This window comes from Hyaena hyaena, unplaced genomic scaffold, assembly GCF_003009895.1.
Source record: "Hyaena hyaena isolate Hyena2069 unplaced genomic scaffold, ASM300989v1 scaffold_953, whole genome shotgun sequence".
NCBI classification, from domain to species: domain Eukaryota; kingdom Metazoa; phylum Chordata; class Mammalia; order Carnivora; family Hyaenidae; genus Hyaena; species Hyaena hyaena.
Genome location: NW_024081585.1, coordinates 561,392 through 705,570, shown reverse-complemented (window position 1 = coordinate 705,570; position 144,179 = coordinate 561,392). Strand labels below are relative to the sequence as shown.

Genomic DNA, 144,179 nt, shown 5'->3' with positions numbered 1-144,179 from the left:
CACTGCACTTGTGTGATTAGCGTTAGTGAAACTGTCTATTTGTGGCATGTCTTCACTAAATAACTCTTTAAATATAATTTCACTGTGTAAATAGCTTAATACAGTTAATAAGACAAAAATAAACATAGAATTGTATTATAAAAGCATATGTGCTTTATTATCAGCAGAACCCAAATGTTCTCAGACCTCAGCCTCAGGTACAAATAAGGTCATACCACAAATGGCCATGTTTTCTGGATAATAGCCCTACTCCTCTAACTAGAGCACTTTAGCCCTTCTAGATCTTTTACCCTATATCTCCCTGGTTATTCCTGAGCATCTCTCCAGTGTTTCATATATATACGTATATATCATATAGATTGATAGGTAGTCCTCTTGTCTCTCATATTCTTTGACTATATACCTTCCTTTTTGAGGTCATACACCCCACAAAGACAAATTTTACCTGTACTACAGGTTCTTCCATGACAACATGGCTTCCCTGTTCCTGGGAACATTTTCCAGTGCATCTCAACACTACAAACACCCCCAAGATATCAAAAAGTACTGTGCCCCTGTGTAGTCTGCACAGTGATGACGTTAGGTTATGCTCTTGGGGGAACATATATTCAAATGAGATTTTACAGATATAAATAATTCCACTTGTGTCTCTCTTAAGGCATCTAAGGCATTTTACATTTTGTACACATATTCAACTGCATTCATAGATTCTGCTGTAGTTGACACCCCTGCTCTGGGCTGCCCTTTTTCTCTTAGGTTCTAAAGCAACACGAACGGTGCCTGATGTTTTTACATCTCTCGATAAAACATCTCCTTCAAGTGGACAGTTTCTTTCTTGGCAAATTTTGGGGCTGGCTTAACTAGAGATACATTGTCTTTCAACATTGCACTTCAAGTGTCTTGGGCTCAGGCATGCACACGCACATGTACACACACACAACTGATCACTCCAAACAAAGACAGAAGTCTTCCTTTGACCTCCACTTCTCCCATCTTACATTAACTTTTGGTAGCCTGAAAAGTTTCTTGGTCATCATTTTATATATGTAATTACAAATTGGTTTTGTTTTTGCCATCTCACCACACTTGTTTTAAAAAATGACTTCTAGATAGGGGCGTGGAAAATATCCTACATATGTAATATTATATATTACTTAAAGAGGATATTATCTAAGATTTTCTGAATACATTTGTGGATTGATTTGAGCAAAAATAACTTATTAAGCCTGATAATGTTTTCTTGGACCTACAAAGCACAAGCATGTTTGTTTCTGATGTGTAGAAGACAGAACAACCCCACTTAAATGAACTTTAAATGTTCTTATTTTGATAATTTCGATGTGATGTTGGTGCATTTCTGTGGATTGAAGAGCGAAGGTAAAGAAGACATCAAATTCTTAGGTATGTTTTCACTTTTCAAAATTCCCAAGGATAGTGATAGAACTATCAGAATGAACATGGGGATAGAGAGAGTAGTTTGTGTTAGTTTGGACCGTCTTGGTTCAAGAATATGAACGATATTGATTATGGAGGAATGCTTCACTCACATTAAACTAAATATTGAAAAATAACTGGTTTTTTTTTTTGTTTTTTTTTTTTTGCATTTTGTAACATTGGTTTTCCAATGGTCCTTTCTTTGTTCTTATATTATTTGGTCTTTCAAAGTGTTTGACACATTTAACTAGTGCCTACTGGTGAAATACTTCCTTCTCATGGTATCTATCCTACTTCACGGGACCCTCCTACCTGCTCTTTTGTTGTTGTTGTTATTGTTGTTGTTGCTGCTGCTGCTGCTGTTGTTGTTAACTCAACATCAAGTACCCCAGGGTTCTGTCCCCTGAACTTTTCTCTTCTTCCTCTGTACTCTGTGGATGATCTCATCTGCTCCCATGGCTTGAAATGCCATCATATTTCCAGTGATTCCCAAATCCAAAGCTCCAGTTCTAACATCTACAGACTTGTAGGTACAATTTCACTCCAGACCTTTCTATCTGGAGGTGTAACTGAAATCTAAGCCTGAACACACCCCAAACAGGATGCTGATTTTCCTTTCCCAGACTTGCTGTATTCCAGTCATCTCCATCTTTTCATGTTCTCACACAGAATACCTGATAATTTCTTCACTTTTCTTTTTCTTTCACCAGCCCCATCCCAATCCATCCTCAAGTTCAGCTGATGAATCTATTAATTTATTTCCATGCCCTGATCTGGATGTGTCATTATTTTAATTTCCACTGAACTCTATCTAGTCCCAGCTGCTATCATCTGTTCTACAGCAGATGATTCCTCACTGTCTTTCTGCTTCCATTCTTGCTTCCCTACCATCTCTATTCTTCATAAGTAGCCAGGGTCATTATTTTAAAATTCAAATCAGCTAATATCTCTCTAATACTTAAGAATCTTCATCATAAATCTGGCCATTTTTAGCAATGTGGATGGAACTTGAGGGTGTTATGCTAAATGAAATAAGTCAGGCAGAGAAGGACAGATACCATATGTTTTCACTCATATGTGGAACAGGAGAAACTTAACAGAGGACCATAGGGGAGGGGAAGGGGAAAAATAGTTAAGGAGAGGGAAGGAGGCAAACCATAAGAGACTCTTAAATACTGAGAACAAACTGAAGGTTGATGGGGAGGGGGAGAGGGGAAAAAGGGTGATGCACATGAAGGAGTGCACTTGTTGGGATGAGCACTGGGTATTATATGGAAACCAACTTGAATATAAACTATAGAAGAAATAAAATAAAATAAAAAGGATCTTCATCATATTTGGAATAAAATCTCAAGTTTTTTTAATTTTAATTTTTATTATTGTTAATTTTAAGTAAATTCTATGCCCAATGTGGGCTTGAACTTACAACCCTGAAATCAAGAGTTGCATGCTCTACTGACTGAGCCAGCCAGGCATCCCCAAATCTCAACTTATCTTGGCTTGCCAAACCCAACACAGTATGGCTCCTGCCCACCTCTATGACCTCTTCTACAACTGACCACTGTACCCACCCTACTCTGCTTCAGCTTCTTAGCTCTCTTTCTGTTCCTAGAACATATTAAGCATTTTTCCAACTAGAGCCTTTGCACCAGCTATTACTCTGGTCCCAAGTGTTCTTTCCATGAGCTTCACATTGTACTCTCTTTCTTGTCATTAAAATCTTAGCCTAAATGTAGACTTCTAAGAAAAGCATTCCCTGATGACCCCACATAAATTAGTTACACAATCACTCTCTCTCATATTAATGTATTTTAGTTCTCTAAAACTAAAACTAGCACCATTTTCAGACTTTCTTCCTTTCTTTGTTTATTATAAGCTCCATAATACCAATAAACTTGTTTGTCTTCTTCATGGCTATATCCCAAGTGTCCAGGAGAGTTTCTGGCATTGTAGAAATATTTTCTTGAATAACCGTATATATCATTTATAATTTTCTCTAAATTATGTATCTATAATTTATATATCTCTATAAGTATATCTGTATATCTATGTATCCATTTTTAAAAGTAGTAAGTTATTTTCCTAGTAAATTTAGAAAATATCATTCCTTCTGATGGTGTTTTTCAGTGTAATGAATTCCAGTTATGAGTTGAGCAGTTTATCTTCTCATATATGTATTTGGAGTTTCATAGATTTGTGTTACCCTAGATACTTAAATGGATTAAATTTTTTCTGTCTTCTTGGAAAAGAAACTACTAATTGTTTACCAAACTTCCATTCTTCCTTCTTTTTTAATTATCTGGGGTGGAAATGGGTCTAACCAAAATACTAAATACCTCAGTCTTCATTGCAGATATAGGTGGCTTCTTACATAAAAAATCTAATTCATTATGTGAAATCCTTGGGAAAGCTATGTAAAAGGTACTAAATAAGGTATTAGGCAGGTGCCCTTTCACCATTACCTTTTTTCCTTCCTTTTGCTTGGAAAATGGACATGATGGTTGAAGCTGCAGCAACCATTTTGTGACTGTGAGAAAACCACAAGCAAGGCAAAGATGTAAGAATAGTGGGGGAAAAAAAGATAAACCCTAGGTTTTTAATGATTGAATAACTGTCATACCAGCTTTGGACTGCCAACCTCTAGATTTATGCATTACAGAAAAACTAACTTCTGTTGTGTTTATTAATTCACTATTTGAATTTTTTTATAATATTCAGCTAAACTTAATAACTAATTTCCCTCCTTCCCTAAATTATCGCATCCCTTTGAATGTTTAGTATATCAGAATGCCAATTTTAGTAAATTATTTTAAAATGTTCTTTCTATTAACTTTTAATAAACAATTTCGTAAAAGTTAATTTTGGAATTTGTGTCCATATTCTCCATATTGTCATCCTTTCTTTTGACAGAAGCACTTCGGCTTAAAGAAAGAATATGGACTTGTGAGTCAAATGATTACGAATTTAAAACTTCATCTTGTTACCTCTCTGACTTCTGGTAAATTTCTCAATTTATCTGAGCCTCGCCTTTTTCATGTCACCTTACTAATACCTCATCTAATTTTATTGAGAATAAGTGAGGTAATGGAGATCTTCCATCTCTTACTTGAGGTCGGACTTCTACATAGATGCCTTATGTGTAAAAAGTCATTGGACCATACATATAAGATTTGCACAGTACTCTACATAAGTTATATTTTAATTTTAAAAAAACTCAGCATAAATAAGCACCCCATAAATGGGAAAAAAGAAACACATACTTTTAATGTTTTACTGTGATTATCTTATCATTTCCATAATAAAAAGGTGATAATCACTCTGAGGGGAATTTAATTTTCAGATCCAGAATGCATTCTACTGGAAGTGTTCACATGTAATGAAGTTTTCTATTGTAATTTCTGACTCTCCTTCCAGAGTCTCTTACCCTAAGACCTATAAGTATCACAATTATTGTCAAAATGTGATGGGGGGGGGGCGCCTGGGTGGCTTAGTCGGTTAAGCGTCCGACTTTCGCTTAGGTCATGATCTCGCGGTTCGTGGGTTTGAGCCCCGCGTCGGGCTCTGTGCTGACTGCCAGCTCAGAGCCTGGAGCCTGTTTCAGAGTCTGTGTCTCCCTCTCTCTCTAACCCTCCCCTGTTCACGCTGTCTCTCTCTCTCCCTCCTAGAAATAAATTTTAAAAAAATCTAATTAAAAAAAAATGTGATGTGATTTTTTCATCCTGTGCTAAAGTTTTGAGGTTTGGGAAGCAGAATCCAGAAGTGGCACTTTTCATTTAAATTAGGAAGTCAGTGTCTTTTTTGAGTCGATTATCATTCCTTAGAATGATTGTTCAGATGGAAGGAGGGGTCATCCGATTTCTATGAAAAGGATTATGGCCAAGGTTAAATGTATGGCTGTGAGGCCCCTATGATACTCCCCAGGAGCCCTGAGCTTCCTGCTCCCTTTAGAACCAACTTTATTTCTTAACTAAATTTGTGAGTTGTCATCCCTAAAGGTTTTCTCCTTATCCAGTCCCATGTCCCATTGTCCCCAAATGTACCCAGTTGACACATGTGGAAGCAGTCCCCCCTGTCATTTGGGAGGCGCCAATTTACTTCTGTGAGAGACAGGCTGGTTTTCCCATTACACTGGCAACTATCCTGGACTTAAAAAAAAAAAAAAAAAACAGCTGTGTGGTTGCCAGCTGACCTGCTTTCAACCAAACAGCTGCTGCTCAAAGTCGGGGTAGATTTTAAATCCTTGGGGAGTGAGAGTTGCTTTATGCCCACTTTTGTTTGAGAATATGAAATGTCCAGGTTATGAACTATATGATTTGCTTCCACTTCTGACTAAATCACAGCAGATGATGTTCTTCCGGCTGGCTGGTGAAAACCAACTCACCTGGAGAACAGCCTAGAAGGATGTGTGTGTGCACCAAGAGTTGTATGAATCCAGTTATTCTCCTACTTCTCAACTATTGCTCACCAGGCCGACATTAGTAAATTTTTGTGAGAGAAACACCTGTCTCTTCCCGGTTATTTTTGAAGGAAGACAGTGGGAATATGAACAGGAGTCTTTTTTGTGTGGAAAATGGTCTTGAATGGTATGTTTTTGTTGATGAGAAAGAGAGGAGGCCAAGTCACATGGTTCCATACAAACACAAGCTCAAACACACACTCACTCACTCACACACACACACACACACACACGGAGCTGTTTCACATGGAGTGACTGTAACTATGGATTTAGATATCTTTATTTCTGTCTTCATGAAATAAACTCTAAAAACCATGGAATAAACTCCATTTATTTTTGCTCTTTTTACCTCCTCACCTGTATACTCCACAGTAATTTCGCTCCCCAGGACAGCTTTTAAGATTCTAATCTTGTTCCTGTCCGGCACTTTCCTCACAGCAGTAAGGAAAGGATTGGCATTCCTCCACTATTGTATATAAAGGAGAATCCATTCTTGGAAATAAGAGCATTGTTTATGTTGAAATTCCCCTAGCTTAGCTGAACCTTCGATTATATCCCTCATTCAGATAACCAGATTTTTACCCCCTGTGGTCTGTTTCCATTCTCAGAGAATTGTCAACAATTTATTTCTGCTCTGGCGATTATTTTCATGAGTGAGAGAAAAAGAGACATCTGGGAAGATTTTGATAACTGAGTCATGTGTATAAAACTCTAAGCACACTTTTAAAAGACACCATGTGAGAAAATATAGCTTTTCCTAAAACATAACAAATTGAACTTAGTTACTGCTGAGGTGGCATTTGTAAGCTGTGACGATTTCTTTATATGAATTGCACTGTTAACTTGATTCCAGATATCATGGAAAACATTTATTTGTAGCTCATAAATCTGAGGAATATTCTTATTTAAAAAAATCCAAGGTGATTTTTATAATTTCTCATGGATCCCAAATGCAAACTAAATAATTCTATTATTTTAGTGGAAGTTTGGTGAATTTAGAAATAAGATTGTATACATTTGATCTAAAGATGGTATGTCAGTTTTATGCAATATAATACTGACAGTGTAAATCTCCAGCCACCAATTAAGATATGTCATTTAATTCTGCAACATTTTGTTTCTCCTATATATTAACTCTATTTATTAGACACTTTCATCCAGAAGCAGTAGAACATTGTGAAAGATATGTAACGGTCAGTATGTTTTACTTAATAGGAAACACTTCTGATTATGCATCCAGAAATTGGGGAAATGTTGGTTCATATACTGTCAACCCCATTGCTGAATGTTTACAAAGGCCAGAGAATATTCAAAGCAAAGGCAATTGTTTTTTTTTTCAGCGGGGGGGAGGGTTTTGTTAAGTTCCATGTTTATGGCATTGTGTACAAAATGCACATAAAAGGCATTTTCTTATCTATTCCTGTTATATTAGAGAAGTTCATGCCCCGCTCTTAGCATTTTCCAACACAGCTGTAGAGTAGTTTAAAGCCTATTTTTTAAATAAGTGATGCTCAATTTGTCTTTGATGATCCGGATGATTCAGGTGAGATGGGAGCACGGTCGGGCCCTTATTTGCATAAAAATTAATCACAGAAAAATGTAAATTGATAAAATTTTGCCTGGCTTTTTCCCCCTATTTGAGAACCCGTGGATGGCTCCCAGAAGCAATCATCTCAGTATGGGGCCGCATTGGATGCTGTACAAATGATCACATTTGTGTTGAATACTCACTCATTTAAATGTCAGCACTGATGGGGCGGTACATCAGTAGAAAAAATGAAAAATAAATACACAGCAGCTGAAGACTATCAAATCCGTGGGCACCCTTTAGGGATATATGATCTAATGTGAAAAAATTGTAGATTAATTATCCTTTTTGCAAAATGGTAATTGTTTTAGTATCACACCAGAAAAAATCTACAATTTATTTGGAATCAAACAAAAAAACAGTAATGTTAAATACGTCATTACATCATTGCGTTTACTAGAAGCCTGCAATTAATTCCTAAGTCTCCTTTGGTCTTTAAAGCTGCATAAAATGAAACAAAAGAATGTTGCTATTAATTTTCAAACAACTGCTTATCTTTCAAATCAGTCTGATCTGTGTGAAAAGGAGGCAATGTTATTAAGTTTAGTGGATATTGTATATTAATTTAATTTCATTGTGCTGCTGACACTTCTGATAATATATTCACACATCCCGTTAAAATTGTAATGTTAAAATTTGAAGGTGTTTTTTCACTGGCATGTAACTTTAACTCACTGTTGAAGAGGTTGCAAACTCTTCTCAACAAAAGATGCTTTAAGAGAAACAACAGCGAAACTGGGGAAAATAGTCAGAAACTACTGGAGAGACCCCCAAAATAGAAATCCTTTGGATGGCCCTTAGTGCGTTATTAACGTGCATGTGTTTTCACACATGGAATTTGTGTGAATATTCAAAGTTTAGGATTCATCTTTAGCTATTTTAAGGAAAATAGTAAAATCCTAAAATGTTCTTAAATAAAAACAGTTATGAGTCATGTCATTTTTCACTCCAAAAGGTGGGTAAAAGGCATGACTATTATTATCTTTACAGTTTCTATGATCCCTTTATCTTTGTTCCTGTGTAGCTCTCCTTGGCTTCTGTGTTCCAGCTGCTTTGGTATTCTCAGTGTGTGGTTTCCATGCGGCATTCTAGTACAGATGGAGATTAGGTTCCTTCTTTTTATTCTATAACTTTAGCATAGCTTTTAAATGATTGAAACGTTGAACACAGCTTCATTAGCCAGGAAAAGCAAAGTTAAAACACAGCCTTTCCACCTGCTGACTTACAAAGCTCCCATTGAATTAATGTTACTTTAACCAAAGTCGATTGTGGCAACACGCTAAAAATATTTTGTGATGGTTGAAATCTACTGTTATTACCAGAGTGCTTCCTAGATAGCTTAGAGAACAGGAAATTGAAATTGACCAACACTTCGAGACCATGCCTTTTTTTTTTTAAGATTAAGTATAATTTGATATACAGATAGAATAGGTAACACTGTGGGCCACACATCATTTAATGTCATTTAACAATAATTTGACATTTAGCCCTGGAAGTCAGCCCTTCCAGAATGCTAACAGCCGGATACCTTTCTATTCTTTTACAAATAACGATGTGTTGAATCTTTGTAACAACTCCCCGAAATAGGTCTCTTGTTATCCCAAGAGTGACATGCCCAAGGTCACCCAGCTAGTCAGAGGTGAAGCCAAGTTTTAACCCCGGGGGTCTGGCACCAAAATGCTTATTCTCCTCTGCTCAGCTCTGCTGACAAATGCCTGGTGGGCACCTCTAGGTGCCAGGTCTGGTGCCAGGTAGAGCCCTGATGAAAATGCTCCATTTTTGTGAAGTTAGAATTTTCTTCTTATAACTGAAGCTTGAATCTATTTTGATTTTAAGTGACACATCTTAAAATTTCATTTCATTTCATTAAGGACTTCATTTTTAAAGTCCACATTTTATGTCCTTTGCAGGCTAAAAAGGAACGGCTTTCTTTGGCAACTTCAAAATATCTCATGAATGTTCACCATTTTTCTGTACAATGTTGTTGTTGTTGATATGGATCATTAAAAGCAATAAAAGCAGTCCTTGTCCAACTTGACAGAATTGGTCATTATTAGAATATTTGGGAAAGTGCAGTGCCCCATTCTTTTCTCTTTCCCTGGTATATTTTATTTCATTAAATGTTTATTTTTGAGAGAAAGAGAGCACGAGCAAGGGAGGTACAGAAAGTGAAGGGGACAGAGGATTGAAAGCAGGCTTCACATGGACTGTGGAGAGCCTGATGTGGGCCTCCAACTCATGAACCATGAGATCATGACCTGAGCTGAAGTTGGACACTCAACCGACTGAGCCACCCAGGTGCCCCTCCCTGGTACATAGTGGTTCATGTAAGGGCATTACTTTCATTCGTTTATCCATCCATACATCCATTCACTTCCTCAATCAAGCCTCTTAAAATGTGCGGGATTAGGATGCAAGCACGTGTCCATTCTTTGTCCAACGCTGACAGAACTATCCTGTGGACACTTTCAGTACTAGTCACTGCACACCAGAAACATGATCTGCTCTTAGGAGAGAATGAAGGAGGAAGTTGTTCCTATCTCTGAAAGCAGGTTTGAGGCTATTTGGCCAGGGAACCCTGAGGTCTCAAAGAACGGGCTAGAAGTGGGGAGGAGACACAGAGGCTCCAGGTGGGACCTCTTCTTGGCTCCACGGACTCTTCATCCATTGACTGAAGTGGGAAAAGGGAAAAAGTGAGGCCCAGGGAAGAGGCCCTTGGTTGCCCAAGACTGCAGTTAGAACTGCATTCTACAAATGTTTATTCAGTGCAGACTCTATACTAGCTTCTGTTCTAGGCACTGGGTTGCACTGAAACAAAACAGGCATAAATCCTAATGTCTAGTAGAAATAGACACCACTTCTTATACACTAAATGTTATGCTTCCCATAGCAGCATGCTGTGGCCAATGTAAGATTGTTCACATGGGTAATTGTCCAGAGTTTCCTTTGTATAAAAGCACTGCATTAGAAGAAAAATACCAAGGTCCCTTTAGAGAGGCTTAGAGACAATGGGAAGTTCCTATTGCTTCCTGTCTCTCAGAATGAAATTCTCAATTTTGCTGTGATAGAACAAAGGTACATCCATCTTACATCCTGATTTTAACAGTTTACTCAACAAACTTACTTGGTGCCTTCTTAATTACAGTCACACTTGAAATGAATTGTTAAAACTATAGCACAAACCAGGTCATTTCCTTGGCATTCAAGGCTCAGTATATCTAAAGGGTATTTTCCCATGTTGATCATGTGATTCACTGAGCTGTAGGAATCTGAGTTTTTCTATGAGCTCTTCTGAAGACTTATGACTTTTTTGAGCTGAATAAGTCTTACTGGACCTCCTTCCCCTCACTGAGAAATGATAAGCCTGATGAAGTAGCCTATATGTTCCTCTCAGATCCAAGAGAAGAATCAGCAGGACCTAAAGCATGAAAAGGGAACATGTTCCCCATCTGCCCTTGGTCACAGTAATGAGAAAGACAACATTAAGAAGTAGTTGATGAATCATAAAGGTCATATAAAAAAGACCCAAAGCTAATATCATCATCAATGGAGAAAAACTGAGAGCTTTTCCCCCAAGGTCAGGAACACAACAGAGATGTCCACTGTACCACTGTTGTTCAATATAGTATTAAAGGCCATAGCCTCAGCATTCTGACAGCAAAAAGAAATAAAAGGCATCCAAATCAGCACAGAAGAGGTCAAACTTTCACTCTTTGCAAATGACATGGTACTCTACATAGAAAAATGGAAAGATTCCACCAAAAAATCACTAGAACTGATATGTGAATTCAACAAAGTCACAGGATATAAAATCAATGTACAGATATCTATTGCATTTCTATATACCAATAATGAAGCAGCAGAAAATGAAATCAAGAAATCTATCCCATTTACAATTGCACCAAAAACCATAAGATACTTAGGAATAAACCTAATCAAAGAGGTAAAAGATCTGTACATTGAAAACTGTAGAACACTTATGAAAGAAATTGAAGAAGACACTAAGAAGTGTAAAAATATTCCATGTCATATCAGATAAAGGGTTAATACCCAAAATCAATAAGGAACTCACCAAACTCCACACCCAAAAAACAAACAACCCAGTGAAGAAATGGGCAGAAGATATGAACAGACACTTCTCCAAAAAGGACATCCAGATGGCCAACAGACACATGAAACGATGCTCAGCATCCCTCCTCATCAGGGAAATACAAATCAAAACCACACTTAGATACCACCTCACACCAGCCAGAGTGGCTAAAATGAGCAAATCAGAGGACTCTAAATGCTGGCGAGGATGTGGAGAAACGGGCACCCTCCTACACTGTTGGTGGGAATGTAAACTGGTGCAGCCCCTCTGGAAAACAGTGTGGAGGTTCCTCAAAAAGTTAACAATAGAACTCCCCTATGACCCAGCAATGGCACTGCTAGGAATTTACCCAAGGGATATAGGAGTTCTGATGCATAGGAGCACATGTACCCCAATGTTCATAGTAGCATTCTCAACAATAGTCAAAACATGGAAAGAGCCTAAGTGTCCATCAACGGATGAATGGATCAAGAAGATGTGGTTTATCTATACGATGGAATACTACATGGCAATGAGAAAGATTGAAATCTGGCCATGTGTAGCAACATGGATGGACCTTGAGGGTGTTATGCTGAGTGAAATAAGTCAGGCAGAGAAGGACAAATATCATATGTTTGCACGTATAAGAGGATTAGGAGGAACTTAATGGAGGACCGTGGGGGAGAAGAAGGAGGGAAAAACAGTGGGGGAGAGGGAGGGAGGCAAACCATGAGAGACTCTTGAATGCTGAGAACAAACTGAGGACTGATGGGTGTGGGGGGGAGAGGGGAGATGGGCATGGAAGAGGGCACTTGTGGGGATGAGCACTGGGTGTTCTATGGAAACCAACTTGACAATAAACTATTTGTAAAAAAATATTCCATGTCAATGGATTGGAAGAAAAAATATTATTAAAATATTGATACTACCCAAAGCAATCTACACATTCAATGCAATCCCTATCAAAATAACATCAGCATTTTTCACAGAGCTAGAACAAACAATTCCAAAATTTGTATGGAACCAGTAAAGACCCTGACTAGACAAAGTAATGTTGAAAAGAAAAAGCAAAAGAGGAGGCATAACAATTCCAGACTTCAAGCTGCATTACAAAGTTGTAATCATCAAGACAGTATGGTACTCACACAAAAACAGATACATAGATCAATGAAACAGAAGAGAAAGCCCAGAAATGGATCTACAACTATACAGTCAACTAATTTTCAACAAAGCAGGACAGAGTATCCAATGGAAAACAGTCTCTGCAACAAATGGTGTTGTGAAAACTGGACAGCAACACACACATGAATGAAACTGGACCACTTTCTTACACCATACACAAAAGTAAATTCAAAATAGATGAAAGACCTAAATATGAGACAGGAAACCATCAAAATCCTAGAGGAGAACACAAAGCAGCAACCTCTTTGACCTTGATGGTAGCAACTTCTTACTAGATACATCTCCCAGGGAAACAAAAGTAAAAATGAACTATTGAGACTTCTTCAAGATGAAAAGCTCCTGCAGAGCAAAGGAAACAATCAACAAAACTAAAAGTCAACCAACAGAAAGACAGAAGACATTTGCAAATGACATACAGATAAAAGGCTACTATCCACAATCTATAAAGAATTTTTCAAACCCAACACCCCAAAAAATAAATAGTCCACTTAAGAAGTTGGCAGAAGACATGAACAGATGCTTCTCCAAAGAAGACATACAAATGGCTAGCAGACACATGAAAATACGCTCAACATCTTTCAGCATCAGGGAAACACAAATCAAAACAACAATGAGACACCACCTCACACCTGTCAGATCAGTTAAAACTAACAACGCAGGAAACAATAGATGTTGGTAAGGATGTGGTGAAAGGGGAACCCTCTTGTCCTGTTTGTGGGAATGCAAACTGGTGCAGCCACTCTGAAAAACAGTGTAAAGTTCCTCAGAAAGTTAAAGATAGAACTCCCCTACAACCCAACAATTGCACTACTAGGTATTTATCCAAAGGATGCCAAAATGCTGATTCAAAGGGGCACACACACTTCAATGTTTATGGCAGTAATATCAACAATAGCCAAATTATAGAAAGAGCCCAATGTCCACTGACTGATGAATGGATAAAGATGTAGTATAATATATATAATGGAATGTTACTGGGCCATCAAAAAGAATGAAAAGTTACCATCTGCAATGATGTGAATGGAACTGGAGTGTATTATGCTAAGTGAAATAAGTCAGTCAGAGGAAGACAAATACCATATGATTTCACTCACACATGTGGAATTTAAACAAAACAGATGAACGCAGGGGAAGGGAAGAAAGAATTAAATGAGATACAAACAGAAAGGGAGGCAAACCATAAGAGATTCTTAACTATAGAGAACAAATTGAGGGTTGCTGGAGGGGAGGTGGGTGGGAGGATGGGCTAAATGGGTGATGGGCATTAAGGAGGGCACTTGTTGTGATGAGCACTGGGTGTTATATGTAAGTGATTAATCACTAAATTGTACTCTTAAAACCAATACTACACTGTATGTTAACTAACTTGAATTTAAATAAAATCTTGGAATGGCACCTGGGTGGCTCAGTTGGTTAAGTAATTGATTCTTGATTTCAGTTCACATCATAATCTCACAGTTCCAGAGATGGAGCTCCACAATGGATGTGGAGCCTGCTTAAGATTCTCTGTCTTCTTCTTCCTCTGCCCTTCCCCCATGCACTTTAAATAAATAAATACATAATAAATAAATAAATAAATAAATGAATAAATAAAAATAAATCTTGGAAAGGAAAAAAATAGCAGTTGGTGAGATGCACTGAAGCTTCCTTCATCACGAACTCAGTTTTTCACCATACCTTTAGGTAGTGTAGAAATGCAGGATTTATGCAACTTCCCATCAGTTATTTGAATATATCTGGATGGATCAGCTAATCCTACTGATAAATGTCTACCTGATTTTAATACTTTCTTTATGGCCTAATTTGGAGGGTAACATGACATTAAAGTAACTGAGAGCTGGGGCGCCTGGGTGGCTCAGTCATTTAAGCATCTGACTTCAGCTCAGGTCATGATCCCACTGTGAGTTCAAGCCTCGTGTTGGGCTCTGCACCTGACAGCTCAGAGCTTGGATCCTGTTTTGGATTCTGTGTCCCACCAAACCCCTGCCCTACTTGTGCTTTGTCTCTCTGTCTCTCTGTCTCTTTGTCTATCTCTCTGTCTCTCTCAAAAATAAACATTAAAAAAAAAAATAAAGGGCTTGAAGGTCAAGTGCTTCTCCACAGTGACTTGTGGGGTGCCCATAAGCCTGATCTCAGAACATAGAGGCCATGCCATGGTCTTACTGAAATCACAATAATGGAGTTGAAAGAAAAAGGAAAAGAATCAGAGAAGGAGAGGGGGCATCAGTTGAGTTTATATCTAGCATTGGCCACAGGGATTCTTTGCACAATTTTATTTGAGGATTTAGCATTTAAACACTTGCCACTTAGGAAACATAATAAGTTGTGAAAATAGGAATCTTGAGTGAAGATATACCATGGGTGGTTAACTTTTTAGACATACAGTGGTCAGTACAGCCCCATTTAGGCAATTGAGACCATTTTTATGGGTGGAGAGGTTCCTGACCTGATTGTTTCTTAAATCATTCTTTAACCTATAAACAAATGCTTTTACTTTTCTTCTTTAACTCATGGACTGTTCTATCCCATGGGAATCAATTAAAACTAGTTGTCCCCCCATTGCTGTCCCTCTACTCTCAACTTCTGACAAACTATCTGCCTCTCACACCTTAGTGCTTTCTCTTATGCTGTATTGTAGTGTTGTGCTGTTGAGAAGTTCAGATGCGGCTGGTATGCCTGATGAATACATTTTTTAATTTTACTTAACTTTAGTTCATTCAAATTATGTTTAAAGAGCCACATGTGGTTAGTGGCTGCTATATTGGACAGTACAGCAGTATTGAATCACATGTCACCATGTATATCCTGTTCATCCAAATAGAAATTTCAAGGATTACATTTTTATATTTCTCTTTAAATCCCCACAAAATTTAGCATAGGATTATGTAGATGTAGTATATGTAGACACTTGATGGATTATCCTTGTATTTTAAAAGATAAGGAATTAATTACCTTCAAATACAGTGGTGGGAACTCTAAATTTAGAGCCTTTGAATTCTGAACTAGGTAACTGTCTCCTCTAACCTTTAGTCTTCTGTTGAAGAAGAAAATATTATTTGGTGTCTCCCATTTTGAGATACTGTGTCAGATTCTGAAAGCCATGCATATAATGGTCAGAATCCTAGTCCTCACAAAATGTGTAGCTTAGTAAGTGAATAGAAAATTAAACAATTGTTGTTGGTTATGTCTTAGGTGAATTTTGTTAAAGGTTCCAATGTACTGAGAAGGTCACACTAAGTCTATAGATCTATTCTGGGATAGGTAAACCACCTATGATTGATGTGGATGCCTATATAATGGAGAACTACTTTTTATTTGGTCACTTCCTGAACCAGAGTTAGGTTATTTTATTTTATAAAGTTTATTTATTTATGTGAATAATCTCTACACCCAACATAGGGCTCAAACTCACGGAAACCCCAAGATCAAGGGTCACATGCTCTTCCGACTGAGCAAGCCTCGTGTCCCAGAGTTAAGTAATTTTAAATACTATGGCCCAAACCATATGTATTGAATAAATGACTTATTTTACAAAAAAGTAATTCCAATTTTCTCTACTCCTTTAGAAAACAATATGGGAATATGGATCACAAATTTTAAATGTTGATGTTCTTTGACTTAGAAGTCATATTTCTATTCGAACCCTATTTTATTTACATTAGTTGTAACTTGCAATTTCTATTGAGAGTGCCATTTTTATCACATATTGTCTTGTATTGTTTTCAAAAACTTCAAAAATATATAATTTTTGCTTCCTAAAGTGCAGCACCTTTCTTGAAGGCAGAAGCCCTCTCTAACTTCTTTTGGATTCCCTATAATGCCTGGCATAGAACTGAGGAGAAAGAGCAGGCACTCAATAGACAATTATTCATTTGTCTTATTTGCACAAAAATCAATACAAGAACTTCAGAAAGCTTATCCTCCAAAGAGCTGAGATACCAAAGCTAACCTATCAAGGCCCAGATGGGTGACAAATGAAAGATTCAGGAATGCAGAGATCACATGCGGTTCCACTATAAGCAAGTATTGTTGAAGGCAGAATGGATTTTTTTTATTTGTTTACAAATCTTGTACTTGATAGAGATTTTACTGTAGTGCTAAGAGAGCTTTGCTTTTACACAAGTATGAAACTCTCTGAGTATGGGAGATAATGATAGGTTTTTAGTGCTGAATATAGATTACTTCTATGTATCCAGAATCTAAATAACCAGGAAGCTCAACCAACTAGAAAAACAAAACAAAATAGAGCAGGTCAAAGACTTATTTTAAAAAAGCAAAGTTACAAGAGATGTCAGATTTGGGTTTATATCCATTTGTATATCCATTTATTTTTCTACACTAAATACATACATATTGCTGGCAATTACCATTAATGTACTATCGGTTTCCACCATATTTCATAATTGGTCTTAAAAATGTTGGATTGTGTTAAAGGGCTTAATTAATTAATGGTCTTCAACTGAGAAGAATGTAATAAAAATTTTGGAAATTTTTATGAAATTAGTATTACTTTCAATGTAATTTCTATACTAATTTCTCATTCTTAGACATTCCTAGTTATGCAAGATAGAGACATGATCATAAAGTTCTGCTTCTTAGCCCCTAGTTGCCATTAAATCCCAATGTCTGTCTTAAGTAATTTGCTAGTTATCAAAATAATGTAAAAAGATGGGGCAAATGAGAATATATAAGACAGATGAACAAATTCAACTGTATTTATCAGTTTATAAAAATATTCCAGGAATAAAGTAGCATAATGTTTAATACGTAAAATTTACTTAATTTTTATACATTTTGGCTTGTAAATTAATGATGCTCCAATCTTCAGTGCCCTGTTCCGTTCAGGTAAAGTTATTTAAAATTTAAATCTCAAAAATAATTATGTACATAGAGTACTAAATTTACCTTTAATATTCATTGCAAATTGCAAAATAGATGTAGCTTAAAATATTTTATGCAGTGGTACTAGTATTAGACTTGAGTGTGATATATGATGGCTAGAAGTTTCTAGGTGTGTATCTGCTTTTTTAACCCTTATACAGTGTTTAAAATAATTAGCTTCTGTGTATCATTATGATTTTAAATGATTTCTTCCCTGTCTAGAGGACTAGCATAACACAACGCTTCAAAACAGTTCAAAATCATGGGAATTTATTGGGCTATTATTAAATCCCATCAAAGTAGGTAGTAGTAGTTGTTGTTATTATTATTATTATTTACAATCTACCCATTTCTTTCTCCTATCCTTTTTTTTTTCTTCAGACATGAGGTGCTTATAGTCATGGGGTAAAATCAGGCCTACAAATTGATTTCTATCAAAATCAATGTATGAAATATATGAGTATTCTGTATGAATACCATGCCATTTGTTGTTTCTAAGCAACCATGCAATTTTAAATTAATTACGGATGCATTAGCCTAAGTGGTCTAATCAGTGGCTTAGATGACCTTAAAAGCTGAAAAGTGACCAGTTAAAGAAATAAATAGGTCCTCATTCAAAGCAAAGAGTTAGAGTTTCTCTGATGGTTGCAGGATGTGAATCTGATAGTTTTCACATGTATGTTACTTAGACACTGCTTATTTGAGTTGGAATTTGCCAGAGTATTTACAATTTACTCTATCAGATCCAAATTATGTACTGTATTATGTTTTTTATTATGTTTATTACATTGTTGGAAACAATATAAGTGTGTCCCAATAGAATATTAAAAAGACAATTTGCTCTTCAACTGCAACACATTTTAGGTTTGTTTTTATTTTACTATTGATTTCTATGAGTATAAAATAATACCTTTCTGTCCCGGGGCATACAGTCTTGCACAATTTCACATAGCCTGCCACAACAGTGAAGTTCCATCAAAAGTGCTGGACTCCAAAAATATTATCTAAAGTGTTTTTGTTTCCCATTTCTTCATAAGACTAATTGACTAGAGCATTCTCCTGGAGCTGTGAGTCCATTAATCAGACTGAAAATGATATAATCAATCCTGAACCTAGTTTTTGAAGGAAGAGGTATGGGTCAACTGAAATGTTGAATGATCCTGATTGTTTATTTTTTAGGCTCAGTTAAATCCAGGAGGATATTTTAACTTTGGTTATACTCCTATCCATGGGGGTAGATGCTCATGAGGTATCATGAATCTACTTTTACCTTTAATGGAAAGGCAGGGTTAATACAGACACTATTTGAATTAAATAAATCTGCTTTTGAACCTTATTTGGCTGCTTTGTGGGGTGTGTATATATGTGTGTGTTTTCAAGTAGGCTTTCCAAAGCCTGAAATGTTTTGTTTATATAATGTTTCTATTAAAAACACCTAATTGTTCAAGAACACCCCTTTTCACACTAAAGAGAAGGGAAAATGTTAAATAGAGATAAATTCTTCAGGGGCCAGAAAAAGGCTGCCTGCAAGCATTGCATGAATCGCTGTCTCCACCTAGCGTAGGCTTTCAGGAATTAAGACTCTCGGTCCATAACAATGCTGTAAAGTCCTACTTTATGTTATGCACTTGTACAGTCATTACAGCAAGGCCTGCTGGTGCCATTACAGTTAAGGGTCTGTCAGCTCTTCATTTATAAAACAATATTAAGATGTCTATTGCTTTTTACATAAAAACTCATACTGTGCTGGACTCTGAAATCTAATGGCCTTTGCTCTATGTGAATGTTTATTAGTAGTGTAAGTTGAACTTGGTCAGCTCCTTTTAAAGCCCACTTTGTTGGGCTAAAGTTATGTAGGAACTGCAACCAGAAGACTGAATGTTTTTCCTTTCTTGAAAAAAACCTTAGAATTAAACTCAAAATGAGGTTTCTACCCATACATTCATACAAGTATGCTTTGGTAAATTATTGTATATTATAGTTGAAGTTTTATTTTTGAATCCTTACACTTGATGATTATATCCTGTCCCAACCCCTTTGCCAAGATACTTTTTTAAATTCAGTTTAGACTCTTTTATGAAAAGATACCCTACCCAAGAGTATGGCTGGCTAGAGATTTAAATTGCCTCTCCCTACCCCTTACTTTGGTGTTTTCACTCTAGTCTCCTCAAAAACAATGCTGTCTGAGGCAGCATTTTTATATGCTAAGGTTTTATTAGGAAGTGCAATTCTAGGTCAGCAAAGCGGAAGAAAAATTAGAGTGTGTCAGAAACAGAGGGAAATAAGGTACTAGGTGGAGTATTAGGGAGGTGGCTGTAGTTTCCTAAGTAATCTTACTTAGGATGCCTTCCATCCAGGCTTGTATAAACACCGTTATCTTTTTGAGAAAGGGAATGGGATTCATTTATTGACTTCTTGTCTCTGGGTACTCAATAATCAAAGTTCACCCCAGGAGACACCGACTCCTTCCTCACCTCTGGGTGATGTTACTGACCCTTCCAGGACCTCTTCAGGTAGTCACTTGGGAAGCCAGAGCCCATTCTCCATAGTACAATGTTTTATCTGCAACCTGAAATATTTCCAGCATTTCCAGCCTGTTAGATCTGTGAAACGGAGCCACTCTAGCTCCTGATTCAATGGATAGGAAGGAGGCTATGCCAAAAATGAGAGTTGGAGTTGGTAGAAGATGAAGCGACAACACTGCTGGATGAGGATCTCCACTGCACATGTGAACAAGGGAAGCTGATTGGGCTGAGTGAACTTGAAGAGGCACATGAACTGGGCCCAGTTCTATATACTTCTTGCTCCAGCTCCACTCCAATCCACTTGCACCTCTAACGATATCCAGATCTCATAAGAGAACAAGACCCCCTCATGTCTGTCTCAAGAGGGGAATCACAGTCCAGTACTTTAATGTGGTCATCCCTTACACTCGTCTAAAATGACTTAAAAAGAGTTAACAAATTAAGCCTCAATCCCCCATGCTGACCTTAAGACTAATTGATATGTATTAATTCCCTCCTCCTCCACCCATTCTCGATTTCTGTTATTCTTTTTTAAAGTTTATTTATTTATTTTGAGAGACTGACGGGGGGGGGGGTGGAGAATGCAAGAGCATGGGGGAGGAATAGAGAGAGAGGGAGAGAGAAAACACCATCTGCAATGTCAGTGTGGAGTCTAGAGTGGGGATCAAACTCACAAACTGTGAGATCATGACCTGAGCCTAAGTCAGGAGTTGAAAGCTTAACCAATTGAGCCATCCAGGTGCCCCTAGATTTCTCTAATTCTTGTCAAATGCTATGTGTAGTATGGGTTACTTTATCCAGGACTTTATCCTGAAGGGTCTCAGCCTTTAATTTCCCTGCCATTATCAGACTGTGACTGTTGCAGTTGACTATTTGCACTTTTCACTGTGCATAGGAGCGCTAAGTGAGGCCCACAAGGTCCCTGGGTTTCAGACTTTCCCCTCTTTGCCTCCACTGTGTAGGAGAAAACTTCACTCACAGTGGTAATCAAGATCAAGATCAGTTCTCCAATCAATAGAGTAACTTCTTTATTGACCTTCTAACCTACTGGCATGAGGAGCCCAAAGTAGCCAGGTAATGTTAGTTTCTGTGGGTCAGTGGAAGGCTTACTGTATCCCCTGGAAGAAGTGTTCCCAGAGTGAACTCTAGTCTAGAAAAGCTTGTTTTTGGAAACAGGAGCACACATTTTGTTTGTCAGTCATCTGGCCATAAGGTCAGATGGTCACATGGGTCAATCCTCCCTCTGTGGGTTTCTGAGCCCACACATTCTAGCTATTGAGGATAAAACACATCTATATTGCTGGATCACTGAATATTCTGATCCTTTAGGATAACATCCCAACCCTGCAAGATGTTTCCCCAAGCTAGAACCTTAGTTGAGACTTTAAGACTATTTCTCCATTCTTTTTTTTTTAATGTTTTTTCTTTATTTTTGAGAGAGAGAGATAGCATGAGCAGGGGAGGGTCAGAGTGAGAGGGAGATACAGAATCTGAAGCAGGCTCCAGGCTCTGAGCTAGCTGTCAGCTCAGAACCCGATGTGGGGCTCGAACCCACGAACCGTGGGATCATGACCTGAGCTGAAGTCGGACACTTAACCTACTGAGCCACCCAGGCGCCCCACCATTTCTCCATTTTATTAGGCTAACTGCTTTTGAGTGATCAAGTACAATGTAAGACAAGTGAACCCTGTGGCTCACTGTTAAAACTCTTTTGCTATAAAACGGATCCCTTGTGTGTAAACATTTTCATGGGCACTATGGTCAACCTGTCTACTTGGTTGCTGAGAACTTCTTCTGTGATAAATGCTCTCTAGTGGGCATTAACGTGAGAAATAAAATCCACATACTTTGTATCCTCCCCATAGGTTCACCTTCATACTTATTTTAAAAATCAGAATTCCATATTTTTGTTCTTCCAGTTTTGCTTTATTGAAGCTTCTGAACAACAGAGTAAGCCATTAATCGCTGCCATGAATCAGTGTATATCCATGCTCTGATTACCTATTCTTTTCTACAAAATAGACGATAAAATATGCTACTCATAACTCTACCTAATAGTACAATTTTTTTCAACACTCTTCTTCAGAGCCACACCCAAGTGGAATATAACATAGAAGTAATTCACTTCCGACTAGCACAGACATATCATACTGAATGCTTTGCAAACCAGGCTTGAATCCTGCAGTTTGTCAAATGATTGTAGAGAAATTCCCTTGAGGACATAGGGATATTAAGGGAGAGGAATCATTGCAGTAGATTAATACCTTCTGGACTTGGCTTGAGCCTGAGCCTGAATGCACCACTTTCATTGTACAATAGAATGTAATTGTATCTGTCTTACACAATGAAGACTATAACACAAAGGATATGACTACATCCAGTTCATTATGGGTGGTTCAGATTTCATAGTCACTTGATGATTACATGCTCCTGTTCTCAGTCTCAAATAAAGCTTTCCAATACACCAGGGATTGCTTATCAAAAGCAGGGTTGGTTCCTATTGCAGAGTGTGATCTTACTCCAGAAAGCCAGAGTCTACACTGCAATAAGAGTATTGGGTTTACCAGAGACTTAATACAGCATCCTTGCTACTTCAGATTCCTCCAGAGCCATTGGACCTACCAGGTTGTACCATCCAGGTGAAAGGGAGGCTTGTACTATCACTTAGACCTGCTGCAGACTCCTGTCATGTTCTGGACGCCTGATGAAATTGACAGCCTTCTGGATTATCTGGTAAAAGGATCAGAGCAGTAATTTTGAAGCATGGCACCTGCTGTTTCTAAAACCCACAAGACCGATCAGTGCTGTGTCTTTTGTTGCTGTTGATGCAGTAAGAGTCCAAAATACAACAAATTGACCTTTATCTTAGAGGAATATCCCTACATGTTCATTAGACTAATGAACACCTAAAAACTCCATTGATGTAGCAAACCCTAAATTTTTATGGGATTTATTGCCCACCCTCTGACAAGCAAGAGGAGACTAACAATTTTGGCTACTTATATGGGAGAAAACCAAGAGAATGTGATTTCATGGAACTGAAGGGAAATCAAGTCAAGTAAAAAAAGTGTTTTAAGCGAAAAATGACCATTTGTTAGATGTTGCTGTTTAGGTGTATCTTAAGAAATGACTTTTGCATTTTGTAATGTGAGAGTCCTAATGGGGCAGTTTTGTTGGAGTTTCAGAGATGAAAATCTAATTGGAATTGGTCTAAGAGAAAAGAAGAGGAAATGAGTCGTTTAAGGAATTTTCTATACAGGAACACAAAGAAATAAGGCAATAATTGGAGGTGAATGTGGGGTGTAGGGAAGGTTCGTTCTTTTCTTTCTTTCTTTCTTTCTTTCTTTCTTTCTTTCTCTCTTTCTCTCTTTCTCTCTTTCTCTCTTTCTCTCTTTCTCTCTTTCTCTCTTTCTCTCTTTCTCTCTTTCTCTCTTTCTCTCTTTCTCTCTTTCTCTCTTTCTCTCTTTCTCTCTTTCTCTCTTTCTCTCTTTCTTTCTTTTCTTTCTTTCTTTGTTCCTTTCTTTCTTTGTTCCTTTCTTTCTTTTTCTTCCTTTCTTCCTTCCTTCCTTCCTTTCTTCATTTCTTTCTTTCTTTTTTTCTATGTCAGACTGTCAGATATTATCCAGTGGAATGACCCAGAGGGCAGAAACAAAGTCCTAGATGAGAGAGGATAAGGAACTAGGCCACAGGCAGAAGTTTTGGTCTTAGACTGGAGCATAATACAGCTCCACTGTAGCTAGTCTAGAGGGAGGGAGTCTGGAAGATTTGCTGATAGGAAAATGAAGGTCTCTTTTGAACACTGGTGTTTTCTCAGTGAAATAAGATCTTCAGCAGCACTGAGATATGGATGACAGGGTGTGGGAGGTTTAATGAGAAGGAAATGGGGGTACTTCTCAGAGGCCTGGAGTCATTGGGCTGGAGGAAGGCAGTGAGATGCTCCAGAAGTCTTAAGGGCCCACTTGAAGTTTGTGGTTCTGCATTTAAAAACAGTGTTTATCAACACTATTGGATCTGATGCTCCCTTTGCATAACAAATATTTTGTAATCCTAAAATATTATTTTACTATCCTAAAATACAATATGTACTTAAGATAACCTAAACACCAATGTAATTTCTAAAGAAATACTTACCTAGTAACAATAATGATAGTAAAAGAAAAATAATTTAAAAATAAAAGTAAAATATATTTCAATATAAATTCTCAGTACAGTGATATCAGATAACATGATTAAGTTTGCAGATTCTTCTTCCCATGCAAATATCAGCTAAATATATGAACTACAAATGTCAAATGATACAGTTGTGTTATACTGGTGACTCAAAAACCAGGAATGGTAGTGTCACTAGTGATAGGATTTATCCAAATGAGTAAATAACACATGAAGCATTAAACAAAGTTTCCTTCTTTGAGATATATTTTTTAAAGTTTTATTTATTTATTTTGAGAGAGATAGAGACAGCACGAGTGGGGGAGGGGCCGAGAAAGAGAGGGAGACGGAGAATCCCCAGCAGGCTCCACACTGTCAGCGTGGAGGCCCTCGAGAGGCTCGAATTCATGAAACCCTGAGATCATGACCTGAACTGAAACAGAGTTGGATGCTCAACTAAGCCATTCAGATACCCCTCCTTCTTTGAGATATTAGAGGGAGTTGCATTTCTAGAAAATTTGATGTGTATTATAATCGTGCAAAAATACGTTGGTTATTATAAAATGTAGTTTGGTTTTAGGCACTGATAAATATATATTCATCTAACATGAACATTTCAAGGGAAATTTGCAAGTGTATAATACAGGACAAACTTTGTATTTCTTTGGTATTCTTGGTCCCCTGCCATTTGAAATGAGAGCAATGTCCTGCAATCACTGTGAGAACCAAAAAGTCCTCAAATTCTCAAGATTCTCTGTACTATATCCATACCGCCTCCCATTTTCATTGTTCTCTATTGATCTATTGTGACTCCATGAGTGGAATCTTTAATGTGTTTTCTCTATCTACTGTTCAAGTAAGGTGTAGGCTTTCAGAGCCACCTGGGTGGCTCAATCGGTTAAGCGTCCGACTTCGGCTCAGTCATGATCTCACAGTTTGTGGGTTCGAGCCCCGTGTCAGGCTCAGGACTGACAGCCAGCTCAAAGCCTGGAGCCTGTTTCAGATTCTGTGTCTCCCTCTTTCTCTGACCCTCCCCTGCTCATGCTGTCTCTCTCTCTCTCAGAAATAAATAAAAAACATTAATTTTTTTAAAAAAAAGTATAGGCTTTCAGTAGGTAGAGAATTGGACCAGGGTTGGTTTCTATTTTTTAAAACTCGAGTATGAAAAAAGGAAGAGTAGGGCAATGAGTCAGGACAAGAGCATGGCTGTAAGCTGGACCACGAATCCTAGCTAAGTATAAAGGGGAGAATAGACCTGGTAGGGAAGTATGGAATGTGATACGGTGATAGAAGCAATGGTTTGGAACATTTGGTAGAGTGAATAATTGTTAGAGTGGGCTACTTAAATTTGTGAACTAGAGAAAATGGAGATGGTGGTGAGAAGGTGGGCTTCTTGCAATTAAAATTTTAGAGGTGGTACCGTTATTTGTAATGAGCAGTTTGAAGCTGTGTCCATAGGAAGAGTAGCTGATGTGAGATGGAGTTAAGATTATTGGAGGCACTGAGAGGCCAGGGGGATTGTCTACTTAGATATTTAAAAGACATTGAATGATTACAGGAACAGAGGGGGGGGAAACAAAAGCAAGCCAGGATGGTAAAATCTTCAATAAATGAGAGGGAGGAGAATGACAGAGAAACTGATATGAGTGCAACAAGGAAGGATAATAGGTGCTCTGGTCTATTACTATGTGCTTCAAAGCAAAGACCTTTGGAGGATTATGTAGGAACAATAGTCTGCAAGTGGTGATGAGGAGCAAGAAAGAGAGCTTCCATACGCACCTCCAGATAGTTTAGTTTTCCTCTAGCATAATAATCAAAATTTGTTTTTTTTAAAGTTTATTTATTTATTTTGAAAAAAAGAGAGAGAGAGCACAAGCAGGGAAGAAGCAGAGCGGGGGGGGGGGCGGGGGAGAGGGAGAATCCCTATGCAGGGTTCGATCTCAGGAACATGAGATCATGATCTGGGTGAAAACCAAAAGTCAGGTGCTTACCTGACTAAGCCACCCTGGTGCCCACAGAGAGATTTTCAATAAAAGCAGATCTTTAGGAGATTGTTGGGTTTTCAGAAAAATAAAAATTTATGTGAAATTATGTGTGTTCCTATCATTTTCATCAGTAACAGCAGGAGCTTACCACCTTCTGATGTTATTCGTTTTCCCATAGTTCAAACATGTTGTCTAAAAGAATGAGCTTTCCATTTCTCCTTAGATTTTTTTTCAAGGGGTTGGACATTTATTGTATGTAGGTGACATTCTGGGAGACATCAAACTAAAACATATGATTTTACTGAGAAATATAACACAGGGGCTATATGCCCTGGCTTCTAAGAGCCTTCATCTTGGTTCTACCTGGTTCTATGTTGGTAAGGAACATGTCTTTCCTGCCACCCCACCCCTAAGGGTCAGGCCCCAAGAATTTCCATCAATCTTGTGGGAAATCTGGGCCATTGAACATAAGATTGAGTACTGCAGTTGTTTCTGATGGGCCCGGGCTATTTCAGAAATCTTTTAAGCTCAGATGACCATCACATGTGCTCGAAAAGTATACATGATGGGCTGCTTTTTATATTCTCATTCATTAATCAGTGATTTGTTATCTTAATATATGTCCATCATTTCATTTCTAGGTTCAGTATGACTTAGCAATAGTGATTAACTCTTGCCATAATGTTAAATTTTATTGGCTAATATTGATTTAGTAATTTTACATCTTTAAGTAAAATTGCTGTATTACTTCTTAAATTACCAGTAATTGACTTTATTATGAAGCTCATCTCTCCTTCATGGAATAAATTAACTAGTTTTCTCTTTCTTTATGATTTAAAATATTTTATATAGCATGAAAATGATCTGTTCCATGACCTGTGAAGTTATGCTAGCAAGAGCATGCTGTCTATTTTGTTTCAAATCTTTGAGTTTTTTTAATATAATTTATTTCATCAGAATTTTTGAATTTCTTAAACTACACATGCATGATATACTCTTTCAGCCCTTTCTATGCTAACTATTTAGCTTAGTTTTCCTGTTTGGCTTGTATTATATTCATCTAGATTTATTTGCAAGAGACTTGCTATTTTATTTCAAAAATATTTCTTTGAATCATCTACTGATGTTGTTTATTAATTGATTTATATTTGAATATTATTTCCTTTCATATGTATTCCATGGGACAAGTTTATATATATTTTAAAATTATTGAATTGAATGTTTATTAGTTCTCAATTTGGCTTTTAATAAAAACAGCACTTAACATTATAAATTTACCTTTTAATGTGATTCCAGGTTATATATTTTCCTGATTTTTATTTTCACTTCTACTTAAACAGCTATTGATCTATTTTTCCTTTATATGATATAAAAGCATTTGGGGAGAGAGAATATGTTTTTTAAATTATTTAATTGGGGTTATAAAACTTAAGTTATAAAACTTAAGCAGACTCTATGCTTAACACAGAACCCGACTTGGGGTTTGATCTCATGACCCACCATGAGATCACGACCAGAGTGGAAATCTAAAGTTGGACACTTAACCAAGTCACCCAGGTGCCTCTGAAGTTTTTTACATTGTTAGTATGTGGCAGATATTACAAATGTTCCAAGAATTGTTGAGAAAGAGGTATTTTCTGTTAGTAGGCTACAATGTATATAAATAAATGGTCATACATTTATAAGTTATATCAGTCAGATATTTCATGTCCTTATGTGTTACTCTAGCAAAATTTACCTGGTGGTTTATAATCTGTTGGTCTTGTAATGATGTCTTTCACAATAACTGTGTCAGTTTTTTTTTATGTCAGTTTCTCTTTGAATGTCTAAAAAGTTTTGCTTAATTTTTTCTATGTCAGTATTATTTTGTTATTTATGTCACTGTTATTATAAAATGGTTATTTACTTTGACTTTTCTTCAAATTCCACTGTCAGTTATAACATTGCCAGTGTTTCCTGATTTTAAAAAATGTATTCTTCCATTTTAAAATGACTTTTTTGGTGTGTCTCTTGTACACAGCCAATTATCAGATTTGGGTTTTTAATTTAAACTTTGCCTAGTACATAGTAAGAAGTACTCAATAAATATTTTGAAACAATATTTAATCTTACTAAGTGGCTTTTTGTCTCTTATTTTGTCTTAGGTGGGCCATAAAACATGAAGGGACCAATAAACCGGACCAGTGGAAACGTTCCAGAGTTGAAAATCCTCTCTGGAACAAACTTACCTACATGTGGCCAGTTCTTCCCAGTGGTCAACTTAATAAGGTTGTATTTTGTATAAGAGGTGGTTGTTGAGATTTACTTTTAATCCCAATTTAAAAGTAAATAAAAAATGTGGTCAATTTTTCTGAAAATTTCCATGAAATTTTTGAATTACAGTTGTTAGGTGCAAGAGATCAATTAACTTTGTTGTTCTACCAATTCATTAGAAAGATGTGTCTAAGTCTTTCCTTACAGAAATGAATTTAGCTCATTTTATAGTCTGTCAAGTTTTTCTTTAAGTATTTTGAAATTTAGTTCTTAGAAACACATATATTTAGAAATATTATTTCTCCCTCATGAGTTGAAACTTTTATCATTATGTAAAGATTCTTCCTAACTCTAGTAAAAATCTCAATTTTGCAATATTAATAGAAATTTCCCAGCTAATTATTATTATTATTTTTTATTTATTTGCCTCATATATCTTTCTTCCTTTCTTTTACTTTCTATATTTGTATATTCTGTTTTAGGAGGACCTTTGGTATACAGTTAATATTAAAAAATAATTATTTGACAATCTTTATCTCTGAACTAAAGGATTTGGACTTTTCTATTTATTGTCATAACAGATATGTTTGGATTATTATTTGCTGTCTATATGTCCTGCTTTTCCTATGTTTCATTTTTTCTCTGCTCTTACGTTCTTCTAGATTGACTTTTTTTTTTTTCTCATTACATTTCCGCCTAGTAGAGTTTGGAAATTATACACTCCATTTCCATTCTGTTTTGTTATTACTCTGAATGTTTCAGTTTGCGTATGTAAATCATCAAAATCTAAAGTAAACAAATATATTTACTCTTCTTACAAATAATCAAGAACATTAGAATACCTTAACTTCAATCATACAATTTTTATCATATGCTATTATTGCCATGAAATTATCTTAAAATTTTTTTAACATTTATTTATTTTTGAGAGACAGAGCATGAGTGAGGGAGGAGCAGAGAGAGAGGGAAACACAGAATCTGAAGCAGGCTCCAGGGTCTGAGCTAGCTGTCAGCACAGAGCCTGATGGGAGTCTTGGACCCATGAGCCCTGAGATCATGACCTGAGCTGGTCAGACGCTTAACTGACTGACCACCTAGGCTCCCTTGAAATTTATCTTTTAAAATTTTTACACAAAATGTTAAATTCTTATATGTAGCAAATATTTATTTAGATTTAGCCCCACCCCCCCTTTCTTGTTATAATTCCTTCTTACATCTCAGTCCTTCCATCTGTGATAACTTTCCTTCTACCTAGCATACCCTTCTTTAAGTTATTGGTAACAAACTCTTTTGTTTTTTACTTATTCTGAAAATGTCTTTATTTTGCCCTCCTTTATATAAGGCATTTTCACATAGTGAATGGAGGATGTCATCACTGACTTCTATCTTCCATTGTTGTTATTGAGAAGCCATCTATCATTCTAAACATTATTCCTTTGAAGGTAATCTTTTCTCTGACCACTTTTAGTATCTTTCCTTTTCTTTGGTATTTTTCAGTTTCACCACAAAATGCTTGAGGGAGGATTGGTTTTTATTTTTCCTATTTGGGATTCTTGAATCTGTGGATTGGTATTGTGCATCATTTCTGGAAATTTATCACCTATCGTCAAATATTCTCTCTCCTACACCTCTTCATTCCATTCTTTACAGAAAACCCTGATTACGTGTAAGCTAGAGCTTCTGATTTTGACCTCCATGTCTCTTCTCTTAACCTCTCTTTTGTATTTTTCATGTCTTTGTATCTTTATGGTACATTTTTGCATCATGTTTTCAGGAATTTTTCTTTCAGATAATTAATTTTCTCTTCATCTTTATCTCATTTGTTTTAAACTACAAGTGAGGGTCAACCTGTGTGGTATGAATTCTCAGTGAAGATTATTTTCTCTTCTACACAGAGAAATGTTTGAAAAAAATCTATTTTACTTGCAGCCACCTGGAGACTATTATTTCTGGTTTGCCTTTTCAATGACATTTAGCCTATTGTGACTCTTGTTTTATGAGGGGAGAGTTTTCTATCAGACTTCCCACCTTGGGTAGCCCTTGAAATTTGTCTCCTGTGCTCTTCCCCTGCAAGACCATGGAAGGAGAAACTCAAATTAATTGAGGTTTGTCAAATTTCCTAAAAATAAAATCCAGTTTTAGCACTATGTTTACCTCTCTGGGTCTGTAGTATATTTTGCTTTATTGTTATGTCATTGATACACTCTAAAGATTTTTTAAAACTATTTTCTTCTGATTTTTTTAGTTGTTTTGTCATACTTTCTTGTTGCAATCAAGTTTTCTCTTTCCCTTTAAGTCACAGTTTCCTATGCCTCTTCACTGATTAAATGAGTCTCAGTGCTTTAGGAAAAAGACAGATGGAGTCTGAAACCAAGAAGTAATTACTTAGGCCCCAAAGATATTCTTATATTTAGACGTTCTTATATTTAGTAGTGAAGCAGCAGTCTAGATATGAGTTTCACTGAGTGGAAAAGAAGTTCTTCCAGATACCAGAGGCTGTGGGTTGGGCAGCCCTGGCAGTGGCTAGGTAAACTATATGTCTAGGACTCAGGTTTGCAACACTAGGGAGAGCCAACATGGAGCCAAGCTTGGTGGCACAGAGAGACCAACAGGCCCAGAATAAGCCAAGAAAAAAAAAAAAAACCTATGAATTGCGCCAATTCTAGATTTTCTAACAGAGATTCAGGAAACACAGAGGTTAAAACCCAGAGAGGAGGCAGAATAACTTACCCCTCAACTGGTAGTATTCAAATGCCAGCAGGTTGTCCAGTGGTCAAAGAGCACAAGAGGCCCTTACGCAGAGGCCTCTGAGAATCAAGGCCACATCCTCATCTATAGTGCATGGACTCCTATCCCAATGGTATACAGTTTATAGAATTTTCATCTATCAGAAACCATGCTGAGGAAGGGGAAGGGAGAGGTACACCCCTGAAAGGAAACAGCAGTTCTGGTAAGAATTCCAAACTTCAGTTTAGTTGAATATGTATACAAAAGGACACAGCTAAAAACAAAAAACAAAACAACAACAACAACAAACAAAACAAAACAAAACAAAACAAAAAAAGCTGTTTTAAATTGGCAGAAACTGGACCACCTCTAACTGGAATATCAAGTGTCCTATCACCCAGTGGGTGGGAGGTGAACAGAGATGCCTCACAAGGAAGTGTTCTTTTGTAGGAAAAGAGACAATTATTTCAAATTTCACAAGTTATTGTGCTTCCATCTTTAAACTTCAGTATATAAGTAAAATAATTCAGTAAATTAATTAAATTAAATGATGCACGGTAATTATATTAGGAAACCTAAGTTAACCCCGTTCCTTCAAAAATTTATCATAAAAAATACATTTTTGCGAATGGTCTGAGATTTGACAACTACATAGTCTTGGGAACAAAAATGGAGTACTCCAAGGTTCTCTAGCCATTCAAATAGAATAATAGCATTTGGGTGGAGAGATAAAACTGTACCCCAACAAAACTCTGGTCCTCACTGATAAACCAAAAGGAAAGGACTAAGGTACTAAATTAGCTAAAATAAGACAAAGTGACTGTGTATTTCAAAATGACTCAGCCTAAGAGTACTCTTAGTTCTTGCAATGTTTGAGAAAAAGAAGAAAACACTTACCAGGCAGGAAATTTAAATACTTCTTAATCAAATTAAATATAATCTATTTCACTTAAAGTCTGGATCCTTTTTATCTGAAGGGACCATATTTTCTTCCAGTATCGTTTCTACTTTACTGATTTTTTAAGCAAAAAGATGATACTATCAGTGTACAATGAAATGCTGTTAGGGCACCTGGGTGGCTCAGTCAGTTAAGCATCCAACTTCAGCTCAGGTCACGATCTCACAGTTGGGGAGTTTCAGTCTGGCATGAGGCTCTGTGCTGACAGCTCTGAGCCTGGAGCCTGCTTCGGATTCTGTCTCCCTCTCTCTCTGCCCTTCCGCTGCTCACACTCTGTCTCTCTCTCTCTCAACAATAAGTAAACATTAAAAAAATTTTTAATGTTACTAGTATTTTTCTTGAAAAGACTTTCCATATAAATGACCTGCAGTTAAGAAATGTGGCCTTCATGTTGTAGGGGTTCAGAATACTTTGATAACTGTAAGTGTATGTTTATTTATTTATTCCACATTTACTTCCAACCTTACTACCTATCTAACCATTACTTATTGTATATTTAGACATTGCAAACGGAGCAAAAAAAAGGAGATAATGGTTGCTACCCTCGGAGCTTACAGTTTAAGAAGTATAGGCTGTGTGTCAAAAAGGAAGGAACCAGAAAAGGAAGAAGGCAGGCTTGATGAATAAAAGACAAAGAAGGGCAGGGAAAAAAAAAAAAGCTCACAGAAAAGGTTTGGTGCCTCAAAAAGCAAGGCTGTTTTTTTGAACCAGTTCATTCAGTCATAAGGTCAGTATGAGGAAAGTTAGCCAGTCTGGTTATCTTAATGAGCCTGAATACGGAGTCAAATATTGAATATAAGAAATCCATCTAAGAACCACTATCCTGAGTGAGACTTAAGTTCTTCTGTTCTTCTGTTTATTCTTTGACAAGAAACTTCCAGAAGAATGATGGCCAAGGGTAGACTTAAAGAAATATGTACAACAGGCGTTATTTGTGTGGTAACTCAGACTGCATTAATACAAACTCTGCCTCTCAGTGGTAGTAGCTGCTCTGAGAACAGGCCATTCTCACTGTTAGATATTAGTTATCCTAAAAGGCAGTTGATAATATTTTTATGAGAAAATAGCATTTCATTTATCTTAGGATATAAGTAATCTTAAAATCTTCAAACATATAAAATTAATGGATCCTTTTTATTTATTCTGTGACTAAGTTCACTGGAATAATTTATGGGAACTCAAGCTATTTTCTTATCCCTTAGGAAAAAGTTATAAATTGAGAAGTTGTATTTTTAAACACTTAAAGGTAAGGAGCAATGGGTTTTTGTATTTAAGGATGAAATTGTTGGAAAAGTTAGTTTAAAGAGACTTAAGATTTTGAAATGGGCCATTGGATAGTGGTTTTTAAATTTCCAAATTATTAATTTAAAATGTAACTATTAGGAGTCCCAGGTTAAACAAAATAGTTAAAAGTACACATTTTATTAATTTCTTAAGAGATTAAAAAGGGAAGTGTAAGAAGGCCCAAGACAGGGAATTGAAGAATCGATTAGTTTAATACCAGTTTGATCAAGAAATTTAGATCACTAGTTAAGAATTAGACCTTCCAAAGAAGAATAGGCTCCCTCTTGTCATGAGAGAGAGAGATGAAAAAGAAAAAGCACCAAGTTTAAGTGAGCACAAGACCTATCTCCTGACAATGTAGCCACAGCATGGAATATTGTGAACATAGAGAAGACCAATAACTAAATGAATGGGAACATACGAATTCCATTGGAGAAAATCTTGGGGAGGAAATAGCTCTCCATGCTTATTAGTTAATTATATATGTTTTATTGTAGTTCAAGATAATATTACATTTGTTTGGGTTGTGTTCCATGGTGTCCCATATTATAGAGAAGACTCTTGGGCTTCCTTCATTCACTTGGAGAGCAAAGGAAGCTGAAGTCAGCAATTGGTACCGTGTTGCTACAGTTTCTGTCTGTGGTGATCACCACTTCCATGAGGATTTAGGAAGTTTTTTAAAATTTTAGTTTAAATCCAGTTAGTTAAAATATGGTGCAATATTAGTTTCAGGTGTACACATAGTGATTCAGCAATTTCATGTATCACCCCGTGTTCATCACGACAAGTGATTCCTTAATCCCCATCACCTATTACCACCACCACCACCCCTCTACTGACCATCAGTGTGTTTTCTATCATTAAGAGTCTGTCTTTTGGTTTCTCTCTCTCTCTCTCTCTCTCTCATTTGTTTTGCTTCTTAAATTTCACATATGAATGAAATCATATGGTATTTCTCTTTCTCTGACTGACATATTTAGCTTAGCATTATACTCTCTACCTCCACCCATGTGGTTGCAAATGGAAAAATTTCATTATTTTTTATAGCTGAATAATATCCCATTATATATCTATATCTAGATAGATGATAGATAGATAGATATGGATATAGACCACATCTTTTTTTCCCCACATCTTTTTTATCCACTCATCAATTGATGGATCCTTGGGCTGCTTCCATATCTTGGCTATTGTAAATAATGCTGCTATAAACATAGGGGTGCATGTATCCCTTGGAACTAGTGGGGTTTTTTGGGTTTTTTTTTTTTTTTTGTATTCTTTAGGTAAGTACCCAGTACTGTGATTGCTGGATTGTAGGGTAGTTCTATTTTCAACTTTTCGAGGAATTTCCATACTGTTTTCCAGAGTGACTGCACCAGTTTGCATTCCTACCAACAGTGTAAGAGAATTCTTTTTTCTCCACATCCTTGCCAATACCTGTTGTTTCTTGTGTTGTTGACTTTAGCCATTTTGACAGGTGTAAGGTGATATCTCATTGTGGATTTGATTTGCATTTCCCTAATGATAAGTTATGATGATCATCTTTTCATGTGTCTGTTGGCCATCTATATGTCTTCTTTGGAGAAATGTCTGTTTATGTCTTCTGCCCACTTTTGAATTGAGTTATTTGGTTTTGGGATTGTTAAGTTTTATAAGTTCTTTATATATTTTGGATACTAACCCTTTATTGGATATGTCATTTGCAAATATCTTTTTCCATTCCACAGGTTACCTTTCAGTTTTGTTGATTGTTTTTTTTTTTTTTTCACTGTGCAAAAGCTTTTTATTTGATGTAGTCCCAATAATTTATTCTTGCTTTTGTTTCTCTTGCCTTAGGAGGCATATTGAGAAAAAAGTTGCTATAGCCAATGTCAGAGAAGTTACTGCCTGTGTTCTCTTCTAAGGTTTCTATGGTTTTAAGCCTCACATTTAGATCTTTAACCCATTTTGACTTTATTTTTATGTATGATATAATAAAGTGGTCCAGTTTCATTCCTTTGCATGTTGCTGTCCAGTTTTTTCAACACCATTTGTCGAAGAAACAATAGTTGTCCCTTTGGGTATTTTTTCCTGCTTTGTTGAGGATTAATTGACCATATAAATGAGGGTTTATTTCCGGGTTTTTCATTCTATTCCACTGATCTATGTGTCTATTTTTGTGCCAGCAGCATACTGTTTTGATCACTACAGCTTTGTAATATAACTTGAAGTTCAGAATTGTGATACCTCCAGCTTTAGTTTTTTTTTTTTTTTTTTTTTTTTAATGATTGCTTTGGCTATTTGGGATATTTTGTGGTTCCATACAAATTTTAGGAATTTTTTTCTAGTTCTGTGAAAAATACTATTGGTATTTTGATAGGGATTGCATTAAATGTGCAGATTGCTTTAGGTAGTATACACATTTTAGCAATATTTTTTCTTTCATTCTATGAGCATGGACTGTCTTTCCATTTATTTGTGTCATTTTCAATTTCTTTCATCAGTTTTATAGCTGTCAGAGTACAGGTCTTATACTTCTTTGGTTAGGTTTATTCCTAGGTATCTTATTATTTTGGTGTAATTATAAATAGGATTGTTTTTTTAATTTCTCTCTCTGTTGCTTCATTATTGGTGTATAGAAATACAACAGATTTCTGTACATTGATTTTGTATCCTGTGACTTTACTGAATTATCAGTTCTAGCAGTTTTTTTGGTGGAGTCTTTTAGGTTTTCTATATGTAGTATCATGTCATCTGCAAATAGTGGAAGTTTTACTTCTTCCTTACTGATTTGAATGACTTTTATTTCTTTTTGTTGTCTGGTTGCTTGGGCTAGGACTTCCAGCCAATGGGATGGTAGTTTTTAAATGAGAAGATACTTCTCACTAACGTCTCCCATTTCATGATCATTTATGTCTAAAACTCGTGTAAATGTTGTTTTGCTCTGAATTGCTTAATATCTTTGTTGTAAAAGAATTACAGGTAAGTTCTGAATTTTTTTTTCCACTCTTAGAGAGAGAGTGAGAGAGCATTCACATGCCTGCCTGAGCACACAAGTAAGGGAAAGGCAGAGGGAGGGAGAAAGAAATTTAAGCAGCCTCCCCACCCAAAAGGAAGCCCAGTGAGGAAGACAATCTCATGACCAGCCCTGAGATCATGACCTGAGCCGAAATCAAGAGTTGGACACTCAACTGACTGAGCCACCCAGGTGCCCCAGTCCTGAACTTACTTCTTAAAGAAGTTATGCAACTTCACTCTCACAATCCCTCACATCAAATGAAATCTGTATATAGTAGGAATGCCTCAAATGAAACTACACAATGAGTTTGTCATAACCTATTTTTTTTCAGTAACTGTAGCGAGGGACAGTAGCCCCATGTTCTCCATTAATAATAGAGACATATGTATATAAACACTTTATATAGTCTGTCCTTCCCAGTTTAAATTCCATAGAGATAAAATGTTCTCAGTAAAGGTCAGGAATACAGAAAAAGTTTATTAACTCAAATTTTGATTATTTAGAAGTATGATGAGTTAACTTCATTGTATGCCATTATTATCAACATGTTTACTAAACAAAATATTTATATTAAAATATAAATGAAAAAAACTAAACTGAAAAGCAGTCTACTCATGAGAATTTTTAAACATTTATTTACACTGTTTTTCTCCTAGTTAAATGCAATTCATTTTATTTGCTCATTCAATTCACAAATTAGAGCATTATAATAAGGTACTGTTTCAGAATGTTTAATTTTTACAACCTTCAGATTTTGTTTATAACTTATTTGAAACACATTTTTTTGAACTATGTGATTGTTCAATATATTTGCAAGATTCTAAAATTTTTTCAAGAGAATATAAATTAGTAAATCTTCCTTATTATATTAGCTTTTAAGAAGTGGTGTCCTTTTCCATAAACTAAAGGCCATGCATTTTGGTCTTTATTAGTCTAACGTGCTGACACATCTGGATCTTAGACACTGCGAGGACTCTAAGACCACCTCTGTAGTGAGTGTTTGAGCTTTCTGCCTGCCTATTGTGACTTCTCCATCCTTTGGGTATTGGTACCCATATCCCCTTTAGGAAACTTCTTCCATTTATAGTTCATGTGGATTATAGTATTATTGCTTGGGTTCCTCAGAAAGCAGAATCTGAGGCAAATGGCATATATTTTACTACCTTGTTAAGACATGCAATCCCAGAGACAAGCAGGGAAGGAAGGAGAGCCAATAAGAAAACAAGCTTTCAAGCTGTCCTTCAATAAGCCATTTAAACAGTGATCTTAGGAGAGTCTCTCCTGGAGGAGAAAAAGGAAAGAATTGATCCAATAACTTCCATCTCTTTGTGGTCAAAAGTTTGCTCCAAGTTCACACACTAAGAATGATAGGTCAAAAATTCAAATTCAGGAAGTCTGACTCCAGAGCCCAAGCTCTTTGCCACTTCACGAGATGCTCTTCTGAATGTTAGTGTTAAGAACTAAGAAGAAAATGGAAGTAAGGATAGGGAATGGTTGGGGGGGGGGTGGCGGTGGTGAGGCAGGACAGGGTTTGGACGTTTCTGATTGCCTTGAGAAGCCTTCACTGAGGTGATACTTGAGAAAGACCTGAAGAACAAGCAGCTCCCTAGGGCAAGAACATGGCAAGAAATGCAAAGAACCTGAAATGGTGTCTTTCAGGAAAAATGAGGTACATATGGCAGCAGTATGAGTGAGGCAGAGAGCAGAGGGAGATAAGGTCAGATGGGGGAGAGATCATGTAGAGCCTTGTAGGCCATTTGAAAGTCTTTTATTCTTTCTGAGATGGGAATCCACTGGAGGGTGTGGAACAGAGGAGTCAGAGGAGTGATGTGCTCTGACTTAAGTATTAATAGGATCCTTATAATGGAGTAAAAGGGGGCCAAGATGGAAGCAAGAATAATCAGAAGATTTTTGCAATTTGTAGGTAAGAGAAACTAGTGGAGCAGCACTGTGGGAGTGGAGGTGTTTAAGCGTAGACCAGTCCTAGATATATTTTGAAAGTAGAAGCAGGTTTTGCTGATGGATTAAGTTAAAAATAAATAAATAATTAGAAAAGGCTCAATATTGGAAATTTAGATAGACATTTTAACTAACTCATTGAATAAAGAAGTTATGATGAAAAATTAAAAAGGAAAACTGTATTTAAGAACCAAAGCAAAATGTATGAGATATAGCTGAAGTGTACTTGAAGGAAATGTATAACCTTAAATACTTAAATTGAAAAAGAATAGGGGCTAAATGAGATAAGCTTCCAATTTGAAAAGTCAGGAAAATAATAGCAAAATGAACTCAAAGAATTAGAAGGAAAGACATAGAAAGTTAAAAGGGCAGAAATAGATACAATATGTGATACATACAAAAGAAATCAACAAAGTCAAAAATTGGTTGCTTTGAAAATATTAATAAAATGGATATACCTGGCCGAATTGATTAAGAAGAAATAGTAAAGGTACATAATATTAGGAATAAAGAGAAGCTATAAATACAGATATTGAGAGATTAGTAAGAGGATAGTATAAGTAAGTTTATACTAATAAATATTATAGCTTAGATAAACAGAATGGTCAGCTTCCTGCCTAGAAGTAACTTAGAATGGAGAAGAAACAGAAATCCTGAGTAATCCAATAATTGTAGAAGAAATAGAATCAATAGTTAAAATCTTCCTGCCAAGAGAACACAAATACTGAATAGATTTATTGGCAGATTCTACCAATGTATAAGAAGCAAGTGTTTCAGCATATAAAAAAGAAGCAACACTCTCTAACTCATTTCATGAGGTTGGAAAACACTTTATACCAAACTTGACAAGATTAGTATAAGAAAATTACACATCAATTTCATCTACGAACATACATGCAATAATCCTAACAAAAATATTAGCAAATTGAATTTAACAATTCATAAAAAAGATAAGACATTGTGACCAATTTAGATTGATCCATGAATGCAATATTAGTTTAAAATTTCAAAAAAATTAGGGGTGACTGGGTGACTCAGTCAGTTAAGCCTTTGACTTCGGCTCAGGTCATGATCTCCCAGTTGGTGAGTTCAAGCCCTGCGTTGGACTCTGTGCTGACAGCACAGAGCCTGTAGCCTGTAGCCTGCTTCAGATTCTCTCTTTCTCTCTCTCTCTCTCTCTCTCTCTCTCTCTCTCTCTCTCTCTCTCTCTCTCCTCTCTCTCTTCCCTTACCCCACTCATGCTCTGTCTTTCTCTTTCTCCAAAATTAAATATTAAAGAAAAAATTTTAATGAATGTAATTAACACACAGCCAATGAAAGGATAAATAATAATATGAACACATCTCAACAAACGCAGACAAAAAGATTCAATGGACATTCATGAAAAAAATGGGATTGATAGGAAGCTATGCAGAGCACTTATATCCCACACAGACTTTTAGAAAGCTAAGCAAGCTGATTCATAAGTACATACGAAATATCAAAGGGCCAACAGAAGCCAATTTCCAAAGAAGAATAACAAGGTGGGGGTAGTTGCCCTATCAAATATCAAAACTTTCAGATATGAAGCTATTGTAATCAAAGCAGTAGAGTCCTGTACAGGGATAGGAAAATCAACAACTGAAGAGAATAGAACACATAGAAACAGATGCACACTCATATGGAATCGAGATATTTTACAGGATGGTCATTGCATATTAATGGGGAAGTAATTGCTGCCAGGACAAATGTTTATGCAGAGAGGGAAAAAAAAAAAACCAGTGAAAGAATTTAGACCTTGCCTAACAACATCATCTCTGATCTGATCATCTGGGTTCCTATTTATTCTTCTTCCACAAAGGTTTACTTTTATGACTAGCCATACCACTTACCCAGGTGCTCAAACTATACACCTGGGAGCAATCCTTGCCTCTTTAACCACCTAAATCATGTTCTTAAATCTCTTACCTACACTTTGCCCTGTCTTCTTACCCATCCTCTACTGCACTAACTCTTACTGAGGTTTCAGATCTGACACACAGTGTTTTTAAGTTAGTTTCTCCTCCTGTGTGGTCCCATCACACCCAGTTCTCTCTTGCTGTTATACATGCACTATTGTAATTGCCAGCTTATTTCTAGGTAAATTTTTGAGGTCCTGCTGGAAATTGCTTGAGAAAGAGTATGCTGGCTCATTCAGTTTTATTTCCAATACCTACCACTGTGCCTGGGATACAGTAAATCATCAATCAATATTTAGAAAATGTATGAATTAATAAATAAATGAATGAAAGATACAAAGTAAGTGAGTTTGGCAACTGAAACATCTAAAATTTGTCTAAGCTCTTTTGTCATCTCATTCTGGTTTTTGGAGAGATCCTCAAATGTATTCTTTTTGCCAAATAGATCTAGTTTAAGATAATACTATCTCAGGCTATTGTAAAACCACTTCACACATTCTTCACATTGATTAAAGGTACTTCACACACAAGCAAAAAGCATCCCAAGTTAATTCAGTTTTAGCTTTTAGGATGTTGTTTCCTGGAGAAGAATAAGTCTTCTGTGTCATAACACGACACAGGTTTTACACACATTTTAAAAACTACTCACCTTAAAATTGTTCCTCTTTAATTAAGTAAAACATTACTTAGATATATCTGAAACATCTTAGGTGCCCAATTCATTTTTTGATGAATGAACAAGAAATTAAAGGTGTAAGTTGTGTGTGTAAATTTTTTTTAATATCTAGAAATGACTCTTCTTACTTATTATCACATTCTTTGTCATTTCTTTTTTTCTAAAGGAGTTTGATTGGCCAATAGAAGGGCTGCTGGTTCCGAACAGTCCTCCCATGAAGAAATCCATCTGCAAGACCCCGGAGCCACGTGTCCCTGTGAAGCTTAGAGTTTTGCGGAATGGAGACAAGAATAAAATCAGAGCATTTGTTCTAATCAGTCCAGATGTCTCACCTGGACGGAAAATTCAGTAAGAACAACGTATTCATAGTTCTTGTTTCTAATTCCTACAAATTTTTGTCTCATTATGGATGTTTTTCTGGGAGAATTCTGTTTGTTATTTATTTACTTATAAAAAGCAATTGGGGTCATATCTTTTTATTATTCCACATACATTTATAAATAAAGATTTAACTTTTACAGGGGTTATTTTTTAAAGCAGTTTTTAATTATGAAAGAGAAAGAGAGAGAGAGAGAGAGAACAAGTGGAGGAGGGAGAGAGAGAGAAGGGGACAGAGGATCCTAGGCTGGCCCTGAGCTGACAGCAAAGAGCCCAATGAGGGGATTGAACTCATGAACTGTGAGATCATGACCTGAGCTGAAGTCAGAATCTCAACCAACTGAGCCATTCAAGCACCCCTGTGTTTATTTTTAGAAAGGGCTCTCATGCTGATATTTGGAAATGAAAATAGGGGCTAAGATTTAATTAAAATTTGTTGGGAACTTAATTTTAACTCTTCTGATTTAGGCTGAGCACAGGAGAAAAGAATCAGAAATGAGTAATTCTGATCAAAAAAGTTCTAGAATCAATATCTATTTTGAATTAGCATTTTTGTTTTATTAATGTATTTTAAAATATGAGTTCATAAATGGCTTCTTCAGTAGAATTATGTAATTCCTTATTTAAGTCATTATTTACATTAAGATTTTTGGCATGTTTAACAAACAAATATAGTTCTCAAAATATAACTTCATATAATTTGTATCCCTGCTTTGGGATAGCATTTTAAAAGCTTATCATCCTAGAAAAACATCGATCTGCAATTTAGCTTATGTTAAAATATTGGAATAAAATCTTCTCATATAGCCAATATCTCTCCAACATTGGAGGAAAATCACCTGCTGTATTTTCATTACATTTTATGACAAAAGAAATCATAGACCAGTGCAAAGCTGTGATGTAAAGAATGAGTTAAATACATTGTTTCTCATATTATTAGCAGTGATGTTACCTCTTGACCTTTTTTTTGATATGTTTAGAATATTTGAGGCTGCTGATAATCGTTTAATATTACTTCCTTCACATTGATTAAATATACTTCATACAACGCTGAACAATGAGTAACATTCAGTTCGGCTGTCCACTGAACTGCCTGTAAAGATGATAAAGTAAAAAATTAATCTTCAAAGTAAAGTCAAGCCTGAAATTGAAATCTTTGACGCATACATTTCATAATTAGCTCATTCTGCTGGATGTAAAATGTGCCGGTAATGCCCTTAAAGTAGCATATGACTTTTTTAAAACATCCAAAGTTAACAAATAATTTTTGTCCCTTCCTACATTTATCTTTATAAACTATACCTTTCACTGTGGCTTAAATTATATACAGATTTTATCTTTTCACATTAATGTTTTAAAATGCATAGTTCAATCAGGTAATCCAAGCATAATGTGAGAGATTTGTTAATGTGGACTATTCTAGTGAAAGTATGCGAAACCCTCTGTTATGTTCATGGAACAGCATGCCCTAATTAATCAAGTATTCACTCTGTTCACTGCATAAATTAATTATTCTCAAATAATTAAAATACACTGGCATACACTTGACACTAACACTCTGATAAATATACATTAACTTTTCTTGGTCGATTCAGGTTTTCTATAGGATCGTCACTAGCATTGTTTGCCTCCAGAGCTGTATGTAAGTACTGGTTAATAAAAGGTTCAAATGGAAAGGGTTTTGGCTAACATGATGGGGCAGATGCATTGCCCAGCTCCAAAGGGCACTTTTCACGTTGTATTCTATACAAAAGACAACCCAGAGTAGAGCCCTGCTATGCTACTTTTAATATATTCAAGCTAAATATTTTCTCTTTCAGAAGAAATAAATGCTAGTGACATGTAGGGGTACATTACTTGCATTCACTTGAAACTTATTTGTAAGAAGAAAGATAGTTGGGCTGTTTCGTGTCTACACAGAAAATTAAGCTAGCGTGATGAATACAGGTTCTTTTAACCAAATCCTAAATCCTATCCTAGTAGCATGCTGTCCTTTCGTTACTTAATAAATGTTCTAGACAGTTTTGAGAGGAATTTGTTGTTACTGGTTCCTCCATCCAGAAAGCCAAAAGGAAGGTCAAATATCATTTGTTTATTATTTAGTCCATCATTACTCTTAGTGAGTAACAAGATCTTGTCACTTCATCTTGAATAGTAGCTATCAAATTCATATAAATTAAAACCATTGTGATTTCAAGGTGAATTTCATTTTTCAGGATAGTAAGTTAGTTACAAGGAAAATTTTATAGTGATATTTTAAGGAATTGTAAGAGGAAAGGCTTAATTTGAAGCTATGCAATAAACCATATTTTGAGATGATTTTAATGATTTTTAATAAGTAAGTTATGATCTCTGGATTCATTCAAGCACCTTAATATAGCATTTAAGGGTCTTTATGATTTGTTCTGGTGTATTTTTCTAGCTCTGTCTCTTATCAACACTCTCTCCAATTCCCAGTCTTAAACCCCTGCCACTCCCTAATACCTTCCATCTGCTTTAAAATTATAAAGGTTTTCTGAGAACGAGTTTGGATTTCATTTCTAGATGTTGACCCTAAACTTGACACTTCCCTCCCCACCCCTTAATTAGCTGTAGCTTGCTTCTGCATTCTCCATTGCTCTGGTCGCTGTGGGCTTCTCCCCAGCATAGCTCCTACCACTCTGTGTTGTGATTATCTACTTGTGTTTCTACCCATGAGACAGAGAACAGGGACATTGTGTTCTTCATCCATATATGTGCTTTCTGCTATGGTCACGTCATGGGATAGTGTGTCCTTGTTAATCAAATATTAAGCCATTTTATTCACCACATGATATTGGGTCCACAATGGGCCCTAAATTTGTGTTTACTGAATTCATTCATTTGTTCATTCATTTATCTTTTTATTTATTATTAACTATATTTGATTACCATTTTTCATGAATGAATGAATAACTATATTTGACCAGTATTTCTTTCATTTAAAAATATAGAGATTCTAAAAATATACCAGATAGTTTTATAACTTAAAAATTTGAACTGTTATATATTCCAATAAAGCATTTTTTCTATGATCATTATTATTCACTTTCCAGTTTAAAAATTTTTAGGTTTGAATTGATAATATAAATAATATATGAATAAACATATGAAAATGAACGATATATAAATAAAACATCACAGGCAAAATGAATACACTTGTGCATTTTCTTTAAAATTGATAAAGTCACATCTCAGAGTGTTCAGCATTATTAGAAGAAGATTAAGTTACTGAAAATTCATTTTCTTATATAAGTTGCTCATAGTATAAATTTTTATGAAGCTTAATAGTTTAATTGCAATAGAATTTTTTAAGCTTATTTATTCTGAGAGAGCATGTGCGAGTTGGGGAAGACAGAGAGAGAGGGAGAGGGAGAATCCCAAGCAGGCTCTGCACTAACAGTGCCTAGCTAGATGCAGGGCTTGATCTGACCAACTGTGACGTGAGCCAAGATCAAAAGTTGGTTGCCTACTGACTGAGCCACCCAGGCGCCCCTTTAATTGCAATAGTTTTTGAAATCTTATGTTTTTAAGAAGGTATATTATTGTAGGATGAATTATCATAAATTAAAGTATGTGATGTTTTCACATACTTAAAGAGGAAAGTAATTGACAATGTATACCAACATATCGGTCAAATCTTGGATCATATGTTTCAGAAATGTTGACACCGAAAGGAAAAAGAACGTGAAAAACTATAATACTAAATATCCTGAAACAGAAACAATACAGACTGAATTTCACCAACTTTTGGAGAGGTAACTATTTACTATCCTAAATGCAAAGATATTTTCCATTCCAATGTCTGAATAGTTATGTATAACACATAATACAAAATAATACAAAATACATAAGAAAGCTGCATAAGAAAGCTCTTTAAAAATTTTTTTTTAACGTTTATTTATTTTTGAGACAGAGAGAGACAGAGCACGAGCTGGGGAGGGGCAGAGAGAGAGGGAGACACAGAATCCAAAACAGGTTTCAGGCTCTGAGCTGTCAGCACAGAGCCCTAGCGGGGCTCGAACCCACGGACAGTAAGATCATGACCTGAGCCAAAGCCGGACGCTTAACCGACTGAGCCACCCAAGCACCCCAGAAAGCTCTTGTTAACATAATGGTTCTGGAGTTTTTAATCTGTGAGATATATAAACTATGTGAGTTTATGATACCAGTGCTAGTTAATAAATTTTTGCTCCAAATTTCAAGGTCTGGCAATTTCCCCTAGCTTTTGAACTACCAACTCTGTAAATATAAACTATTCCCACTTAAAAAAAATTTCACAATTGTACAGTACTTTTTGTTGGTTTATATTTGTCTGAATTGCAGTTAGTAGTTATCTACTTTAAAACAGTTTTAAATGTCATCAACCCATATCATATTTGTGAAATATGTTGTAACTTTTCTTTTGATCAATACTTTCATACCAAAACAAGAATTATTCCATAGAGTCTTATAACTGTTTAAAGGAAGAATACCAAGTATAAACATTTTTACAAAATATGTCTTTTTTATTTTTTTTATTTTATGTATCTATTTATTTTGAGAGAGAGAGAGAGAACACCTACGTGCACGAGGAACGGGCAGAGGGAGAGGGAAAGAGGGAATCCTAAGCAGGCTCTGCACTGAGAGTGCAGTGTGGGGCTTGAATTCATGAACTGTGAGATCATGACCTGAGCCAAAATCAAGAGTTTGACGTTTAACTGAACTACCCAGATGCCCCCAAAATATGTCTTGTTGAATATGAGGGGAAGGTCTTACAGAATCCAAGGTAAATTATGCTATTTTTTCTTTAATAATTTACTCCAGTTTTGATGATCACTTCTTACTGGTAGTAGTTTTTCCATCACTAAAGCCAAAGAAAGAGCTGGTAGCATAATAAGCATTACTTTTCAATAGTAAACATAGATTGTTTTTGCCAATACTTAAAATTGCAGGCAACATGGAGTACTGGAAAGACTACTGGGTTAAGAGTCAAAGGGATTGATTTTTAACCCCAGGTTTGCCAGTAACTAACTGGAAAACTTCAGCAAAGGATTCCCCTTCTCGGAGTCCCATTTTCCTCCTTGTTAAACAGGGTTGGATGAAGAGCTAAAAGGACAGCCTGAAAGAATTTGATTCTTTTCAGTATCTGTTATGTTCATGCTAAGTGATCAACCGACGTTAAATATACTGCTGGAGATTTAAAAAAGGAGGGGCAAAATATTCCTTGCTCTCATGGAACTCCTAAATTGTTGGGAAGACAGTTTGCTTAGTGAAACAGTCAGGAAAACCACACAGGGCAGCATTTAATTGTGCAGAAGTGGAAATGACCAAGGGATCATTTTATACATGACTAGGAAGGGGGAAGAACCTGGGAGGGGAGGCTATTCTGCAAAGGCCACATGGAGAGGAGAGAAAATGAGAAAGATACAAAAATGTGGAGATAAGAAGCACAAAGATGAAAAGAAGAAAGTATGTATCCGTAGCTTCTGTGGGTTTTGTTACTGTTTTGAAATAATGGGAAGGGTGAGGTGGGGCTCCTGGGACGGGCCAGTGATCGGAGGAGGTCGCCACAATTGCAGAGCTGCAGCCATCTGCAGACCTGGAAAACAGTTGCTTCCTCCCAGCCCTGCCCTTCTCTCCCAGGGCGGCCGGGTTGTATTGAAATACAGCCCTCACGGAGCCAGCTCCACTTGCTGCTCCTCTTCCACTCAGTCCTGAGAAAGCACAGAGAGAGATAAGACTACTTTTCCAGACTACCTGTAAATCTGAATAGGACACGTGGTTGCCAGTCCTAACTCCTGGTGTGAAAGTCAGAGGACTTTAATTCTAGGACCTTTGCCTCCACATAACAGAGAAACCCTGAGCCACTTACAAGCATCCCAGCTTTAGTCTCCCCACTCTGTAGATCTAGTGTCTCGTTATTCTCTGATGATGGCCTCCCAGGAGATGGTACAATGTTGTGAACGACTCAGATTTAGGTCGGAATTTCAGCTCTCCTCCTTGCTAGCTATGCAAACTTCGGCAAGGCAGTTCACCTTCAGGCTCACTTTCCTCATCAGTAAAATGGGCCTCTCAGGCTGGCATGTGAATTAGTTAGAGGAATTAAATACCGAGGAAACAGCTTATCCCAATCCTCTCTAGCCCACCTACATGGGCCAATTAAATTCAGCACTATTAAAACCAGAGTTTCAAAAAAGAAAGGGAGATTTACCAACCACCCATCCCTTCTATTCTCCCACTCATTGTCCTAAAACAGGATAGTACCATAGTCCAAATGTTCTCTAGGAAAATGTGAGTGGGAGCAGATACGACAATGGTAACTCTTCTTAGGTCATGCTATAACTGCCTGGACCCACAAAGATATCCATTTAGGGAAAGTAGAAGAAATCGGGTCAGGTTTTTGGGCAGCAAAGAAAGAGAATCAGGCACATTTTGTGGCTTGGGGCTCAATCTTCTTACAGTTCCCTCCTACTCCCTCCCCAGCAACTCCTGTGGATAAGAAATGTGGCCTAACCTCTACTGGTCCATCAGCTTCCAGAACGGTGACACGAGGTGTATTTCCTTCAAAGACCTCTCAGAGAAATGGAGGGCCTAATTATCTGCTCAATTGCTTTATCCCATCTAAGGAAATAAAATTGAGAAATATACTTCATACAGCTTAGCCTTCCTGATGAGCACAAAGTCACTTACTATAGATAGTGCATTCTAATATAAAATATATGTAGCAAGAATCTTTTACTTACTTTGTTGTAAAGGCAGGATCACCTCAACAGTCTTCTCAAAAGCCCCATCATATTCCTTAAGCCCTCCCTCCTTTTCCTACAATTCTGCCTCCTTACAGCTATCCTGAACTGGCTGGGTAATTGCTAGCCTCTCATACCTTCAGTCCATCTTCCACCTTTCTGACAGCTAACTTTCTAAAGAGCAGATCTGATAACACCACATGTCTAGTCTCCTATATCAATGAGTTCCTGCTGTTCATGGTATAGAGTACAAATTTATTAGGCTGATATCTTTTTTTAATTTTTTTTTTATGTTTTATTTATTTCTAGGAGAGAGAGAGAGACAGTGTGAGCAGGGGAGGGTCTGAGAGAGAGGGAGTCACAGACTGAAACAGGCTCCAGGCTCTGAGCTGGCAGTCAGCACAGAGCCCGATGCGTGGCTCGAACCCACGAACCGCGAGATCATGACCTAAGCGAAAGTCGGACGCTTAACCGACTAAGCCACTCAGGCGCCCCAATTAGGCTGGTATCTTAAGTGCTTTCCGTGGGTTCCTGTCTTCTTTTCCAGCTTCATCTGGCTCCTGCTCATGTCCATACACTCAGGTCCAGTCATACAAAACTTCTCAAAGTCCGAAGCCTTCTTGACAAAGTCCTATTCATCTGTCAAAGACCAACCCAAATGTTACTTCCTTAGATACAGGTTCCCTGGAGGAATTCATTGTTTTGTTTTTCCTGGGTTCTCACCGTGCCCTGGCCAGGTGCCTATGACAGCACCCACCCCTTCCTATTATACTTCAGGTGCTGACCTGCTAACTAGATAGGGAGCTCCCCAGGAAACAGGAAAACATTCATTCATTTTGACATCCACAGGGCAGGTCAGATGTTTGTTTGGTGCCTAGGAGGTGGCAATCACTGTTTTAATGTTTAACCAGGCCAAAAGTCCCTATTTGAAAGGGAGTTAAAGGACTATAGAGATCACTTCTAATGGAGGGAGATGAGGAACTGCTTGGTGATGGATATGACTCTGGGGAAAGAATATAGCTTCAACAGAGAAAGCAAAGAAAGTGTTTTAGGTAGAAGGAAGGGCATGAGGAAAAAAACCACACAAATAGTAAGTGTGTGGCATATTGAAGAATGGAGAATCAAGAATGATATGCCTGCCTGGCACTGTGCTAAGTACTTCTCAAAATCAGCCCTTAATGTTCACTAAAACCCTGGAAGATAAGAAATGTAGCCTTAGGGAGGTTAAATGATTTGCCCAAGTCCCACAACTTGTCTAGGGAGAATGAGACTCCATGGTGGAATCCTGTTGGAATGCAGGGCCTATCTCTTGACTGTCTCACAGGTCTACAGCTCTACTGTTGTTAAAGACTTGATTTTTCATATTTTCTCTCTTCTTTGCTGGAAGCCTTCTGTATACAAGATCAATTTTTTGTGTCTCTTACTACAGGTGCACTGAAATTTTAAATTTACCCTCTGCAGCTCGGAGATTGTTCAATGAAAAGGGAAAGGAAATCTTTGCCCTAAAAGACCTTCGAAGGGATGAACTGGTAAGGACATGAAAGTGAAACTGGGAATGTTACTATATGCATACAACTAAAAGACAGATGTTTTAAAATGGAAGACTTCAAACATTAGCCCCCCACCCCACCATTGTCTCTCAGAACTGTCCTCACCCAGCAACCCTCACAAAGTAACACTGATCACTAGCTGTTGAGAGCTTACCATTAATAGGTATGATCCTCAGGGCTTTCTGAGAATAAGCTTATTTAAGAAAAATTTTTTAAGTTTATTCATTTTTGAGACAGAGAGAGAGAGACACAGAACATGAGCAGGGGAGAGGCAGAGAGAGAGGGGGAGACGCAGAATCCAAAGCAAAATATAGGCTCTGAACTTTCAGCACAGACCCCAATGCAGGGTTCAAACTCATGAACAATGAGATCACGACCTGAGCTGAAGTCAGATGCTTAACCAACTTAGCCACCCAGACACCCTGAGATTGAGCTCATTTAATTCCCATCACATCCTGTGAGATGGATGCTCTCACCATCCCACTTTATAAATGAAAGCCTCTTTTTGAGGCCTTCCAAATGTAGTTGTTTAGTGAGTTCTTCCTAAGTGATAATTTCACTTTTTCAAAAAAAAAAATTATATCTAGTGTTTCACATGCCCTATTTGGGTGGCTGGAGAACACTAAGAAGGACTTTAGCAGCCAACTGTTATGGGATGGGAGCTGAGGTATCAGCTTGAAAAGGATACCTGCCTGACTGATGCCTGAAATCCTTTGATCAGAGAACCAAGCTTGCACAGTGTTATCAGAACTTAACTCAAGCTCTGAATGTAAAGACCTCTTGAGAGAGTCCTTTTTTTTTTTTTTTTTAAATGTTTATTTATTTTTGAGACAGACAGAGTGTGAGGGAGGGAGGGGCAGAGAGAGCTGGGGACAGAGGATCCAAAGCAGGCTCTGCACTGACAGCAGGAAGCCAATGCTGGGCTCCAACTCATGAGAGATCATGACCTGAGCCACTTAACTGACTGAGACACCCAGGTGTCGTCCCTCTCCCCCCCCCCCCCCAACCAGTGAGTCTTAAACTGAAGTACCAATTACCAGTATCAGAAGCAGCACGGCAGAGGGGAAAATACGTGTCCTTGGAATCTGGGTAGATAGACAGATCTCTTTTGAATTCCAACTCAGTTACTTCTAAGGTTTTAGTTTGTTGGTTTTTAATTTTTTTTTCTTTCCTTTGCTGCTGTGTTTATTCACTGTGTTATTTTAGGAAGAATTAGGTATGTTGCATTAAACCATATGATGCAAACGGGTAAAGTGAATGCAAGGAGAAGTCTATGAGGCCACCGAGGTGACGGGAGGTGAAGGTGGGTAGGATGAAGCTGGGAGCGACTGTTGTACGATCCTGTGTATTTGGTAGAAACAAACCTGTTACTGAGCAGCCCACATAGAGACGGAAACCTCAACAGTTAACATTATCAAGTGTGTTCAGAGAAGAAAAGGAAGCCTGTTCAAAAAGAAATCTTCGAGAAAGTTTTCTCTGGGTTGTCATGCAGAGAATGTGTATAATCACCATTGTGGGACCACGGAAGTGGAAGCACTGAGTGTCATTTTTCTTCTTAATGGAGTGTTCTCCATATATCACTCTATTTTGTCTTACTTCAAAAAAATATGCATTCATTTAAGACAGACATAGAAGCAACATGAAGAACTACCTGTTCATTTGTAATCTCAGCATCTAGAAATAACCACATTAGCATATGACAAGTTCATCCATACCAGTCATCGTCAAACTTTTTCTGTAAAAGGTCAGTTTATAAATATTTACAGACCATTTCTATCGAAACATCAACTCTTGCTGCTGTAAGCACAAAAGCAGTCACGGGCAGCACGTACACAAATGGGCCTAAATGTGTTCTAATAAACTCTATTTACAAAAACAGGTAGCAGGCCAGATTTGGGCCTCAGTCCCCAGTTTACAAACCCCTGATCCCTCTGTCCCTCTGTGTCTCCCTCCTTTCCTTTCTTCTTTCCTTTATTTAACAAATTATTTTATATAACTTTATTTTGAAAAATTAGAGTTATAATTAGTTGCAAAGATAGTATGGAGAAGTACTTTTTCCCCTTAGTATATAAAACCCTTGAGATCTTTCAAAGTTGTTACGTTTATAAATAGTTTTGCCTTTTTATCAATATTTGTCAATGGAGTCAGTTTGCTTAACATTTGCTGGTTATAGGACATCATGTTTGTACTTTGTTTGTTTGTACTAATGCTGCTGTAAAGAGTTGTACACTGGATCAGAGACTCATTTCTTTGCCAGGTATATGTTTCATGTGGAGAACGTTGGATCAATCCTGATGTGTCCATTGCTCAGCAGAAGAAGCAAATCTTCCTGAGGAACTTAGCATCAGATATTTCTAAAATTCAGACTTTCTGCAGCATACATAAGATAGAGGGTAAGCATTGGAATTATTTACCATAATAGATATGGCCAAAATTAAATACTTGATACTGCCTTTTTATTTAAAAATCCAAGTTTGTTTAAATAGGTTACACTTCATCCCTGTATCCTGCCTGCTGTTTAGCTCTTTAATATATATATATATATATTTAACAGGATTGCATATTTTAATTCACACTACACAGTGGATATGTAAGGAAAGCATAATTTATTTTGTCTGTAACAAATTCAGTCGCCCAGGTGCACCTGGGTGGCTCAGTGGGTTGAGCATCTGACTTTGGCTCAGGTCATGATCTCGTGGATCCTTATTTTAAGCCCTGCATTGGGGTCTGTGCTAATAGCTCAGAGCCTGGAGCCTGCTTCAGATTCTGTGTCTCCCTCTCTCTCTGCTCCCCTCCCACTTATACTCTGTCTCTCAAAAATGAATAAACATTAAAATATTTTTAAAAATTAAAAATAAAAAATGAATTTAGTCTTCTTTGTTTTCCATCAAGGAAAACATAGAATGTCCAATCAGGCTTAAACTTTGGCCCATCCATTAATTTAAATCATCCCTTTAGGGAGAGTTTTCAGATTTCCCATTCCCCAGAGTATCCCTCAATTTCTCTCTCAGATAGAAGGGAGGAACTTGGGGGACAGGGTCTCTTGCTTTCTGGGTCTTGCTGGTTGATGTCCATGACTGGGTGGCTATGTTCCATTCCTTTGGTCCAGAAAATGGTTTGGGTAGGAGGTGCTTCCTGCCTGATTCAGCCCTTCTGCTTCCTCTGGCCCTCTGAAGCCTGGCTGTGTCTGAGTGGTCCTCTCTGAAGTCCTTATTACATGACTCAACACCCCTTCTTGGCAACCACTTCTGGAAAGCTCCCCAGAATGACTCTCGGCAAATCTTGGGTCATGGCCACACTTCTCAGAAACCAGATCCAGGTTGATACAACTACGCCTCAGATGGGAGTGGTGAGGGCAACTTGAGAGGTGACTCATCACAGTGTTCTGAACAATGGCCAGTGTCCTCTGTGTTTCTTTGTGTAGCGTAGGTACCTGAAGTGAAGCCTGTAGGAGGAATCATGATACCCAGTGTTGGTTTTCTGCCTTCCTCTATCTTCTGTCTTAAATTCCCCTTGGCCCGGAAATGGTAGGTTTTCTCCTAGTCAACCTTGATGTTAAGGCTTTGATATGCTCAATGGGAGCTAACAGCATTTAGAAAAATCCTGAATCACGACAGTGTCATCCTGATTGACATGGCCCTTGTCTTATGGCAATATGCTGTGCCTGCGTGTCAGACTATCTTTGTACTTATGCTTTCCTTTTGTAATATTTCTTATCAACTTACGGTCCTCCTTCTTCCTTTAAGGCTTCCTCAGGAATTAGGACAAAAGTCCTATGTATAGAAAGACGAAAGAGAAAAATCATTAATATAGCTTAAAGCATTTCCCTGTTACATATGAATACTTACTGTACAGTAAGCTTTGCATGTGGCTTTCAAGGCATTGGGGACTCCACTGAGGAATTTAGGATTCTAGGAATGATCTAGAAATATATGTCTAACTATAAACCCATTTAAATGGCTAGAATTTACAATAACATTTTTTGGAAAGACCTGTTTTTAGTAACTTTTTCCCCTTAGGCCCTTTTTAAATTGATGGTTAATTGATATATGATGTTGTATTTGTTTCAGGTATATAATATAGTGATTTGACATTTATATACATTATGAAATGGTCACTGCAATAAATCTAATTACCATTTGTCACCATGCAAAGTTGTTAAAATATTATTGATGTTATTCCTTATGCTGTACATTACATCTTCATGTCTTCTTTACTTTATAACTGGAAGATTATACCTCTTAATTCCAATTATCTATTTCATCCATCCTTCTACCCTTCTGACAGTTATCAATTAGTTCTCTGTATCTATGAGTCTTTTTCAGTTTTGTTTTGTTTGTTTATTTTTTAGATTCTACACATAAGTGAAATAATATGGTACATGTCTTTATCTCCCTTATTTTACTTAGCATATATCCATGTTGATGTAAATGACAAGATCTCATTTTTTATGGCTGAATAATATTCCTGTGTGTGTGTGTGTGTGTGTGTGTGTATACACGCCACTTTTTATCCATTCATCTGCCCATGAATGGTTCAATTGTTTCCATATCTTGGCTATTGTAAATAATGCTGTAATCTACATAGGGATGCATATGTATTTTCAGATTAGTATTTTCATTCTTTGGATAAATACCTAGAAGTGGAATTGCTAGATCATACAGTAGTTCTGTTTTTAATAGAAGAATCTCCATACTGTTTTGCATAGTGGGTCCACCAAAGGTACATCCCTACCAAGAGTGCATGAGTGCTCCCTTTTCTCAACATCTTTGCCAACACTTGTTATTTTTTGTTTTTTTGATAATAGGCATTCTGACAGGTGTGGGCTGATATCTCACTGTGGTTTTGATTTGCATTTCCCTGATGCTTAGTGATACTGAACATCTTTTCATGTATAAGTTGGCCATCTGTATGTCTTCTCTGGAAGAATGTCTTTTCACGTCCTCTGCCCATTTTTTAATCAGATTGGTTTTAGGTATTGAATGCTATGAATTCTTTGTATATTTGGGATACTAATCTCTATTTTTAGGACTTTTGACTGACAGTGTCTTGGGAGGAGAGAATCTACAAAAATTAAGTGAAATCAAATTTATTAAAGAGTGACTACTAATTACACTTAGAATGTGTTCTCATAGACCAAATAGCTGAAAATAGTCTGCATTTTTGTTTTAACATGTGTTTTCAAATTCCTAGTGTTCTGCGATCATAACTAATGTCCTTGCAATTTGTGCATTTTTGCTTAGCTCTTGTTTTAGAAGTCCAAAGTGACATTGCATCCGGAGCCAAGCTTGCTGTGCATAAACCTGTAGCAATTTTTGGAGAAGAGAAACAAATTATAAGACCAAAGGAAAAGCAAATGGAAAAAAATGCTTTAACAATGGAAAATGCTTCAAGTAAAATTCTGTAAGTAATCAGTGTGGCCAGAAAAGCTACCTGGTTCTATTTGAACTCAGCTCATTAGCTCAATAACAGCACAGAGCCCATGCAGGGAACCCACAAGTTTCTGAAATGGATGTCAGGTAAAGAGCTAGTACATATTTAATTAGTTTTTTGGCCAAAAGATAGAGCTGGATCTTCAATGTTCAGCCATCACAATGATCTACTTTTGGTAATTTTGTTATTATATTACAATTTTTATAAGACTAGAATTTTGGAATTACAAACTATTTGAAGAGTTCATCATATTTTGTTTCATAAATGCTGACTCCAGGAACAATTAAATTACTATAGGTTCAAGCTGGATTCATGTTAATATACAGTTGGCATCCTGGATCCCTGAAGTAGTTTTCTGATTGGACTTTATCTTCATTTTCTCCTCCTTCCAGTTTCACCCACAGACAGTTATCTTTCTAAAGCATAATCCTTTTTATATAGTTCTTCTATGGCTACCTACTGCAGATAGAAAAAATATTTAGTCTGTAATGAAGCCCTGATGACCTGAGTCCAGGCCTGTCACTGATTCTCATTTGCACCCCTATGCCCACCTCCATGCCACATTTTTCCTTCCTGACACATGAACAAAACCTCAGCTCAGCAACTACAAGCTGACACCAAACGTGGCATATTCCATTTATGCACTATATCATGCCTCTGAGCCACTTATTTGTTTCTCTCCACCTGAAGTGCCTTGACCTGCCTGGTACTCATCTGTGGAATGGTTCTTCATCACTGAAATCAATCATGATAATGACTGTACACAGCAATGTGCTTCTCAGTTCCCTCCCCCTCTCCCCACAACAACTGTGAGGGCAAAAACTCTTGTCTCACACATGTTCTGTGAAGACCAGGGTAGCCACCTTTAATCATCATTTACTGAAAAAATGGAGGGGGATTGATTGAGTGAATTTCCAAATTCTAAAACCATATATGGCTATTCAATTACCATTGTGATAACAATGAAAGTTAATTTATATATCATTGTTACAAACTATTTTAAAAGACTGCTTATATCCTCAATTATAAGAATATCAACCCTTATTTTAGGAAACAAATCCCCCTATTTTGATGGGTGATTCATCTGGTCCCATGTCCTGATTCTAACAAAGGCACCAGAAAACCTTTTTCAGAGAGAAATGATTTAACCTACATGGTATATTCCTCAATGGCTAGAGAATTTATGAAGAATGTATTATCTAGCCTCTGAGTTATTAAACTGCACATGGTAAAAAAAAAAAAAGTACACAGAAAGTAAGAAAAAATAAAGAGGTCTCTGAGAGCAAAGATCTATATTGGTCTAATTGATAGATTTCATCAAAGCCTGGAATCCTTGAGGTAGAAGTGATTGAGTCCATTTGGAACATAAGGCAGGAATCTCTTGCACGTTCCAGACAGGCTCTTTTGATCCCATCTTTTCTTGAATACTCATAGTAACAGGGAGATCACTATTTTGTAAAGTATACCATTCTAATGTTGAAATTTAGAATATCTCCATTCTATGATTTCATTTGTTTCTCTGTCTATACCATTTCGCTCTACTTAAAAGTCCTTAAAATATTCCAAGTTCACTGTCATCAGCTTACTGGGTTATCTCTTTTCCAGGGTAATTTTCACTAGTTCTTTGAACCACTTCTGATGACTCAATCCTAAATCATCTTATATTAGACAGTCACCTTAAGATTTCCCCAGACTTCCTTAGATATGTCTGTTTGGAAGTTTTACTTATTTGAGAGGTGGGATGATTTAAGGAGGGGCATCCATAAAGCAAGAAGCTAAACAGATCTAGAAGGAACTCCTAAATTTTTTTTCAATGTTTATTTTTGAGATGGGGCGGCAGAGAGAGAAGAAGACACAGAATCTGAAGCAGGCTCCAGGCTCTGAGCTATCAGCACAGAGTCCACTGTGAGGCCTGAACCTACGGACCTTGAGATCATGACCTGAGCCAAAGTCACTTAACTGACTGAGCCACCCTGGTGTGTCAAAGGAACGCTTTTGATAGCAAGGTTCTGTGTAAAGATTTCTGGTAATAAAAATAAGCAAAATGGAAAGGAACTGTGGGACTACTCACTTCAGCTTTGCTGCTTTGTGGAAGAAAGGGCCTTTTTAGCATAGAGCTCAGGGAAAACTTTCTCATTTCCTTACTGAATTATAGGCAGAGCCTGCCCACTTCCAGAGCCTCTTCACATACTACCTTTCTCACTCACTGCACACCTAAGACCCTGGTGTCCTGCTGTTCCTCAAATGAACCAAACATACTCTTGCTTCAGACCCTTTCAATTTATTCTTTTCTCTCCCCAGAATGCTGTCTCTCTAGATTGTCACATGGCTGGCTCCTTCTCATTTTCCAGGTCTCAACTCAAACATCATCTCTCAGAGGAGCCTTCTTTGACTACATTGCTAAAGTAGACCCCAACCCAGCCAATTGCTATCACATTGTATTGTTTTATTCCACTTATGGCATTTATACTATTTAGTTATTCATTTACTTGTGTGTTATCTCTCTTCTGCCCACTAGAATGTAAGCTCCATGAATCTCGAGAACTTATTTTGTTCATCACCTTATTCTCAACACTTAGAACTCTGTGCTTATCATATAGTAGATGTTCAAGAAGGATCAGTTAAAAGAATGAGTGAGTAACTATGGAATGATTAGTCATATAAGTCATTATATGAATGAGTGGACAAATGAATGAATTAATAATGGAAGGTATATTTAGAAAGGCCTGTTCTAAGTTGTCTTGACTGTTTTTCATTTGCCTGGAAGCCAAAGATCATACAGATAAATTCAAAATTAGAAAATTAAATGTCTTGATTGGGGAAAGAATCTTGTTTACACCTCGTTAAATATGTTAAAACTAAGAATGACATTTCTGTTTTCTGTTTTCCTCAAAGAAATAGTCAGTGGGAAAGCTGTGGTTTTCATTTTTAACACAAGATGGCACTGTTGTTTTTTTTTAATATTTTTTATTTATTTCTAGGAGAGAGAGAGAGAGAGAGAGTGTGAGCAGGGGAGGGTCAGAGAGAGAGGGAGTCACAGACTGAAACAAGCTCCAGGCTCTGAGCTGAGAGAGAGAGAGAGAGAGAGTGTGAGCAGGGGAGGGTCAGAGAGAGAGGGAGTCACAGACTGAAACAAGCTCCAGGCTCTGATCTGGCAGTCAGCACAGAGCCCGACGCGGGGCTCGAACCCACGAACCGCGAGATCATGACCCAAGCGAAAGTCGGCCGCTTAACCGACTAAGCCACCCAGGCGCCCTGGCACTGTTGTTTTTTAACCGCTAGTAAGACTTTTTGACTTAAGAAGCCCCAAGCCCTGTGTGCTGCTGCTCTGAATGAGGCAGCTGTTATCCACCAATTTCATTGCCACATATAATACTTTTGTTACATTTGAAATTTGTATGGTCTGCTCTGCCAACACAGGAATTGACCCCACGGATTTTGGTAATTTGAGATTGCTTGCAGTTCTATAAATACCACAAGCACCTTGGAGCTCATAGCCTCCCCGCATCCCCTAGCTGTATTTACATATATGCATATTTGTTGCTTTGCCCATATTCTTAACCTACCTTGATCCCAGCAGTCTTCATATTGTGGTGTGATTCTATGGAAGCAAATGTACCCTAAGCAGTGCCCGGAACTTGATATATACAGATCTGGATGGTGGCTATGCTCCTGTTCACACCTTCATCTTAATAAGAAGCCAGAAGGCTGAGTGACTCAGTTAGTCAAGCTCTGACTATTTAAATGTTTTAGTACATTATTCTCTATCAAAAGCTGGCACGTACATGCCCATGCTATTTGAGCCTCTCTAGGTTTGAGAGGAAAAGTTAAGTTAATTAAGATTTCTTAACACTTGTCTAATGAGTAAACTTTATGAAATGCAGTAATCTAGGCTGTTCTGTTCCAGACAGAATTATGACCCACTTATGGAGCAGGCAGAAGGAATCTCATTACACATTCATTATGAATTTCTTAAAGTACCAAGTAGCCTTAATCTCGCAGTTTTTCAAATATAATACATGGCCCCATTTTTTCTCAAATAAATATGGTAAAGATGAATGCTATTTATGTAATTGAGGAATTTTATTTGTAGCCTTATATTAAAAGGTCTAAATTATGTATTAGTAGGATATGGATTTGCAATGCCAGGCACCCTAATGAAAATGCGATTTACAGATCCACCGATATCCTTCAGCATATGATCAGACTATCCCTCAGAGAAAACTCTGTGAGTAAAAATAAGAATTCTTAGACTTGTGTTTGCTTTTGAACCTTGGTAGAGATTCACATGCAAGAGCCCATCTTCGAATGAAAGCTTGTCACACTCTTCCCAGATATGCCTGGCAGGAAACTCCTCATGACTTTGATGAGGATGGCAGTCTTCCAAAGAAAATGGAAGAACTCTTTGAAAATGTGGAACCACAGAAGAAATACAGGTAAAAAGTTGCAAGGGATTCTTGTGAGATTTTCTGCCTGGTCTTAGATTTGCTCACTTTGGGACTAAATGATTCCTGTGAGTTTGCCTTACTGTTAGCCGCCATTTACATCAACATGCACATTTTTGTTTTTGTTGTGTCTTTGAGTAAGTATTTCCAAGTATCTGTGGGAAGGCCCTTCTCTCCTTAGCTTATTTTGTGCCACGTGATGTAATTTCTTGTTCACTGGTGTCTTTTCCATTGAACGGTAAGTTCATCCCCTTTGCCTCCTGATAACTTAGCACCAAGCCTATGTGTTTGTTGAATGAATGTGTGAATGAAATTAAGAATAAGCATATGAGATTCCCTGATGTCTTTAAGAAACTAGTAAAATGTAGTTTCTTTTTTTAATTTATTTTTTTTTCTGGTCAATGTCCAATGAGATAACAGCAATTTATAGTACTTTGTATCATTCCATAATCTTTAGATGTTTGCTTAACTTGATAGCATTTTGTATAAGTTAACTAGTTTTGCCACTTTGACATTTAGCATAGAGTGGGGGGCTCCATAGATGTTTATAAATTAATTTGATTGACAATGCATTGTGATATTTCATATGTTTAATAAGTCTTCTTATTGCCTTAACATCCTTAAGCAAGAGATTCCTTTAAACTAACTTATTAGAATATCATTCTTTTTTATGATATTCTATGAGTTGTGAGGGAAGATGGAAAAACTTGAAAAATGGCATTCTATTTGCTAGAGAGACTAGAGATAGAGACTAGACACAATCATGATCTGAACGCCCTTGTTTCTCCTTCGTTCCCTTTTTACATGCCCCTCTCCTTCTCCTACTCTTTTCCCCCTTTAATTAAATATCTCTTCAACGAAATTTCTTTTTGCCATGCTGATGAGTTTTTCATATTCTCTTGGATGAACATTTATTTCTGTTACAGAATAAGCCAAGAATTCTAGCTTTTTTACATCAGCTTGGCAGTGCAAGGCAAATAGTATTGCTGCTGTCCCGATGATAATGCCTCACCATAATAAGTGAGTTCAGTTCACAGCAGTTCTCTGGCCAACAGAGCTTGCAGTCTCCAGTACATCAAGGTGCACAGGACATTTTTTGGCCACTAATGGGATTTTCTTTATCTCAGCCATTCTCCAAAGCAGAATAAATTGCAGAAGCTTTGCCATCAGCAGTTTGAATACAGAGATGGGCAAATTATATGCCATGCTGCTCCTCAGCTGGTTTTGGGAGTGCGAGGTCCTGACCTGCGTTCAGGCATGGAGGTAGTTTTGGTGGAGAAAAAAATGGATGATAGTCATCAACGATGGATGCACAAGGAAGACAGCAGGTAAACCCATTATATTGTGGAGTCAGTATATCAAAATATATCAGCGGAAGTCTTCAAGATCTGGCATGGTCTCCACAGAGCAGGCAGGGAGTATATCTGAGGACTTTGGATTTTTTATTTAATGTAGCCAATAATTTTTATCCTTCTCAAAGAAGAGAGAGTGAAATCAAATGTAAATGCTCAGTAGTCTATACACCATATATCCACTGTTGATTCAGATAAGAAAGAGGAAATGTGACCTACTTGGTTCATAGTTTTCACTGGCTGTTGAAGTTGAGAGAAAACTGGGATGTCATCTAATTTTATTTTTATGATTTGAAAGGATCAAGTAAGAGCTTCAAAGAATCCTCATTTTAAAACTTTCGCAGTACTTTTCATTAACTCAGTCTCCTGCCCCTCCCCACATCTTATGCATACATAAGTTGCTTATTTCCATCAAATAACCAACTGATAATGGCTTCTGCTTACACAGTGAAAAGGAATTCTTACCTTAACATATCTGTCAATTCAATCCAACCCAATGGCTGGCCTATGTCTTGTTCCAGATTCAGGCCAACCACTGTCAAAAGGTTATTTCTAAGACAGTTTGAGGAAATGTAAAAGTCTAGGGGCACTTGGGTGGCTCAGCTGATTGGGCATCCAACTTCAGCTCAGGTCATGATTTCACGGTTCATGAGTTCGAGCTCCACATCAGGCTCTGTGCTGATAGCTTGGAGCATGGAGCCTGTTTCCAATTCTGTGTCTCCTTTCCTCTCTGCCCCTCTCCTGCTTGCTCACTCTTTCTCTCTCTCTCAAAAATAAATATTTAAAAAAAAAGTCTAGGTACCAGATGATACAAAGGAAGTCTTATTAATCTTGTTGAGTGTCAAAATAGTTTAATGGTTATGTTAATAAAAGTCCTGATCACTTAGATATATATTGTAGTATTTACATGAAAATTAATAGATAGCTCAGATTTGCATTAAAATATTCTGGCAAAAGCAAAAATGTAAAATGTTACAGGATAATGGATGAAACAAGAATGGCAGTATGTTGATAACTTAAGTCATGGTGGTTTCTTAGACCATTCTCTCTGTTTCTGTGCATATATGAACATTTCTTTAACTAGAAAGAAAACAGTTCCTTGCTTTTTAGATTGGTTTGCTTCAAATTCTACCATTTACATGGTGGAGTTCCATGGGCCTCTTAAATCTCTTGAAATCTGAGCTATACATTTTTTTTTTTTACCCCGGGAAAGAGCTGTGATTTTCATTGTATTCCAAAAGATATGTGAAGCGAAAGGTTTAGGAATTGTTTTGAGGCAGATTGTATAAGCTTCAGCAGGCGGCAGCAGCAGCTCAGCGTGGGCAGGACGGGAGTTAGCCTTACTGTGTTCACTGTCTGAGGCGAGCCAAGCACTATAAGGAACACTTACTGGGCTTGTTTTAGAGAACGCTGAAAAGCCAACTGTAGCTAGACCTGGTGAGTGTGTTCATTTGCCCCATTCATTCTAGCCAAGCTAACTGTACAGCAGAGAGCTTAGAAGCAGGCTTTTGTCCCTGTGATTGATTTGCTCTATGGGACCAGAATTCATTCATTCTGTTGCAAAGGGTTATTAAACACAATGTTTTTAGGTGCTGGTGCTTTAGCTAAGAAGAAAAGAGATGAAAATCCTTGCCCTTACAGAGGTAGTGCTACCCAGCTGTACGTTTCTAGAATTTAGCCATATAGCTTACTGTATCATAGTGGATGTCCTACTCGAGCCCAAGTTGGACTTTGAGTGTGACTGATCAACTGAGGTGGACACAAATGGGGAATGAGAGGAGAGACCTTGAGACAGGAGAAAGTCAAGCATAATGAGTTTTAACTCAGAAATATTTGGTCATTGGAAAAGAGGGTGAGTTCTGAGTCTTGCTCAGTGTCTGTCACTGGTTTTGCTTTTTATCTTGATTGGTGTGGAAAAAGCCTGTGAGGAGGGGAAGCCTTTTAAAGTAAAAACAGAGAAATTTGCCTAAAACTCTGCAAAACATTGATTGGACCACAACCAGCACTGACAATATAATGGGAGGTACCAAGTGTCTGTCACTGTGCTGAGAATTTTCTACCATTAGTCCTTTCATTCAGTCCTTTGGGTCTGGGATTACTTTTTCATTTTGGCTTTCTATTTAACATATAAAAGAACTAGGAAATCTTATAAGCAATTATCAGCAAAATCTCTTAAGGGAAATTATGGCTGTGAGAACAAGATAACAAGATAGCACATGGTCTAGGCTAGAAGTGCAAGAAATGAGCAAAGGGGGCACTGAAAGGTAGTAAGAAATTGCCACAGATGCATTCACTTGGTTTCCAGGCACACATAACAGTGGTCCGAGTGAACTTTTTAGATAACCTGGCATCTTTCTCCCATTTTCAACTCTGGAAAATTTTGAGTTAATCATTTGGCTTCTAAAGGGAAATATGAAAAATTGTTCAGGGATGAAAATCCCCTCAACAGGACTTAGAATTATATAGGGAGAAATCCAGTGTCATAGAATCTGTAGCTAAAAAAATTTTTAGAATTTTCTAGTCTTAATCACTTGATTTCAAAACTAGGTAAACTGAGGCTCAAGAGATTAAGGGACTTGTAAGCACTCATCCCCTGGGATAGTGGAAAGGACTGTGGTGTCATGCTGGATATTACTGGGACACAGACTAAGTTCTCACACTACTATTTGGCAGAGTGGGTTTTAGGCACTTGTATATAAATTCAAGCTTCCTGCAAAATGTAGGCACTTCTGCTAAGGGCAAGGGCGAGTTGACTGTAGTGTTTAAAAATGAAAAGAAAAACCAACACTGTGATGGCTGAGCATGGCACTGAAGCATGGGAGAAGTTGGTATGTCTGTTCTAAGCAGCAGAAACATAGATAGCTAGGTAGCTAATCTTGGCACCTCAGTAGGTCATTGCAGGAAATGTGCAATCATTTGTTCATTTGAATAATATTGAGTGTCAATGAAATTGCAAGACACAAACTGTGTAGACAGGGAGGCTACACAGGTGAACAATTTAGAATACCAGCTCTTGCGCAGTGCCCAGTCTTGAGGAATGCTACAAAGATATTTGATAAAATCCAATATCCATTTTCACTTAAAAAGATACATCATTAATTAACAATAGGAGGGAGAAATACACTATAAGATTAATAGTGATTATCTTATACTAATATGAGGAATGTTTAAAATTCTGTTACCATTTTTTCTGTATTTTCCAGTATTTTGTAAATTCTTTAAAATGGGCTATATTGTTTTATGTTCAGAAGTTTAAATTTGATATCTGGAATTTTTGAAGTCTTGAAAGGAGAAATATATTGCTTTTATACCAGACACCCACTCTCACATCATTAACTTTTATAGGACAAGTTCTATTTCCCGCAGCAGGAATGCCACTGCCAATGTGTAATGTCACTATGTTGACAGACACAAAGAATTGGCTTTTTCTATACAGACAAGATTCTTGAATGTTTGGCTTATTTTTGCTTTTAAGTGATGCAAGGAAAAGAATTTGAGGGTTTTAGCCCATTTTCTTCCTTTTTTCAGTCAAAGAGGCTTTATGTGACCTCCTATATAACTTAAAAATATTTACATATATCTTGGAATTTTAGGGAATACTCTCTTAGAAAAAGAGAGTTCATAGAAAAGCTATTTAAAAAATCACAACCATAAATAATAGTAGCCCATTCTAAGTGATATGTGCTAGGCAATTTTCCCTGCATTAATTCATTTCATTCCCACAAGAGTCCTTTGAGGCATGTACCATTATCCTATTTTACAGATGAGGAAACTGAGGCACAGTATAGTTAAGCTATTGAGAGGTAGACTCTGGATTCAAATTCGGGCACCGTGGCTCCAGAATCCATGTTCTTTATCTTTCTGTCACAGAGCCTCTCATAATAGATAGCAGGTCAGGTGATGAAGGTGTATCATCAGTATGGGTACAATCTGGAGACAGAAACCCAGTTATTTACATGGGATATGTAACATAAAACTTTATTAAACAATAATAAAAAAGTAACTATCATATATTTTTAAAAATCTTCTGTATGGTGCTCTGGAGCTGAGGGAGTTGAGGACAAATTTAAAATTGGGCCCTTTCTGGGGCGCCTGGGTGGCTTAGTCGGTTAAGCGTCCGACTTTCACTTAGGTCATGATCTCGCGGTTCGTGGGTTCGAGCCCCGCGTCGGGCTCTGTGCTGACTGCCGGCTCAGAGCCTGGAGCCTGTTTCAATCTGTGACTCCCTCTCTCTCTGACCCTCCCCTGCTCACGCTGTCTCTCTCTCTCTCCTAAAAATTAAAAAAAAAAAAACATTAAAAAAAATAAATAAATAAAATTGGGCCCTTTCTCAAAGCTGGAATTCAGAACTCATTAGAAAAAGTAGGGGATCAGCTAACTGGATGGCGGAAATCTGTTGGTTTGCCTGGCCAGACTTGGTCTGCGGTTGCTATGCAAGCAGGAAGCAATATACATGGGGGTGCAGCTGGTTTGAGAGCACACAGGCATAAAAAGGGAATGGAGTGCTAGTATAGCAGGTTTAGAGCATGTGATGTCCATGTCAGGAAGGCCACAAGCAAATGGTTACCAGGCCAGGCAGGTGAGGGTTCCCAGGGACTACATATTCTGAGAAACTGGTTGGAACAGAACATCACTAGATGCCCTCACTTCCAACTGCTGACTTCATGCAGCAACCAGGAAGAGTAAGAGGAGCAACACCCTTCCTCCTGCGGTGTTTCTCCAGCACTCTCTACTGAAAAAGCTTAATGCTATCCTCCTGTAGGGAAGAAATGTTTAAGGATTCATATCCATTATCACAGAGCAAGTATAGAACTAAGAGGCAACACACTGGTAAGTGGTACAGAGGGAACTCTGATCTGGTTATGCTAGTTGATAACATGCCTAATCCTGTTTTCCCAAGGACCTTTCACCTAGTGAGTAACCTAGACCTTGTGCTGGCAGTGTCTATGACCAAAGCAAGAAATGAAGTCTGTGGCTATCCAGTTATTGTTCAGGTAAGATATATATATAGGCTAAGTAGTAATCATGACCTTTTATTTAAGGTTAAGTAAAGCTCTATACTTCCGTGTTGTGAAGAAAGACAATGGCTGTCATAGAAACCTGTCTTGAATGCCATTGTTAAAATATTTACAATAGTCTGCCTAGATTTCAAATTCAACATGTTCATGTAGCTCTTAATTTAGTTTAATCCAACAGATGGTGACTGTGGGCTTGCTGCATGTCAGGAGCTATGCTAGTTACTTAAATCAAATCCAAGGGCAAGCATGCAAAATTATCCCAGTAACATTCATACAGTCTTAGCGGTGGGTATGGTCAAGTGAAGAGCTGTTAGATGCGTGTGCTTTAAGCTCAGTGATTGGGACATATGCAAGTCCTCTCTTACCTGGCATCTGAAGGGAAAGAGCACGGTCAGAGAGATCTTCCTGAAGGATGTGAACTCATATATGTTAATTCTACTGAGAGACTCATTTGAAATATACTTTTAACATACTTTTGCCAATGCTTACAGCAGTCAGACAGTTTTTGGAGATTTCAGAGAAATCTGGGCTCATCTGAGTTTTGTATAAAGATCTGTAGAGTTCTTTTTTCATGTCTATCTGTCATCCTTACTTATAACCAAAGACATTCTCTAACTGGACAAGTATTTGTCCTTGTTATGAAGAAAGAAAATTTAGGAGCACCCCTTCTCTGAATTTATTTTCTGTATTCTATACAGTATTCACCATCTTTTTGTTGAATAGAATAATTGTCTCTAAAATACACTTATTTTATTCCATGTTTTTAACAGCAATGAGGCAGCTTGTTTGGCAGGTCCTGAATCCATAATTGGGATAGAGCAATCTGGACAAATATCAAAGCTTAATTAAGTCTTCTACCCTGATGACAAATATGGACTAAAAATTTATTCTAGGAGACATAGTGTATATAACATTACATTCTTCCCTGTCAGGTGCCTCTTTGTCATGGGCCACAGTGAGATTAAAACCTCATGCAGATACAAATTTAGTACCTTAATCAGTTCCATAAAATTATAGATATTGACATTTCCCCCTAAGGTTCCCATTTTTAAGAAATGCATTTGATCTCAAGGTAATTTGTATTACTTTTCAAGATTTCTTTCTTTGCTGATATTTTGTTTTTATTTCTTGAAGCAATCAATTTGTGAGAAAATATTAAAGTTCATGTGAAATAATAAAAATGAGGCACACTAGACTAATGTTACTAGACCCACCGCCCCCCACTCTCTGTTCCTTGAAATATAGTCTTTGTTTTCCAGGCCTCTTAGGGATGCTCTATTGTCTGACCTATTAAATCAGTTCTTAAGACCCATTTATTTTCCTCTTTACTATCAATCTCTCCTTGGTAAAGGAAGTGCTATTCATTACAAAGTTCCTTGAGGTGTCATGATATGTTTAGTTGGAACTAATCTACAGGTTTAAGTTCTCTAAAATTGAAACTACTCATTTCTTTACTTATGCCTCAGCCAAGTTTTATAATTAGAAGAAAATGCTGTTTTTGTTACATATAAAACTGACTGTACTCATATTTAAAAAAAAAGCAATAACCTTTCTTGATAACCAGTAAAACATAAATTAAAATAACAACAAGGTACTATTTTTTATTTATTAAATTGATGATATTTGAGCAAGAATGTAAGGAAAATAGGCGATTTCTTATACTATTGGTGTAAGTGTAAACTAGAATAACCTTTCTAAAAAGCATTTGGATATGATAAAGCTTTATATATGTACCATAATATTTAAAAATTATCTTGTTATTTTTACCAGCAATTGTACTTAAGTTTGTTCTAAAGAATTTATCATGTATTTACATGAAAATCTATTTATGATTGTTGATTGTTCTTTTGTGTATAATAAGGAAAATCTGAGAAGCAATCTAAATGCTTCCCATCCAAGACTAACCAGGCCTGACCCTGCTTAGCTTCTGAGATCAGACAAGATAGGGCGCGTTCAGGGTCGTATGGCTGTAGACGAAACAATCTACATGTTTAACTACTGGGGACTGGTAAAGTAAAACATCACTGAGATTAAATAGTATATATATCCTTTTAAAATATTAGGAAAAGTTTCATAGAATTAAAAAAAAAAAAAAAGCCCATGATCCTGAGATCAAGACCTAAACTTAGATCAGGAGTTGGACACTTAACTGACTGAGCTATTGAGGTGCCCCATGGAATATTTGTAAGTTTTAAAAAAAAATTAATGCAATTACCAAATTGTATGCATTTTCTGATTTCATTTTTGTAAATCAAAGAATGCATACTTATAAATAAGAAAAATGTGTATATATGATTATCAAATGTAACTAGTAGTTATTACAATGTAATAGATTGATAATTATCTATACTTTTTGAATTCATGCAATGAAATATTTGACAGCTATAAATAAATCATAAACTCTTCCATCTGTTTTACTCCATATTTCATCCTTTTTTTCCAGAAATATAAACCATATAATAATGGGACTTCCAATCAAAAGTGGAATTACATCGAAACTATCAAAGCTTTTATGGCCTTTCATAGCACTTCACTAGATAAGGAAGTCACAGCAGCAAATTATGCTGGTATTTGTACATCCTCCGTGATTAAAGAGGAAAACATTGATCAACCAGTAAGTGGTTCTTTTTCACTAAGGATAAAAGAAAAACAGGAGAAAATGGAGTAATTTAATAAAGCCAGAATTTTTTTTCTAGAAAACCTCATATTCACACAAATTAAACACTGATTTGTGAATGAAATAATTTAGACTCTGTGATTCTGGTTAGGAAACAATGAAGAAATATTGGTATTACCTACTGTTTATATTGTTTCAATGGCTCCCTGTCATTACCACCATCTTTGGTCCATCATCAGTTTACCAGAACACTCATGAGTGAAGATAATCACACCTACTACACTCCCACAGGTATGCCTGCTACACTAAATGTCACTCTACTAAAGAAAGCATAATAAAATCCAAATGATTGTAAGTGACTTTACCTATATTGCATTATACCAAACATAAGTCTAAGTGGAATACCTATACTCTAATTTCTAAGGAAATAATTCTTGATTTGGTCCTATAATTTTTATTAGTAAGGAATTGCTGGATACTTTACAAATACCTGAGGGATTTGTGGGTCAGTATGTCAAGCTTATTGATAAATATTGGCCTGCAGAAATCTCATAATGCACACTACAAGATTCTCCAAGATACTCTTTACTCTGCTTCTCAGACATCTCTAAATAGCTGCCTCTTCTCCTTCACCCAAAATTTCCTGCTTTGCTAAATAATTTACATTTGTCCAAATTTACCATACCATTTTGCATGTCTTTGGTTTCGACTATGCTATCCTCCTGGCAACCCTTTTCTCCTTTGTCCGTGAACTCATACCAGTTAGGAAATATGCTGTCAAAGACTACCAAGCTCATCTTAAAAGGAATCAAGTCAACTTTAAATACTCCCAGCCCAAAGACAAAACAATTTAAGCATCAGTGGGAAAGATTGACATACATCAGATATGTTTAAATCCATATGTTCATACTGATAAGAATAACAATAATTCATTGATCACAATTAGATGATGCTAAGGAACCAAGTAGTTACTTTGACAACTAGGAAATAAAGAATCAAGCATTTATTTTTTTTCCTTCCTTTATAAACTGTATGTTAGGAAAACAAAATAGTAGATGAGAAGTTTCACTCCATAGGAATTCATTTCCAGTTAAGAAATGAATAAGGCATGAAAAATTTGGGATGTCACTATGTTGTGAACTTTGATAAAGTAATTGATCTAGCCAATGATTAACAGTAGCTAATAGTATTACAGAGACACAACAGGTAACATGTACCCCTTGATGGAAGTACTTAGTACCACTTATGAAGTGTTCCTCCCCACAAAAACGTGACTGGAATTTAATCAAGTCTTTCATTCTAATAATTTACTAGACATATAGGAGATAGAAGAAGTTGATAAAAGACATTTGTGTAACCACGTAATCAGCAAATCTTAACTGACAAAAAATACAACAAACAAATTACAATAAAAGTAAAAAGAGAGAAAGAGATATAGGAGGAATATAGTGATGGAAAGAAATTTAAGAGGTATATAAACCAGTTATAATGTATTGACTTCATTTTGATTCTATTTCAAACATATTTGTAAGAGAAGGAGAGAGATGACTAGAAATTTGAATACTGACTAAATATTTCATTATATTAAGATATTATCATTGCTAGTTTTAATTATGATATTATAGTTATGATAAAATAATTTTCATCTTTTAGAAATACATACTGAAATATCTAAGAATGAAGTGATATAATGCCTGGGATTTACTCAAAGTAATCTAGGTAGGAGTGGGTGGGAATGCAGATGAAACAAGATTGGTAGTTATTGATAATTGTTGAAGCTGGGTGAATGGTAGAGGGTGGTTTATCATACATTGGTGTATGATTGAAATTTTCCAGAGATTGTACAACTCATGTTTTTATTGAAAGAGATAGGAAAGGAAGAACTGTTCAGCTGTTGGGAAAGAAAAGGAGAGAGCAATTACAGTGATAGATGGTGGAATTGAGGGTGAGTTTTAGAGGGTGGTGGCATGAAAGGTGTGAGGGACAGTAGAAGAGTGGCTGTGGGTTGAGGTCTCAGTGGACATCTTGGTGTTCTGCTGTAGAAGAGGTTGATACTTTAAGTACCAGAATTTTCTACTTGACCATTTTGTTTAGAAACATGCTGGTTCCAGTGCCACACATCAGATAGTTGGCACGTGGGTTTTACTCTGAACTCCTCCTAAAATCATACATGCAACTTGCTTTCTCTAAGATAATTCTTGAAGGCCATTTGCTGCCATTGATGCTTCTTGCTGATCAGCATAGAAGATACATCAGCATGATTCCAATGCAATGTAAAATGGGTCTTTTCGCCAAATGAGATCTTTAAGCAGAAGCTCAAACAGCCTTCTAAGGTCGTTTTTATATTTAAACAGTTTCCACTTTCAATGGCTTCATCAATAACTTCTGGTTTGTAATAGCAATCACAGCACTCTTATTTCATCACCAGTAAAGTCCTCAATTTCCTGGACCACACAATCCATTTATTAGTTAATTGTATTTAGTGGCCATCTTGTGACTTTGGCATATTTTCCCTACAAGCCTTTAAAACTTGGTTGGATTTTAGTGAATCTAGACAAAATGCAAATTATTTTTGCTAACTCCTATTACATCCAGATAGTAATTGGGGAAGCTGATTATGGGTTCATGGAGGTTCACTATACTGTGCTGTTTTGTATGATTGAAGTATTTTATAATTAAAAAAAATAAAGAAGGAAGTCCTAGAGTTTAGGCCTTAATGATTATAAAACTAGTGCCTTTCTTTTAACCATATAATAAAGATGTTCTTTTATTTATGTTAACCAAAATACAACTTCCCACTTTCTAACAATGATTTGCTCCAAAAGATTAAGTGATAGCCTGTCTGTTAGAAGTTAATATGATTAATCTGAAGAGTACAATAATATATCAATTCTGAGATTGATTCACAGATTAAAACCTTCTCCTGGGCCAAGGAGAAATCTACTCATTGTACAAAGTCTCTAGGCCAGTGGTTGGTTCTAATCTTTTTTGAGATACAGACTTTGAGCACTTCATAAAAATTATGCATATTCTTTTCCTCCAAAACACACATATGAACACAAACACCTTTCATACAAGCTTTAGGGAGTTTGTAGACTTCCCTTGAAATCCATTTGGGATGTAAGGTAAGAACTCCTTTTCTAGATCTTATCCTAATGGATAGTTTAGAAAAAGAAAGCAAATATGAAGTAACTATTACATGCTTGATAGCTACTATATGTTACATACTGATCAATCTTAGTGATTTTCACACGTTATCTCATTTAAATAATAAATATAATGAAGACACTGAATAATTTATTCACAATCACATTACCTACTATACATATAGTACAGTCATTATTGATCAGACTAATCCCATGTAATAGACCATATGTCTATAAGGCCAAATGAACAGACCAAGTTAGTTATTTCAATAAATCAAGGAAATTTTATAGAAAAAAGAATTAGTCAAATCAATTCCCTAGTATTCTGCACAGAATACCAGTAGCTGACTTACTGAACTTTTAAATAAACTCTGAGTTCTACAGGCATAGTTAGCCTGGGAACTCCCCAAATGTATTGCACTTTTCTTTCCATCAGCAGTTTCCAAGCAGTATTAAGTGTAAATGAATTAATGAAAAATAGTTTACATTATGTATGTACCATTGCCAAAATAGAACAACTCAGAGATCATCAAACCTGTAGCACCACAGTGGTGGGGATTGATGCTTTAATGAATGAAAAATACAGTTTCCAGATACTTTCAATGGGCTTCTTTAGTATAATAAGGAAAATTATTGGCACACAAGTATCATGAAACCCATGCTTTTCTATGGAAATGATTCTGCACATAATATTCATTTCCATCTAATCAGGGATGTTTTAATCTTCTGCCTTTCACTGATGTGTAGAAAAATGGAAGTTGTATGTACATATAGAGAAATCCATAGTGGAATTTAAGAATTACATCCTCAAAAGTATCACTTAAATGTTGGCTTTGAATTGATTTAACTCTATGTACTTAAAGGGAGTAGTTGAAGCAATATGACAAAGGCAAAAAAAGCCAAGAACTTGGAATCAGGAGTAAGTTTTATACTTCATTTCTGCCATGTACTACTTAAGTATCCTTGTATGAAAACTTCCCTCTTTTAGCTTTTGTTTCTTATCTATAAATTGATTGAGAATGGTATTAACTCTGGGTTTACTTAACTTTTAGCCTTGTGAGGAGCAAAGCAAATTAGAGAGTCTATATAAAAGTACTTTAACATTTTATTATGGTGATTTTCATGCATATTAAAAATATAATAGTACAATGAATCCTCATATATTTGTCATCCAAATGTAACTATTATCAAGGTTTTACAAAATTTACAAACCCCAGAAATGATACTATTTCACCTTAAACTTAAACATGCCTCTAAAAAATTGGAACATTTTCTTACATAATTATGCCATTATCATACCTATCAAAATTAATAATAGCACTTCGGCTATCAAGTACCCTGTTCTTAATCAAATTTCCTAGGTTCTCCTAAAAAATTCTTATTGTTGGTTGGTGTGAGTCATGATTCAAACAAGTTCCTTGTATGACATTTGGTTGTAGAATCTAGAATTGTCCTATAGAATGCCTCTAATTTGGATTTGTCTGTTGTCTGTTTGTACTTCCTGTGGCATTTTTAAACTTGTTTCTCTAGGCTACATGACTCCTGTAAAAGGAATTTAACACTAGAGTTGTAATTAGATTTATGTTCAACATTTTCTGACAAGAATTGTCATGGGTGTTATGCTATATTTCATATTGACCACTTATGCAGGGGTACAATGTCTGGATTTTCCATTTTTAAGGATAATATGTATAAGTGGGCATGATCACAACGTAATCTCACATGTAACAAATCTCACAATGATTTTCCATCTAGTGTCACTCTTTGGTTATCATTCCTTAAATCAGTTATTTCATTCAGAGTTTCAAAAGGGTCAATATTAGGGGTGCCTGGGTATCTCAGTCAGTTGAACATCTGATTCTTGGATTTTGGCTGAGGTCATGATTACAGGGTCATGACATCAAGCCCCACATTGACCTCCACATTGAGCATGGAGCCTGCTTAAGATTCTCTCTCTTTCTTCACCCACCCCCTTCCCTTGCTCCATGCTCTCTCTCTCAAAATAAAAGAGGTGTCAGTTTTGTCTAATTCTGTCATTTTCCTCAAATTGATTAGCTGAACTTATTTTTTTAGTTTTATTTTTTTAATGTTTATTTATTTTTCAGAGAGAGTGACAGAGTGTGGGCAGGGAAGGGGCAGAGAGAGAGAGTGAGACACAGAATCTGAAGCAAGCTCCAGGTTCTGAGCTGTCAGCACAGAGCCCCCAACACAGGAGCTGAACTCACAAACCGTGAGATCACGACCTGAGCAGAAGTCAGACATTTAACTGACTAAGCCATCCAGGCACCCTATTAGCTAAACTTTTAATGTAAGGAAGAGTTTCAACGAGATTTATCCTCTTCAACTAGGTATTTGAGTACTCAAAAATATGGTTTGTAAGGGATGGTAGAATAAATGTTTATTCTTTCTATCTCACTTCTTTCTTGTGGTATATAATAAACAACATGAAAACTTAGTGGCTTAAACCAAGAACTTTTTTTTTTTTATCTGTTGGCCCATAATTTGGGCTGGGCTCAGTGGGGCAGCTCTGCTGGTCACTAATGTGACCCTAATATGTAGTCATCTTGTGGTATGTTAGTAGGTTGGTGGTTCTATGGGGGCTGAGTGGCTAATGATGGTCTTCACATGTCTAGAGGAGGTTAGCAGGCAGTTAGCTGGGGTTCTTGGTTCTCTTCAAGGCTTCTTACATAGGCTAGCTCAAATGTGTTCACACTGTGGTCTCAGGGTTCCACTTGCAGCCAAAAGAGAACAAGCTCCAATGTGCTAGCACTTCTTAGGCACCTGCTTGCATCATCACATTTACTAGTGTTACATTGGCCAAAGCAAGTCACATGCCCTTGCTCAGATTCAAGGAAAGGACAAAGGAGAAAGATTTCTTGATTGGAGGAGCAGCAGTCACATTTCAGAAGGACATGCAAACAAGGATGGGGAGGTTTTATTGTGACCATCTTTGCAAATAATCTGCCACACTTTCTACTGGCCAGTTGTCAGAGTTATCGATTGGTGTCAGTTTACTTCGAGTGGACTCCAATAAGCTGTGGTTTTGTTTTTGTTTGTTGTTTTTTTAATTGTTATTTTTACTTACAGTTGTAGCATCATTATGAACTCATGGGATTTATATATTTAAACGTTATCTATAGTATTCTTTTTGTTGTTTCCAAATTGTCCCTGTTTGGGCCCATGGAGTCTCCTTCATGTTGGTTCTTGTGTCTTTTTAACATGACTTCTTTACTTCTGGATGGCTTCTTTTCTTTCCAGGCACTACAAGACATCACTTGCTTATCTTATATATTCTTGCCCCAAATGTGTAACTTGCTATTCCTCTAAGAAACTCTGATTCTTGACATAAGTTATACTCATTGATGTTGAATTGTCATTGCCACTAGTCTTTTTCAGTCAACAGAATTTAGAAATATGTTTTTTTTTTAGTATAGTTATTAGGGAGCAAAATAATGCATTCATGTTGAGATTTCAAATTTAGCATTTGTGGATTATATAAGAGCTTTATTTGTATTGTAAAGTATTCTACAAAAACGCTATCATAATTTAGATGTGCCTACATAAAAACATTTTTGTTCCTTTTTTTAGGGATACTATTATCTCTCACCCACTGGTAAGAAGAAAATTGTGCTCTGCTTAGCATGTGGACAATCCATGAGAGGAGAGAAGAAACTGAAACAGTCACTTCCAGGGATGCCATTCCTCTGTGCCTCTGGCTCCAAGACCCAGAAGCCCTTCTCACGAGGGCCCTTCAAGGTCATCAGTTTGGCAAAGGTGTGTAATGACCTGAACTCTGCTAAACATGTGTGGCATCACTTTGGAAACTTCGATGCATTCATTATCTGCCTTGCACTCAAGTTCATCTCCACTCATCCAATTCATCTTCCTCTGATGCATCTTTACCATTCCACCTGCATTGATTTCCTTTTCCCCATTGTAATTTAAAATACATTGTCTATTAATAGCTTGATACACTCTTTGAAGTTAATTGGGCACTTCTGCGGCTTTAATCATCTACTGACACCTTCCACTGCTCTCTGTGTTGCTTTTAGATGAAGAAACAACTGCAAATCTTTACTTAGCGGAGCAGCTTTTTTGTCTATATTCACAGGGAAAACTTCTTTTTACTAGTATGGAACATTTCAGGGGGAATTTGACATGTTGTTAATGACTGTTCAGGTTGGATGCCTGAATTCCTGCATCCATGTCTAATACTATTTATAGCTGTTGGAGAAAAAAAAAAATCTCTGCCACTTTCCTGTGATCTTAATTTAAAATGGCACCATTTTAAAAATCCCCTCCTTCAAGTTTAGAGTAAGATGTGCTAAGGGGAACTTACACATCTATATAAAAAGGAGCAATTCCTAAGAGAAACCTTCCAACTTGAGTGTGGTCTCTGAGGCTTGCCCAGTCTATTTCCAGATATCTTTCCTCTTTCCCCTAAACCAGATACACAGTGCAGGATGGGAGCAGTCTGGAGGGGACAGGAACAGTTGCAATAAACATTAAGTGCAACAGTAACTGTGATGGAGAAAGAAAGTCCTCTGGGGAAGTCTGAAGGCATTTGGCTTTGCTTTAGTGATGATGGGGTTAGGAGGTGGTGGTGAGCTGATTGGAAAGAATCTCCAATGTTACAGCATCTCAGACAGAATTTTTCCCTCAAAGCAGCATCCTGAGTAGGGTTTGAAAGGGAAGGGTGACATGTGATATTCACCACGCTTATTACTGTGTTGTGGGAACTCAAATAGCTATGTCCTGGCGTAGGAGATTGTAGGGAACTCATTGCAAAGCAGAATACTGGTTTCTGGACTTGCAGAGAAAACAGTGGGAGGGTATCTAGTTAATGTATATATCGGGGTTGGGTCCTGCCCGTGCCCATGAATTCCTTAGACCATGTTATCTATGGAATGTCTTATCTTGTTCTCCACCCTGCTTTCTGCATCTGCTCTTTTGTAGTCTTGGGAACGCATTGCTTTTCTGCATTCTTTCTGTAAGTTCTTATTGGTACATAGCCCACTGGCGTATTGCACAATATTTCCCTGAATGTATGCTTAATAAATATGAAAGCTTGACAGCAGCTAAGGAAGACTTCACTTAGCATCCCTCTTACCTCTCTTGATTTGCAGAGTCTTGAGGAATCCCTTCTTGCCATCTGGCTTTGCTGGACTAAGCCAAAAGCTGAACCCATCCTGTGTGGTTAAGACTGCATTCATTCGCCTCCCCATTCTTCAGTCAGCCACCACAGGATGGGATCAAAGACTAAGAGAATATCTGTGGTGCCAGCATCCCGTTACTTCTCTGGTCCTGGCATCCTTCTTCCCCAACTCCTGTCACAGGAGAAGGCAAAGTAGAAAACAGGTGTAGCCCAGAAATACAAACCAGAGGCCTACAGTCACCTAAGGACTCAATGACAGGGCTGGAAAGAGAACTGAATTCTGACTCAATGTTCTTCCCACTGTGGTATCCAATACTTATAGCATGTGGAATAAGCATTTCAAAATTTAGATACCACACACATGTACATGCAGATATTTATTAAATTAAGAGACCCAAATATACCAAAATAACAGAAACTAAAATAAAAAGCTTGAGTAGACCTCTGTTTCATTTTGTCTTAATCAGGCTGATTTATCTTCTTATGAGGCTGAGAAAACGCTAAGTTATTATGAAGAACGTCTGTTATCTTTACGGATGAGGACTTGCACGCGTGTTATATCTCATATTGGTGTAGCAGCTATGCACCAGAAGGCAGTGAAAATAATTGCATACAAAAATGGAGATGGATATCGAAATGGGAAGTTAATTGTGGCTGGAACATTCCCCACAGTAAGTGGCTATCACTTAAATGTTTCTTGCATCCTCAGAGGTAATGATAATAGTGATTCTTCTGACAAGAAGAAAGCAATGGGATTGAAAGATAAATGTCTTTGGCCAGTTTCACTAATTTAAGCTGATGAGATCAAGATCTGTTTTCCTAAAGATACTCTTTTTTATGGTACTTCTTTGGATACAGACTCAGAAAAATGAGAAACCAAAACATGGTTTCTCGATTGGCTCCATAGCAAAGATTTATAAAAGCAGGGGGAGCTAAAGCTAGACAGAATTCCTCTGTTTGTTTGTTTGTTTGTTTTTTGCCTTCCTTCCCATTCTACCTTCAAGTTGTATGTCATTTGAATATTCTAAGAGATGCTACTTCATTTATCATTTGGGAAAAAATGAGCATTTATTTGTTGACAGGTTATTTCACTTCATTCTTAAATTGGAGAAGCAAGAGTTGTGTTAGGAAGGAATATGTGGTACCTGTCGCAGAGGCTCCTCCTTAGAGTCACAGGAAGGAAGGAGAGCTCAAAAGGCCCAAACCCAGCTTTGTCCTTCCATTGTTAGGTGATTATCTTGTCTATATATTCTGGGCAGTGCCTTTAGCAGCATATTTTACAAGCAATGTTAAATATGACACAGAGTACTCTGGAGACCTTGCAAACACACACATATACATCTACTCATTCACTTACCGTTTTGGATGAATACAAATAGCTTTTTTATTAAGATATTGTTCCATGGACCAAGAAAATCACAAAAGTTACCAACTCCAAGATTCATCCTGAGCTCCACAGTTGGATTCTGTAGTCTTGGGCAAAAATGTTAACCTTTCAGCCTGTTTTCCTATCCACAAAATGGAAGTAATAATGTGTCAGTTCGGGTTTGAAAGTCAACTACTCATTTATTTTAAAGCAGTTCATTAGTGTGAAGTGTTAACTTTTATTCATTATAAAGCAACAAAATTGAAAGTGGATCTTTAAGTTGAACACTTCTTAGAAAATAAATACTCTGAAGATAAAATACGTTAATTGATTAATGATTAAGTATATCAGCTGCTGTGGTATAGTTTTGGGGCTAATTTTCACAGCTCGAGTGGACTAATTTCATGAAATTATATCAGACAATCTAATATAAAAAACTATCTCTAACGAAGATCAAATCAGTAGTTATTCACTTTTCTATTTTCCCAAATTAAAGGATTTTCTCAAATTTCTAAGATAATAAGCTCTTCACAATTATTGCCAGCTCTATCACTATTTAGTCTCATCAGTTCCTTACAGTCTTTGTCATTTAGCTTCTTACAGAATGCACGGAGCAGCTGGGTCTTGCCAGAGCAGCCTCCAAAGTATATACCAAAGATGGGACCACAATCCTTTCCTTACGTGATTTGGTTTTATGGGCTCTGGATGAATCTTTTATCCAGAGAAACACTGAGGAGCAAAAGGAGCAAAAGGCAGCCGCTATGGGAACAAAAGAAACAACTATTAAAAGTATAAAAGGTTGGTTGTCTTCTACAAATCAGAATTTAGTTGATTCTCCCTATTTTTATCATAAAAAAGTTGAATGTAGTTCTTTGATTCAGTCTCTGCTTCTACAATTACAAAATGACAGATTGCTACTCTCATGTGAGGTTCTCATATTGTTTTTACTTTGCAGAATAACAAAAAAAATTTTTTTAAAGGATGTAAATTTGGTGTCAGCACCAAAACAGTAAATAAATCGCCTCAAATGTATAAAATATGTTTGATAGTTTAGCTGCTTTATGTAACACGAGCAGCTTTTGTTATTAAATTTAAAACCAAAACCAACTGGAGACCACTTAAGAAAGTGTGGCCGGATCAATGCCCCAGTGTCCTTATGTGCACCTGCCCATCTCCACTGCTTCTCTAAAACTCCCAGAAGCTCCAGTGAAAGCACCTGTATTATAGCTGCTAGCACTCTGTATTATAATGAATCTGTTTACATCTTTATCTTTGTGTTTCATTAACTATGTACAACTTGAGAACAGGGACAAACTATGTCCCCATCAGTGGTTTGCTAAATGAAAATGAGTCTTGCTTACAGTGATTGACCAGAGTGATCTCAGCTTTCCATTGTTGTACTGAGAGTCATCATTTAAAGGTTAAGAATTTGGGTTTTGGAGCTAGAATACCAGGGTTCAGATCTTACTCTGTCACTTCCTAGCTGAATCATCTTGGGCAAGTTGTTTAAACTCTTGTACCTCAGTTTCCTCATTTTACAAATTTTAAACTGATGGTCATGTAAATGTATACTCATTTGGTCCTTATAGGTATGAATGTGTGTTCATAAGAGTATATATGAATAGGAATTTACATATAAATGTGTATGTCACTTGGAGTAGTGTCTGGTTGATGTTTACTAAACATCCAGTGAATATTAACTATCATTATTGTGTATAGAATTGAGTAGGGAAAACCCACTCTTCCTCCTGTGTGTCTCTTCTTTACTCTCACATTCTTTTCACATTCACACTTCCGACAACTGATGTGTGGTTTTTATCCTCCACACCAAGCAATTCTGCAACACCAGCTGGGTGTCCTATAATTTAACTCAATTCTGCCACTATCTACCTAGATACAACATCAGATAGCACAGGTTAAGAGCTCGGTCCCACAAGACTGCGCCTCCCACCACCTCTCATTTCAGATGTCCAGACCTGTGGTTCTGACCAATTGGCTTAAATTGGAAATTCCCATGACTCCTTCCTTCAGTTTGGTTAATTTGCTAGAGCAGCTTCCAGAACTCAAGGAAATGTGTCTACTGGTTTATTATAAAAGGATGTGATAAAAGATACAGATAAGCGTTCAGGTGGAAGAGATGAGTAGGATAAGGTATGTGGGAAGGGGCAAAGAAACTCCATGTTCTCTCTAAGCCTGCCACTCCTCTCCTACCAGCTCCCAGTGTTTACCAACTGAGGAAGTCTCCAAATCCTGTGCTTCTGGGGGTTTTATGGAGACTTCATCATGTAGGCATGATTGTTCACTAATTCCATGTCCAGGCTCTCCCCTCTTTGGAGAACGAGGGTGCGGTGAAAAATTCCAAAGTTCTTTTTTTTTTTTTTTTTTAAACATTTATTCATTGTTGAGAGACAGAGAGAGTCGGAGCACAAGCAAGGGAGGGTCAGAGAGGGAGACAGACACAGAATCTGAAGCAGGCTCCAGGCTCTGAGCTGTTAGCACAGAGCCCGACGTGGAGCTCAAACACATGAACTGAGAGATCATGACCTGAAGTCAGACACTTAATCGACTCAGCCACCCAAGCACCTAAAATTCCAATGTTCGAATCATGGCTTGGTATTTCTGGTGACCAGCCTTCATCCAAGAGTCTGTTGAAAGTCATCTCATTAGAAAACAAGATATTGCTATCATCTAAGAAATTCCAAAGGATTTAGGAACTCTGCATCAGGAATCAGGATCAAAGACAGAAAGAATCACTTAGAAAATTAAAAGAAATTTAGATGCTCTCTGCCAGGAACTTGTGGCAGAGAGCATATATATTTTTTCTATTATTTCACAATGATATTATTTGTTCTGTTTTCTAATGAGTTATTAAAAATAATTATGTGACCTTATAACGCCTAGCTGATCATTAAAGCATATAGTTTGACCTTTACTTGGCATATAGATATCTGATCTCTAGGTCCTGGAATATTATAATCTCAAAGGCTCTTCTTTTGCAATTGTTATTTAAAACTTGGCTGGGAGTAATGTTATTCATGCTGAACTACTAAAAGTGTGTGGCCATCCCTTCCTCTCTATACTCTAGAGGTTATTCTTGAACAAGCTGGTCTATTAGCAGGCAGCCCCCTTTAATTGAATTGTGGCTTGTGTTATGCCATCAGTTTGCGTTGATGAACTTAAAAAAAACAGGCATTAGTCAGAAACTCAGTATCATGTTTATTATGGAGACAGTGGTAATGGGTACAAATTCTGGAGGCATATGGCCTGGTTTCTAATCCTGGCTCTGCTCCTACCTAACAATGTGACTAAACTTCAGTTACTTTGTGAAAAAAGAATGGACCTACCTCAAAGTATCAATCTGAGAATTACATGTGATAATGTATGCAGAGGTCTTAGTGAAATGTCCAGCATGTTAGAAGTTCTGACTATTGTTCATTTCTACTGTAGGATACTGTTTGCTCTCTCACAAATAACCCCTATATGAAGATTCTGAAATAAATTACTCTCAGATCTCAGGAACCGGGAAAGTTGTATCTTCTGAGGAATTTATCACTCTGTGTGGGCCATGTGAATCTTGATATTGTGTTTGAATATCAATGAATCTTTGCTTGGGCCACTAGGATGCTCAGAAGCCAAACTGTGCTTTACCTCTAGCAAATGGAAACACTGTGGTTTTCATAGCCATTTAATAATAAAAATATTACCTAGCATTTTTTGGATATTTGTCCAGTTAATTAGGCCAAAGACTATTTACTCTAAATACTTACCTTTTTTTCCCTTTTAATCTTCCCAACAGCAGAATGAAATAAACACTATTATTCATTTAAAAGATGAAGACACTGTAACATTTTATCTCTGGCTTTAGTCTAGAAAGGCTTTCCTCCTTTCCTTACTTTTCTTATCTTTTTACTTTATTCCTTTTCAGAGTAGCTATTTTGGTAGACACCTCAGATTTCTGTCACAACAAGGTGAAGTGTAAGAAAGGAATCTAAAAGTGTATTTCCAATCAGATTAGTTTAAATTATTTGATTGCATATGAAGTTTCTGGTCAAATTTATGTGTTTGGCTTAGGTATTGCCTGTTTAAATCAAGTCATTAATAAGAAAAGAAATCTTTTGAATAAACAATGAACTTAGGAGGCAAATTTATTCATTGTGCAATGGTGAATGTGTCATTTGTTTCCTAGAAAACCCAAGAATGAAAGAGAAAACCAAATTATTTCCAAAGTCTGTGACATCTGATACTTTGGATGGTGTAGATGAATCTTTGCTCACTCTCATCCTCAGAAATCCCATTGCCATTTGGGTATCATGTGGTGAACCATTTCTATCCCCAAGTGGTAAGTTTTTTGTTTTTGCTTGCTTTCAAGCAAGTGTATAAAAGAAGGAGAAATACATTTTATGTCACACTAAGAATCAAATGTGTACAATGTCAACATAATAACATCACATTTATGCAAAGAACAGGAGGTCCATCAATTAACATGTGCACAAGGATAGCTATGCTCCTTTATTTGCAGATTTGCCTGTTTTTTCTTACTGGAATGGAGTATTCTGCATGGAAAAATGTCTAATTTAGTTGATAAAGAGATCTTTGGTCTATAAGACTGAGAATAATGGTATACATTAGAAAATAACAAATGAGTTTAATTCACACTGAAGACGACCTGTCTGCACATTTTCATTTTTAAGAATTGCACCCTTTAGGCAGTAGGTGGATGTTTAAAAAATGAATGGTTCCAAGCCAGGCTTTCATCACCTCCAAATAGTTTGTAAAAGTGGAAAATGAAATATGGCTATTGCATATGGTAAATCTATATAATAAAACAGCACTGTTCTTCTTTTTTTTCCCCTTCTCCATTCCATAAAGAAATGCCTTAAGCCCTGTCATCTTTCAAATGAGGTTTCTTTTAATGACCCTTACCTTTTAATTACTTACTTCTAATTGAATCTATTTCTTGCAGCAGAAAGTTCTTTATAAATTATTGGCTTGCATGATAAATTACTGTTGATAACACAATGCAGGATAAAACATCATGTATTTTTTTTTTTCTAGCTTTGCAGAAAGCAGAAAAATTAGAAAAACAGAACTGGCTAAAAAGGGACAAAATTTTGGCTGATCTAGACACCATGAAACACAAAATGAGACAGTTAAAAGGTCAGTATGAACTAAATCAAGTATCACCGTGTTTAATTCTAAATGAAACCCTAATTTGCTCATAGGTTTTTCCTACTATTAGATACCAGATGTTTAACTGAGTACCAAAACTATTGTGCTACAAGGGTCACTTGAACAAGTCTAAAACCTAATATGTATCTTCCAGTACTGATTTTATATTTGTAACTTTTATATTAAAATGAATATCACATGAGTTATAGGTAAATTTTTAAATTAGGAGAATGTCTGGGTCATTTAACCCATATGGTGGGGTTGAAACATTGCTGAACTGACATTTTGTGGGCTTTGAAATTTGTTCTTAAACAAAACTTTCTGTGTATTCCTTGAGTATTGCTGGGGACGAAATGTTTTGTTTTTTGTTGTTGTTTTCTATTTGTTTGAATAATCTGAGTGAGGAAGTACTAAATTCTTCAAAGGTCAGTGTCACTATCTCACAAGGGCCTATGCTTGTTATGCAGCATAAATATGCTATTCTTAGTCAAAGTAATCAATTGGCAATGTTTGTTCTAGTCTTTCATTCTCTTTGTCAAAGAATCTTAGGTTCTGGACCTTATACTCTTCCTAGCACTTGAAATACTAGATGGTTCTTTGAGGGATAAGCAGTGTATTGTGTGCTTTAGTCTGGAAAGCAATACATTTCTGTAATTGCTGTAACAGGATTTCAACGTGCACTGTCAACTGTCAACAGCATGCAAATTTTATTTCAGTAAGCAACACAACTACTCGTAAATACACTAGACAGAACTCTGGATTGAAATCACTATTATTCAGTTCTTACCAAAAGAATTATTGGGTCTAAATGAAAAACATCTATCATGACTGAAAACCTCTACTTCAACTACTAGACATTTTCACTTGAATGTCCCATAAGCGTGTCCAAAACTAAAGTTATCATATCAGTACTACTCCAAATACTACCACTTCATTTTTTTTAGGCAGTGCATGCCACCATCATCCACCCAGGTGTTCCATCTTAGAAACCTGGGAATCATCCTTGGCATCTCCCTCTCTCTCACTTTCTCTAAGCAAATATCAGTAAGTACAGTTGCTTTCAATTTATTAAGTTTATCTCAAATGAATTCTGTCTTAATCCCCAACTGTATTATCTAAATTCAAGCTATTGGCATCTATTCTTTGGATTACTCGAACAGCTTCGTAACTTGTCTCCCTGCTTCCAGTCTTAACAGTAGTTTCTATTCTATGCTAATGATGATATTCTAAAGCTGGAATGATCATGCAAAAATATGAAGGTATCATTGGGGCTCCAGGCTTAAAACCTTTCAAAGCTCCCTATTCTCTTTAGGACAATGAAACTCCTTAAATGTGGTCTTGCACCATTCAGTTCTGTGTAAGTTTCTTTCTTTCCTTATTCACTCCAGTCCACCAGTTGGATTGTTTTTCAGTCCTCCAGACACTTCAGGCGCTGTCTTAACTCTGAACTTGGGGAACAATTTAGTTTCCTCAGCCTCAAACTTCTCTCTCTCGTCGCCTTGAATTACTTCGACTCATTATGTACTTTTCAGCTTGTTATTCTTCCTAAAAGCCTTCCCTTTTCCATGTTAGGAATAATGTGGTTCATCACACCTTAAACTTCCCCTGTGATAATCGTTATCACATTAATATTATTACCTGGTCATCTGACTGTCTTCCCTATGATACATTATAAATTCTACACCCTTCCTATTTGCTCTGTGAATAGTTGTAGAATGACTAAATTAAAGAATGAATGGAATTTCAACCATTCACTCCACTGAGTTTTCTAAGGTCTATTCCTAAATCAAATTGAATCGATAAAAAGCAACATACTAAAAATAGCACCTGGCAGAGATGCCTTTACTGTATTCTGATTTATATCATGTATTCAGCTTTTAATATCATTAAGTATTAAAAGAGCGTTTAAAGTTAAGTTGGTATTATCTACAATATCACTCTTAAAAATAGTCTGTTTGGTCAGATGGTGTCCTTTATGGAGGAATCCATTAATGAAATTTCTCTTAGAATTTACTGCTAAGATAAATCTTGTCTCTACTGACAAACTGTAATATTTTCTGCCATTAAATGTAAATTCAATGCATACTTATAAAATACCTACTTTGAGAAAGGGCTTTTCTAGTTGTTGGGATTATGAAGATAAATAAGAACAAGTCAAAGTTCATTAACTGCAGTCCCTGTTGGATAATGAGCTTCTTGAGGATTGGTTGAAAGAGGAAGTGTGAGACCTAAATCTAACTGATTCCATTTTAGAAAAAGCCTCCATCTTGAGGGTGAACTAGGCCCGAACCCCCGCAGGAAGTACTTAGGCAGCCTCAGCCTGCCCTTAGTTACTTCCCTAGCAACAGCAACAGCCAATCAGTTTAAAAGAGGTGCCTATGTCCCAAGACGTTCCGGTTGGCAGTTTGCGGTCAGGCCAGACGGGCCGAGCCAATCGGGTACTGACAAGACAGCCTGTACCAAAAATCAACCTATCAGGAAACTGCCAAGCTGGACAGCCCCGAAGTCCTCTGTAACCCCAATAAAAGCCCCACGACCCTGAGTTCGGGGCTCCGTAGCATCACCCTTGCTTCGGGGTGCGTTGGAGTCCCTGCTCGAGCTTGAACAAAGACCCTCGTGTGTTTGCATCGGAATGGGCTCCTTGGTGGTCTTTGGGGTCTCACAATCTGGGCATAACAGAAGTATGGGAGGTATAAATAGTGGCTAAGTAGATTATTTTCCATTATTATAGCCATTGGTAAATGAGACACATGTTTATTAAGCATATGCTATGTATAAAGTACTATGCTAAACTGACTTTACATTTCATTTTTAAGTATGGTCATTGGTAATATTAATCACAATACTAGTAATAACTTTGTAGAGTTTTTATGATTAAGTAACAGATGTCAAGTATTTTCTGCAGGCACAGGACATAATAAATATTCAATAAATATTAGAATAAAGTTCCTGTGAAGGCAGCCCATTTTCTGACTTGGGGTCTTAAAAACTGAACATAAAAACTAAGAAATGGCAGATTAGGCCAAAGTAACATCTTTGTTACATATGAAAGCAATGATGAAGCATTTTATTTAGTGTGAGAGCTAACTGGATTTGCCAAATAAAACCTCAAATGAGGTGGACTTACCCTCCCAGCCATAGATAATGCTGAAGCAGTGTAGGCCTCTGATCAGGGGAGGGGTATGGAGGAGCTGTCCAAGTGAGATTTATAGTCTGAAAGAATAGCAGAGCACTAGTGTTTTCTAGTTTTCCCCACTAATTTTTAGCTATTATCATTACTTTCCTCATATATCATATGAAATAAAATAGAATATATGGGAAATTTAATAAGAAAATAAAATATAATTTAGTCAATACATTTGGCTTGGTTTCAATTTGTATTCTCACCTACATAAATAATAGTTTGTTTTGAGCATCTCTCCCTGAACCAAACCCTTTTGTGATGAATTTATGTCTCTTTATGAAAATTATAGTGCAAATGCATTCATTTTTTTAGAGACCATTAGAAGCAAGTTGGCAAAAAACACACAATGCATAATGGTGTTTGCTCTTTTCCTACATTCAAATCCTGGCTCTTAAGAGTGTAAATGATAAACTATTGCTGAGCTCTCTTTAGTTGAGCAAAGTTTTAGTGTTCAAAAGTCTCTATAAATAAAATATTTATGTATCATAAATTAATGTTGTCTGCACTTTATGAATAGAGTAGGCTAAAAACTATATTTGCGTAAATTTGTGTTATGTTTTCTTCTGATACCACGGTGGTCTTCTCCAAATCATGTAACCTAATGGCATTGCCACTGTAACTCATCGGCTGACTGATTCAATTATGTTTTTTCCACATCCATAAATTGCATAGAATGCTTATTAGGTACGTAGAATTCTGGTTTCTAAGAAAAGTCATTGCTGCTATTTATTTTTATTGCTGGATCTGTTTCCAGAAACTTGAGCTTACAAGAACACAAATGCTCTTTTCTCTGCAAATACTAAATTATTTTCAAAGAGTTTTGTTTACAGTCATGGTCTGAAAATCTTCACATTAAGACTCCCTTGGCAACAAAATTAGAATTCAACTTCACGTTAGGATTTCTTTTATTTTATCCACCTAAATGTTACTTTCTCGGAGAAGCCTTCTCTGGCACTTCAGACTAAACAGTAAGCTTAGTTTTACATAATTTTATATAAATGCACTTCTCTGGTGTAGCACAATTGCCATCAATTATCGGTGTAATCATTTCGTTGATATCTGCCTTACCCACCAAACTTGAGACAAGGACTAAATCTTGAACATGTTTGTACTTGCACTATCTAGTGCAATGCCTGACTGATAGCTGATGCTCAACATAAGTTTCTAGGAAGAACATGCAAGAGAAAGCATTATTTTTACTTATAAAGTTTAGAGATCAGTGTAAGACTCAGTGTGAGTTTATCTTCAACATAGAAAAAGAAAACAATTTCATAATTATGATTTTTAAATCTCTTTTATAACAATTTTCAGTAGACTAGTTAAAAGAATGCATATGTTCAAATCAACACACTTATTAAATTATGCCTATTATTCTTTGGAGTACAGTATTCCAATAAATATTTTCTCTTACCACAGCCTTTTAACAACCTAAAGGGCACAGCAGAGGTGTCAGAAACTAATCGTGCTTGCGGGTATTATTAAGATAGAAAAAAAGGCCTCCTGTCTCTTGGGTTAATATTATTTTAGAAGTACTTAATCCCCAGGCTGCTAAGCTAATTGTTGGGGAAAGGCTTATTATTAGTGAAGAGAACAAAACATATGTTCCATGACTGGAAGAGATGATGGGCTATATAGGTCATGGATTCTATTTGACTAAATTACCACTGAACCATATCGTGCATGAGAGGCATGGGGCCAGTGTGGAAGTCAGCATGTTATCTTTCTTTTCTATCTGTACAGTGAATATGCATATCCTGACTATTTGAAGCCTCAAGCTCCCATATGAAGAGGCATTGTTAGATATTATTACCTTAGGCATCTTTGCTTTTATGATATATTTAGTATTTTAGCCTATGCTCCCGAGTGGAATGATTTATGCATAGAATGCCAAACCAATTTATTTGAAATCTGAAAGCCCATCTTCAGAAACAACATTACCAGGGACTTCTTTCCCCAGGGCGGCGAGTAGCAGCATGTCAGCCGGCCTCCATGGTTCCCAACAAAAATCCTGCGCAGCCGGTGGTGGTGGAAGGAGGCTGGACTGATCAGACTCAAGAGGAAATTAAACTCATGGAACTCATAAGACATACAGAGGTACGTTCTTCAGGACTCCAGACATTAAAGATTGCCTCTTTAATAAGGTTTTAAAAGCATAGTATTGAATTTTAAAATTACGCTATTAATATGTCCTCAGCATCTGGTCTGTTATGACCACATAAGCATATGCCAAGCATTGAGCTGGCATTTGGAGAGTAGTTATCTAAAAGACAGCCAGCTCATAGGAAAGTCTGTTTTGTTTGAATGGAGACCAGAAATTATGACCTTAGCATAGAAGAGAAAAAGGCCCAGTGGATATGTACAAAGGTAATTATAATAAGTGTAGTTAAGTTGAGCCTTATGGCTTCATTGCTCATCACTCCTAAGGGTATGTCTCAATATGTAAAAAGAGCAAGGAGCAAAATACTAATTGCAATGGAGACATTCAGAAGTGAGGAATTCAAAAAGCAGTTTCAGTCCAATTGGTTAATCAGTCAGGATTGCCAGACATAAAAAAGTCGAAAAGAGAAAGGTCAGCTGTTGAGAGAGGATTGGGGATAGAGACCTGGGAAAACTTTTTGCTTTGTGAAGTTTTTCATCAAAATGATATGTTCTTATTTAATAGGGTTTCTCAAATCGTGAAATGTGTTCAATCTAAATCTTAGGCGTGTGCCCAAGTCAAGGTTACTAGAAAAAAGAAATTGACATTGCTAGAAATATGACTTCTTGCCAAGCTGAGCAGGATAAATCACTGACCAGGGAATGAATGCAAAGCATTGAAGTAGGACATGCTTGAAGCAGGATGAAAAGCTGCCTGGCAGGGATCTGGCAAAGTATAAGGGTGGCTGCTGTATTTTAAAAGACAGAGAGTAAAGACTCAAACAACAGTCATGCACATTCCCTGAAGCATTTCTTGGTTAAAGAAAATGATGTTGTTATTCGAATCAAAAACTCATTTGTTAGATGCAGAGAAATTGCTCAGTAGGAGAAACACCACACAGAAATCCAAAAACACACACCTATTCATTTTTCCAAATTATAAATGAAAGTTAAGTGTTTTGCCAAAATGAGTGCCTTATTATTATTACTCTAGTGGTTATTATTGCCTTTGGTGACTCATGGAAGCAGAGAGGATTTAAGAAGATTCTGTGACAGGACAGGGTAATGCACTTCCTAGAACTTTTAAAATATAACTTACAATTATAAGGTATTTCTGTTTTCATCACATTCTTCATAAACACACTAACCAGGCAATTCTCTGGGCTTTTCTTACCAGGCACACCTTTCTGCAGTTCAGGAACTGCAATCCAAAAGAAATTCTACAGTTGAAACTAAACGTGTGGCACTGGGGCAGAGCAGCCTGTATAAGCAGCCCAATACAAAACGAGTCTGGATTTATCCAAATGGAGGCAGACCTGAAGATGGTACTTATGCCTGGGGCAAAACTATTTCAGAGGTAAATCTAGTGTGAAGAGAGGTTGCTTCATTGGCCTGGATTGAAATCCTAGTCTGGGCATTTCTAGATTTAGGTTAGGCAAGTTATTTTACCTTTCTGGACCTCATTTTCTCATCTGTAAAATGGGAGTAATACTTTCCTCACAGGGTTGCCATGATGATTCAATGGGCTTGTTTGTGTGAAAATGTGGAGCTCAATGCTGTCTGACACTTGTGTGAATCAGAATGTGACACTTGGTCAGCAGAGAACAATGACAGTTAAACCCACTGTAGCCAAAGAGTAAAACCTAAACTTTAAAAGAATAAATAGTTTTCTTGTTGTGTTTAAATCCTGGTTCACAATGGAGTGATTTTTTTTTTTTTTTGCCCCACCAGGAATTATTCACTAGATATGCTTTCTGTAGGGCAAACAACAGTATTCTTAGAGGAAATCTATCATATTCTTACTACCCAAAGTCCTGGAACTGTGGCAAACTTTCCACTTTCCAAAGTTAAAGCATTGACTGAGGAAAGGAGAAGTAACAGTTTGTTTATTTTTGTAATATCAAGGATATAATCCTAAAATTTGACATTTTGCTTTAGTCTCTCAATAAAAACTTTAGGTAACTAATAAATGGATTTTTAAGTTTTGTGATGATATATCAGATAATTGGCTTTTTATTTTGTGAAATGTCTTCATATAATATTTTGGGCCAAGAGGAAGTCACATATAGATGAGATGTTGGCGGGGGTTGAAGGGTAAAGCAAGACAGTGCAATAGACTGACCTGGGGGAGTTCATGGAGGCTGATAAGGACACATAGAGTAGGAAGTGCACCCCAGAAGAGTTCTGGCCCTGAGGACCAGAGTCTCAAAATGCGACTGGGACTACACCTTTGTGATGGGGACGTTGAATAAGAACTGCAAAAGCAGAAGTTGACAACCAGTTTGCTCTACTTGAGAGAGAAGAGATACATATATAGAAAGCATATTGAAAACTAGTAGTACAAGTAAAGGAACTTCATACAAGTGGGAGGAGAAGAAGAGAGTGATTTTTTTTTTTTAAAAGAGAAAAATCTTTACAATAGAAAACACCCTAGAAAATATTCTATAACAAAGCAGAAATGTTCCTTGTTAGTTTCTTGAAAACTTTGAGTTCCTACTGTAGAGGTGCCTAGGTGGCTCAGTCAGTTAGGTGTCCGAATTCGGCTCAAGTCATAATCTCGTGATCCGTGAGTGAGTTCGAGCCCAGCATCAGCTCAGAGCCTGGAGCCTGCTTCAGATTCTGTGTCTCTCTCTCTCTGATCCTCCCCTACTCATGCTTTATCTCTCTCTGTCTCTCAAAAATAAAGAAATGTTAAAAAAGTTGTTTTGTAGTTCATACTGTAGAATGCCAAGCCTTAAAATGTACTTCACCATTGCAACTAGAACTGATACATTAGTAAGGGAATAAGAAGTGATTAATAAATAGGTAAAAGGTAGAGCAGGGGTGATAGGATTAAAGATAGTTTATCAGGCTCAGAATAGCAAAATCATTTTTTTTTAAATTACATAAATCCAGTGGAGGAATGACTTTTTGATTTCAGCAACTTTTATGTAGCTTGTAAAAGATAACCCCATTCATGGAGTAATATTTATATTTTCCCATGATTATAAAATTTTTATGAACTTTTTATATGAAGGGCATTATGCTAGATGCTATAAAGTATTATTTTAGTTTATGTATGTGATTTTGAACATTTTATAGTATGGTATAATTGACAAGTTAGCATCAATAGTAATGGTAGCAGTAGAAAGAATAAAGTAACATGTGGCCTATGTTCTCATCAAATTACTATTTCAAGTTGGCAAAGCATTTGAAAATACGTCAAGGTTTATTTGAGTGTGTAGAGAAATGGGCACCCGCATGTTGATGGAAGTACAACTTTTTGGCAATACATGTCATTTAAAAAATGTAGTTCGAGAACTTTATCCCATGGATATTTTCATGAATTTATGCAAAAATTATTTGGTAAGAATATTTATCACTGGGCTATTTATAACACAGATACATTAGAAATAATTTAAACAGTCATCAGTAGGGACTTGGTTAAATGAATTATGGAACTTAGGATAGACTATTATAACTCAATTAAAATGAACTTTGGAAAGAATAGTGACAATAAAGATGTTCCAGACTAAGTGAAAGAAGCATAACATAAAGCATGTGGAGTTTGATTCTGAATATACACATGCACACACTTAGAATAAAAGACTGGAAGTATTCTATTTTTGGAAGTATTTATCAAATAGTCTTATTGTTGGTGACTTAATAAAGGTGGTATTTCTTTCTTGTGTATTTTTCTCTGTGCTCCATATTTTGTTATGATGAATACAGATTGTAAGAAAAATGTATTAGCTAAGGGATCTGACATTCTTCTTAGAGAAGTACTAACAGCATGTTGTAAAGGTCAGATCAGCAGTTCAGGCAGGAAGTTCAGTAAGAGTTCAGAGGAGGGGAACACTTCCCACCTGGGGTGAAAGAGAAAGGCTCCACAGAGGAATCAATCAGGACCTCTGATGAAACTTAGAATTGGGTAGGATTCAATATCTTAGGCAGAAAAAGCATTAATAAGGATGAGACGTACTGACCACAAAAGTATGGTTGTTAGAATTCAAAAATTAAATTACATAGATGGTACTTGGACAGAGAAATACAGAAAGATATATACAACTGGAGAGATTGTTTAAAAGCATATGGTGAACCCCCCATGCTATCTATATTAGTCTACTTGGGGTGCCATAACAAACATCATAGACTGGGTGGCTTAAACAACAGAAACTTATTTCTCACAGTCCTGGAGGCTGGAAAGTCCAAGACCAAGGTGTCAGCAGAGTTAGTTTCTGAAGAACCCTCTGGTTTGCAGATGGCCACCTCCTCACCACTATGCGTCCTTACATAGCCTTTCCCCTGTACATGTGTGTGAGAGAGATCTCTAGTGCCTCCTCCTCTTCTAATAAGGCTACAGTCCTGTCAGAGTAGTTCCCAACACTTGTGACTTCATTTAATCTTAATTACCTCCTCAAAGGACCTTTCTCCAAATATAATCACATTGGGGGGTTACGTCTTCAACCTATGAGTTTTGAGGAAGACACAATTTGGTACATTACACTATCCCACACTAAAGTGCTTTAGCCACCAGTTGTCTCTGAATAAGGTAATGTCATGGTATAAACAATGTTTTACAGAGATTAATGTGGTCTCAGTATGTAGAAAGATACCTAGGAAATGTTTAGAAAGTTTTTGCTTATTATTTCTTCCTTTGCTTTATTTTTTTTAAAAATGTGCTTTCTGGTCTCTTTCCTTATCTATTCCATACTGTCTATTTTTGCATTTGGGGACCTGAATGAGATCCTTTGTGATGGATTAGAAATGTATCCATTCAGGCTATCAGGCTGTAAAGAATACTTCTGGAGAATGGGCTGGGTGTGAAACAAATAGACAACAGGAATGTAGGGTTCAGATTTCACTGGGGAGTCTGGCTAACACCACCAGTTCCAAAGAAACTCAGCTTCAGTGGTTGGTACTTTTACCAGAGAAATGAGGAACAGAACACATTTCAAACTGCTTCACTCTACTTTCTGTAAAAAAAACCCCCAGACGGTATTTGAATCCCATCTAATACAGACTTTCTCTCTGCTTCTTTCACTTCTGTGGCTATTCTGGATGATTTAACCACATCCTCCCTACCCACTCTTTGAACATTACTAGAGCAACTCATCTCCAACTGGAGCAGGCTCATCTGTCATCAGTGCACTAAGGTGGCTCCCTCTCCAGGGTTAGTGGCTCTTTCTTCAGAGCCAGCATCTCTCTCTGATTTATGATCACCCAGCCCCTCTTTCTGTGGTCCTGAAGCATTTGTCTTTTCCCACCCCTGCAACATCTCTTTGATCCTACAGAATCTCGAAACCTGTGTGTTTTCTCTCAGCCAAACTGTTCTCGATACGTAAGTGGAAGCTGAAAGACTGAGAAACAGGTCCTTCTGATCTGTAGAGGCGAAGACCTTGAGCCTGCAGGGAATATGCACTTGTTCTGTGATGCCCATGTGCCCAACCCTGAGAAGACTAGTCTGGGAAAACTAAACTCACCAAATCGATTGTGGGTGAAGAATTGTGCACAGAACATTGCTCCTTTGTTATGAGCTTTAGTTATTGCAAAAATTATGAACATACAATTTAGATCACCCATTATAAAGAAGATGCTTGAATAAGTTTAGATACATTTGGATACATAAGAATTAAGAATGTCATTGAAGGTAGTAAGCTGACTAGATATCTTAGAGCCTTTCTGTACTGAAAATACCTTATTTTCACATTTATTTTAAAACTGTTTTTTTGAACTCTTTAACTTGGTCTCATGTAGATAGATCGTTATGAAAACCACGTGAAGTAGTTATATATTTATTTCATTTTGCATTTAGTACATGTTTTCATTAAATAACATTCATTTTTTCTGATTATAAACACCAAGCACAATCTCAATAAAATAGTGACATTTTAGTAAAGTAAGGGAAAATGTAAGAATTACCTTTATGTAAGATCTTTTCAAGCTGCAGAAGTTTTTCCCAGAGACCTATCCATACATATTTTTAGGACAGCTCCCTATTGCTACCAACCAAGATAGAAACCCAATTACCATATTTGTTGGTTGTCTTAAAGTGGAAAAACAAAATAAATTGCTGTGGACTGAATTGTGCACCCCTCCCCAGATTTTTACGCTGAAGCCCTAACCTCCAGTGTGACTGTATTTAGAGATATGGCTTTTAGGAGACTATTAAGGTTGGGGCTCCTGGGTGGCCCAATTGGTTGTCTCCAACTCTTGGTTTTGGCCCAGGTTATGATCTTACAGTTCATGAGTTCAAGCCCCTCATTGGACTTTGTGCTGACAGCACAGAGCCTGCTTGGGATTCTGTCTCCCTCTCTCTCTGTGCCTCTCCTGCTCTCTCTCTCTCTCTCAAAAGTAAATAAATAAACATTAAAAAAAAAAAGGAGACAATTAAAGTTGAATGAGGTCATCAGGGTGGGTCCCTAACCTGACAGGATTTGTGGCCTTTATAAGAAGAGGAACAAGAGCCCATTCTCCTACCATATGAGAACACAGCAAAAAGCGAGGAAGTGAGCCATCACCAAAAACTGAATTGGCCACTACTTTAATATTGGATTTTCCAGCTTCCAGAACTGTAAGAAATACATTTCTGTTGTTTAAGCCACCCAGTCCATGATATTTATTTTGGCAACTTGAACAAACTAAGACAGTGACTATTGTTATGGAAAATTTAGAAAAATCCAAAGAAAAACTATAGGAATCTATTATAATCTCTATGAATTTTTTGATTATTTGAATAACATTTCTTCTGTTCTCAAATTATAGAAAAACATACAGTCACTGTATTAAAATTAGAAAAAGAAGAAGTATCAAGAATGAAATGAAAATTCTGTCACCCACAAATAACCATAGTTATAATTTTAATGGATATATTTCTATGGTTGCTATACACTTATAAGTTTTTTTGCCATTGTGATCATAGCAAATCACACAGTATATATCATTTTGCAACCTGCATTAGTCATCTAACAAACTAATGTGATTCCCCCCACACACATATTTAACATTCTTTAACAAAAACATTTTCAATGACATCATAATCTTCTATCAAATGGACAGATTATTATTTATTCATTCAGTTTTCTATTGTTTTCCATTTAGATTGTTGGTAATTTTTTGCTATTATAAAGCATGCTCCAATTAATATATACATCTGTATTTAATTTTCCTTTTTAAAAATATTTTATTTATTTCTGAGACACAGAGAGAGAGAGAGAGAGAGAGAGAGAGATACAGTGTGAGCAGGGGAGGGTTCGAGAGAGGGGGAGATACAGTATCTGAAATAGGCTCCAGACTCTGAGCTGTCAGCCCAGAGCCCAACGGGGGGCTCAAACCCACGACTGTGAGATCATGACCTGAGCCGAAGTCCGAAGCTTAACCTACTGAGCCTCCCAGGTGCCCTTGTATTTAATTTTCTGATTATTTCCCCTAAATAACTTCTTAGAAAGATCGCTAGGTCAAATTATGTAAACATGTTTGAGAATTTCGATAGCTATTGCCAAATTATTTTCTAGGAATATTTCAGGAGTTTGTGCTCCCATAAATAGTGAATGAGAGTTTCCACCTACTTGTTGTATACATGAGGTATCAGCAATGCTAAATGCAGTCAATTAGAAACATGCATTTGCAGGTTTGACATGAGGGAGTTTTATATCCACCTTTGAATTTATATGTCGTTAATTACTTGTATAAGTGATTTTGATTCGGTTTATCATTTATTAGTCATCTGTGAATTTCTTGTTAAATCCTTTGCCATTTTTCTATCGGAAGTTTTTTTCACAGTGATATGAATTTTCTTTTTCTTAAAGCAATAAGCAACGTCTAACTTTATCAGATTTAGTGTAACAAATTTCCAATTTACCACTGTCTATTTTTTTAATGTACAGATATTATTATATTTTAAAAATTTGTTCTTTGCTTTTAAATGTTCTGATAGTCTTTTACTATCCTAAATTCATATAAAGAGTCATCTGGTTTTCTTTCAATTTTTTATCATTTTATTTTTCTCTTTTACTTTTTAAACTGTGTGAAACTCTCTTCTCGTGTAAAATTTGAGCAAAGTCATTTCTCTGCTACATTTGTTGGCATAAAATTATCTCAGGCCTACTTACTGACTAATCTGTTTTCATTCTCCCAACTGAGCTGAAATGCAATCTTTATAATATACTAATTCTTATTAGCTTCTGCTCTTAAACAATCTAACGTATCTAATACTTTTAGAATTATTATAGCTTTATCTTATATTTTAATATCTGAAAAAAGTTGCCTATTGTTCTTTGTTTACAAATTTTACTTGAATAATCTTGTGTATTGATTCTTATAAATGAATTTTGAAATTACATTTCAACACCCTAAAGTCATCCTGCAGGGTCTTGTCTGTAGTTGTGTTAGGCTATTAATTAATTTCATAAATTCTGTGACATTGTTTTATATATATGTGTATGCATACATAAAAAAGATATATGTTATGTTTTTAGTTCCTTAGTAAAATTTTATAATTTTTTAATAACGGTCTTGCATTTTAAAATAATTGCCATTCCTATCTGGTTTTGCTCTTAGGAGAGATTTTCCCCCACTATATTTTCTGAATGCTTGTTTTTGTGAACAAAAATACTATCAATGTTTTATAATTTACTTTGTCCTTGGCCACTTTATTAAGTGTTTTTCTCTTGTTATTAATCTTTTATTTGGTTCACATAAATTTTCTAAGAATAAAATCATATTAAGTTCACGTGATAATAATTTTTTCTATTTCTTTAGAGATGAATTATTTCTCTTACTGTGATTTTAGGATTTATTGCATTGTTATAATCATAAAAATAAATGTTCCTTCCTAACAAAGGAAAACAGAAAAATGGCATTTTTTGCCCTCATTTATAAATAGACATTTGAAATGCTTTGGTTTTTCTTTCTTTTGCCCATGTCCCTTTTTGATGATACTTTGTATTTTTACTTTATTTTTTTCTCTATGAAGGCTTTAAAATTTTAATTTATTTATTTTCTGAACATTTTTTGTAGCAGTTGTATCATGTTATAGTGGTCTTACTGCTTGATATTACTCATTTCACATATGACTTTCCCACAGTGAAGGAATTTCATTCATTTCTTAATAATCTGAAATATATGTGGGTGATATGTTTTCCTAGGTTTTGTATATATGAGGATATCATTTGTTTCCTGTAACCAAAAGTAATAATTCAGCTGGATATAGAAATCTTATGTTAAATCATTTTCTCCTAAAAACTTCATATCTTATTCCATTTTCTTCGACATTCATTGTTGTGGAAAACAGATCTAAATATAACTGAATTTTCCCCCGTGTCTGTAATACATACTTTTCGACTCAGTTATATTTAAATGTTAGTCATTTTTTCATTAACTTTGCCATATTCTGAGTTCGCCTATTTGATCGGAAGACATGGGTCTTTGGGATAGGAAGGTTTCCTTCATTGTTTTTTGTTTTTTTTTTTGTTTTTTGTTTTTTTTGATAGTTGCTTAAGCTTAATTTATTCTGAATTCTTCTCCAGTACCACCAATAATGTATAGGTTTAATATCTGATGTCTTGACACTCCAGATGTTTAACTTTTCTCTCATAAATTTTATGTCTTAGGCTTTCCCTATATGCTATGAGATTTTCTCAACTTAGTCCATCCTAGTACTGATTTGATTTTCTACAATATTCAGTATGCTTTATTTTCTGTTTTCAAAACAGATCTTAATTCTACTGTTGATTCTTTCCTTACCTTCTTTCTTCTTTCTTTCTTTTATCTCTCTATTCATCCCAATTCAAAACCCTGTTTCTTCTCTTACTAGCTGTGTGATCTGAGTTAAGGTATTTAGACTCTGTTCTCTATTTTTGTCATCAATAAAAGGAAGATAATAATTATTTCTATGGAATGAAATAAGATTGTCCTTGGAAATTTTAGAAAAGTTTCTATCCCATAGAAATGTGCCAGTAAATGTTAACTGCTATTATTGTTACCTCCATCATCATCATCTTCTCTGCCCGTACCTCAGCGATACTTCTTTTCTTTAAATAGCTGTCATCTGATTTCTCTCTCTCTCCCCGTGTGTGTGTGTGTGTGTGTGTGTGTGTGTGTGTGTGAATGTGCTTATGGAAGTCACATTTTATTGAATTTGGGGAAAACCCAGTGCAGATATCTTATAAAACATATTCCTGCTATAAATCTTTTTCTAATCTTTACCTTGAGTACAGTGCAAAACATAGAGCTTTCTATGTTATAGAATAAGCCTCGTATTGTTGCTGTTGTTAATTTTTTTAATCTATGTCTCCTTGTACAAGGAGAGATCTTTTGACAGAAGACAGGATAGATTAGTTCTCTTTGTTTCCCCTACATTTTTACTTGGGATCTTTCTGAATCCTCTCCTTGATCTCAAGACACAGGGCTGATTCATATCCACAGTTCTGAGTCAAATTGCTGCTGGCTGACTGTTACCTAGCAGGAGGAGTAGGTAAGAACATTCTCCCACTGCTCTTCTATCTACAGAAGGGAATGTATTCTTGGCAAATTTTAATTATTATTCAATTCAGTTCATTCATCCCTTGCTCAAAGTAGTGGTCGTGAAAACTGCACTTTCCAGTGCATTGTTTCATCACTGTCTTGTCTTGCATCATATTATTGATTCATTTTCCACATAGAAGATGTCATTATGTGTCTAGCTCTGCCCCCTGCTATGCTGCATTGTTGTAAGTTGCAGCCCCTAAAGAGATCTATAAAGAGAATTGTTGGTTGTGGGGCACCTGGGTGGCTCAGTTGGTTGAGTATCTGATTCTTGGTTTTGGCTCAGGTCATGATCTCATGGTTCGTGAGATCAAACCCTGCATTGGGATCTACACTGAACGTGAAGCCTATTTAAGATTCTCTCTCTCCCTCTTCCTTTGCCCCTTCCCTGCTCCACGCTCTCTCTTTCTCTCTCGCTCTCTCACTCTCTATCTCAAAACAAAGTGTTGGTTGTGATTTGGAGCTCATGTGGACCTGGACCCTGCATTTGGGAGGAACAGGTGTTAGGTTAAAATCACTGTGCAGAAACTTCTAACTTTCCTCCTACTTGTTTTTATTATTCTGTCTTAAAGTCTTATTCACACTTTCATGGAATTGCCCTTAGGGCTCTGGCAACATGTTGACTAATGTTTCTAGTACTGTTGACACTTTGCATCTGTACATGTATTTTTATTAATATTTCTAGGGAAATTGAGAGAAACTGAATAAGGCCCTTATAAATAGTTTTTAAATTTTCTAAGTTAGAAAGAAAAAGAAGACTTTCTAATTATAGAATCAAAGAGGTCTTAAACCAAAACTTTGATTTTATAATTGAAGAGACTCTTTTCATAGAAAGGTTGCTGGACTTTCATAGAAAGAGGCCAAAGGCCCAGGTCTGCTCACTTCTGGGTCAGTGCTTTTGTCCTTCTAGTTTCTTGCTTATTGAAAACAAAAATATTTTCAGCTATTCTGACAAGTCTAGATTCTCAAGCCAGGGCCTTTCATATTTAGGTATTTCATAAACAGCAAGAAGCCTTCTTCCATATGGAAAAATAGAGAACCACAAGGAAAAAATCCAGTAAGAGCGCAGAAGTTCCTCATTGTGAAAGCACTTTGGGAAACTTTTATATGCTCTTTTCCCATATCTCTTCCATACCCCTTTCTAATAACCAAAAGTAAAATAAATATTCAAAGTGGGTGAATAACTCTTAAAGGAGTTGATTCTTCATAATGTTGTAACATTTCGTATTCTAATTTGTCTGTCCCTTTGTATTTCAGCTGCTGGATGACTGTTCCTCTCGTCTCAAAATGGTCCGCCCAGCCAGAACCCTGTACACCCCAGATGGAGAACCAATTTACTCGTGGGATGACATAGAGCGAGACATGGTCATCTGTGTATCCACAGGACATGGCTTTATAACCCAAAAGGGTATGGATAACAGTTTCTTTTCCATCAAGTTTTTGAAGTATTAAAACATCCAGTCTTTTCTTCAAAGAGCTTACTTTCTGAATTTTATATTCCATCATGATGATTTTTAATAATTATCTTCCTCCACACTTTTCTACTCAGATTATACTTCTGTGCTGGAAACTCACTGTTGACACCATTTGCACTCAGGAATTCAATCAGAGTTCTGTTAGTCTTGAGCCTTATCCAAGGGGCTTATTTGCAGAAACTCTAAATGACCTGATTTGAAGGTATTCTCTTAGCATGAACCCTGAGGAAAGTGAGGCTTTGTTGACTTCCTACCTTCAAGTTATTTAAAACTTAATGGTTTATTAATAGCGACTATACAGTTTGCAGATCTCTTTTTTAATAATAAGTAAATATATGCACATTTTATTATTTTATCTATTCTTTGCTAATTCTCTTTTCAAGTGATAACAATGGAAAAGAGCACATATTAGTTATTAAACCAATTCTTGCTCTTTATCCTGTTTGCCTGAAGAATTTTTCTTAAAGTATATTTTTTTTAATGTTATTTTTTTTTTCAGAGAGAGAAAGAGCATGAGTGGAGAAGGGGAAAAGAGAGAGGGAGACACAGGATCTGAAGCAGGTACCAGGGTCTGAGCTAGTTGTCAGCACAGAGCCCAACACAGGGCTCAAACTCACGAACCGTGAGATCATGACCTGAGCTGAAGTTGGACCCTCAACCAACTGAGTCACCCAGGAACCTCAGCCTGAGGAATTTAAAGCCCCTTTCAGGGGGTAGCTATACATTAACAAGGACACAATTTTCAGAGATTACGAACATGATATCACTTTAAAGGAAATCAAAAGATTTAGAAATGTATTACCTAGGATCCCTAAAGTAACCAATACTAGATTATTTCTTTTTAAAGTCACCATAAAATTATTATTATATGTAAGGTACACAAACCAAAAACTTTTAAAGCAGTTGCAATCATATCTTTACATTTAGCCCAGAACAAAAGTATAGGAATGAAGACTGAAATGCAGGAAGACAAGGATTTATTGGGATGCCTATCACTGTTTTGAGGTATTCCACAAATATTCTTTCAGTGCCATCCTACATCAAGGAAGAAGCTTCAACTGTTGTATTCTTTGTATGCTGCTGTCCCCATCACTCATTATTACCTCTCACCCCAGCTCTTGGTGACCCTCACTATGTGGTTCTTAGAAGAACAATGTTGGGGTCCTTGTCATCAGTAACTATTAGTTGACACCTTCCTGTGTTCCCAAACTGCACAGCCCTATAAAAGAAATATAAGCCAGGGTTCCTTTCCTGAAAGAGTTTTAAATCTAATTAAGTATATGAACACACTTGAAATATTATAGTACAATTAAATAGTAAACAAAGAAGTAGTACAGTAGGAAGTACTTTTCTAGTTTCTTCATTGTTAATGTTCAATTTTTCATACTCTTGGGATTGTCTTCTGTTGCCTGGCCCCTATCCCCCTGGTTTCACTGTGTTCATTGGGACTTTACGAGAAATAAAGCTAGGGCAACCTGGCCAAAGAGGTATCCAAAACACAGAGAGAAATGTAGGGCCCCTTCAGCAAGCTTGTTATCCATAAAAGCTGAAGGAAAGAGAGAAAATAGGAAATGCAAATGTTACTTTCCCTATCACTCTCCTCCATGTTAGTTCTCTGGACCTTTGACAAGGCTAGGTAGACCAACATTTTTCTTTTTTGTTTCATCAATTATGTATATCCACATGGATTACTATGATGCAAAAGTTGATTCTTTTCCTCTGGAAGTAGGTTCCCATGATTCACCTTCATATTTTCACCTTCATGATGAAAAGGTTAGTGGTTTTCCCCAATTGTCTAAGTGTCTGGAAATCTGATTGATAGTAGAGTTTAATTTGATTGTTCTTTACAAACTTATTCTACTCTAGGAGTTGGCATTTATTGTTTTTCCTGAAATAAAGTTAGAAATAATCATTAAGTAGACTATATTATTAAATACTCAGAATGCTTTAAAAAGAGAGAAATGCTACTAATCTATTTATATATATCTAGATAGATATACTTATGAAGGGACACTTAAGTAATTATTACACTCAAAATTTTGCTGTGATCTTAACTATATGGTATAAAATAAGGCAGTCTTGGAGTTTCAAAAACGTAAACACTCTATAAAAGCTTATTTTATGTACTATAATATAAAAACATTTAGCACGTGAAAGTCATCAAGAATCACACCGGGTTTTTGAAAAATGGATTTGTTTTGGCAAAACAAATCAGATGCTGTTAGAGCTGTTTCTTTCAGACAGACCCCCAACAAAAGTAAAAGAGTGCTTTATGCCATTTGTCATCAAATTGGAACAGTGTTCTCACTTTGTGTTTACCGTCTTTTCAGTGGGTTCAATTTCTAGACCACTCCCACGTTAGCCTCCAATTCAGGCTTTGTACAAAGCCTGGAAGGAAGCCCTCTCCAGAAGTACCATTCTGTAGAAATCCAAAGAATGTTAGCACGCATCTGATATGATAAGCAAGTCAAGTGTGTAATGAGAGAGTCCGGCATGGAAGCCAAGGATTTCTGAGGGATCTTTGAGTTTTTCATCATCTTGGACTTTTAATTACTTTCTATTAATACATTGATATGTCTCTCAAAATAATCTTTTTAACAGAGTTAAAGCAACTGATGGAGATCAGAGCAAATTATGCCAGAATCCGAAGGCAGGAGGGCCCTCAAGCCACAAACGTTGTGGTGTCACGGTCTGAAAAGCTGCAATTTCTGGTACAGCCATGCAGTTAATTTCTATCAGAGTCATCATATTTTGTGCTGTATTTTGCTGGGGTAGCATATGTGTATACACTCATATGCTCATATGTGTGCTATGATGTGACAATTATTTATCCTTTTTAATTTTGTACAGTATCTTTTAAAAAAAGTTGCTACCCTCTATATCTTACATAGAATGGCATTTGATGCCTCACAGGTGTTCTTGGAAAGGCAACAAACCTAGACAAAATAATGCCAGTAAAATAACTATCTTAGATATATTTTCTTCCAGAAAAAAGGGACACTACTATTATTGAAAAATAATTTGGTGCGGTCAAGTAATATTATATATATATAGTGCATATTTACATGTTATAATTACATAATATAACTTACATATATAATCTTGTGGGGTCAAGTAGTGTCTGTGTGTGTGTGTGTGTGTGTGTGTGTGTATAATTTGGTAATAAAAGACTGTTTGACCATCTAACACTAAATTTGACACAAACTGACATTTTTTCTGGTTCAACCACCATATTTTCCAAACCTCCATGTTAAAATCCTGCATTTACTGAATAAAAATGAAATGGCTGGTGGCCACTGAACACCACATGAATCAGTCTCTCCGTCTCCAATCTCCCTGCAGCTTGGCCTGCAGAGGAGCAAGCAGGACTCATTATGGGGCACAGCTACATGTTGTTCACAAAAACGAAGCTGGCTATTCCAGACTAAGCTCAGTAACAAAAGACGTGGACTGTGTCCTCAGTACTCAGAACTTAGAGAAAGGGTATATGTACCATTCAAAAGAAAAGTCATGAAACGATTTTTTTTAAGGCTTCAAGGGAGATCCTTAGCAATCCTAGGTAGCAATACTGCAGGAAGAGAAAAACTTACCTATTAATTTCTTCCTGCAATGAAGAAAGAATCTCTCTCTCTTTTTAAATAGCAGTAACAAATCAGAGTTTGGTTTCCAGTCCTGGTAGAAGATTTTAAGAGAAATGTTCTTCTCTCTCTTGCTCTGAAAGCTACTCTGAAAGCTCTGTGGCTACTCACAGCTCTGAATATAAATTGCAACCTGGCTAGGTGTGTACAGAACGGCTCAGCTGGCTCACTCCTCAATCCAGCACTTTAATGTAATGCAGTAGATCGTGTCTACTGAAGAGGGGCTTTTGGTAATCATTGCAAAAGGCCTAGTATTTACTCCCAGTCTGCAAATCAGCAGGGCTGCATGAGTAAATCCCTGCTGCTTCCAACACCACTAAAAGGAGAGCACACGGAGGTGAAATTCCACATGTTACATCCACAGCAATTTGCCCTTTTGCAGGCACTGCTGTACGATGTTAGAGATGTGAAGGCATCCCAGAACAGCTTGTGACACATAGGAAAAAAAGATTGCATGTGACCCCCATTTTTCTTTTTCTTTTTTTAACAAGAAAGTCAAAATAAGAAAGGTCAAGGAACGTGCTCCAGGTCAGAAAGCAGGACAACAGGATTCTTTACCTGCTGAGCTTCTGCTTAGAATGATTGGATCACAATTCCCATAGACAAAGAACTTTTCATTTTTTATTTGTTCAAAATTCCTTGAAAACAAAGGCATTTCTCTAGGTGCAAAAGTACCTATCATTTTTCTGCCAAAGAAAAGTTGATTTGCTATGAAAATGCCATGATTTCACCCTGGATCAAATGTGCAAATTCTTGTGAAGTCTTCACTGTTGCATGTGAATACGCCTGAAGCGAAAATTGGCAATATCACACAACGGTCTATCAAGCACCAGGAGACATAAGGCAAAACTCTTTAACTGAACTTTTCTATTACCAGTAAATGGGATTTTAGATGTAATATAACAGTCATCAACACATCACATTTTACCAGCAAGGCAGTGACACTTACTTTGTGGAAGACAGCTTGCACGGGGTAGCCCAACAGTTCATAGCAACTTTTAACGAAGACTGAGAGCGCTCCCTGCTCTTTCCTTATTATTGTCCTTCCTCCTTAGTTGGCTGGAGGGTGGACTGGGGAGCGGTTACTCCACCTCAGCAAGGAGTATAGGATAAGACTATTGCAATTCTGTTCAGCCTTCCTAGGCTTTTAATAAACCCAGTAATTTCCTTTGGGGACATGTTTATCAAATTTGAATCAGCTTCGTAAATATAAGTCACATTTCAATATTTTCCTATCAACTGGAAACCATTTATTATTAAATACTAAAACAACCATCACCAAGTCCATGGCCTTCTCCAGAAATTTATTTCCTGCTGGTTCACAAACACCCTTAAGGTGATCCAGATGTTAATCAACAGTGTACCAGCATTTGTGATTGTCCTCAGGAGGACTTTTCTGGATGTTTTTGCCCCATCCGTAACTTTTGTTGCCTGATGAAGTGTCAGGGTGAAGTTGCATGTTTCTAAGCCAGGTGACTAAAAGTAACATGCCTGAAAGTTTGACAAATATTTTGAGATTAACTGGAAGTGTTTTATAAATAAGAAACATCCATCTGGGTACTAATGTCAGCTTTGCGAAATAGGACACATTAGTAATGATTCAAAATGCAAAGGTCGTTTTGTAGAGCAATAACCTGAATTTCCATTTCTTTTTTGATTTTCGTAATAACTAAATTCTTTTGTGGATTAAGGAAGCAAAGCAAAAAATGACAAAAAGGTAAAGATAGATTTGTTCCCATTACCAAAGAATCACTTAGAAAATTGTAGCCAGTGGCTATTGCTGTGTTTATGAGCTAATCTTTAATAATACCCAGGTATGCTGAGTGTCTCTGAGATTTGTGATTCATCAAGGCAGCAGTTTTTTTGTTTTATTTTTTTCTGGCATCATTTGGAAGAGAGCAATCAAAACCCACAGATCTGTGTTATTCTAGATCATCACAAATCAGATGCAAATGTCCTCAATTAAATGGAATTTGGACCCATTGGTGATCCTCAATTGTTCTTATTAAACCAATGGCTCCAGTTCCCTCTTGCCTCTGAGCACATCTCAACCCCTCCTAAGGCTAGGGAGGCAAAAAAAAAAAACAAAAAAACAAAAAAAAACCAGTTTTGTTTTCAGGGCAATGAACTAAAATTCTGCATAAGTGGCATGGTTTGGGACTGCTTGGCCTTAGCCACTGCAAAGATCAACAAAGCCTGCCATTCAGGTAAGTGCTGATGAAAGTAAATGGCCCAACTGTATAATGTGGCTGTGCAGTGGGTGTCTGCTGCCAGCTATAGTATTTTCTAATTCTGTGAGTCTGTAGTATAAACTACTATCAATAGGCTGTCACCCTGAACTATATGTGCAAATAGAAATATGAGTGGAGAGGAAGTGCTTACACCCATGCTGCAGCTGGGTTGGGGGAGGGAGAAAGATGAGAGGAAATTATACGGCAAGTACAATGGTGATTCTGAATTGGATGTGCGATCACTCATTGTCTGCTGTATTCCTGTAGACATAAGGTTCAGTCAACCACTGGATCCATTAGGTGCTGGCTTTTCTGTCCTAGAGGTTTTGAATGTTGCCTCTGTCAGACCAACTGTGATAGCTGGGCAGTCAGACTCTACCTGCCACCAGCAGCAGCTGTGTTTAAAAAAATTCCAAAAGGCATACTCTCCATAAATAACCCTGCAGACTGTGCTATACCGGAAGGGAGAAGAGGAGGGAATCTCCTAGGGTCGGTGCCCCCAAAAAGATGAGATGTGATTATATCTCTCTCTTCATTCCACTTCTTTCCATTCTTCCTTCCTTTATTCTTTCCCACTGCCTGGTGGTCTTCTCTCCTCAGTCTTGCCTGCTTTTCTCTTCTAAGGGCTCTTGAAGTCCATCTTTTATTTTAAAAACAATCCTTCTGGAGCAATTTATGGATCAGCAGGGATGCTTCCTCAGTATGATTCTCAAAGTTGAATGGGCACTAGAATCACCTGAAGAGCTTGGTAAAGCCCAGTCTCAGGCTGATCACAGAGATTCTTATTCTGTATGCCTGAGGCGGGTCAAGCAGTCTGCATTTAACAGGCCCCAGGGATGGAGAGTGGCTAGCTGACCACACCTGGAGAGACTTGGCCAGGACTTCTGCATCAGCTCGGCATGGCTCAAGTGCTAAGGAGCAGTTTCAAGAATGCTGGAGTATGAAGGCAAAGAAGTACTTGCTGTGTGTGTGAGGCTTGAATCTGAATGTCTTCATGTTTTTTTTTTAAATCACCATTTCCTTAAGAAATAATGGAAATGTTCTTGGGTCAGGATTAACCACCCAGAGATTGTAACCAGGATGCAGACATTGGAGACAAAACAAGTGAGTCTGAGGTAGTGAAGCTTCCCATGTTAATTAAGCCACCTTCAGTGCTGATAACATCTTGCTATTTTAAAGGTCACGGAAATAATGTCAGGGCTATGGTGCACATATCAAGGAGCAGAGTAATTTTGAGGGTGGGGAAGAATATCGAGCTTCTTGGGTTTTCTTCTGCATTTTTATGTGTACAAAGAGAGAGCACTTTAAAGCAAGGATGGGGGTCCTATTTGTCGAAGTGAAGGAGCTGCTTATTGGTGGGGAGGCCAAATCTCTTTATGTTTGCTCTAAGTCTAGTTAATGCAGAAGGCTGAGCCACCCACATCCCTGGCAGGCTCATCTAAGAGTGTGAAATTCCACAGGATATTATTTCAGTTCAATAGTAAGTGTTCTTAGAAAAATTAATTTTCAAGTTAGTTCTCTTGCTCCCTAAATGAAATCCGTATATGCTGGGAGACAGATATTTTCCTTAGAAGACAAAAAATACAAAGAAAATTAGTTTTGAAGAACAAATTCACACACACACACACACACACACACACACACACACACACACATCCAGATAGCCAGACACACTATGTTCTGTTCTAGGTGTCAGGCATGCAAAGGTATGGTGCTACTTGGATAGTGCAGAGGCCTAGAATGTTGCATTAATAGGCATACAGTGAGGTGAGAGGTGTGGGCATGGACCAGATTGTGGAGAGCGTTATAGGTCATGTTAAGAAATTTGGATTTTTCTTTTCTGAGTGCAGTGGGAAGCCATTAAATGGAAGGAACACTAAAGATGATTAGACATTGGGTAGTAAATTAAGCTTATTTAGGTTACAAATTACAGAGACATACTCAATTTGCCTCCAGTGGTGGAGGTTTATTGGAAGGATTAACAAAGAAGTGAGAATGCACAGGGAAGTCCAACACACAATCTTCATGGTGGTCTCCATTCGAGATCCATGGGGGCACCTGGGTGGCTCAGTTCGTTGAGTGTCTGACTCTTGATTTCAAGTCAGGTCATGATCCCAGGGTTGTGGGATCAAGCTCCACATGGGGCTCTACGCTGACCCTGGAGCCCACTTGGGATTTTCTCTCTCTCCCTCCTTGCTGCCCTTCCCCCATATGCACACTCATGAGCACATGCTCTCTCTCAAAAAATAAAAATTAAAAAAAAAGATGCGTGGCCTATCTTTGTCCAAAAAATAAAAATTAAAAAATAGATGCATGGCCTGTCTTTGTCCAAATGGCCACCCAGTAGTCTGCCATTTCTGCTCTTCATTGTCTTTCAGTCTTCTTGCTTCTGCTATGAATTTTCTACTTCTTTATAGGCTATTCTGCTTTACACTGAGATGCTCACTTGCCTGCTCATGGCCTCTGCTGCTTCGAGGCTTCTGTTTCCTGCCTTCTCTTTATATTTCTTTCAGCTCCAGGGCCACTCTACCATCTGAATTACTTTCATCGTGTCTTCTAATGGAAGACTAAATGGCTGGAGGCCAGCCAGTAGCTGCCTTTTACTCATTCCTTTAGATTGGGATGTCAGAGATCCCATGATACAAAGCACAGCTTACCTGTTTCAGCAACAGTGTGGGTTGATTTCCTCAGGAAGCTTTGGACATGGCTGGCATTCTGGGCTCCACGGCATTTTCAGTATCAACCATAGTTCTGCCTTTTTCCTCTCCTCACCATTGAGGTATGAAATTAGCAAAAGAATTATCTAGGCTGTCACTAATTCTCTTTAGTCATTGAGAGGCTTTCCCTTGGGTACCTTCTTGAAATTGGCCATTGTTGTGGTGATCTTTGCTATACAGGCAACACAAGCTTGAATTGGACTCTGTGACTTTGGTTACAATATCAGGAAGGATATCAGCTAGACTCACAAGTTACACTTCTTTTTTTAAATTTAATTTATTTTTTAAATTTACATCCAAGTTAGTGAGCATATAATGCAAAAATTACTTCAGGAGTAGATTCCTTGCTGCCCCTTACTCATTTAGCCCTTTCCCCCTCCCACAACCCCTCTAGTAACCCTCTGTTTGTTCTCCATATTTGTGAGTCTTATGTTTTTGTCCCCTTCTTGTTTTTATATTATTTTTGCTTCCTTTCCCTATGTTCATCTGTTTTATATCTTAAAGTCTTCATATGAATGAAGTCATATGATATTTGTCTTTCTCTGACTGACTAATTTTGCTTAGCTTAATACCCTCTAGTTCCCTCCATGTAGTTGCAAATGGCAAGATTTCATTCTTTTTGATTCACAAGTTACACTTCTGAATACAGTCAAGTCTGTCTGAGAAATAGATCTTGCCGGGATATCCTGGCATCCAAAACTCAAGGCACTTGGGCATCCAGGCAATTTTTCCAAATCAATTCAGAATGCCAAACCCCTATGAGACCTTTCCTTGCCTCTTGTTTCATGTAGTCATTTTGATAGGCTGAATTCCACTGTAGATTTCAATTTTTATTACCATTTCTCTCCCTCTCTCCACTCTGCAAGGCAAACCTGGCCAGCAACTTTCTCAATGTTGCAATGTGAGTTCTGCTTAGTGGGCTTGACTGTAGTCCGCTGAGTTTGAGTTGCAAATCCTTGTTGTGCTCCAGGACATCCATGCAGTAGTATTATATGTTAGATAATGCCTAGTTCCCATGAAAAAGTTGATATGGGCCACAACTATATATGGAGCTAAAGCTGTGTACTTAAGAGGCTTCTTAGGGAGGAGTTCTCACCAGCCGTGAGGCAGAAGGTAGCAACTGCATGTAACAGGACTCCAGGACCCTGCACTCCAGGTCCTTGCTCGGGAAATGAATGACTCAACAGCAAAGGGCAATTTTCATTGCACCAATTTCCAACTGTTCTTATGAAGGAAAAAGGAATCCATTTGTGGGATTTTTAAGTCTTTAAAAGTTGTTTACTTACATTATTGTATTTTAGGCCACTGCATTGCTCACATGGATGATCCTGATGATTTTTCAGCCAGTCATTGTACAGCCCCGGCCTTCCTTGTCTCCAATTCTTTTTTTTTTTTTTTTTTTTTTTTGAGCTTATTTATTTATTTTGAGAGAGAAAGAGAGGAGAGAGAAAGGAAGAGAGAGAATCCCAAGCAGAGTCCACAGCATCCGTGGAGAGCCTGATGTGGGGCTCAATCTTATAAACCTTGAGATCATAGCCTGAGCTGAAATCAAGAGTTGGATGCTTAACTGACTGAGCCACCTAGAAAAGCTCCTCCTCTCCAATTCTTTATCCATGTCATAGCCAGAATGATCTTTTGAGAACGAGAATCATATCATGTTACTCTTGCTTAAAACCTTAAAATCTCCCCTCCCCCCCTCACCCCACACACACCCTAATCATCAAAGTAAAGTGCAAACTCCTCTCCAAGGTACTCAATGCCCTTGGGAATACTATTCTCCACTAGGCCAGCAGCCTCTGTTTTCTCACCCTTTGCTCACAGAGATCTGCACCTCAGTCATCCTAAATATTCCTTCAGTTGCCCCCAAATTGTGTGTTCCCTCTAACTTCCATACATTTGTCCATTCTCCTCCTACAGGGTTTTTGAGGAATTGTTCTTGACCACTTCCCACACTGATCTTTGTTAGAAACTTCCTTCCATCTGCTCCCTCTGCCCCCTTTGCTTATCACTTATTACTGCTGATGTATTTTTTTCCTCCCACTGGTTTCTAAGCTCCTTGAAAGTAAGCCAGACTTGTTCACACCTGTATTCCCAGTGCCTGAATATTCCCTGCTGTATAGCAGACATTAAAGAATATTTGCTGAATGAATGTAACATTGAGGGTAATTGGTTAAAAACTTGCTTTTTAAATTTTTTTAAATGTTTATTTTTGAGAGAGATAGAGCCAAAGTGTGACTAGGGAGGGGCAAAGAGAGAGAGGGAGACACAGAATCTGAAGCAGGCACTAGGCTCTGAGCTGTCAGCACAGAGCCTGAGATGAGGCTTGAACTCACAGACCATGAGATCATAACCTGAGCCAAAGTCAAATGCTTAATGGACTGAGCCACCCAGGTGCCCTAAAAACCTGCTTTTTAATATACACATTGAATCAGAGTTTGACTTTTTGTAGAACTTTTTTCTAATATCCACTGTTTTGGACTTGAGTGTCCCCCACAAAGTTCATAAGTTGAAATCTTGTGACCCAATGTGATGGTATTAGGAGCTAATTATGAACAGATGAGGTCATAAGGAGGGAGCCCTCAGGAATGGAATTAGTGCCCTTGTAAAAGTCACAGGAGAGTTTCCTTCATCTGCTCTGCTCTCTGTCCTATGAGACTACAATGAGAAGTCAGTAGTCTGCAATCCAGAAAGAGGGCTCTTACCAGAATGTAACCATGCTAGTACTCTGATCTCAGATATCCAGGCTCCAGACATGTGAGAAATAAATTTCTATTGTTTATAAGTCTATGGTACTTTATTGTAACAACCTGAGCTAAGACATCACCACATCAATCCATAAAACATCACATAAAGTTCTTATAAAGCAAGTCTTATACTTGTTGATAAGACAGTACAGCTTGACTCAATTCCCTTCATCTTAAGACAAACCAAAGCAAGGTTGATTGTCATCCCTTCTTTGCCAACTGTAACTTTCAAAATGCTCCTAAGGCCTGACGGAGTAGAAAACACTCTTCTCTCATCAGTGCCCAAATGGACCCTTAACTGCTTAACTGCTTGGCTGCCTCTGCCATAGACAGACTGGCTTGGAAGAGACCTGTCACGCCCTCTCACAAGTGTGATGATTTGTGGCTGGGAAGGGAGAGCCTGCTCTCTGAACCACGTGCCCCCTGGTGCAGGCAGGCTAAGGAAAGATGAATGGCATTATAAGACAGACATCTGAATGTTTCGTATTAAATTAGTCCCATAGAGCGCCTAGAATTCTCATTCCATAAATCACAAAGTAAAGTAAACTCACTCCCAGGTTAGATTGTTGTGACTTTGGCCTGTGGTGTCATAGATAATCTGAGAATAGTTAAACATTTGTCTGAAATAGTAATAATTTTCAGCATATTTACTCAGTGACATAGAAATGACCCAGACTGATCTCTGTTGCCAGAAACAGCATGTAAATGGGAGTGAGCCAATTTAGGAGATTTCCAAACAAGGGTCACTGCTCCTCACCGCTTCTGCCTCCTCTGAGACTTCCATGGGCTCTCTCAGGGGCTGCTAGGTGCTGGGGCTGAGATGAGCGAACTTCATTTCCTCCAGAGTAGGTACTAAAAAGCACTGATGCGCCTCCACCTCTTTACTAAATGGCAGTTGCAGCACCATTTTGAAATCTACTTCCACCTTGTTTGGTCTAAGCATGATACAGCTAGGAAGAACCTTGATTCCACTAAAGCCACATTTCTCTTCAATGGCAAAGGTTTATTCTGAGAATATTTTACATACCCTTGGATCAATTCTGGTCCTTCCATTCCTGGGCTAACACTGTGATTACTGGGGACATAATAGAATGGAAAGAGCATTAGACCATTCAATTCCATGCTAACTGGCTGAATGAAGGCCTACCTGAACTGCTGCTTCCTCTTCAAAAAATAAATTAGACTCTTACATCTCTACAGTTCCACTCAGCTTTAAAAGTATGATTCTGATGCAGTAGTGAGATACAACTGGACAATAAGAGTTACGACAGCTAGAATTCTAGCTGACCCCAGGAAGCCTATCCTTCTGCTTGATAAGACTTGTTACAGGTGTTCACTAGGGCATGCGTCCAGATCATCTTTACCCTCAGAAGCCCAATCCAAAATTTACCAGAGCAACAGAGGGGGGCCACAGTACAGCTTAGTGATGGCCAAGGACTGGAGATGATTCATTCCAGGGAAAGATCTTTGGATTTGGTGTCAAAGGCCTGAATTGAGTCTTGCCTCCTGTACTGTTGGACAAGTCTTTTGGTATACAGATCAATAAGATTATAAATGTTGAAGGAGAAGGGTACTAATGCGGGTAGAATGTCTATAGATGTCGGATACCTTGTTGGACTTTTACACTATTGTTGTCAATCTGTTTAACTCCATACTCATGACCATCCTTGGAAGTAGATATTTTTTCTACTTCTACTTTTGAATTTTACAAATGAGGAAGCTGAGCTTCTGAGAGGTGAAATATCTTGCCCCAACTGGGTAGAGGGATAGGTGAAATAGGTGATGGGGATTAAGGAGTGCATTTGTTGTGATGAGCACTGGTGATGTACGGAATTGTTGAATCACTATATTGTACACCTGAAACTAATATAACATTGTATGTTAACTGTATTTGAATTAAAATTTAAAAATAATGATAATAATAAATAATAAAAAAAGCCACCAGCCAGTAAGTGGCAGAACTGAGATTTGAACCTGGATCTGCCTAACCTCAAAGCCTGTAGAAATTTTAGTTACTGAGATTAGTAATTATGAAACTGAGTTCACTGGATGCCTTCAATGAGTAATTCTGTGCTTTAATCACTGCCTGTTTGGAAGATTTCCCTGATGACAACTAAGTTAGGCAAAGTAAGCTAGACTTAGATGCCCAACCCAAGGTGTGTGGGGCACTGCCATATGCATGGGAGTGGCCCTCACCTACTCTTCAGGACATAGCATGTCATCTCAGGTCTCACCTCTCTACCCCAATGGCTATATTCACCTGTGTATTAGTTGCTAAGACTGCTGGAGCAAAGTACCACAGACTGGGTAATTTAAACAACAGAAATTTATTGTCTCACAGTTCTAGAAGCTATAAGTCCAAGATCAAATTGACAGCAGGCTTGGTTCCCTCTCTAGGGTATAAGAGAATGATCAGTTCCATGCCTCTGTCCCAGCACCTGGTGGTTTCCAGGCAATCTTAGGTGTTCCTTGAGTAGAATCATCACCCCAATCTCTGCCTTCGTCTTTACATGACATTCTCCTTGTGTGCCTATCCTTGTTCAAATGTCCCCCTTTTGTAAAGACACCAGTCACATTGGGTTAGGGACCCACCCTACTCCAATATGACCTCATCTTAACTAATTATATCTGCAAAGACCCTATTTCCAAATAAGAACATATTCTGGGTACTGAGGGCTAGGACTTTGATATATGATTTTCTTTTAGTTTGGGGGGGGATACAATTCAACCCATATTAGTCAGAAAGAAATGTCCCACCCCTCACCCACACAAGCACTTCCTCTGAGCTCAAGTGCTCTACCATTAAAGATCGCAACATTCTTTCTTGATGGCATGTCTCTCTCCCTTTTATGTCTTTCTTGTTTCTTACTAACACAGAAGTCTGATATTAATGGAAAAACCATTAAAAAAAACTATTATCCTATGAGGTAAAGTGAATGCACTCAACTGTAAAAGGAAGACTTATCGATCAATTTCAGTTACACCTTGCTTGTCTGACACTTTGCAGCTAAGGAATGTGTTTTTATTGCCTGGCCAGATAGTTCAGATTTCCGGTCAGTCTTAGTAAAGACCCCTTTTTATAACATTGATAAAATTTTATCACAGAGCTATGAAAACAAAATTAGATTTCATAACTCACATCAGGCCTTGAAGGGAATGCCTCTATAAATTTTACAAACCTTATCAAGTTTTAATGCACCTATGCTGATAAATATTTTTAAAATAGCAACTTCTACTGAACTTCATATATATGTGTGTATAAATAAGTTTATGTGTGCATACATGTATTTGTCTCTCTTTTTTTCTATCTTATAGGAAAGAAAACTTCCTTCACCTACTTGTAAACAGAAGATTGACAGAAAGTCCAATTATTTAGATTGCTGAAGACTCGAATTTAGGAAAATCCCCTTCTATAAAAGAAATCTGCATGATTCATTTAAACATTTAGTCCCAAAATTTACCTTTTAAAATAACTTGATTTTTCATGGACTGATTCTGAAGAATTACCAACACTGATAAATCAGCTACAAGCTATCTATAAATTGATAAGAAGACATATCATAATCAAAGGCAGCATTAGCCATAGAGACTTTATTTTCTGGTGAAATCATGTGGACGTTGTCTAGTTTTTCCAGCCTATAGAGTGGCCTATTGGAAAAAGTTGCATATATATACATGTACATGTACATGTGTACATATGTATACATGTACACATGTACATGTACATGTACATATATATAGAACATATATTTTGTCTCCCCAACCAGACGGCAAGTGCCTGGAAGGCAGGGACCCTTGTTTTTATTGACTTGTGACAGGGCTCTGCCCACGAGGACTCAGTGATAATGCCCAGCAGTCCCACTGCCAGAGCAACGTCATGGGCATCAGCCGTCTTCCTCTCTTGTGCTTTACCACAAACTGAAATTATAACAGGACAGTGGGAACGGACGATCTGCTTTATAGGTTTCATTCCAGCCAGCTGTTCCGCAGCTACAAGCTCAGCGTCAAATTAAATCGAGCTATAGTTGAATAGTTATGTCTGCTCTTCACAGGCAAGAAACACTTCTCAAAATTGTGCAAATGAAATAAATGTTATTGTGTAAACTAGGCATCTTATATTCTTAAAGCATTATCTTTGATGATTATACATTTTGCTTTAAGATGCCAAGTTTGAAAAAAAATCTAAAAATGATGTGAAATTACTTATGTATAAATTGACAACATTTAAAATCTCAGTAGACTTTGTAAAGGAGTTCTCTAACTGTTTTGGTTCATATACTACCTTAGAGAATCTTGAAAAGCGATAAACTTACAAAGTGTGCATACCAAAGAAAAGCTTTTTTCATATCATTTCATATCATTTTCATATCATTTCATGGAGTTCACAGACCAACCTGAAAAAACATCTGTAAAGAACTTCTGATATAAGGGAAGATATTTTTTTAATCTTTTAAAAAAAATTTTTTTTAATGTTTTATTTATTTCTAGGAGAGAGAGAGAGAGAGAGTGTGAGCAGGGGAGGGTCAGAGAGAGAGGGAGCCACAGACTCCGAAAACAGGCTCCAGGCTCTGGGCTGGCAGACGCGGGGCTCGAACCCACGAACCGTGAGATCACGACCTAAGCGAAAGTTGGACGCTTAACCGACTAAGCCACCCAGGCTCCCCAATCTTTTTTTAAATGTTTATTTATTTTTGAGAGAAAGAATGTGAGTGGGGGATGGGCAGAGAGAGAGAGACAGAATCCGTAACAAGGAGCTGTCAGCATAGAGCCTGAGGTGGGGCTCAAACTCACAAACCACAAGACCATGACCTGAGCCGAAGTTGGATGCTTAACCAACTGAGTCACCCAGGTGCCCCAGGGAAGATATTTCTAATTTCCATAACCTTTAAGGTTTAGGGGACCTAGGATCTATACATCTCAATGGAAGATTTCAAAATATATAGCAGATGAAGCAGATTCCAAGTTTCACTGTGGTAATGTTCTCTTGTTATATTCAAAAACAATAAACCATGAAGATTTCTTATCATCTCTGAGTATGATTTTTGCATCTATGAATCTTAAATGGGAAAAGGAAAAGAAATGTAAACTTCAAACAGTGTTGTTAATTTGGGGCATTCCTTGGAGAAAACACTTATTACCTGGAAGAAAAAAAGCTAATTAAGTCGACATTTCTTACAATCTCAGAGCCATTTTACTTGCTACTCTTATAAGCAGAAGGGAATACATGCTGTTTCTCTTTTGACTGTCAGGAGAATAATAGGGAACGCTGAGAGGCCCAGCTGTGGCAGCCCCTGAGAGCGGAGACTCCGCAGAGGAGTGGCCTCGAATGTCCGGAGCCTGCCTGGAAATCACTGCTTCCTGGCTGCAGAGAAACAGAGCAACTTGGATTGGAACTTCCAGCTGTCTGTCCTTTTAATGCACTTGTATATAAGAGAATGACATTTCCAAACATACAGATAACTTTCCGATCATTTTATTACAAGTCATGTCACAACTATACTTCAGTTGACCCAGTCAAAACTAACTGTGCTCTGTCAGAAATGATGTTAAAATGCTTTTTTAAAATTCTCTCTGAGGTATTGTTTAGAAACCACCTTAAAACTGTTGCATTTTTATATGAAAAATATATTAGATTATGATTTAATGTCTCTGTCGTTGGCTAGAGTTCTCAGGTTAGAAAGGGACTGGATTTAGGAGCCCAAGACACTCCCTGTTGCTCTGTCTGTTCTCTGTTTTGTTCCCAGAGCCCAACACAGTGCCTGGAACACAGTAAGTGCTCATTAAATCTTTGTTAAAAATCAAATGAGAAGCCACGTTTCAACCCTGGCTGTGCTTCTTACAACACATAGGACATATCTTTTTTCTTAACTGTGAAATGAGAATACTACCTTCAACCCCCCAAAAGTTGTTTTTAGCATCAGATGAGATAAAGCATGGAAAAACTATTTTTCTTTTTTTTTTTTCTGAAGAAAGGAATAATCTTCAAATTAGACATATGATCTCGTGTAGATATAAAAGAAGTAAGTACCAGTATACTATTACAGAGGAAAGAAAGGAGATTACAGACATCGAATTCAAAATCAAGTATTATTATTTTATGTTTTAATGGTGAAATGAAGAAAGAGAGTGTTTAGATACTAGAAGGGAAAGACCATCACACCCTGGGCCCTAATGCATCAAAATTATGAGCTTTCTTTAATTCATGTGCACAACCTAAGATAGTTCAGAGCTGCCTTGTAGCCAGTAGGGGAGGGGTTACATGACATTTATGTAAGTTGGGGAGAAGGGACCTTTTGATCCTCAATAGAGGAGGCAGATCCTTCAGTTGAAAGTAAGCAAAATTATTTTAAAAGGGTGCTAATAACATACTTTTATATGATTGTGATTTACTCAAGAATTTGAGAGGCAAGGAATACCCCAAATCTAGAGGAAATTGACATTATTTATTCATGTAACATATAGTTATGGAATTTCTGTGGTATGCTAGTACTGTTTTGGAGGCTGGAGCTGTAATGCTGAATGAGAAAGAGTCTTAGCTCTCATGGACTTTACTAGCCTAGGGAATGCACACAGTCAAAAAATAAAAAGGAAACAAAAAATAGGTAAGATAACAACTGATGATAAGTGTTATGAGGGAAAAAACACTGGGTACAGGAATAGAAAGTAGCTAGACAAATTGATATTTAAATGTAAAAAATTATTTAACTTTTATTCATTTTTGAGAGACAGAGAAAGAGACAGTGTGAGTGGGGAAGGGGCAGAGAGAAGGAGACACAGAATCCGAAGCAGGCTCCAGGCTCTGAGATGTCAGCACAGAGCCTGACGCGGGGCTCGAACCCACAAACAGGTGAGATCATAACCCGAGCCAAAGTTGGATGCTCAACTGATTGAGCCACTCAAGCGCCCCGACAAACTGATATTTAAAAGCATATAGTTGTCAAAACCTATTTGTTGCATGGATAAATAAGTGAATTGATATAAAAAATATCACTTCCAGAGGATAATAACTGTAATTGGCTACTTTGGGAAGCACTCTTTTAAAGAGTTTGGGGGAAGAGAGGAGTAGACTTGGAGTTAGTAAACAAAGAATCATCTTGGCTATTCTCATCAAGCTGTGTGATCTTGGGAAATTCACCTAGCCTCTCTGTGTCTTGAATATAGAGTAGAAAATATTATCCGATTATCAACAGAAGACTCTCAACTTTTAGATATGCTGGCTTCTGACAGAGGTAAAGTGTAACAAATTTTGAGATGTCTTCTGAAATGTTCTTGAATTTATATTTATCCTTGGGACTTCAGGATATTGTCATCACTGCCACCTCCGCTATCACCATCAGGGTTGTTGTTGCCCAGTGGGCACGAACACAGGTGCTAGAGGCAATAAATGTTAGGTAGGAAGCTATCTTCTACGTATCAAGCACTATGTCAGTTCTTTACATTCATTAACCTGTTTAGTACTCACAAGTATTATTAGCTCCATTTTTTAAAAGAGATTTTAATATTTATTTTTAAGAGAGAGATAACACAAAAGTGGGGCAGGGACAGAGAGAGAGAGAGGGAGACACAGAATCTGAAGCAGGCTCCAGGCTCTGAGCTGTCAGCACAGACCCCAATGCTGGGCTCAAACTCACAAACTGTGAGATCATGACCTGAGCTGAAATTGCACGCTAAACCAACTGAGCCACCCAGGCGCCCCTCCATTTTGTAGATCTGGAAACTGAGACATTGATGTTAAGTAAACTACCTGTGGTCTCACAGCTAAGAAAGGACAGTGTGAAGCCTGACACTAAAAGCCAGGACACTAAACCTCTATACTAACCATTGTCCATTCATTCATTCTAGAAGTATTTATTTATTGAGCACCCACTATGTACTATTTGTTTGATCAAGTTCAGTTGGGCATGAAGCAGATAACCCTCTTTGTGTCAAAAGAACAAAATACACAGGAAGGAGAAGGAAAAAAAAAAGAGGTGAATACAAAGTATACCCTATGTATTCCTTTGATTGGAACTTAGGAGATGCAACATATTTTTTGCTACCACTCTCTGAGCTTCTGGAATCTGTCTGTCTGCTCTCTGTTTGAACTTGGGTAAATATAAAGCTTATATTTTCCTCTGTTCCCTGAGTTTACAGAATCCCGAAGCATTTGGTTTAGATTAAATCCATTGACCGAGGCATTATAATTCGACTTCAACATAGATGATCCCATCACCCGTCGCCGTATCTAACCTAACTGCTTATTACAGTAACAGAGTAGACTAGTCTGGGGGTGGGGACAGGGCCAGGGGGAGAAGGTCACTCAGGTCTAGCAGCCACATGTACACAGCAGGATGGTATCTTTTCAGAATCAAGAGGGGTGGATTCATAAAATTCAATCAGGAGCATGTGTGTGTGCATTTATACAAGCCTTTTTTTTTTTTTTTTTGCCTGAATCTAAATTATAGAGATTTTAATAGCTCCAGTAATTAGACAAGTATGCAGTCAACCCCATTATGTTCCTGTGTAATATCACACTCCCTAGGGCCCACCTTCACTGCTCCCTGCATGGGCCCCCTTCCCCGTTATTTTCTGCCATAGGGAAGCAGTTTTCTTTTCAAAGAGCTTACTGTTCACATTGTTTTTGTTCCCTCGATCTGGAGGTTGGATTTGCTTTCTCAGGAGTTTCGCCACTGCATTGCCCAATTGAGTGGAAAAGGTCTGGTGGTTCATTTGCATTCCCCACAGTGCCTAGTCCATGTGCTAGGCTGCACAGTGGATGCCATACAGTTGAGCAGGCACTTCGCACAGTGACTGGCATAGGGTAGACACTTCAAAACCATTTACAACCGAGTCTGTTTAAAAATCTGTTCATGGTTCAATTATTGACCTTAAGGAAAGCAGAACAAAATGCCTAGATTCACTATCTTAAATCATGGACACTTGTACAAAATTGCCGTTCTTGCTTCCTGATTGCCTCTCTCATTATTGTGTCTCTTCTGTTTTGTTAACTTTCTATTAGGCATAGTAATATTTCACTTCATCAGCATAGATAATCTCCTTGCAGGTGCTGAGGGCTACAGCTTGGATTTTTCTTACTCTTATCTCCTCTAGCACTACGAAACAAAAACCTTTAGGTTATTTGAAATTAAGGACAAGGTATGCAGTATTACTAAAATAATGCAATTTACCTAATCAAGAGATTGACTTCTTTCATCTACCTACACATGTTTTCTTAGAGGCTGTCAGAAAGCAGTTTTTCTTATCTTTTTTTCCCCATAAGATAGTCCCAAAGAAAGGTGTCTGGAATTTTGTATCCTGAGATCACCTTTCCTATTCAGTCCTACCCTCTTTTCCCCAAAAAGAAAGAGAAATCTAAATTAACTATTGTTCCTTCACAAGGATCTGAAAGTTGTCCCCTGAAAGCAATTCTAGAAGTCGATGAAGTTGGTCTTCAAACTACCTAGAAAAGGAAAAAAAAAAGTAGCATAAAATTGAATGTTTAAGTCACTCTTGAAATTGAATTCCTTGTAATTGGCAAACTGATAGTCTTTTTTCTCTCTAGGGTAGGTATCGGACAACAGAAACAGTGATGGGGGCAGCGGGAGTAGACTTGAAAGTCAGAGATGTTTTCTTAAGCCTCTGTCTCAAATCTTTTCTACAGAGACAGATAAAAGGATAATGAGCTGAGGTATTTTTAAAGGATTCTCACAATTTACAACTCAAATAAATCTAGTTTTAAAATATGGTGTTTTTAGGCTCTAATGACTGCAAACGTTAAACTAAATATTTTGCTTAAACGAGTAAAGACAGAGCGGGTATATGAGCAAATTAGAATGCACGAAAGCTGCCTCTGCCATGGCAGTTTCCTCCAGAAGAGAATGGCTAATTCATACACAACATATTCTTGTCACTCCTTCGGGAGGAAAGCGGCCCTGGGAGGAGCCCAACCGTTCAGCATTTTGCTTCTGGTCAGGATTGATTCCAGATGTGGGAGGTAAATGCTATAAAGGATTTGGAAAATGGAGTGGAAATGAAAAATCCCGCAGGCCATTTGAGTGTTGATGACAGATGAGGTAGGTATTTTCAGGTAACTAATGAACTTGCCGGGAGCTTGGAGAGTGCTCAGTCCAGTAGATATTTAACAGGCAGGAAAGACCCAGCTGAGATATCGTGGCTGCCCCCATGCACCAAGAATGGAGGGAAACATCGAGTTTTGATGGTAACGCATGGATACCAAAAGCTGAGGCATGGCTATTCTGTAAATGAGCTGAGTTTAAGTCTTTTCCTAAAGCTAGTTCATAATTTGTAAATAGATGGGTTTTCTCAACTTCTCATTATTTGATTTATCACAACTATTTCATTATTTGAAGAAATATTGAACAAGTATATCTGTATCCCTAGGTGTAAGTCAGTAAGGCAGGATGGCAGAGTGTTATAAACACAGTTCTTTTTTTTTACATTTATTTACTTATTTTGAGAGAGACAGAGACAGCAACAGAAAGCAATCAGGGAGGGGGCAGGGAGAGAGAGACTGAATCCCAAGCAAGCTCCACTGTGTCAGCGCACAGCCCGTCCTAGGACTCAAACTCATGAACTGTGAGATCATGACCTGAGCTGATATCAAGAGTTGGATGCTTAACCAACTGAGCCATCCAGGCACCCCAAACACAGTTTGTGAGGTAACCCACACTTGGGTTTAAATATTGGCTCTGACACTTTTTAACTTGACCTTGGGAAATTTATTCTAAGCCTCAGTTTCCTTATCATTAAATAAGTATGATATTATTACTTATTTTTGAAGCACTGTTGTAAGAATTAAATGAGGTAATGTCTATAAACCACTTAGCCTAATAATTAATGCTCATCAAATGTAAGCCAACATAATAATTATTGTTATTCTAAGAATGGTATTCAGACCAGCAGGTGATGCATAAACCCAGGATGGAAAGACTGTAATCTCTAGCAACAGAGATTTTGACTCACAAGCATTTCATATCATTAATAGATGTTTGTAATTTTCAACTTTAATATTGGTATTTCATATAGAATTCTTGGGTGCAGGTAACACAAATTTACTATTGATTTAAGCAACCAGGAGATCACTAGAAAGGTAACAGGAGGATCATAGGATTGATGGAATCCCAGAGGACAAGCCTTGGAAATAGACAGAATATCCAAGAAATAGAAGGCCGAAAGCAGAGTGAAGATGCAACAACCCTTTGGATGGACCCTAGGCAGCCAGGCAGGTGAATGACTTCTGTTATTCTCTTTGGTCTCAAGTCACTAGCCCCAAATTCCAGGTCTGAAGAGAAGAGATCATGCCTACTTGGCAAATTTCTGTTTACACGCCCAATCTCTGCCTGTACGAGAGGCAGGCAGAGGAGTCTTTAGAAGATCAGTCCATATTACACACCTACCCGAATCTTACACAAGGGCAATTTGGATGTTATAAAGAAGGAACCTGTATGCTGGTGGCCAAAACCCATTAAAGTCCATCATTAATGTGTTAGAATGCATTCCACAGGATTTTCACTTTGTTTTAAGCTACATGCTCTTAGATATAATGATATAACAATCATGTTGTTCAAGGCACATTCCCAGGTTCTAAGGGCTGAAAAAGACTTAAAAGTGCCCACCAGTGTCTGCACTGAGTGAACCTGCATGGGAAAGCAATACTCAGGCTCTGTCTCCAACCTCTCCTTCTCTACGACTTTGCCAAATGGATTGCTAAACAAGTGATAATCCTCTGAGAAGAGACCAATCTATACACACACACACACACACACACACACACACACACACACAGAGAGAGAGAGAGAGAGAGAGAGAGAGAGAGAAGGCCAGAAAGTTAAAGCTCAGATCACCACATACATTGTGCAGAGTATGCCTTGCATTGGAGTGCCCAGCAGGGAAGGCACATGGGGGCTGAAATTCAGTCTTCACACCTCAGCTTAGAGGAACAGGCTCCTTCTTATAATTTTCATGAAGACACTTCCTTCTTCATTGTCCCCTGCAACAGTAGTATTGCAACAACCCAGAGTGGATACCATTGGATTCCATTTTATAATTTGCACAAACGTGTTTTAGGGGCTTGTGGTGGCCACCCAGGAGGAAGGGAGAAAACAAAGGAGACAGGGATGGCTGTCTCCCTCCATCTCTTACCTTTATCACTTCTTTCTTATTTTTCTTTTCTTCTTTCTCCTAGAATGAGAGAATATTAAGATTGAAGGAGATTCATATAAACACATAATACAGATAATCATTTAAGGCTTCAAATATAGCCCTTTTCCTCACAGCCAATATCCATGACAACTGGTCATCCAAATTTAAGTACCTCCATGGATAGGAAACTTAACCTTCTTCTCAGACAGCACATTCTAAGGAAAATTCTTTCTTATATTGACCTGAAATATGTAAGCTTATAACTTATATTCACTCCAATTAATTCTGTGTCTGGGGCAAGTGCAACCCTTCTTCCACATGACAGGATTGTCAATAGTTGAAGTCCAATGTAATGATCCACAAAGCTGTAACTTCCTCCAAAAGGCCTTAGGAAAAATAATTTCATGATACATCTGGTCAAAACTTCTTTGAATTCTCTCTCACTCATCATAGCATAGTTCTTTTATTATATGTTATCCAGAACTGAATGCAGTAGTCAAGCCTTATCCAAATGAAGTCACTCATAGAGATAAATATTAATGATTATAAACTCATAATAATAACTGAGCTAAATTTATAACTCACTACATGCTGGGCATTGTGATAAGCACTTATAATATTTAACTTAATTCTTTGCAACAGCTCTTTCAGGGGTTCTATTATTATCCCCTCATACAGATGAGGAAACAGGTTATGAGAGGTTAAATCACTCACCCAAAACCCGCACCACTAAGTGGTCATAATGAGATTCATACTAGGGTATGCCTGAGACCAGAGCTCACGCTCTATCTACTTCACTATACTTCTCGATGTAGCTAAACACTCTATTATTAACTTTTTTTTGGGCCATTTCTTATGACTTGTTCTTATCAAGATTTCACCAGTCTTTAACAATGTGTTGGACGCCATAGCACCAGGGCTCTCATTACTAGTACATTCCACTTGCATCATATATACAAACCCCTCTGATAGAGATTATACAGCCAGATCCTAAGACTAAGAATATATCAAAAATCAGGGAAGATTGGGGGAGAGTGGGAAGTGTCATGCCTACTTCCATTTACTCTTTCTTTACTCAAAACATCATGCTGCTCTTTAGATTTCTGGGGAGTTTTGATGTTGTTTTCCAGGGTGACGTTTGGGGAGCCAAAGGAGTGTTGATGGTAATGACTGTTTCAGCCAAGGTGATGGAAGAGCAGGAAGTTCAACCCAAGCCCCTAACTTCTCCCTCTCCACTCACATAATCCTGGGGAATAATCTGAATTACACTGAACTTTCAGTTTGGCAGATGGTGGTTCTTCCATTGTTCCAAGCCCTTTAACAGCTTGGTGTCTGCCTTATGGGAATGATTGGGGCACTCCATTAAAGGTAAACAACTCTCAGCCAATCCCAGGTGAGTACAAATAATTCTCCCAAAGCCCCATGTAGCAAGATGGTAAGATTTATCTGATCTTTATTCAAAGGAAAGCTGAAACCACTTTAACAAGTTTATTGCCTTAGATGAAACAACTCCCCTACGAGTCCTGGAATTCTGGAAAGTCAGTGATATCAAACCGTCTCAGCAGTTTTCATTGGCTTTTAGTACCAGAACAATCAATTCTGTTATGATTGCACCAAAGAAAATATGGGTGAACATAATCCTACCTGTAAAATTAAGTGGCAAAATCCATAATGTTCTGAAGTTCTATCTCTCTGCTTCCTTCAGTTTTGCTCATTATTCTATCTCAGTCCCTAACTTAGTGCTCAGCGCATAGTAGATAGTCAATAAATCTTCTTTGAACATCAGCCCTCACTGAAAACAGAGGTGCATTAAAGATGCCTAATCTTGTAAGAAGTTGTGAAACATAATGCATCTTTAAAGTTGTTATCTGCTTTGAATTTTGAAGTCGGTTTTTTTTTTCTATTTGCTCCAAATCTTAATCATCTTAGAAAAAACAGACTACTTTTATTTCGCATCAGCTTCTCTTTCCATTACCACCAATGATAGCTCAAAACCAATCCTTTTGATGCAGATATTTTCTGGTATTCTTTTAAATCTTACTTGACAGAATGTTTAAAGGGAATTCCAAATTTGGTCTGTTTCAAGTTGAATCTATGCTGAATATATAATGTTACCTTTTAAATTTAGAGATTTCACTAGTTAAGATGATTTGTCACTCAGACCTCAAATTCTATGAGGGAGATGCTAGATTGTAACTCATGAAGTATTACTTTTACTTTTTGTATGCCACGTTGTCCACTAGGTGGCATCTCAACACACAGAAAGCTGGATCTATGCATTGGAGATGAGTCCCCTGCACTGTTTTAAAAATAGATTTTATATGTAAATGATGAATCACTGGATTCTACTCCTGAAACCAATACTACACTGTATGCTAACTAACTTGAATTTAAATAAATAAATTTTAAAAACATAAAATAAGATAAAAAACAAAACAGCAACAAAAAATAACTTTTAAATTTCTTTGAACTCTATGGTTGTAATATTATTGAAACTCTCAGCATTTGTGAACCGGAAGATTTGGTGGTAAAGGAACTATGTTCCTGTATTAGATGAGAGACGTAATACCAATTCTATTAGAATTCCACTGCTCTTTTTGATGGAGGACTGTTCTGAAATTGCATCCAAGGATGGAAAAGTAGTTATGACCGTGTCCCTCTCAGGTAACTCCCATTGTTGTGAGGTGTGATTAAAAGATAGATACACCAGCAGCAAATGTGACACGAAAGGCATCTAGGTAAACAACAGACTACCTGGTGTCATCTAGGCCAGATTTAGAAACCCCATAAGGCCTTCCTCTAGCATTTGGCATCTCTGGGCTCAGGAAACACTCCTTTGGATGAAAGAAGCACCATCCCTCCTCAGGTGGTGGTGCCTCAATTAATGTGTGTCTCCCAGTGGTGGCCCTTACCCTATTTGGATAAGTAGCCATTTGACCAAGAGGATATTTTAAAGCTTTCTGTCATCTTTCAAACTTAATAGAAATCCCTTTAATAGCCATATGCTTTATGAAGTAAAATTCCATTTTCATCTAAAAATATTCAGTTCTTAGAAAAATTTACTCCAAGTTTCTAGAATTTATAGTCTTTCTTGACTTCTGGTCATGGGCAACTTGCTTCTCCCATGGGCTTCCATAGCACCCTATATTTCTGCTGTCTTTGCCTCCCCCCCACCCCCACAGGACTACAATCACCAGTTCCCCCTCCAGACTATAATAAGCTCAGTGAGGACAGACAACCTGACCTGCCTACCACTGGGTTTGAATCCAGGGGGTGCACAACATCGATGGGTACTAAAAAAACATATTTGCTGAATAAACAAGAAAAAAGAATGCATTGACTTCTAAACTAAAAGACTTGATATGCTTGCAAGGGCCACTCTGTAACACAGAATTCATAGTGACTCCTCCTTTCCCTGCATTCCCACAGATTCCAGTCTCCATTACAATAATGATTCTGGCCTCTTGCTTTAAATCACCACTAGGAGCAATAGCATCTAAAAGCTACCATCCAGAAATAACTCTTGGCTATTCAGGCAAAATCGAATGCATTCAATTAAATTAACATTTATTGACCACCAGTAGATATAAAGACCCAAACTTCACATGAAACATTTGGTATTCCACTCTCACCGAGGTACCCTTATCAATGTATCTCATCTTTCTTTAATTAGATACAGATGGGTACACAGGAAACAGTATACATTGTATAACAAACCAGCATTCATACTACAACAGAAGTTTTTCATAATTTTTGTCACAAAAGACAACCTTGCAAACAGGACCAAAGCCTGTGGCTGTTTCTGGCAAGGACATTTTATAAATGAGTCTTTGTAGCCAGGGTCATAAGCTTAGGCTCTGGCATCTTACCAACAGAAGTGGAATCCCAGCTCCACCACTTCCTGTCTCGAAACCTTGAGCGTTTTCCTTAACATCTCATGAAGCTATATTTTTAAATATATCATCTAACTTACAGTATTGTTGGGAGGATTAAATGAAATGATGTATAAACACTCTAAGCATAGTGGCTGGCCCATAGCAAGAGATCAATAAACATTAGCTATTATTATGATGATGATTATTATTAATCATAAATGGCTTTTCTTAGAAGCCCTTGGTAGTCAGTGACAGCCAGAATGAATATTCCATAGGTTTCCTCATATATCTTTAGGTTCTGTCCATTAAATTCTGACATTGCGGCTGTAAATAATTATAAATGAGCCCCAGGCGTACCTCAGCTTCATGTATTTAAATCAGGAGCCAAAGAATGATGATCCACCTCCCTTTTCCTTTTTGGACTAAGTTTCCCTTTCTCTTATTTGCAAGATTAGGTGTCTAGCCACTGCTCTCTCCCTACTCCCTTTTATCTACTCATCCATCTGTCCATTCAATAGGCATTTATTACTGAGTACTAGGTATGGTTCATGCATGGATTCTACCTCAGAAATTTACAGTCTGGAGGGAGACACAAGACATGCCCACACACATAGCTGTAAGAGGAATTAGAAAGTGATAAGGGATGGAAGGGATGGACACAACACTGAAATTCAGAAGTGGAGAATCACTGCTATTTCAGCATACTATTTCACACATACTATGTGCCCATATAGATAGATGCTAGTGCACATACAAGAAAAATAAAAGCTACTGTTGTTGTGTTTAAGGAATTTGAAAACATGGAGAAAGACAAAGCTAAAGCATGAGTGATTCCAGGCTATATTCCAGCATTAGCACCCTCAATAGACTTTCAGTGAAGAAAGAAATAACCCACAGGTATCTGTAAAGACACAAACAGAATAAAACAAAGCAAAATCTGGAACCATCCTGCCTGGGTAAAGATCCTTTGCTGGAAGAAAATTCATATAGCACTTATAGCCTTACCCCTGTAATCAGGCAAGGACTGTATTAGTAGGCACAGGATGCTTTTGTTGGGCCCTATAACACTTGGCTTCTGTATTGGTTTGCCGGGGCTTCCATGACAAAGTACCATACACCGGGTGGCTTAAACAAGAGAAATGTATCATGTCACTGTTCTAGATGCTAGAAGTCTATAATCACAATGTCATTCCTTCTGAGAGCTGTAAAGGAATGATGTGTTCCAAGCCTTCTACCTTGACTTGTAGATGGCCATCTTCTCCCTGTATCTACATACCATTTTTCTTCTGTGTGTGTCATCTCTGTGTCCAAATTTCCCCTTTTTGTAAAGACACAGTCATTTTGATCAGAGCCCATCCTAATTACCTGATTTTTAACTTGGTCACTTTTATAAAGACTTATCTCCAAAAAAGGTTACATTCTGAGGTACTAGGGATTAGGATTTCAAAATATCTTTTTTGGGAGTGGGGAACATAATTAAACCATAACATCTTCCAAGAACTAAAGATGGTGTTCACCAATCATTTTACCTAAACCATTGCTTAAAAATGATACCCAATTATCAGTATCAGTTAAGTTCAATTCATTACATATTTAGTAAGTGCCTGGCATCTTTAGAACATAATAGTAGATGCTGGGGTAGCACACAACTATAATGGAGATATGGACATGGTCTCTACCTGCTCAACCCTAGGATAATACATCAGAATCAAGGGAAAGACAAGATGAGATGGCCCCAAATATTCATACAACAAGGTTTGGTTTGGCAAGTTCTACAAGAGCAGTGTGAGTGGAAAACTTTGGAAATACATAAAGGGCAGGGAGGCAATGACATTTCAACCAGGACATGAAGGACTGTGAGATATCAGAAGTCAGTGTTGGAAGGAAGAGCAGTTCAGGAGAAAGATAAACTTGAGCCTAGATGTAGAGTAGGGAGATTCATTCATTCAGGTGAATGAACTGGGGTGTAGTTGAAAGAGAGAAGAACTTTACAAACTTCGTATGAGCATAAATCCTTCTTAAAGTGAGATTCAATGCAGATCCAGAAAATGTTTCAAATGGACCTGGTCTGGCTTAAAATCCCGATTATTGTAGATATTCACACAGCATTGTTGAACCTCCAGGGGTGGAACTATAGCAATAGGAAGTCAGCCTGAAAAGGCAGGGAGTGGCCAGCTTTGGACATTCAATTGTTGCCATGGCCCTGGGAACCACTAGGGGTATTTAGGAGGTTCCCAAGCAAAGAAGTAACTAGACCAGACTCTTCTGGTAATGATACATGAGACGGATCAGAACGGGGAGAAATAACTTTGTCTTGAAGCAATATAGGTTTTTAGAAACTTAGTAAGAAAATTATATATCATTAAGTATCCAAAGCTATAAAAAATGACCGAACACCCTGAATTTGTTTGTGGCATCCTCTGCTACTGAGAAATAACTCCAAGCTGCAGAAAGAAGAGGCCAGATTTTGTATTTCTAGAAACCAAGATTGACAGCAATGTCACTGAAGCATGGGATTTAGATTTACCCAGAATCTGTGTTTGAATTCCAGCTTCTACCAAAAGTTCCTCAAGCCTGAGTATTGATTCTTTTATCCAAAAAAGAAAGAAAATTGTTTCGATTTCATGTTATTTTTATGGGAGTTAAATACGGTTATTTATTTATTTATTTATTTACCTACTTAGGTTGTCAAATGATCCTTTACTGAAATATTTTCTTTTGTAGTTCTTAACTAGCTGGGCATTCCACTGTACCACTACTGATGTCTTCTGTGCTGTTGTGAGGGTGGTGGCCACATTGCATCCCACACATTGGGCAGTCCCCAGGATCTCTTTAATAGTAGCCAGAGAGTTCTCTGGCTAAAGATCAGTGCCATTATCTGTCAGGCAATGTTGATAATTTTATTAAAGATTCCACTGTGCTGAATGTTTTTCTGCTTCTTTCTGTCCCTTGGCAGTTCCTTGAAGGATAATTAGGGTAGAAGCAGAAGGTCCCCCTTCAATCTGGTCCTGTTTTGAATGGTCAGTTTCACTATAATCCTCAGACCCATCCAATTACTGGTTGTCTTGACAATGTCGTCACCAACTTCTTTTGGAGACAGATCCAGGGAGCTGATCTTTGGGGCCACAACAGACATGGCACTAGCTTCCTCACTGGTCCAACTCAGGTATACCATTTTTATCTCATTGGGGTCCACCTTAGGTGGCATGGTGGAAACAGATGGTGTTGGATGAACCTGGATTTGGGATGACTGAAGACAGTTGCAACTTTGCCACCTTGAGCCCAAAGCCAAAAGTAAGGACATATATTTAAAATGTTGAGCAGGGCACCTGGGTGGCTCAGTCAGTTAAGCGTCTGACTTCGGCTCAAGTCATGATCTCACAGTTTGTGGGTTTGAGCCCCGCATTGGGCTCTGTGCTCACAGCTATTTCAGAACCTGAAGCATGTTTCAGATTCTGTAACTCCCTCTCTCTCTGACCCTCCCCTGCTCACGCTCTCCCTCTCTCTCTCTCTCTCTCTCTCCCTCTCTCAGAAATAAATAAAACATCTTAAAAAATTAAAAATAAATAAATAAATAAAATGTTGAGCATAATGCTTGGAAATAGTTAGCATTCACAATATGAGTGTTCTCCAAGACAAATTAACCAACCACATTAAGGGGAAGAAGGACATTAGGTGTGCCTAGCAGAGTCATTCATGCTGATCTGATTGATGGATTTCTCTGATTTAGACATATCCCTCACTTTGCTGAGCAGAGTTTTTGCTAGCAGAGTTTTGCTAGTTTTTACCCCATCCACATTTCTCGATTTAATTCCCACAGTCTTCTGTTGGAGACCACTCGGGTTTCTCTCTCCTACATTCTGATCTGCATAGCTCCGTTGATGAGGTGAGCCTGCAAAATGAGTTCTGGGCAACAAAAGAGAGAAATTACTTTATCCACACTATCAAGAAGCCTACTTTGTGGGTACTATCAAGACAGATTGTGCACAAATTGGTGAAGGCCACACAGCATGTCAGAATGAATGTACAATAATTGAAAAGTATTGCTTGCACACTTTCAGGATCTGGGCAATTTCCCAGCAGACAATGGCATCGAGGAATAAACTGTGCCATGAAGGACAGATTCCAGCTGCATCCAGGACAAATGTCATGCATGTGCCCCGAGAAGTGTAGGATGGGCATCAACTACTCTAATTGTTTCCAAGGAGCGTGTTTTCCATGAGGGTGGGACAAGAAAAGAGCTTTGTCAAAAAACAACGTCTGTGGTCACATTTCCCATTTTTAGCTTAGCTCAGCATCTTAAGCTTTCTCAGATGCCCCACCTGAGATGCACTGCTGTCCCTCACTCTGGTGTTTCCTGAGGGTGTCCAGGATTTCCATGTAACCCTCCTGCTAACCTCCAATCCCCATTCCCAGGGCTTCAATCACCAACTTCCCCTAGTATTTCCCACCTGACAGGTGGCTGCACCATGCTTCCACAACCACAAAACGGATGGTAAACTTACTGTTCAGAAGATTGAGTGAGAACTTTGTTTTGCCTTATGAATTTGTTCATTTGGTGTCCTTTGCTTGGGCTTGTGAGGGTGGGCTTTGATTGAATTTTAGACTTGAGATTGAGTTCCTAATGAACTCCATTGGGAGCCAGAAGAAGAATGAAGTGACAGAGGGACAGCTGATCTTTGACCCCAGTCCATTGAAGGCTGTTGTCATCACTGTTGGTGGCTGCTCTGAACAAGAATGCATTGTCTCTGTCTATTGTGGACTTGCCTTCACAGTCAGTCTTCACAGGATGTACCCCTTTAATCAGGAAATGTGTTCTTCCACTCAGGGCAAAGGGTGGATGAGGAAGGCAGATCACATAAGTGCAGCAATATGCCAGAGAGTTAGGACTTTAGAAGGAAACATTTGTAGAAAATGGTAATATTTCTAAGAATTAAAAAGTGAATTTAAAATTAATACTTATTGAATAGTTTCTATATACTACTTATATTGGTTTTTTCATTTAATCATTTCAATATCCCTGTGAAGTAAGCCCTCTCCCACTTTTCAAATAAAAAAATCTGAGATTTAGTCTTAAGAAAAAGAGCAATCAGCAAGGTAGACCTATGATTCCATGATTTAATCCCAGGCAATGAATCTAGAATCCATAAGTACTACTTAGTGTTCTCTCCATGAACCAGGAGGGAGGTTGAAATCCAAAGTGTCTTTAGGAGCTCCTCCTAACCCTTCTATAATTAGGAAGACAAATATATCTGTGTGAGACGTTTCTTGGGTTCCTTTCTGACTATCCAAATACTCACTGTCTTTCAAGGCTTTGGTCATGGGCCCACTTCTCTGCAACTGCTTCCTTGAGAGATTTTCTGAATACCCATAATCCTTTCCATAATAATCATTTCAATCAAATTAGTTTATAAATGCCTCATAAAAAAAAATACTGTTATTCCCCCATCCTGGCCCCCATTTTACAGGTTAAAAACTGAGTTTAGAGAAGGTTCCTCTAAGATCTCACTTCTAGCAAGTAACTCAGTCTGGATTTAAACCCAAGAGACCTGACTCATAGTCAGTGTGCTTTATCTCTGTGTTATAGTGTGTCCTTTCAATTAAAGTCTATATGATACACCTTTGTCAATCAACCAAGCAGTCTACATTTTTTCTTTTCTTTTCTTTGCTGCAGCACCCAGCAGCCCTGCCCTAGGCTCTCTAGAATTAAGTGCCATTGTTGCCTTCAAAGAACTTTCAATCTAGTTGGCAACAACTTTTGTGCAAGTCTCCTTTGCATAAACAATTAGCACACTTGGAATTTGACCCACCAAGACTACAGATGTGGAAATTATCCAGTTTGCAAAACAAAATGACATTTTAATATGTTTTTAAAATAAAAGTATTGAAATTTTGAGAAATGCAGAAGATAAAAATTAAAAGAATTTTAAGAGATAAGGGAGATAAATTGCAAAGGTCTAAGAGAGGCTTATTGGCATTTCAGAATTGCTAATTGAGAGAATTGGGAAAAATCAATATTCTATATGATAATGGCTGATAGTTTTCTAGAATTGATAATAGATACCAATCTTCACATTCAGAAAGACCTGTGGATTTTGTAGCGAAACCAAAAAATACCAAAGGCAAAATGACAACCTTGACACTACCCATAAAGATAAGATGGATTAAATAAAAGATACAACAATTAGAATGACTATACACTTCTTAAAATTAAGAGTAGAAAGCAGAAGACAGAGAATACCTCAAGGAGCTGAAAGAAAATCATTGTTATTTTAGGATCCTATAATCTGCAAAACTGTATTTCAAGAATGAGATTTATATACAAAACATTTTCAGGTACACAAAAATATGTGCTACCAACAGATACTCTCTCGCTGAAAGACCTTCTGAAGGATTTTGTTTTGTGAGAATAAAAACCTCAGAAGGAAGGTCCATGGTATTAAAAGCAATTGTTAGTAAAGAAAATACAAACATATGGGAAAATTTAGAAAAAACTTGACGTATAAAATAATAATGTTTAATATACTAAGCTAAAATAAATAAGAAAGCTACAATGAAAACCCAATACAAAATAACTTTTTTTTTCTCCTGAGCCATTTGAGAGTAAGTAGCATACCTGATGCTCCATTATTCCTGAATACTTACGTTCTGTGATTCCTACAAACAAAAACATGCTCCTACATAGCCAAAGTAACCATCAGCATCAGTAAATTCACATTGATACATTACTGCATCTAATCATCATACCTATTCACATTTTCCCATCTGTCCTGGTATCTTGTATAGCAAAAAGATCCTGTTCAGGATCCTGTGTTGCATTTACTTGTCATACCTTGTTAGCCTAGTTCAATAATTTTTCCCAGACTTTCATGACCTTGACACTTGAAAATTACAGACCAGTTATTTTGTAGAATGTCTCTCATTTGGATTTGTCTGATGTCTCCTCATGATTAGATTTAAGTTAATAACATCTTTGGCAGAAGTAACATACAACTGATACTATTGCATCCTGTCCTGTCGTTGTCCTTTTCTGAAGAATGTTACATCTGATCAGTTGATTGAAGTAATATATGCCAAGCTTTTCCACTCATTGTAGAAAAGCTACTCTTTTTTCTTTGGTAGTTAAAAAGTACTTGATGGGACGTGTAATGAAACTACATAAATATGTCATTCCTCATCAAAATATCAATTTATTAATTAATTTATTTATGTCATATGGACTCATGAGTTATTTTATTAAATGCTTAATAACCCATTATTTTCATTATTTATATTGATGTTTCAATTGTCATCAACTTTATCAATGAAAACCTCTTCAAGTTGGCTGTTGCATTGTTTTGAAATGTCCCCAGGATTTTTTGAGTACTTTCCTACTTTATGGCATGAAGAGATGTTCCAGGCTCATCTTGTTTTTCTCTTTGTAATCACCTCAGAGAGATCGTCCTCACCCTGCTGTAGCTCTGACACCTTATACAGAACCACCATCTTGACTAGAAGCCTTCCTTAACAGTCCACAGCCTGCCTTCCCACATGAATACTCTCATGACTCTCAAACTTTCAATATGCAGAACCAGAAGCCTGTCTTTACTTCCTGCCCCACCCCTACCTTCCACTTCCTACATGGATACCTCCTTGTCCTTTGTATATTTCCTTCCAAAGGGTACAGCTGACCAACCCACTTCAAGCTTCCATACTCTTCACCAAATTTCTCTTCCATATGGTTGCTCTACACATTCTGACCCAGCTCTGATACCTTATTCCAGGCAACCTCCTCCAAGGACACCCTCTTCAACACCCTGAGCCAGGCTGTCACACCACAGGAGCTGCCCCTGGCCCCCCCATGGAAACACCTTTTCACCGTTGCTTTCTGCCACCTCCACCCGGGGGTAGACATCTACCTTGGAAGGCCCACCTAATGGACCCAATCACTTAAAAAGGGAAGAGATGGAAAAAGAACAAAGGGGAAAAATGTGAAGGATGAAGCAGAGAGTGAAGAAACAGGAAGGAAAAATGGGATAAGAAGTAGAAAAATAAAGACTTTATTTTTAAAAATTTTTTAGTGTTTATTTTTGAGAAAGAGAGTGTGAGTGGGAGGGGGCAGAGAGAGAGGGAGACACAGAATCCAAAGCAGGCTACAGTCTCTGAGCTGTCAGCACAGACCCTGATGTGGGGCTCAAACCCACAAACTGTAAGATCATGACCTGAGTTAAAGTCTGGTACTTAACTAACTGAGCCGCCCAGGAGCCTGGGAAGGACTTTATTTTTAAAGCTTGTTAAACTAAAAATGACTAGTAGAAATCAACGGTAATCTCTAAAAGGGCAAAAATAAAGTATATAACACACAAACTAGCAGGAAGAGGGAAAAATGGAATAAGGGAAAAGGAAAAAAAATGAAGTCAACCTAAGAGAAGGCAAGAAGGGGACAAAACAAGAGATAAACAAGTAGGATAGGAGGGACAAATAGTAAGTACTAGATACGTTGGTAGAATTTAATCTAAATATACAACAAGGAAGAGCTAAACTATCTTGTTAAAAGATAAAGATTATCATATTGGACTCCAAAACAGAATCCATTTATACTCAGTTCACAGGAGCTAGACCTAGAACGTTAGTATACAGACATTTGAAAAGGCCTTGAGCCATGTCCTTTTGACTCATGTCCTCATTATCCTGCTCTGGGGAAGCAAGCGGAATCATAGTTGAAGCAGCTAAGAAGAGTTCTTCTCCAGATGGAGGACTTGCATAAACTGTTAGAACCAAAGCAGGGTAACAAAGATCTCCCTGGAGGGCTGCTGAAAAAGAACAAAATGAGCCTAGAACATGTTTTTGTGTCATAAAGTAAGGCAGTGCTAAGTTAGATTGCTGAGGACCTGTCAAAAGGGCACAGAGACCAGTGTGAAGGGGCTTTCACTGGTCAAATCAAAGTGGTGCTGATGCCCAGTAGCTGCCTTCTCCAGGTCCATGGCTTTTATCTGTGTTGGGTCAATGGGAGGCTGAGTTTGGGCTGACAGTAGGAAGCCATCACCTGGGGTTTCATCTCTACTCTCCTTCAGGCAGAGTCTCCAGTACTGGAGTATCTTCTCTATTGCTACAGCCCCCTCTTGGTCACTGTGGTTCCACTTCTGCCGGGTGGCCATGACCCCTTGGCTTTGATATCATTGTCTCCCCTTTGCTTTCCCTCCCTACATGTGGTAGCAGCTTCTTGCTGTTGCTAATCTCCAAGTTGTCTCACCATCCTTGGTAGGCATCTCAGATCTATAATGTGTATAACCCATTTCCTGAATTAAATTCCCTCTGTTTAGACAGTTAAAGAGGTTTCTGTTTTCCTAATCGGACCCTGACTGATACTCCAGGCAAATACTAGCAAAAAGAAAGATGGCATAATTAATGTTAATCAGAATAGACTTTAAGGCAAAAAGCAACAGTGAGATACAGAATATAATATTATTCTAAATTTTGTGCACCTAATAATATACCAAAATATGTGCAGCAAATATCAACGAATCTACAAAGAAAAATGGACAAGTCACCTTCAGACTAGGTGATATTTAGCACATTTATCTTAGTAAACGATAGCTTACACTGTCAAGGAATAAAATTAAGAAACTTAATCTAGAGACATTATAGAATACCACTCCAATAACTAGAGAACATATATTTTTTTTTCCCCAAGTACACATGGAGCCTATTTCACTTTTTAGGCCATAAAGGAGAGCTTAACAAATTTCAGAATATCATACAGACCACAATCATAACCATAACACAGTATGTCAGGAATCAATAACAAAAAGATGATTAAAATAACCATACGTATTTGGAGGGAGGCACATGGGTATAAAAAGAAATCGCAATGGAAATTTAAAAAATATTTATAACTAGAAAATAATGGGAAAAGTAAACTAATACTGAGAGAAGTTAATGTCTTGTAAATGTCTGTATAAGAAAAGGAGGGCTTAAAATTAAGAATTTTGAAAGAACAGCATAACAAACCCAAAAGAAGTAGAGGAAAGAAAATGCTAAAGTAGGACCAGGCAGATATAATGAAAATACAGTTATAAAAATTAAAATGGCATTTTAATATTTAATAACATTCAAAATGTGAGTTTTACCTTTGTTCAATAGGATTTTGATGACAACGAAATGGTTTTTAGAGGGTAACGAGGTGGTAGAAGAGCAAATTCTGTTATTGTGCTCCTGCTATTATTATTATGTCATTCAGGTCTAAAAGCCTACCTCAAAGGAGCTTCTAACGGCAAACTTTCAATTTTCAACCTTTTCTGGGATTTTCACTATGATCCATTTTGAGTTAATTTTTGTGACACGTATAAGGTCTGTGTGTAGATTCATGTGGCTGTTCAGTTGTCCAACATCATTTGTTGAAAAGACTATCTGTTCCATTGTATTACCTTTACTCCTTTGTCAAAGATCAGTTCCTGGTTCTATTTCTGGTCTCTCTATTCAATTCTGTTGGTCTATTTGTCTATTCTTTGCCTACAACTCATTGTCTTGATTACTGTGGATTTATAGTCTTAAAGTTGGGTAGCAACTATCTTTTGACTTTGTTCTACTTCACTACTGAGTTGGCCATTCTGGGTCTTTTGCCTCTCAGTATAAACTTTAGAATCAGTTTGTTGTTATCCATAAAATAACTTGCTGGGATTTTGATTTTGATTATGTTGAATCTATTCATCAAGTTAAGAAGAACTGATATCTTGATGATATTGTCTTCCAATCTATTAGCATGGAATATCTATTTATTTGGTTATTCTATGATTTCTTTCATCAGAGTTTTTAGTTTTCCTCACATAGATTTTGTATACATTTTGTTAGGTTTATACCTAGGTAGTTCATTCTTGGAATGTTGTTAATATAAATGGTAATGTGTTTTTAATTTCATTGCTGTGTATGGGAAAGCAGCAGACTTTTGTATATTAACTTACATCCTGCAACCTTACTATAATTTCTTGTTAGCTTCAGTTTTTGGTAATTCTTTTGAATTTTCTATAAAGGCAATCATGTCACCTGCAAACAAAGAAAGTTTTATTTCCTCCTTCCCATTGTATACACCTTTTAAAATTTTTTGTTTGTTACATTAGCTAGGCTTCCAATGGGATGTTGAAAAACTGATGAGAAGAGAGGTCTTGTTTTCTTCCTAATCTTATTGGAAAATCTTCGAGTTCTGATTGTCCATTTCTTGTGTGTGTGTCTTAGTAGATTGTGTCTTTCAAAGAATTAATCCATTTCATTGAGGTTATCTAATTTGTGGACATGAGAGTGTTTTAACAATAAAAACAATTGGAAACTATCATATATGCACCAACATTAGACAGATGAATTGTGGTCTAACCATCTAATGAGAGACTATGTAGCAATGAAAATAAGTGGCCCACAGACTGTTTCTTAGCCTTTTTTCTTTCATTATCATACCCCTAAGAGATGTTTTCTTCTGGGCACCTGCGTGCCTCAGTTAAGCGTCTGACCCTTGATTTCAGCTCAGATCATGATCTCACAGTTCAGTTAGTGAGATCAAGCCCTGCTTTGGTCTCTGTACTGACAGCATAGAGCCAGCTTGAGATTGTCTCTCTCCTTCTCTCTCTGCCCCTCCTCTACTCTCTCTCACTCTCAAAAATAAATAAAGTTTAAAAATTTTAAAAGACATTTTCAAACATTTTTTCCTAATAGCCCCCTATGAAACTTCAACACCATAGACAAACTATTTATATACTGTATGCATATCTTTGCTCCATACATTAAAAGAATCAGAGTTTTCTGTACTCCTAGAATCAATTTTCACTCAATTAAGAATGCATGATTCATTCATCAATATGGATGAATCCTAAAAACATATATAATTCTCTTTCTATTAGGTTCAAACAGGCAACAGTAAACAATATGTTGTTTAAGGATATGAACATATGTGTTAAAACTGGAAAGAAAAATAAGGGTATAGTAAATATGAAATGTCTTTAATAGTTGCCTCTACAGTGCAAGTGGGTAAAGGGATGAGTGAGTCATGCAGGAAATTTTAAGTTAGTGGCAAATTCTCTTTGGTACTGACAAGACAACAGGCTCCAAATGGCATCACGTATGCTAAGCCTGGTGTCTCCAAACCAACAGTTAATTACAGTTTCAGCCTTTCCCAGAAATGGAATCTTAAACCAATTGATCAGGAACTACCTGATCGACACTAGTGAGATAATCTGCCTGATAGGCCCCTGCCAATCCCTAAAGAAGAATGACCTTGCCACAACCAATCCACTTTTTGCTAATATCACTTCCTTGTTTCTACTCCCTCCTGCCTATAAAAAGCTTTCATTCTGTACAGCCTTTGGGAGCTTCTTTCTATCTACTAGATGGGATCCTGACTCATGAATTGTTGAATAAAGCCAATAAGATCTTTAAAAGGTACTCAGTTGAATTATTTTAAACAGTCTATAGATATTTTTGGAATTATTATTATTTAAAATGAACATATATGCTACATGCATTCTCCTGGCTGTGTTTTATATTTCCAGATAATTGTAGCACAATGGGATAAGTGTAATTGCAGAGGTAGATTTAAGTAAATGATACAAAATTCAGAGAAGATTCAGAGAGAGGACATGAGGGGAACATTTAGGAGGTTACACAGGAGTCTACCAGGTAGAGACAGAGAAGGGCAATTTATGCACTGGGTTCAAACGCATTAAATAGCTTGCACTTTAGAGGAACTATAAAAACTTCAATGTACTTTGGGCCAAGTGTGGAGGAAATGCGAGCTATTGATTCTTGATAAATGCAGAAGGATTAAAATGACAAAAAGAGGGACATTATTTCTGTTCTTCATGATAAGTTTATCTCACGCTTAAAGTAGAATACAGTGATTCTAACCTTTCTTTTAAATAAAACTACCAGCCCCGCCTCCGAGTGTAGAGTTCTAATCCTTAGCTAAACAAGCTGAGGGGTATGCAATGCCACCTGCATCCACTCATCCTTCTTCCCATTTGGCCTTGCAAAATTGTTCTTTTGCAAAGTTCAAGTTTTTTTAATCCCTCTGTCAAGGCTTCACTAATTAAAGCCCAAACAACCTTAAAAGCAAATGAGCATTTGGGGCCACTGGGCACCATTCCATGGCTCTGGATCCATTGTTTTTGTTTCTTAATACTCAACAAGACGTCTTTGTTTAATTCTGAGCTTCCACAAGTGCCTTTTTCTCACTTTGAGTATTCTCCCCCTCCCTTCTGCGTCTCATGGAGCTCACCACAATCAGTCCAACAAAATTCCACCTAAAAGCAGCACATCTCTTTTGAGGTCACATGATGTGATTCTCTCTGTAAATGCTCACCACCTGTGCCAACCTTTCAGCCCAGTCGCCACTTTGAAGTTGCTTCATGTGTATAATTTCTAAGATAGAAAGATAGATGCAAAGTGTATACTAAATTCAAAGAGCAATGTATTCCTAATATGAGAAAATGGGATTTCTCTTGAGGTCCTGCATGGGTATATTTTAAGAAAGTCATAGTACATGGGTAAGCCTCTTTCCCCTCCAGTTTCCCCTGTCATATCTGGGAAACAAAATAGGAGTCCAGCAGAAAGAAGGAGCCTGCTTCTATACTTGCAAAGTTGATAGTGGATCATCAGTAAAATATAAGTTTTTGACACTTGATTGGTGGATTACTAGCAAGAAGAAGAAGCAAGCAGAAGAAGGAGGAGGAGGAGAAAGATGAGGAGGAGGAGGTGAGAAAGTAAAATGAAAAAAAAAGAGAATGTTAGTAACCACACATCAACACATCCTGAGACAGCCTGATCTCTTTAAGAGTTAAATGCATTGCATTTTGATCATGCTTGTTTCATTTTCGTCTGTGACAAGCCTTAACTTTTTTTTGTTTTTTTACCTTTGATGGATAGCATTTTCATTCAAAGATTTTTCCATCGTTGTAAGTTAAATCGTTTCTTGAAAGTAATTACAATGCCCCGTTCTTGGTAAATCAATAAGGAAAAAAAGTGTCCATCATGTGGATCTTTGCCTCCTTAAGAACATAAGTAGCAGGCGTTATACAAATTGACAAAGTTCAAAACAATGTAATAGGTTTGTTTCTCTTTCCTTATGATCAGATAAAATCAAAGCCTCCCTAATGAATGCTTCACCATTTTCTCTTTTTAGATCTGGGTATTAGTTGCGTCTTTGAAAGCGATTGATAAGCCTCTGCATAACAAAATGGTCTCTCTCTCTCTCCATTCAGAAAATCCTGGAAACTAAGTTTACTCTGATGCCTAGGAAGCTTCTTTGGGGTTATTAGCTTCTCCCCACAGTTGGGGAATCAGCTATCACCACTTGGATGTGCTATCTGGACATATTAATCATGCATCAGCACAGGGCCAGTGGTGGAGGAGAGGGTTAACTTCTGAATGATAGATTTTAGTCACTTGTGTACCCTATTTGAATCATGAAAATAAACAGTGTCACCCAAAGATCAACATAAGCTGTGTCACCTTGTTTAAATGTTTAAATTAAAATGGTTCAAGATCCAAGATCCGCCAAATGTCAGTGGAAAACCAACAACTAGCCACACCCACCTTGAGCCTCCCAACGCCCCTGGGGATTTGCAGGGGGATTACACATCTCTTATTCACTCTTACTCTTGCTAATTTCTTCCTTTGAGTCCTCATTTTTACAGGTATCTCTTCTCCTGCAATTGGATTTGTCTTTCAAGATAGCATAGAGGTTGATAGCACAGGTAGGGTCACTTGTAGCTGGATGACTCTGGGCAATCCACTCAACCACTCTGCCTCAGTTTCCCCATCTGTGAAACAGGGCTAATAGAACACCTCCTCTGAGGTTGTTGTCTGCATTAAATGAGCAGAAAGCACTTGGAGGAGGACTGGCACAGAGGAAAAGCTTCCTAAGTATTATTGCTCTACCTCTGTTCCTTACCTCTCCCTTTCCCCCTGCTTCTCTGAGCATCCTCTGCACATCAAACTGTTTGACTCCTCTCAACAGTCATAGAGGTGAATGATTATGATTCCTCTGCTAGTCCTGCTCCAGGCAAGTTCACTGACCAACTCCTCAGTCCCCCATCTCAGCTAGACATGTGGGTGGCTTAAGCTGCTCTTCTTCTGTGCCCTCCCCTGCCTTCCTTCTTATCGGCCCCCTCATTTCCTCAGCTCAGCCTCCTCTCCTGGACCCTCCAAAGCCAGCTCCCACCATTTTGTAGCATGGTTCAGCATACTCTTGTCTACAGACATCTTTCAAGCCATACCTCGGAAGCTTTAGCATTAGACCCTAGGAGGACTTTTCAGGCATTTTCCTAAATAAAGAGCTTTCAAGAAAGGAAGTATGACAGTCTCCCGGCAGCAAAAGCAGCTGCCAGGAGTTAGAATTTTTAAAGGCCATTTGTTCTCCGTTACACTAATAATAAAAGTAATAATGAGTGAAGATGGTCAAAGGCATAAACTTCCAGTTATAAGGTAGATAAATTCTGAGGATGTAGTGTACAACTTGATGACTAGAGTTAACAAAACTGTATGGTGTATTTGAAAGTTGTTGAGAGACTAGATGTTAAAAGTTCTCCTTACAAGGAAAAAAGTTGTACCTTTGTGAAGTGATGACTGTTAACTAACCTAATAGTGGTAATCATTTCACTATATATAAACCTACCAAATCATGATGTTGTACAGCTAAAACTAAACAGTATTGTGTTCCAATTATATTTCAATAGAAGGGGAAAAAAGAATTCATGCTACAATGGGTTTTGCAAACAACCCAACTGCTTCACATCCATTGTTATTGTGGTCCAGTGAAACACTACTTCAAATTTCTGTGTCTCAATCCCCTCATCTGAAAAACAGAGAAAAATGATGTAATCCAAGGACAACCCTTGAAATAGTGCCTGGTACTTAGTAAGCACTCAATTACTCTAATCATCACCCTTACTATCGTCATTCAACAAATAATGGAATGGAAGCTGGGCCCTGGGGGGTTCCTTGTTTAGGTTTACAGAAGGAAAAGGGGGGCAGGCCAAGATTTTATTTCAGACTGCCTGTTTCAAAGCTCATCTTCCGCTTCTCTTGAATCAAGGGCTATCCCCAATAATAGTGTCTAAACCCACATTGATAGTTTCTG

General features: G+C 37.4%; 1 protein-coding gene and 1 pseudogene across 1 annotated transcript; one reads left to right on the top strand and one right to left on the bottom strand.

The window, feature by feature from the left end:
• Positions 1–55,054: 55,054 nt before the first annotated feature.
• LOC120223113 (doublecortin domain-containing protein 1-like) lies at positions 55,055–117,631 on the top strand. The gene is made up of 15 exons (XM_039221154.1): positions 55,055–55,135; positions 59,446–59,601; positions 60,738–60,938; positions 65,863–65,956; positions 68,424–68,594; positions 75,332–75,517; positions 77,366–77,569; positions 78,858–79,053; positions 82,451–82,603; positions 83,320–83,421; positions 88,575–88,711; positions 89,931–90,110; positions 100,514–100,664; positions 103,333–103,442; positions 117,311–117,631. Exons 1-15 carry the CDS (start codon positions 55,089–55,091, stop codon positions 117,329–117,331), a joined length of 2,109 nt encoding a protein of 702 aa, XP_039077085.1. The 5' UTR covers positions 55,055–55,088; the 3' UTR covers positions 117,332–117,631.
• A 13,129-nt stretch (positions 117,632–130,760) lies between these two features.
• LOC120223115 lies at positions 130,761–131,285 on the bottom strand (annotated as a pseudogene).
• Between the last annotated feature and the right edge of the window lie 12,894 nt (positions 131,286–144,179).

What these genes read in the sequence shown, in the direction of transcription:
- LOC120223113 (XM_039221154.1), top strand. Translation starts at nt 55,089, where the DNA reads ATGGAAAAAAATGCTTTAACAATGGAAAATGCTTCAAGTAAAATTCT. An exon ending in AATGCTTCAAGTAAAATTCT is followed by an intron (nt 55,136 to 59,445) that starts GTAAGTAATCAG and finishes GAACCTTGGTAG; the next exon opens with AGATTCACATGCAAGAGCCC. An exon ending in CTGAAAAGCTGCAATTTCTG is followed by an intron (nt 103,443 to 117,310) that starts GTACAGCCATGC and finishes TTTGACTGTCAG; the next exon opens with GAGAATAATAGGGAACGCTG.